At 39.0% G+C, this 144,179-nt stretch overlaps 4 protein-coding genes across 5 annotated transcripts; all 4 read left to right on the top strand.

Moving 5' to 3' along the window:
- Positions 1–12,014: 12,014 nt before the first annotated feature.
- Positions 12,015–13,199, top strand: socs4 (suppressor of cytokine signaling 4). Its single transcript, XM_059358510.1, has one exon. It carries the CDS (start codon positions 12,015–12,017, stop codon positions 13,197–13,199), a length of 1,185 nt encoding a protein of 394 aa, XP_059214493.1.
- Positions 13,200–18,614: 5,415 nt separating this feature from the next.
- wdhd1 (WD repeat and HMG-box DNA binding protein 1) lies at positions 18,615–45,169 on the top strand. The gene is made up of 26 exons (XM_059359752.1): positions 18,615–18,652; positions 18,956–19,049; positions 20,324–20,435; positions 20,544–20,695; positions 22,813–22,924; positions 25,212–25,262; positions 25,382–25,477; positions 25,593–25,685; positions 25,874–25,980; positions 26,722–26,866; positions 26,952–27,159; positions 28,007–28,191; positions 28,314–28,498; positions 28,993–29,234; positions 29,917–30,054; positions 30,654–30,810; positions 32,133–32,247; positions 33,116–33,247; positions 33,957–34,177; positions 34,542–34,690; positions 35,274–35,330; positions 36,452–36,489; positions 36,994–37,161; positions 38,184–38,323; positions 38,420–38,555; positions 44,745–45,169. Exons 2-26 carry the CDS (start codon positions 18,973–18,975, stop codon positions 44,931–44,933), a joined length of 3,405 nt encoding a protein of 1,134 aa, XP_059215735.1. The 5' UTR covers positions 18,615–18,652; positions 18,956–18,972; the 3' UTR covers positions 44,934–45,169.
- A 2,623-nt stretch (positions 45,170–47,792) lies between these two features.
- Positions 47,793–75,098, top strand: gch1 (GTP cyclohydrolase 1). Its single transcript, XM_059358750.1, has 6 exons — positions 47,793–48,518; positions 62,304–62,413; positions 67,332–67,387; positions 70,877–70,908; positions 71,014–71,098; positions 73,636–75,098. The coding sequence occupies exons 1-6, from the start codon at positions 48,143–48,145 to the stop codon at positions 73,760–73,762; spliced, it is 786 nt and encodes a 261-aa protein (XP_059214733.1). The 5' UTR covers positions 47,793–48,142; the 3' UTR covers positions 73,763–75,098.
- Positions 75,099–80,049: 4,951 nt separating this feature from the next.
- On the top strand, positions 80,050–141,756 carry samd4a (sterile alpha motif domain containing 4A). 2 transcript variants are annotated; one of them, XM_059353358.1, is made up of 13 exons: positions 80,050–80,179; positions 81,250–81,961; positions 114,739–115,335; positions 119,698–119,985; positions 122,573–122,682; positions 123,716–123,799; positions 125,236–125,482; positions 126,051–126,136; positions 126,990–127,108; positions 127,875–128,076; positions 130,709–130,835; positions 134,723–134,806; positions 139,421–141,756. In XM_059353358.1, exons 2-13 carry the CDS (start codon positions 81,766–81,768, stop codon positions 139,447–139,449), a joined length of 2,169 nt encoding a protein of 722 aa, XP_059209341.1. In that variant the 5' UTR covers positions 80,050–80,179; positions 81,250–81,765; the 3' UTR covers positions 139,450–141,756. The 2 variants fall into 2 exon arrangements, with proteins under 2 accessions (XP_059209341.1, XP_059209333.1); XM_059353350.1 differs by having other exon boundaries at positions 123,713–123,799.
- Positions 141,757–144,179: the final 2,423 nt, after the last annotated feature.

The following is a 144,179-nucleotide window of genomic DNA, read 5'->3' as shown; positions in this document are numbered from 1 at the left end:
AGCAATAAATAGTTAACAGCAGTACAAACTAAAAATATAAGAGAGGTATTAACACATAAACAAGTAAAAAGTATATTAAAGTATTAATAATTTACAATATAAACAAGTAGAAATATAATAAGTAATTAATTAATTACATTATATTAATTACATTATATACAATGTAGATAGAGTCAGCAATTGGATATGGACCATTACACAGAGAATATTGCACATATAAATGAAATTATAGAAATATTGTACAGTGTTTATAGTGCAGTGATTGTCAATATCTGGTTTCTCAGAAGACTGAGAAAATATGTGATAATGTCAGACAGTGTGGAATAAGATTATGTGTTAATAAATTAATAAAATTATCAGATTTTTTTCAACCTTCAAGCTGAGAGAGCGAAGGGATGAGAGCTGTATGTTGAGGTTAAAAAGCATGGTAAATAAAGTGTAAAATGAAAAGGTTTGCGTCTTAAGATGACGCTATGTATTTAATATGAAAGCAGTCAGATTCTAATGAGGTCTACGTAGATTTGCTCCTTCTTGTGATTCAGTGACATGTGGCAGTAATAAGAAGTAATCTTATTATCTACTTCCTGTCAATATTGATTCGTGCTGCGATGTCATATCAGGGCGTCTTTACATGACGAGCTGATGGGGCGTAAGGCAGTGTTGACTCACGTCCTGTTGACAGCAGCGAAGGGAAAATAAATAGACTGCTGCTTGCAGTCTCAGTTGATCATCTCACGGAGACAAACAACACAACGAGGCCGGGGTGAAGTGTAATTACAGGTCGGAGCAGCCGTCTGCTGCTGCAGAAACAGCTTCTGTAAGAAGGAAATCATCAGAAAATGACCATGTGGTCTTTAAATTAACCCTCTGAAATCTTGGGCTATTATGTTGGTTAAACAAAATCTGTTAAAAATCTTTACCATGCCATGTTGGTATCAGTTTTTTCAGCGTTACCTCACCTGTATGTCCTGATAATTAATGTTTAACTTTGACTTACTTGATCAAAATTTTTAACCCAAAAGAAACAAATGAATACAGGTTGCATATATAACATACAAGAGGTAAAATGAGTATAATATCTAGTTCTATATTTTATACTAAATATATTAGACATTATCTCCAGTTTTACTTGGCTGAATATCATCAAAAAAAAATCTGGCATGGAGTTTCAAGCCAGAACGTTAGGGCAGCTGATGGCAAGACTCAATGTTGCTTCATTTTTACGTCTTCACGTCATGAAGAAGTAATGTGCAGGTGGTTTCATTGACTCTAGAGGGTTAAGATGTGAAATAGAAATTTACATAAAACTGTTTTGTTAATATTGAAAAATTACTGTATTTTGTGATTTGTGTGTTAAAGCTTCCTTGTGGAGTCTTTGATTGGAGCTAACCATGTAACACAAGCACACAGGGATTAAAGACTGTATAGTAGAAGTGGACATAGTCAGCGTGACATCACCCATTGGTTTGTGGGCTACGAAGTCAAGCATCAAGTCTGGCATTTTGGCCGTTGCAAACTGTTTTGGAGCCATAAGTGACCATATTTGTAGAGAGGTCGAGGCTGGGTAGCAAAATGAACAGCTAAGTCTTTAGAGCAGTCTTAACCCGGAAATTAGACATCAATACAATTGCAGTGCTTTTATTTTGAAGGCGATTTACATATGTGCGTGCACTCCACAAAATCAGTTACCTTGTTACCTTGTGAAAAACACTTATTGTTTTTTGCATAAAATTAATAAATTGCTGGTTTACTGCAAAACATACATTCACTATATTGTTTTTTGTGGTTTGATTGTGTGTTGTGTTCAAAATAAATGGAAAAGTGAAATAATGATTGGAGTTTTTAATGCTATATTTGAGTTATTACACATTAAAATATTCTGAACATAACATGTTTCCTTACCAGTAGCCCAAACCAGATAATTTACTGCACGTGATCAAGTGATGGAAATGAATATTGAGCAGAATTTAGTTCAGAGTATTGGTCCGGCCCTCCGCAACCTTCGCAGTATCTCATATGGCCCCTTGGGAAAATTATTTGCCCACCCCTGCCTTAGAGAGTGTTTTAGTCCAACTAAATGCTGAACAAGACAAAGTTAGAGTTAAGACAAAACTTAACTCTGATGAACAAAACTTCACTCTGATGAACTGAAAACCCTGTGAAGGATCAAAGTTATAAGTTGAAAACACACTGTGTGTTGGGGCAGCGACCTGTAAATCATAAGGTAGCCACACCCTAAAGCATCAACTGCATTATCTTCTAAAAATAATTGACAAAATGATGATTATACTGTGTTGAATAACACTTTAAACTATAGATTGAGACTAATATATATATATATATATATATATATATATATATATATATATATATATATATATATATATATATATATATATATATATATATATATATATATATATATAAGAATGCAGGTTTATGGTCCTTCCGCATTGGCTTCACTTTTCAGAAGAGCTGGAGGTTGTTGCTTTGACAGGTTACATGCTGCAGATGGTTTCATGCTACTTCACTGACTATTAGATAGCAAGAATCGTGTAGTTATGTGCTCGTAAAAGATGGGGGAGAATAAGACTGATGTAAACAAGGATGCAAAAAATGCAGGAATACAGAAGAATTTTAAAAACTCTGGTGTATGAGGAATGAAATGAATTCCACATATTTGTTACATTTTGTGCTGCATGAATGGGTCATGCCAGATTTCAATCCCAAAGTTATCCCAAAAGCTTTCAGAAAAAAAGGCTGAATTCGGATATGTTTAAGTAGAAGGTTGATGTAATGATGAAATGACAAAACATGCCATTTTGGATATGAATTATATGCTCACTTAGTGTTTTAAAGGTACTTTGTGAAGTTTTTGATCATCAGTAGTGCCTTAGAACAAGACTTTTATGTTGTCACATAATATGTTGAACCACAATCTGCAAAATGCATATCTATATATATATATATATATATATATATATATATATATATGATGTGCATGTGTGTGTGTGTGTGTGTGTGTCGGGTCCAGAGTCCAGTGTCCAGCCTGTGTTGGGTTACACTCTTTGTAACATGACGGAGAGGAGAAACCTCTCTGGATGCACCTTGCTTGCGGGAAGCGGAGCGGCTGCAGGCATAAATAAATCTCCCCTGAGGAAAGTCGATACAGCGGCTCACATGTCTGCAGCAGATGAATATCCAACCCCGTCTGCATCTTAATGGCTGCAAAACAATGTGCATATGATACACACACATGCTGTCTTAATGTGTGGAGAGCCTTAAGTTCTTAAGAGAAGTAGCAGCAGCACAAAGAAAATTAACTTTATTCCAAATAGATTTGACTTTAATGTAATATGCATCTAAAGTAGAACTAATTGGAAAAATAAGTTAAGAAATAAGAAAATATAGGACAGAAAGATGAAAGAAGAGAAAAGAAGCAAAATAAGAATCAAAAGTAAAATAAAAAAGAAGGAAAGAGAGAGAGCAATATTTGTAGCCATAAATAAAATGACAATGTCTTATACTTCAAAAAAGCACCAGAACCTCAGTTGAGTAAATTGTTGAGTAAAATGTCTAATCTCTGGTGTCATAGCTGTGTGATGCTTATTTTTCTAATGAGTTCTAAATATAGTATACACGCATCTTAATACTTCATCTGTAAATTGCATTATTAGTCATAAACACATCTTAATTTGCAGTTTCTTTAAACCAGGTAGTCATTCATTGTTATGTAATGTTAATAAGATTTTAAAAAAGACTTAAAAGCGATAGAAAATATAATTGACTGTATTATTAAGACAGGTGCAACAAAAGGACTGTAATTTTGTTATCATTTGGGTGAAAAAATAATTATAAAAACATAACAAACCAGAGCATCAGCACAGACAGATTCACAAGTAAAATACTTTAAAGTAGCAATAATAACATATAGAAATGCACAAAGTTCACTTTTCTCTGAGGCAAATGTCCGACAGCTCAGGTTGCTGCACGGACAAAAAAAACAAAAACTGGTGGAATATTTCTATAAGTGAGATGTAACGAGACCCTGCGGTATCTGAAGTGAGAGGTGCAGCACTGCTGCTGGTCAGAAGAGTCTCTGATACAGATCAATGGAAACAACTGAGACCAGTGGAGCCAGAGACTCCCTGCTGATTCAATTTACCATCTCTGTAATTCACATGATCGCTGCACCGCCTCTCAGACAACACACACACACACAAACATACACGCACGCACGCGCACACACACACACACACACACACACACACACACACAGACAATGATGGGATGTGATTGCATGCACATTAATACATTAATAAAAAACGAAGCTGGACTTTGATTGTCTGCAGGTAAGTCTGCAAACAAGGGCTGTGTCCCATTTCTCTAAAAATCTCTCCTCCTTTCTTCCCCTACCTGCTCTTTTCCTTTGACTCCAGTGCCGCATCTTGTCAGGCAAAACTTTCACCATTTAAGAACGTCAAAATCACAGTATTTTCACTACTTTACCTCATTGTCAGACAGCCTTTCCGACGGGGATCTAAAGCCGTTATTTATGCTTTCTGCAAAGCCACCAGACTCCTTCAGTTAGTTTGTTTTGTGTTACTGTGGTACTTTGGTGTTTCAAAGGGTTAGTTTGGATTCACAGAAGTCACACGAAAACAAAAAAACTGAGGGATTGAGGCAGTGGTAGACAAGCAACTTTTCTGTTCTCTCACTGTTCTGAGAAGTAAAATGACTATTTTTGTCAGTGGAGTCTGGTGTGTTTAAAGAGCATAACAGCTTCACTGCTCTGCCAGAAAGAGCTGCCTGACAACAAGCTAAAGCAGTAAAAATATTCTAAATATAGCAAACACTTAAACTGATATTGATATTGTATGTGCCTAAACTACATTGAGCGGCTGCCTCCGTCCACAGCAGTACAGTTCTTCTTCTCATGTCAGTTCTCCTGACTTCTTCTGCAAACTGGAAGCGTGCCGATCGCCATCTTCTGTGGGTAATGCACTGACTACAGATAAAAACCTCATATAACTTCACTTAAAACAATCCAAACTAACACTTTAAAGTTGTCCCTGGTCAACACTTCAACCTCGACACCCTCACTTTGTCTGACTGTATCAGCTGTCCAATAATGGTAGAAAATATAATTAAGTCTACCTGAGGAGTCCAACATTAACTCTACTTCTAACTCTGGCTCCCCATCACCCCCTGAGGTAAAATATTCTCCACTATATTTACCTGCTAGTTGCCAACTGTGCTTTCTGTGGCTAAAAACTGAGCAGATGAGAGCAGTGATAGTAAAGTTGCAGGCTGGAAAACTAAAACAATGAGCTGAAAGATGCTAAAATGCAGTTTAGAAGAAGAATTGCACAGTCAGTTGGTTCAGTAGAAAGTCATTTAATCCATTGTTATCATAGACATGTTGATTAGAGCAACTTTATATTATGATCACTTTTTCCATGCAGATTTTTAATGTCCTGTTCACTGTCAGGACTCTTGGTGAACAGTTTAAAAAACATAAACTCACCAAAATGATCTGATTTCACAGAACATGTTCGTCCGAGTGAAAACAAACTGTCTTTAAAAGGGTAACAGATGCATTTTGTGGCTTGACTCTTCCTGACTGTGTAAACGTCAATAAAAAACTATAATAGCCTTCATATAAAAATACAAGCAGAGTAGAGTCTCTGTTCAATCAGAGCAGCATCAATTATTCATGACCGCTCCTGTCGGCTGTGCTGCTCCGGGGATCGATGCCTCTGTAATGTGGACTGATACGAGCCCCTGGTTGAGTCCTGGCTGCAGCAGGTTAATGGGCCGACTGGATTTCACCCGCTGCAGGACGCACTTCCTGGATAAAAACTCCACTGAACCACACCCCACTGATCACAGGGAGTTTTTACAGCAGATATGAGCAGACTTTACATGTGTTTAAACTGAAAACTGTGCAGAGAATATCTGTCTGAGTCTGGAGCATAAAGCACGGCATGCATTTCTGTAAACTGAGCTAGATGACACAAATTTAAGCAAAAGTGATACTATGGCTTGCTATGGTAGGTTGAAGCTGCTGTCAGTCAAGCAAACACGTCCCAAAAAGTACACCGGGTACATTCCCTTCCTAATTAACCCAAATTATCGGTAAATACGTATACTACACTTTTGACATGACCAGTATTATTTTCAGTGAGGTAGAGGGAGTAGTTTTAATTTGAAGAAATTTAAGTTAATCCAACTTTTTTTGGAGAGCAGAGATGGAAAAAGTACATAGAAGTAAGTTTATTAAGTTGGAGTAAATACACCACAATGTAAAAAAAGTCTTGCATTTAAAATCAGGTTCCTGAGTTATCACATGAAGTTACAGTGACCTTGACTTTTGTCGTCCAAAACCTAATCAAGTCATCCTTGAGTCCAGAGGACATTAATGCTAAATTTGAAAAAAATACTTCAAATCGTTCCTAAAATTTCGCATCCATGAGGTCACAGTGACTTTGACAAAAATGTAATCAGTTCATCTTTTGAGTCCATTTGTGACAAATTTGAAGGAAATCCTTTATGGTGTTACTGAGATAAAGCATTCACAAACATGGACCTCCAAAATCAAATCATTTCATCCTTAAATCATTTGTGCCAAATTTAAAGAAATTAATTTAAGGTGTTCCTGCTATATTACATTGATAAGGTCACAGCAACATTTGTGTCATCAGTTCATGCTTGAGTCCAATTTGACATTTTAAGAAATTCCCTCAAGATGTTCATGAGATATCGCATTCATGAGGTCACAGTAACTTTGACCTTTGACCTCCAAAAAGTAATTGATTCATCCTTGAGTCCAAGTGGACGTTTGGGCCAAATTTAAAGAAATTCAGTCATTAAAAAAATCCAGAAATATCAAGAATGGGATAGATTCCAGGTCCCCATACAGTAACTTGACCTTCAAAATCAGTTCATCCTTGAGTCCAGTGGATATTTGTGCCAAATTTAAAGAAATTAATTTAAGATGTTCCTGCTATATCACATTGATAAGGTCACAGCAACATTGATGTTATCAGTTCATCCTTGAGTCCAATTTGACATTTGTGACAAATTTGAAGAAATTCCCTCAAGATGTTCATGAGATATCGCATTCATGAGGTCACAGTAACTTTGACCTTTGACCTCCAAAAAGTAATTGATTCATCCTTGAGTCCAAGACGACGTTTGGGCCAAATTTAAAGAAATCAAATCGTTAAAAAATGGGTTCACAAGAATGGGATGGATACCAGGTCCCCATACAGTAACTTGACCTTCAAAATCCGTTCATCCTTGGGTCCAGTGGATATTTGTGCCAAATTTGAAGAAATTTCCTCCAGGATCTTGAGATATCATGTTCACAAGAATGAAACACATGTGAGGTAGATAGTGACCTTGACCTCTGACCTCCAAAATCTGATCAGTTCATCCCTAAATCCAAATGGACATTTGTTCCAAATCTGAAGAAATTCCCTCATGATATAACATGTTCATGAGAATGGGACCAACATACATGGTCACAGTACAGTAACTTTGACCTTTTAACCGCCAAATTAGAATTAAGTAATTAAGTAAATTAGACCCCAAAAGAAGACTTTTGACTGAAGAAAACTTGAGGATTGTTACACATTTCCTTTTATTTTGTTTTAATAAAATATGTATTTTTAAACTTTTAACTGCTTATTTTTTCATTAAGTCATGAACAGATCACGTGATTCTCTCTGTGGTTCACCTGACGCTGTGTGTTTCTGTGTGTTTCTGTGTGTGTGGACGTCCATTATTGTAACCAATCAATTTGTGCTGTCGTTCAGTGAAGAGGCTGAATGTTTCATGGAGAGTGCGGTAAATGGAGAGTTTCTGAGAATCTGTGAATGACATGATGGAAGTGTTGCCTAGCAGCAGTAACCCTCCTTTGTTGTAATCAGCACATAATATAATAAACACATAATAAGTACATCTGGTGATGATGTAGCAGATGAAGAAACACTCTGAATGAGCCAAAGTGAAGAGAAATTATGGTTTTATTTAAATAGATTAACTTATCTTACCTTATTATTATTTTCCCGGGGCTGCTGAGTCCTTTTGGCCAGAGTTCAGGCAGTTTAGTTTCACTTTTTTTTATTTTTTTTATTTTGGAGTCAGATAAATTGATCTGGTTGTTTGCCAGAACATGTTGCGTTATCATCCTGCTGGGCTGTGTGATAATGTGAAGAGCATTAAATATTCAGTTGAGAGGAAGTTGAGTGTCACTACATTATCTGAGATGTCAGGCATTTATTGATGACTATCCTTTATCACACACACACACACACACACACACACACACACACACACACACACACACACACACACACACACACACACACACACACCTCTGGGAGTAATATTATTTGTCTCATGGATGTAGTCTATTTGTTTCATGAATTATAGATCTTACAGAATGTCATCCACACTGTGTGCATGACATCACTTTGACAGATGAGTCTCTTCAGCAGCTCTTGCTGGAAGTTTTAACTGGGAAACTCAAAAGGTTATTCAATCAATAACTGGAGCTTTTTAAAATGCTTGGTTGTTTCCTCTACTGGGCTGAATTGATAATTAGACAGAGTCCGAAGCAGGTAGTGTATACAGGCTGAGTATCAATCTGCACAGTGTTGGAGTGTGCAGAAACATTTCTAGTATTCTAGCAGCCTGTGGTACTTCATTATGTTTCCTCAAATTTTAAGGCCACCCTAGAGAGTACTGCATCGTCTTTTCTTCACTGGAAATTCCCCATAAAGGGCACTGCATCTCAGTTTCTTCACTCAAGGACATTTTAAAGGGCACAGCATCTTGTTTACTTCAGTGAACGACATCCCACTGTATCTAGTTTTTTTCACTGGAAAGGCACTCCATCTCTTTTTCTCGTAGCGCATTGAATCTCATTTGTTTCACCTAAAGGGCATCCTATAGCGCAGTGAATCTTGTTTTCTTTTACTGGAAAGGCACTTAATTTCATTTGCTTTTATTTGTTTTCACTACTGGAAGGGCATCCTAAAGGGCACTGCATCTTGTTTGCTTCACTTAAAGGCACCCTGGAGGACACTGCATCTTGTTTCTTTCACTGGAAGGACACCATAAATGACACTGCATCTCAATTTCTTCACTGAGAGAGAGCTGCATTTCAATTTTCAATCTAGTTTTCTTCCCTGGAAGGACACTGCATCTAGTTTTCTTGACTGGAAGGACACTGCATCTAGTTTTCTTGACTGTAAGGACACTAGTTTTCTTCACTGGAAGGGCATCGTTGAGGGCACTGCATTTCATTTTACATCACTAGAAGGACATTGCATCTTGTTTTTTCACTGGAAGGACACTGCATCTTGGTTATGTCACTGGAAGGTCACTGCATCTCGTTTTCTTCATTGGAAGGGCACTGCATCTAGTTTCCTTGACTGGAAGGACACTGCATCTAGTTTTCTTGACTGGAAGGACACTGCATCTAGTTTTCTTGACTGGAAGGACACTGCATCTAGTTTTCTTCACTGGAAGGACACTGCATCTAGTTTTTTTCACTGGAAGGGCACTGCATCTAGTTTTCTTAATTGGAAGGACACTGCATCTAGTTTTCTTCACTGGAAGGACACTGCTTCTAGTTTTCTTCACTGGAAGGGCACTGCATCTAGTTTTCTTCACTGGAAGAACACTGCATTGTTGGAAGACATTACTAGAAGACCTAACATCTCATTTTCTTCAGTGGAAGAGCATCTAAGAGGGCACTGCATGTTGTTTGCTTCACTGAAAAGCCCCCCAGAGGACATTGCATCTTATTTTCTTCACTGGAAGGGCATTGCGTCTTATTTTCATTACTGAGGGGAAGAGGACACTGCATCTTGCTTTCCTTTGTGGAAGACCACCCTAGAGAGCACTACACTTCATTTAATCCACCATTGGGGCATCTAAGAAGAACACTCCACTACTCCCCCCACAACTTCCCAGTTTGGCATCCTCTGCAGACAGACTTAAACAGATTTAAAAAATCCCCATGAAATGTGTTTTGATGCTTTAAGTTTAACTACGAGCCTCTGATGAAATTAAAACAAGTCAATTCAGCGTGCAGGAAACAGAATTACAGGCAGAAGTAATTCACTTTGTGCATGAAAAAGCACTCTCCAGCTGCTCTGGTTATCTTTTTGTCTTTCTTTGGGGAGATTTGTCAATGAATGTGCAAAGAAGATGTAAGAGAAGGGGAGAAGAGGATGTCTCAGTGCCATTAACCCGAAACAAACCTCCCCTCACACCCCTCCCTCCCCTCTCCCAGCTCGGCCGACCCCACTCCACCTCCCTCCCTTCATTCATTCATTCAGACCCAGAGAGGAAGAGAGGAAACTGCTGCCCCCTCTGGGATTTGGCATCATAATTATATAGGAAGCGGAACAGTCTGCTGTCTGTTAGAGCTGGAGCTGGCTGCAGGCGGGTCACACATGTCCGCTAGTGTGCAGTGGCCATAACATGGATGTGGATGTCTGACACTGTTTGCAAGGTAAGATAATCTCCTGCATTAATCTACAAAGAGTTATGAACATCAGAGAGTGATTACTAGCCTGTGATGGGAAAGCTTCTGCTGCTCACAGGCTCATTTTGGCTTTCTCTTTTATCTATAATAGACTGTTAAAGTGTTAAAACTATATCTTTGCAAGAAAAACTTTCCTCCTGAACCGTCTCTGAATGAAGCATGAAAACTCTGCAGCCTGATTAGAAGCTAAACTAATTTCTGTCTTGTTTGTTTTTAACGGGAACAGATCCATTCTCATCTGCAGGATGTTACTGAAATCTGCAGTCTTAATTTGATTTCTCACCACTGGAGATGATCAGAAAAAAAAATCCACATCAGCCTGTTAGTCTTGTACCAAATGATTAGATAGCAGCAGATTAAAGAAAGTTCTTTATTTGGGTGGAACCAAAATGGATCTGATAAAGTGAAAGTAAAGAGAATCCAGAGTTGCCCTCAAAACTTATTTTAGATGTGTATGATTCGAAGAACGCTGTTAATGGCAAGGTTTAGGTCCCAAAGAGAAAGAAAACCTTTCCTGAATAAATCCTTCTGGCACAAAATGACATGCAATGATGCAAATTACATATTTTGGTATTTTAGAGCTGTTTGTGGTGAGAAAAGAAAAGGTTAAAAAGGCCTTATACAAATATTTTTTTACATCATTTTTGAGACGAACACGAACAACTCTATAGAAATACTAACTTTATAATAATAATAGTATAATAATAATAATAATAATATAATAGACTAAATAGATAGATAATAGACTTAAATGTCCCTCTCTTGCAGAAAGCAATCTTCAAACAAACATTTCTCTTCTTCTCATTTTGTTAGTATGCACTGATTTGTAGAATGTACCAATGTTGTCTTAACTGTACTCTTACCTTAAGTACGATCATTTTACAAGTGGAAGAAAATAAATATTTGTTTTCACAGTCCACAAATTGTTTATCTGCAAGGAAATATAATTTTAGGAACCTTAAAAACATATGAACATTGTATACTATATATTATTTTATATAACATATTATTAGATAATAAATTGTTGTAGCATTTTTTTTTCCATTTTATTCCACTCCTGCTGAAGTTATTCTTCTTTTTACCACCTTTTTTGGTGGCATCTCTGAAATTGTCGGGCATATAGTTTGTAGTGTTATATAGTATTTAAGGGGTTATGATCAAGTGGGATTCCTCATTCAGCACAAATGGATTTTGATGGTTAAGAACGTTTAGAGCATCTGGAGTTGACTTATCTTATTTTTTTCTCAGCAGAAAATTAAGAGAAAATATTAGAGAAATGTTGGATTAGGGCCCAATATTGTGTCTGTTTCTTTGCGCAACTCTTTATAACAGACAAAATTTTAAATATTGTTTCTATAAATGTGTTAATGATATGAGATATGCTCCTAGGATGCTGTCATTCAGACGTCTGTTTTTCAAATGTGCCACAGAGTCAGAAGAGGAAGCAGCCATGTCAGAGAAGAAGCCACGCGGCTCGGACACTCGTCCTAAATGTGGCCTCCGCAGTTGGAGTGCAGACAGCTACGTCTGGCGAGGGAAGAAGCGCTCCCGGAGCTCTCGCAATGGCTCGAGTCCCGGAGGGCTGGAGGTGGAGGGCACGGAGGAGCTGGGTGTGAGGTCGACTTCCTGTCCGAGGCGGCGCAGAGAGAGAAAGTGTAGCTGCAGCACTCTCGGGGATTCACTGACTTCTGCAGACATGGATGTGGTCTGTCGGAAGGCCCTGTCCCGGCGCTCTCTGCGGCAGAAGTTTCAGGACGCTGTGGGCCAGTGTTTCCCTCTGCGCTCGCACCATCACCACCATCATCACCACCATCCATCGGGCTCCTCACGACCTTTTTCTGTGCTCTTCTGGTCCAAACGCAAGATCCACGTCTCAGAGCTCATGCAGGACAAGTGTCCCTTCTCGCCTAAATCTGAACTGGCCCGATGTTGGCACCTTATAAAGAATCACGCCTCCCACCAAAGTGCCCTGAAAGACATGGAGGCTCCACTCAAACCCAGCGTCTCCTCCTCCTCTACCTCCCCGCCACAGACTCCCCTCTCCTGGGACGACATCTGCTGCTCTCCTGGGCCCGGGGGCACCAGTCTGGAGGACTGGGACCCTTCTCGTCCTCACGGGGGAGCAGAGGGCCGCTGTGGTCATACTGACTACATCCTGGTCCCGGATCTGCTCCAGATCAACAACAGCTCCTGTTACTGGGGCGTGTTGAACCGCTTCGAGGCGGAGGAGCTGCTGGAGGGAAAACCAGAGGGGACATTCCTGCTCCGGGACTCTGCCCAGGACGAGTTCCTCTTCTCGGTCAGCTTCCGCCGCTACAGCCGCTCCCTGCACGCACGCATCGAGCAGAACGCCAAGCGGTTCAGCTTTGACGTGCGGGACCCGTGCATGTACCAGGACCCCAGTGTGACGGGACTGCTGAGGCACTACAGCGACCCGGCCACCTGCCTCTTCTTTGAGCCGCTGCTGTCCCTGCCGCTGCCCAGGACCTTCACCTTCACCCTGCAGCACCTGTGCAGGGCCGTGATCTGCAACCACACCACCTACCAGGGCATCGACAACCTGCTGCTGCCTCCTCAGCTCAGGGACTACCTCCGGCAGTACCACATCAAGTGTGACGGGGCCTGCGCTGTGTGACGGCCCAAAGCAGGCCTCAGATAAGACGAGCAAAGACTGGTTCTCTTGGCAAAGAGGCAGAAATATTGCCTATGAGTAACAGAAGTTTGGGGTCTGAAATACGCAGAACGTGAAGAGTTCTTTAAGATGTTTGTTGATCCTGATGCTTCAAGAGAACGACAGGAACTCATGGATGTGAAGTCTCTTCCTTCCCTACTATGAGATGGTGTGAAGCTTGGATTTCTGCTTCCAGATATCTTGACATTTACGGGATACAGGGCTAAGCTCATTAGATGAGAAAGTGACCACTATAGCGGACTGTGATACACTGAGACACCTGTAGTTAAGCAAAAACTTGCCTTAAATACTTTAATGGAATAAGGATTCTCACCAAGATGTTAATCACTTTTTGTGGAATATTCACTCTTGAAGTTGAAGCATTTTACCCTCCACTTCAGCTCAATCCGAGTTGTTTTGTGTGGGCATCGAGTATCTCTAGTGGCAACTAGAGGAACTGCACCTTTCCTGGTTTCCTGTCTGAGACCAAACCCCCCTTAACGTACCTTAGTATCATAGAAAAATGAAATCAATGCTGTTTGAGGAACAGAGACTCAAACTGCATCTAGTAATATCCAAACATTGATAACTCCTAATTAAATAAACAGCATTTTACACCTATTCCTTTGTTAGTGAAGGAGCCAAAATGTGTATTTCGGTTCACTTGTTTTATATCATTTTTTAGGCGGCACATGTTCTTTTGAATTAGTATCAGTATCATTAGTATCATTTCCATGGGAGTCATTTATTTGTTGTCCAGTTAATGTGTTGTCACTTGACATATAGATTTAAATATCCCAGCACAATTTGTAAGTATTTTTGGTTTATGAATACCATAAAAAACATCTGGACTAGTGCGAACATGTCACAGTCGCTACAATTTAGTCATGGAAAATATCAGAGCGTTTCTAATCATCTTTGTCTAATATCCAACATACAGGTGATGAACAGGTAAATAATCTGAAGCCACGCCCATTTATCAACTACCGGAAGTGATAGCAACCAAAAGAACATGTGCAGCATAAAGAAATAATAAACAACTCAGACAAAATGCATATATTGACTCCTACAATTAGTGTCCTCTCCAATAATGTCATATAAACACTGTTTATAGTCTAACTAATCCCAAAATTCAACCCACATCTCCTTTTAAAGGCTTTGTGAGAACAATGTTTATCTCCTCGTGGGAAAGTTAAGTGGGACAAATTGAAGACAAGACGACTGTTTTTATCTGCTACATTAAATGGGACACTCTGAGAGAACTTGGTGACAGAAACAGAGAGAGAGACTATTAATAACTGGACGGTTTAGGACTTGATCTCTTTCAGTGGGACTGCATTCTTCTCTGTAGTCACTAGATGGAGGTACAGCTTCACCGATCAGAGCTGTGGGAAGATTTTACCTGCTTCACTTTACACTGACTCATCTGCAACTGCTCTGTAAAGTTGTATTTTAAGGTCAGTTGTGCCTCTACAGCTTTAACAGGTATTATTACTGGGAAAAAAAGTGTTCATGTTGGAGTTACGGTGGCCATGAGAGTTCAAAGCGCAGCAACTTAAAGAAAACAAATGCAAATAAACAAAATACAAGCAAATGGAGACACTTCTTTACCAATTTCACAACAACAACAAAAAAAGAAAGAAAAGATTGCAAAGTGAGAAAACAACCAAATGCTACATTGCTGCACAGACCACAAAGGAATATTACATTTTGGCTATCACATAGGAATTTTTTTGCAGAATTTCACACATTTGCTGTTAATCTTGTCTTTTGTTGATTATTACCAGCATGCCAATTAAAATCCTAATCTTGCAATCATAATGATTAAAAACATTAAACATAAATTAATTTCCAAAAAGTGACTGAAACTTGTGACTGAAACACCTTTTTCTGAGTCTTTTTTAAATTGCCATCAGGGAAACCATCTTAAATAAAATATGAATTATACCAGAACATTTTAAAATACTTTAAAAACATTTCAGGAGAAACTAATTTCCATTGGGTTCTGTGCAACTTGCAGCATTTGTTAAACTTTATTGGACTTGTATTTCTTTTCTATCACTTGGTTCTATTGTTGTATTTGCAAAAACACATAAAATCTATTCTCAAAATGAATAAACAAACAGTATTTAAATTTATATTTATACACTGTGGGGACTGATATCATCATTCATTGAATCCACAAGAGTTTCAGTTTTCCAGTAATACCCAATTTATGCAAATAATAGGCATTTATTTATTTAATTCATTTAGAATTTATATTTCTTGAGTGCATGTTAAAAAAACATTATTATTAAAGAGATTTTTCTTAATCAAAACAACCCAATACCAGTTTGATTGTTGCACAAAAACTAAACAAAAAATATGATTTATGGAAATAAATTAAAATGGAGATTTCAGGTTGTTGTTTTTTGTGCAAATGAACCCTTTATTTAGTCATGTTTTCTGTATTTGAAGAGTTTTTTAATCTAATTGATGCACATGTGTTGTTTAATTAATAAGGATGTTTTCTTAATTTCCTTGTGTTTTCTCTTTCTGCATGTGTTTTCTCCAGCTGCAGTGCTCTGAGCTCTCAGGGCCACCGTACATACTGAAGTACAGTACAATAAAAGGACTCACAGTATTCTCAAAGTATTTGAATAACTGTGATTCCCCTCGAGGCGTAGTATATTGTATTCACCACAATGACACACAAACCAATAAATGTCCTTTCCACTGCCTCTGCTGTGTGACCGTGTCTTATGTTTTTCTGATCTAATGGTGCAGCTCGAGTCATGTTTATCCATCCGTGCCTGTTGATGCTGCAGCTGTGGGCCGTGTCACAGTCAGACAGGCTAATGGTATGGAAAATGCTGCTTTTGAAGTATCGTTCTGAAAACAATTCATCCCGCTCTCTGCAGAAGGACACCTCTAAATGCCAGCGCCTCAGCAGAGCAAGTGGAGGGATAAGGACATGAAAAAGACTCAGAGGGGATTCAGATTTTTCAATTGACTTGTGTGACATTCAGACTCTCTGCAATCAAAAGTTTAAAATAAAAATCCACCCTAAGGTGACGTGTGTGAATATAAAACAGTGCGTGAAATATTCATCATACGGTCATTAGGTTTTCAGACGTGAAAAGTTTGTTTTTCTTCAGTTCCTTTCATACAGATATCAGCATTTTACTTCTTAATGCTCGAGTAAATCCACTGCTCTGTTTTCTTACATTTTGTATTAGTGTGAAATAGAGAATGTTGATGAATAAGGTAAAACTAGAAAAAATAAAGGTATAATCACAAAAAAAATCAACATTTTCTATTTAATTATTACTGTTTCATTTTAGATAAAAGGAATTAATTCAGTTAAATAATTAATAAAGTTTTTTTTGTCACATGCAAAACAGTAATACTTCAATTTAATTCTCAGGCTCATAACAACATGTAATAAAAACAAAATCATGTAAGTAAAATTTAATTAGAATCTACGACATAAAAACACAAGATATTGCAGCAGTAACATATTATAACATGATATCATATTATTTAATGAGTGCTGAAAACCTTTACTCAAGTAAAAGTACAATAACTCCTTGAAAAATGTTCATAAGTTAAAGCTAAAAAATGAAATAAAATTAACGTGTAATGTACTTAAGTTAAAGTATAAGTACTTGGTCAACACAGTACAGTGAAGTTTTTAAAAAAAAGAAAGAAGTTATTTGTAGTATGTTACGGTTGCTACCCACTCACGATTATAATAAAATATAATACAGTATGATTAAAAAAATATATAATAAGATATAATACAATATACAGTATAAAACCAGATGCAATGCTATGGTAGATATCTGGGCTAAGATTTGACGATTTTTATTAATTCTTGATTTTTAAAATTAAGCACCAAAGCTGTGTAACACATGGTATCAACCCAAAAATTCCTTCAACAACTTATGAGACATAATTGTTCATGGAAATGGATTTTAAACATTGTGACATCTACTGTTGACCTTCTATCTACCTGTAAAATTCTCCTGCACTCCCACTAAAAAGACGGTAGAAAGGAGGGATGAAGTGGAAGAAGTTAAGCCTCAGACAGACTCCGTCTCTGTGTTTGATCCTTTTGACTCCGGACAGAGTTCAGGAGCCACATCTATTGATCCTCCTGAACCACATACATGAAATATTAATGTTGTCTTGTATGATCCAGTTAGCCAGCATCATTTTTCATCAGCAACATCTCCTGTTACATTAATGCTACATTTGATATCCAAATCTGAGAAAGAAACTTTATGTTTTGAGACCATGCAGGACGACTTCATACAGGCATGTGTAATCGAAAACACAATTCATACAACATGTTCAGACTCTGATTCTTACACACTGTTTTATTCTTGTGATGTAACATTTAGACACCCAGCTGTCTGCCAACTGAGTACTTCCTGTTGCACTAATCAAATTCTCCCCTGAGACGCCGATCAAACAGGCGAGTAGAGAGTTGAAAGATGGCCGGTTGTCTCCTGCAGCATTATACTATATATCAAAAGCTTCTTTAATTCATTAATAATTAAGAGTATCAGCATTAGTGAGTGCATTTGTATCTGTCCCATTAAGGTGCTTTACAGTGAGAAAAAGTGGTCTCAAATAGAGTCTTTCTTACTTTGGGAGTGTTAGAGGTTAACATATACTTTCCCCACCCAATGAGATAAATTAAAAAAATATATAAAATCTCCAATATATATAAAAAAGAGATCCTCATTATGTGTAGGCCTATGTATATATATATATATATATATATATATATATATATATATATATATATATACACACATATATATACATATATACATACACACATAGGCCTACATATATATTTTACTTTTTCTATTTGATGTGGACCATTCTGTGAGGCTAAAATCAAGATTGACAGTCATTACAATAAGAAAAGTACTTGAAATAATTACTTAAAATCCTAAAATAATGAGAAACTTCTCTACAAGAAAATAACTTTGTATGTCAAAATAATCCCTCAAATAATGTCTAAGTAAGTATTTTGAGATCGTTCAAAATTATTTCAATTAAGTTTCACATTATGATGCTTTACATGATCTTTTCTTTATCATCATATTGGCAGAAATAGGTTTCAAGATTTACAATGTTATTTATAACAATACGAAGAATTCAAATACTTTGCACTACTATTATAGTTTTCAGCAAAAAGGGTGGTTTAAGGGTTTAGTTATTCTTTAAAAACACCCCAATACACCTGAATCTGTTTCACGCTGCGTGCTCTGCTGCGTGCCCAAACGTGGGTGGAGTTACGACTGCGTCATGACGTAGCTGGCGGGAGTCGTGACGCAGCGGTTCCTTGTTTTCAACGCAGCGCGGGAGATTCAGCATCAGAGGAGCGAGTCTGAGGAGTCCGTCTGTCAGTCGGGGAAGTTGTATGTTGTCAATTTAACTCTCTTCTCGAGTCTTAACTAGTTGGGTAACGTGTTAGTTTAGTGCTTGTTAAACTTGTCATCGCTTTAAAACCGTTTATCAACGTAACCGCTGAGTTTAAATAGCGTCAGTTAGCTAAGTTGGCTGTATTGTTAGCTTGACTCTTTAGCTCAGAAGCAGCAGTTGGACACAATGGCAGGACAGAAGATAACTGTTTTAAACACCATATGTCACAAATGTTTATTATTCACGTGTCAGTCCTACCTTCGCCTATCGACTCCTGTTTGTGTTTTTCTGCTCGTCAGTCTGGTAGTTTGTGAAAATGCCTTGTGAGAGGAAGCCGATGCGCTACGGCCACTCGGAGGGACACACCGAGGTCTGCTTCGATGACTCCGGGAAGTAAGTCACAGATTGTGGGGTCTCATTTTATTCTCCCTGCGGTGGTATTAGCAGCTTTTACTTGTGTAAAAAAAGTAGCAGTATCACATTGTGGAAATACTCTGTTACAAGTGGGCCTGTCATTGTATTTGTTAGGCAATAAATTGCCACAGAAATTATTGTTATAAACAACATTATTGTCATTTGAAGACCAGCTTATGCCACAGATATAATGATACTATAATAGAATTATAATGCAAATATAAAGTACTCCAAAATAGAAGTACTTGGTTGAGTACAAGCAGTGGTGGAAGAAGTAGTCAGATCCTTTACTTGAGTAAAAGTACTGATACCACACTGTGAAATACTCCACTACAAGTAAAAGTCCTGCATTCAAAACTTACTGAAGTAAAAGTACAAAAGTATCAGTATCAAAATGTATTTAAGGTATTAAAAGTAAAATTACTCGTTATGCAGAATGAACCCACTCAGATTATTTTATATATTCAAATATATTATTAGATTATTTGTATTGATGCATTTATTTAAGCAGCAGTTTTTCCTTTGTCAAAGTAGGGCTAAATGACCTACTTTATATACTGTTATGAGGTTGAATTTATAAAAATGCGTAATCATTTTAAATTAACTGTAATTTTTAAATCTTGACCTGAAAAGTAACTAAAGCTGGCAGCTAAATGTAGTGGAATAAAAAGTGCAATATTTGCCTCTAAGTGGAGTAGAACTATAAAGTTAGATAAAAAGAAATACTCAAGTAAAGTACAAGCACCTCAAAATTGTACTTATGTAGAGTTTTTGAGTAATAGTAACATATCACCACTGGAAACATCTAAGAAGATTTACTTACAAATTTGAGATACTTTTGCTTTACTTGAGTATTTAAATTTTCTGCTTCTTTATACTTCTGATGTCTGCACTACATTTGTTTGACAACTTGAGTAGCTTTGCAGATGTGTTCAATAATACAAAAAATAAATTATGATGTGTGATTAAAGGTTTAGATAAGAGTACTTTTATTATCCTGGAGGGGGAATGCATAAGCGACCCAACAGAATAGATTAAATGTCTGTTTAAAATCTTGTGTAAAAAAAACAAAAACTCGATTTTCAGTGTCTTAACCCTGCGTTAATTTAGTGTAAAATACATTTTTTAACACCAAATCTTGAAGATCTGAGTACTTAAATCAAACTTGCAAGCAAAAACACATATGTACATACAACACTTTATATTTTACTTTATATAATAGTTTAATGTGACTGTGATAAAATCGTCCTCAGGTTCATTGTCACCTGTGGGAACGATGGAGACGTTCGGATATGGGAGGGTCTGGATGATGACGACCCGAGGTTCATCACTGTCGGGGAAAAGGCGTACTCGCTCGCACTCAAGGTCTGTCATCTGTCTTCTGGTTGTTTTAAGATCTTTAATGACGTATGATTGATTTTCTCATAAATCAGCCGTCGGTGGAGAATTGAGATATCCTCTTCTTCTCCCCAGAACAACAAGCTGGTGACCGCCGGCTCCAACAACACGGTGCAGATCCACACGTTTCCTGACGGCGACCCGGACGGCATCCTGACCCGGTTCACTACCAATGCCACACACGTCACCTTCAACAGCAGCGGTTCCAGAGTCGCTGCGGGATCCAGGTAAAAATCCAAGAAAAACAGAACAAAAAGCAGGAGACAGTTCATTCATTATCATTTCTTGTTTGCTGGTTTTATATGGAACTATGTTTTGTAACTTTTTTTTTTTGTAACTTCAAATCGGATGTACACCTGCCCAATTTATAAAAAAAAGCTGCAGGTTAAAGTAATCACTGGCAAACTGTCAGTCAATAAACTGCTTTACATTTTCACAACCATCCAATTCTGGGAATTTTCGCCTATTGGGAGGGCCACATACAAAAGCTTAACACAGAAGAATGTGAATGCATGAATGAGACTTGAACTATCATTCTTTAGTTTCTGAAAACATTCTTGTTTAGCACGATGCTAACACACAACCTAAACTATGTCAGCTCAAATAATTTTTTTGGAATAACAATAACTAGGACATGCTTTATGCAAAAACTATGAAAATCAACAAATACCAGCTACACCTTGTCAGCCACACCAGATCCAGACCTCAGGGCCTGACCTTAAGGGAGCTCGGGAGTTTTAGGGAACCTTCATAACCCAAGTCCGTTTTGGTTTGTCCGTTTCAGAGAGAAATTTATACTTTCGGTTTGTTTTGTGTTTAGTCTGGTTTGCTTTCACAGTGCATGAATGTAAGACGTAATAAAAATAAAAGATTTGCAGAGGTGTGTGTACGAAGGTGGAGGGCTGGAAATTTACTCACTCATGAGCCACCAAGCCTCTGCAGATGATCCAGAACGCGGCAGTGCGTCTGGTCTTCAACCAGCCAGGAGAGCACAAGTCACTCCACTACTCGTCTCTCTCCACTGGCTCCCGGTCATAGCCCGCTTAAAATTCAAAACCTTGTCTCTCGCCTAGAAAATAGCAAGGGGCACAGCTCCTGCATATCTGAACTCCTTTGTTCAGGTCCACAAACCCTCCCGACCACTACGCTCTGACAGTGAAACACGTCTGTCTCCTCCACCGCTGCAGGGCTCTATGTCTCAAACCAGACTCTTCTGCTCTGTAGTTCCCCCAAACTCCATCCAATCTGCTCAGTCCCTATCAATCTTTAAGAAGAGACTGAAGACCAGCTCTTTACTGAACACCTTCACACTCTATCTCCACAGATAACAACGATAAATACCTAGACCTAAAAGCACTTTATGTCTAGGCCTAATGGACTCAAACTGAAACCACGGCAATTACTCTTGCTATGTTTCTTGATTCATCTTTGCTTGTATTCACTCTCAATTGTAAGTCTGTTTGGATAAAAGCATCTGCTAAATGACATTGTAGAATTGTAGAATGTGCATAAAAAAGGTGTTTGGTAACTATTTATACAGTATACTGCTTAAGCTTGTTGCTGGCAGGCAGGTGGGTCTAAAGTGGTTGGTTTAAACACAGACTCCACCCATGTGCACCATAATCCTCGAAGAAAAAACACATTTTGAATTTATATTCAGTTATGAGGATGTCCAGCTGACTGGGTGGATTCATCGGTTTATCCTGGGATTTTTCTTGTGAGCTGAAATAGGAGCGAATGCCACTTTTATTTTGTCAGAAGAATGCACGCTCGCTCCGATCCGGCGTCTCCCGCGGCGTCCGGTGAAGCTGTCGTGCGTGATGTTGTGTTCAGGTTACTATGACTCAACCGGAGCTCATTAGGTTTGAGCCTTGTTGTTCCAGTACAGAATGAGCTGCAGCAGCCAGTGCACCTGAATGATATTTCCACCTCACAGACAGAGCAGCACTCTGGATTGCCTCATGATTACTCCTGATTGGAGATAAACGTCTGTTTGCTACCAGGATTGATTTGCTCTAAGCGGGTTTATCACTGCAATAAAAGCCCAGAGCATGGCGCCTTATTGATGCTGCTATTTTCACTCTGGTAATTTCTGTTCTGATATTGATTGTTAAAAATTCAGACATCTGAGGCTGTTAGGGCGAATTTGGCATCTGCATTCTAGTGGAGATTGGAGGGATACAGGCTTGTTTCGCCTCCTTGTTCATTGATTTAAGAATTTGCACTCGTGCTGGTTCACAGCTGATGTTTCCTGCTCGCTGGCGGTCACGTGTGAACACACAGATTGTCTGCACGTGCCGCTTTGAACATATTTATTCTTAGTTTTTTCTCTGTTTTCCTGCAGCGACTTCATGGTGAAGGTGGTGGAGGTGTCGGACAGCAGCCAGCAGAAAACACTCCGGGGCCATGAATCGCCCGTCCTCAGTGTCACCTTCGACCCCAAAGATAACTTTCTGGTGGGTGAAACTTTTTCTCTACATAACGCTGAGGTTTCTGGCTGTTTGTGTGCTGATGATTCTGAAAAATTTGGTTTGAAATGGTTGAAATGATGCCTTAGCATTCATAGAAACCCCAAAACGAGTGATACTTTATGTTGAATTACAAAAGCTTTAAATGGCTGCATGTACATGATTCTATCCATTAAACAATACTGGAAAAAAATAATTTAGTTTGGCTATTTTTGAACTTTGGTTGTATCAGGTACTTATCGATAGTTTTAGGAAGCATTTAAGATAAAATTATTAGAGGTGTGAGTCAGTGTATCGGCCCCACGGTATGATTTTATCCCTATACATGAGTGATGATCCGATATATAGCGATTTTGCGATATGGTGAGTATTGTGATACAAATTATTGAGATTCAACTATTTAACTGCATTTTGTGTCCACAAAAATAAATTCAGTCAAGAATTGTTTTGTCAAATCAGAGAAAATTCTCAGTCTATTCATCTCACTTCAGTGTTTTTATTTCTCCACAATGAGAGTCAAACCCACAGACTGACCAACAAAGTATTCAGTCAAACTGAACTGAACTGATATCAAACATGTATGGACTACAACAAATGCAGCATTTTATCAAACTTTCAAAAACTTTAAGCTTCACTGCTCTGAATTTTTTTTTTTAAATTAGACATTAAAAAGTCTAACTTTGCAGCTTTATTTCAACAACTTCCTGAAACGATATCCTGACTCACATGGTGCCTATAGATTCCGTTGATCTTCTAGTTTCATATGACACCAGTATCTATATTCCTAAAAGTGAGCCCCCTACGGCTTCCTGAAAAATCTAAATCGGTGAAAATTCTTCTGGCCGGACAGCTGCTGAAACGTAGCCTGGGTATTGCATGCTCGAATTTCATTTCGAACCTCCAGGCAGTCTGGCAACCAGGGCTGTTTCTTAGCCCTGTTTTAGGGATCAAATCACAGAACGGGGAGGGACGGCAAGACGATGACGCGTGCTACTGGACAGATGGAATCTTGTAGTTTTCTTACGGATCCAAAATGGCTGCAGCAGACGCGAAACTCTCTTTCGATTTAGCTGACGGCGTTTTAAATAGTTTAGAGCTACAGTTGGTTTTAAAAGAAGAACAACAATTGACTTTACACTCTTGTTTCACCGCGAAAAAGGATGTTTTAGTCTTGCTTCCGAAAGGATTTGGCCAAAGCCTAATCTACCAACTAGCGCTACCGCTCGTTGCTGTAATGCCGGTGATCTCGCTATGAGCCGGGGGACAGCAGAGCCGCCCAGAGACCCGGAGCAGCTTGTCTATTGCCCATAAAATCAGTGGATGTGTGTGGCTGAATGACATGAGGGGGAAATAAGGTTGAAAATAAATAATCTTGCAGAAAGCGAGAACTGGAGAAGCAAAGCAGCAAGCAACACTCTCTCACAGATACACACACATACACACACACTGCTGGTAGACTGTGAGCAGCCAGAGCCAGAACATGCTGCAGAAAAACGTTGCAGAAGCACAACTGAGCATTTTAGTCTCAAAGCAGAGATGCTAGGAGGACTAGCCTGGCTATGTAAACATTAATTTCTGTTGCTCTACATACATCATCTGGTATAACTGATACGGTTGGCTAAGAGCTACGTACAGACGATTTTGATAGACATTCTAAGCGCCCAATAAACGGCTCTGAAGGATCGTAAACCACGCCTCCTCTAAGGAAAAACGAATGGCTGGTTTCCAGACTAATCTCATTTGTGATTAGTCTGGAAACCAGCCATTCGTTTTTCCGTTAGCCAGGCTAGCTGAAACGCTGAATATCGATACTTGGCGGCCATGATTTCGATAATTTTTTTGCCACGCAAAATATTGTGATACTACGCTGTATCCATTTTTTCCCCCCACCTCTAATATTTAGAATAATTTCACTGCTTTACCGTAGGATTGCTCCATTTGCTACATTGACAAAAACAGTAATTTTACCTCTCAGAACACAGGAGTTGCTGTTGATTTGTTAGTTTGTTTGTGTTCAGTGTCACACAATAACTCAAACAACTAAATGAAGGGGGCAGCAGTGGACTAGCAACTCCCTTGTTCTGAGAGGTAAAATATCTGTTTTTGTGAATGGAGTCTGGCGGGTTTGAAGAGAGCACAGAACGGCTTCAGCTGTCTGGTGCACGGTTAAGTGGTGAAAATATTCTAAATATAGCGTACACTGATAGTGCTATTGATTTTTGTTTTTGAGGTTGAATATGAATACTAACTGCTTTGTTCTCTCTCTCTGTGTCAGGCGTCTGCCAGCTGTGACGGCACCGTCGTGGTTTGGAATATCGAGGAGCAGGTACGTCAGAGTTTCAGCACCTCGCGTTGTAGGATATTTTATAAATACAACCTTATTATTTCAGTGTGCGCTCCAGCCACTCAGTCTGTCAGCTGCTGATCTACTCTGTGTCCCTTCAGTCTCAGCTGATCAGCTGGCCTCTGCTGCAGAAGACCAATGACGTCACTAACGCAAAGTCTCTGTGTCGGCTGGCCTGGCAGCCCGGGGCAGCAAAGGTCAGTGATGCTCTTTGAGTCTGATGTCTACATTTTTACACCTGCATCTCTTCAGTACTTCCTCAGTGAGGCAGTTTTAACCCTTAAATACCAAATAAATGTGTTTTATGTTTAGTTTTTAGCTGTTCCTGTGGAGACGAAGGTGCACCTGTACGAGCGAGACTCCTGGGAACATGTGAGCACTCTGTCTGATGATCTGCTGACACAGGTGAGGTCCAGGTGAACACACAGCCATGTTCAAGGTTAAATGATCTTCATTAAAGGCTGCTTTTCACTTCACACAGAAAGCTGAAAATCCAGATAGAAGAAAATGACGATTTCTGCATCATCAGCAGTGTTTCTGAGCTCTCTTTTGAAACCTGATTGTGTTTTCTCCTCGCTCTGCTTTCTCTGCAGCTCATTAACGTGGTGTCCTGGTCTCCATGTGGGCGTTTCCTGGCAGCGGGCAGCGTGGGCGGCTCACTGACAGTTTGGGACGTGAACAGCAAGCTGTGTGTGGAAAGGTATGAAACACCACACGTGTTGTATATTATAATGTTTGTAGGAAAGGGAGGTAATTCATCAAAACTTTTATGTCAGACACATCTTGCAGAAACATGAAGGAATGAGTTGCGATGATTTTGCCACTGTTTATTGTTTCAATAAGCCAAAACTATTTAAATTTTTACAACTTCTCCTGTCCTGTCCTCTCCTCTCTGCTCTCCAAGTTTCACTGAATTTCACCACTTGACTGTTGGTCTCAGCCGAGTCATTCATGGCTTCACAGTCGTGCTGAGGAACACAGAATTAATGTTTTTTACAGGATCTAGTTTGTGCAAATTTTGTATTTTTTGGTTACATTTTAAAGGAGACATGTAGAATAAAGTGATTAAAAAAAAGAAGAAGAAATATCACTATTTTAAGCTTAGATTCCTGAGTGAAGTGTTCAGTACTCATGCTTCTTTCAAGGAGCGTTGCAAAAAAAATCTGACAATTAATTCTGTTACAGTTTCTGGTAACAATGGAGCAATTTTGATGTTTGTTTTTAAATAGAAAACAAACCTTTAAACCTTTTACCAGCATGTTGTGTGGTTCAGAGGGTTAAAGCTGGTGACTGATGCATTACTAGTAAAATAAAACAAATTAGTTGTACAAAGCATCCTGTAACTAACTGGGTAAAGAAGTGTCTGCATGGTGCGGCCTTTAAAAAGGACCAGCAGACGTTCAGCATCACCAGAGTTGACTTTGTGTCGTCTCCGCTGCAGGCAGAAGCACGAGAAAGGCTTCACGGTGTGCGGTTTGGCGTGGCATCCATCAGGCAGCCAGATCGCCTACACAGACACAGAGGGCTGCCTGGGGCTGCTGGACGGACTCAGCACCTCCACATCCAGCACCAGCAGCAGCACCAAGGTTACTGCTCAGATGACTCAAGATTTAAATGTGCTGTTGATATTTTATTTCTCACCTGCTGAGTAACTCCGTCCCTGGACTTCAGCAGGCTCCAGCCAAAACGGCAGCAGGAGAGTACGACGACCTGTTTGACGATGATGATGACAGACTGATGGACGAAGGGCTGAGTGACACCAACTCGCCTGTTAAGAAAGCTGCCGTCCCCGATGACGACGATGACGATGACTTCCTCATGCCTGCGACCGGGCGGGTGAGGAACAGAGGGGCGATCCTGGACGATGAGAACTCTCTGGGTGAGTGAAAGGAGGATGCAGATAAATGACAGATTCAAGTAAAAAACATGAAGGTCAGATTCAGTCAAGACGAAGGAAGTCCACTAGACAAGTTAACATAAGTTTGAATGAATGAATGGTCTTTATTTTCGGCTATATAATGTACATTTTGAAAATACAATTTCACACATAATTCCTCCATAATGACATTACAAATAGAATAGGCTGAAGCACATGGCTTATTATTGCCTATCTTAAAAAAATAAATCAAAATAAAATTAACATTACATGAATAACCAATTCACAATCGTTGATTGTCTGATATGCCAATCAATTCACAATAATCATTCATTATTTTACATTTTTAAGTTCTTCTAAACCTCCACAGAGAGCTACACAATTTCAACCCATCATTAAGTCCAATCCACAGTTTGACCCCCAAAACTGAAACACATCTGTATTTTATATTTCTTTTCACTTTACATGTTTCAAATATGAACAACCCTCTTAAATTATAATCTCCTCTTAATTTAAAAAATATCTGGATACAAACAGGAAGGCTATTGTTCACTACAAGAAAGCGTATTTTTCTACTCAAATTTTCTTTTATTCCTTTATTTTGACTGTTTTTTTGTTTTCCAGTTGAAATATATTTAAACGAATAAAATCCTCTGTCAGTATTGAACAAAATAATCAATACAAGTGAAAAACAATAAAAAAAATTAAGATTTTCGCCACATTGGAACAGACTTGCAGCTGAATATAAACAAAATATTTATTTATTATTAAAGAATAAATGAATATAACATTTTCTCTTTTTCCTGTCTACTATAAATTATTCCATCTCTGTGTTGTCTCTTTCTTTTAGACACCGGATCTCTGAAGCTTGGTCAGGATAAATTCGGGGATGATGACGACGCAGGCAGCGCCGTCGTTCCGGCCGCCGCCCCGCTGGTGCCGCTGCGTCCCGTCTATGACGGACCGATGCCGACACCGCCACAGAAAGCCTTTCAGCCGGGCTCCACCCCGGCACACCTCACACACCGCTTCATGGTACAGAAATACTGCTGGATGTGTTTTACCCTCTTTTTTTGTTTCATGACTTCTTAAACTCACTAACAATAATGGAATTAACTTTAATTAATATGCTAATAAAAGTGAAAATTGTGCCTCAGATGTGGAACTCTGTGGGGATAGTTCGCGGCTACAACGACGAGCAGGACAACGCCATTGATGTGGAATTCCACGACTCGGCAGTGCATCACGCCATGCACCTCACCAACTCGCTGAGTCACACCATGGCTGATCTTTCCCAGGAGGCTGTGATGCTGGCGTGCCCCAGCACCGACGAGCTCGCCAGGTAGAGCTCGCTCTCCTCCGGTTTTTGTGCTTTTTAAATTGATATTCCTGTGAAGTAAATCTCCAATCCTTGTTTCCTTGCCTCCTCTCCTGGTTTCCTCTCCTCTCCTTGTTTCCTCTCCTCCCTTCCTTGTTTCCTCTCCTCTCCTTGTTTCCGCTCCTTGTTTCCTCTCCTCTCCTGGTTTCCTCTTCTTCTTTCCTTTCCTTTCCTCTCCTTGTTTCCTTTCCTTTCCTCTCCTCTCTTGGTTTCCTCTCCTTGTTTCATTTCCTCTCCTCTCCTCTCCTCTCCTGGTTTCCTCTCCTTGTTTCCTCTCCTTTCCTCTCCTCTCCTTATTTCCGCTCCTTGTTTTCTCTCCTCTCCTTGTTTCCTCTCCTTTCCTTTCCTCTCTTCTCCTTGTTTCCTCTCCTCCCTTCCTTGTTTCCTCTCCTTTCCTTTCCTCTCCTCTCCTCTCCTTGTTTCCTCTCCTCTCCTCATTTCCTCTCCTCTCCTCTCAGTAAGCTGCAGTGCCTCCACTTCTCGTCGTGGGACACCAACAAGGAGTGGATGGTGGACCTGCCGGCGGGCGAGGACGTGCGGGCGCTGTGTCTGGGTCACGGCTGGGCCGCCGTCGCCACCAGCGCCATGATGCTCCGCCTCTTCTCCATCGGCGGGGTGCAGAGAGAAATCTTCAGCCTGCCGGGGAACGTGGTTTGCATGGTCGCACACGGAGAGCAGCTGCTCATCGTCTACCACCGAGGTCAGACACACACACCCACCTCTGTGATGTATTCCCTGTATGACTGCTGCTTTTAGTTTCATTTTATTAAAAAAACAGACACATCAGCTTCCTTTCATCCATCTGCCATCAACATACAACTTAAAAGACATAAACAGAAGCTCAAATTGGTTTTATATTTAAAAAGTTGTATTCAAATTTTTTTTAAACATTCTCTTTTGAGGAAAAAATCCCTGAATGAACACCAAAAGAGAAGCATGTAAAAATGTATTCTCCAGCTTCTGTTTGGTCAAATGTAAACGGACTGGACGGAAATGCTTTTGTTTTAAATCTGGTTCAATTAGGCTACTAATTTAGTCATTTAGTCGATCGCTAGAGAAATAAACGGCATGGATTTAATGATGTTATGAGAATAACAATATGAGAATTTTCTACTTTTATTGGTCTTGTATGATAGTGAAGTATTTAAAAAAAACTTGAGTTGTAATTTTTTGGTAATTTTGAAGTTTTGTGCATGATTTAACGCTTTAATAATAATTCAGTAAATTAATATATATGTATTCATTTGTTACATATAAATAATAAGTAAGTCATATTTACTGTATTTTTGAGGCATCTTTCACACTCTGTAGTTTCTTTTGTTATCCTGAAGCTTTGATGAGGCCTTATTTTGATGCTATTGTGTGTTATTTTTCGTCGTCAGCTCCGGGTTTTGACGGAGATCAAGCTCTCGGTGTTCAGCTGCTGCAGGTCGGTCAAAGGAAGAAGCAGCTCATCAACGGAGAAGCCCTCCCTCTGTCTCACAAATCCTACTTGTCCTGGCTCGGATTCACAGCTGAAGGTCAGTTTGGAGAAAACTCCTGGAAACGTTCTCTCACCTTGTTTATACACCCTGTAGAACCTGATAATGTAATAAATTCCAGATAATGTAATAAAGTGCATTTCCCAATAATGTAATACACTTTTTACCAATAATGTAATAAAGTATAACACCAAGCACCTTTAGATTTCAAGAAGCTGCTGAATCATTCGTGTGTCATGGATACCTCGTTTGTGAAAAACGGATGAACGGGTCAAAAGTTAATAAACATTAAACTTTGACCTGTTGGTGGCGCTAGAGCTCTTGAGCTAGAGTTGCCTACACAGTATCACCACTTGAACCCAAGTAATGGGTGGTCTGCTGTTAAATTATTACAATATTGGGGAATTATTCCATTATCAGGACTTGCGAAATGAAGGCTAACCTGATAATGTAATAACCTCCCATTAATGTTATACTTTATTACATTATTGGTAAAAAAGTGTATTACATTATTGGGAAATGCACTTTATTACATTATCGGGAAGTTATTACTTTATTGAGAATTTATTACATTATCAGGTTCTACACACCCTCATCTAGCTTTGTAACATGCATCATAATCATACGTTGTTTTTCAGGTACCCCGTGTTATGTGGATTCGGAGGGTGTTGTCCGCATGCTGAACCGCTCTCTGGGCAACACGTGGACCCCGGTGTGTAACACCAAGGAGACCTGCAAAAGCAAATCAGACAACTACTGGGTGGTCGGCGTGCACGAGAACCCTCAGCAGCTCAGGTGAAATCTCTCTTCCACTGATTCTGTCTTCCTGTCAGCTGAGGTGCACACGTTATTTATCGTCCTCTCTCTGAAATATTTTAAGTTGAGTTAGAGGCAAAAAGAAAAACACAAATGTTTAGAGTCTGAATGAATTAAAGACGGCATGGAAATTAAAAAAGAAAATGAAGAAGTGAGAAATTTGAAAACTTTTGGATTATTTAAAAATGTTTCCTAGAATTATTACAATTAGAATGTGACAATAGATAAAGTGGATCAATGTAATGTGAAAATAAGGGTTAAAAACTATTTAAGAAAAAACTTTTTTTCAAGCCAGTAATTGTTTTTAAATTTTCTAAATCAAGAACTTTTTAAAATATATTTCCTACCTTCTAGGTTGCCATTGGTTTTCTTAACTTTAATCCTAACCTATGATTAAAGGTTAAACTTTGGAAAGAACTGCCGCTACACATTAGACAGGCCTCCTCCCTGTCTCATTTAAAAAAAAAAAAAAAAAAAATATTTTTATTTTGTGAGAGCATTATAATACAGTGCTTACTTTCAGACAATATACAATAGTATTTCTGCCACTCACAATCAAGGTTTTTTTGAAGAAACAAGATACAGAAAGTTAAGTGTATTACATTTGAGACAACTGGGAAAGGTAGGCATATGTAAAAGAGCCAGATTAACATATTCAACCCACTTGGACCACAGTTTAATACATTTATCTTTCTGAAGGCGAAGGGAGAAGGTAATCCTCTCCATAAGATAATTGTCATTTACTATACCGATCCACTCCTGCACCGTAGGTGGCTCAGGGAGCAACCAACGCCTTGTGAGTGCTGTTTTACCAGCGGTTAACAAAATACCAAATAAATATTCATCCGCTTGCCTGACCTGTAAATCTAAATTTCCTAAAGATAATATGGAAAACTGCATGGGCAGGTTAGTGTTAAATATACCACTTAATACTTTATGAAGCTCTATCCAGAAGGATTTAACCATTGGGCACTTTGTGCAGGGCTTTGGAAACCTTGTGTTTGCTTAAATCGTGCTATCTAAATAAAGTGGATTGGAACTTTGCAGAGCAGATTGATAATTCAAAACAGTCTCTGTTCAGAGTTAAACATCATCACATGATGGTAGCATAACTATGATTAACAAAAAATAGCATCTTAAATCCCAATATGCTGTAAATGCTTAGATTATGCTTTAAAAACCAGCCAGTGGGACAACAAATCTGATTTGTGAATGTTTGCAGAATGTACTCTGCTAAACAACCAGTGTAATGTCAGAGGTTGTTCCCTCTGAATGAGTCCAGTATGTTCTTGTCCCTTCAGGTGTATCCCCTGTAAAGGCTCCAGGTATCCTCCCACCCTGCCCAGACCTGCTGTGGCCATCCTGCCCTTCAAACTGCCTCTATGTCAGACGTCCACAGAGAAAGGACAGATGGAGGTAAACACACCTGAGACAGCTTGCTTTGATCAGATACTAACACACTGCAGCAGGGTTTCCCTCACACATTTTAGAAGATATAGTGGCAGTGAAAAATAGTTATTGAATAACGCATGTGGCACTTCCTGCGTGAATTAAATCTTTTTTTAGTTTACTAATTAAGAAATAGTACACCTTGTACTAGGTGTAAAGATTAGTTTTTAGTTAACATTTGTACTCAGTAACTGCCAAATGGAACTGATGTGTAACTAACTGAACCATATAACAAAATGTTAGTTTGCTAATATGTGACCCATTTAAAGTTAAAGAGGTAACATGTAGTACTGTTGGAATATGTGACCTCAAACTTGATAAATTCTGTTTTAATGGTTTTTAAAAAAAACAAAAAACTTTTAATTTGTGTTTTTTGCCAATGACATTTCACAATGATTTTTAAACTGTATGCATAATAATAAAATACATTGTATTTATTTCTGCACACATGGAGCAAAGAGAAAATGTCCAAAAATCAATGTTCATGCTGTCTTACAGTCAGAAAAACATTATTAGACCACCCTAACCCTGACCCAAAATCATTATCAATAAAATCATGGAAAATGTCTAGATATCAGCTCTTAAATTAAAATCTTATGAGCTATTTTTGTTGTTATCATTATATTTGTCCAAACAAATGAACCTTTAGTTCTACCAGGCATTAAAATGAACAAGAAATGGAAGAAAACAAAGCAGGTCTAATCATTTTTTCCATGACTGGTTATAGTTATTTTTAATATCAAACTATCTTTTAGTGACATGAAAAACTGCAATTCTCATGATGAACTTGTAAATGTGAAGTACTCAGTCCATGTCATTGTCTGTCGTCCTGCAGGAGCAGTTCTGGCGTTCAGTGCTTTTCAACAATCACTTCAGCTTCCTGTCGTCCAGCGGCTACGAGGTGGACGAGGTGGCCCAGACTCAGTCCCAGAAGGAGCAGCAGGAGCTCCTCATGAAGATGTTCGCAGTGAGTCTCAGAACTTTACGTTGTGATCACTTTCCTTGTGTTCTGAATAGGGATGGGCGTTGGGAAGAAACCTGCAAACTCGATTATCTATAACGTTAACATGCGCAAAATAAAATGTGTATGTACACTACTATGCAAAAAGCCTATTTTGATAATGGATGCTTTTCTGAAAAGGAAGCAAGGAGACTTCCTTTTGATCGTAAAACTAAATTTCACTGAGATTAAACTGTAAAGATAACATCGAGGAGTTTTATGGTTTAGCCCCCGAAGAGGCATGAGGTTAGTTTTCACAGTAATCTTCATATTTAAATGTGTTTAAATACATTTTGGATAAAATTAAACCTAGTAATTCATGCTAGCAAGGTTTGATACAGTAAGCTAGTTTGCTCCAATTAATACTCTTGTATTTATGTGTGTTTTTATAATATTATTGCAAGTTTCAGTTTGCAAACTGTAGCTCTATCCAACTTAATTCTCAGCTCATTGGTTTATTGACGTACGGCCACAGAACTGAATGCTCGGTGTGTTTCAGTTCAGTGATACTGATACGCAGTCAGAGATAAAATTAAAATTAAAAAATACACAGATCGATTAAAAATTCCAGGTGATCGACCAAACTCTTAATGACCATTAATCCATCATCGATTAATAATTCCCATCCCTAATTTTGAAGCTGCAGTTGAGTTCACAGTCGATGTTTTCCTTGCAGCTGTCCTGTAAACTGGAGAGAGAGTTTCGCTGCGTGGAGCTGGCGGAGCTGATGACGCAGAACGTCGTGACTCTGGCCATTCGCTACGCGTCCCGGTCCAGACGCATGGCGCTCGCCCAGCGGCTCAGCGAGATCGCCCTGGAGAAAGCCAACCAGATCCAAGAAGAAGAGCAGGAGGAGCAAGAGGAGCCACAGTACTCCAGCGTCAGACGGCCCTCTGGGTAAGAAAACAAGAATTTATCCCTTTTTGTAGTGAATAAGTCTGTTTGTCCTCTTATAGATTGTTTGTTCAAGAAGAATCTCGACTGTAACAGAGCTGTAAAACTGCAGGTTGTGTCTATAGTTGCATTCCCCCAATGAATTCATCTTTCATCTATGTCATATCAGTAATTCCAGGAGAGTACTGTCGCTACTAATTCAAAAACACAAAGGCAACAGAGCACCTCACTGCTGGTCGACCATCAGAGACGACGTATAAAAACATATTTGTTTAACATACTAACTTTTTTGTTTACATACTAACAAAATACTCTTGTTCTCCAGTGGAGGGGAAGAAAGTGATTCAGTGGTTTATTATGTGGACAGATTCGGTCAGAGTGAGGTCACAGCAGGACGCCATAGCAGCAGACGTCACCAGGAGGAGGAGGAGGAAGAGGAGCAGAGGGTGGAGGAGGAGGAGGAGGAGGAGGGAGAGATGGAGATGGAGACGGAGGAGGCAGCAGAAACAAGAAAACGTCAGTTCCACTTCTTTAACTCTGTTTATACAGATAGATGGATTACTTTATTCATCCCAGAAGGGAAAATAGGTCGTCATAGCAGTCCGCTATTTGAATACAATTTAAAAATACAAACAAAAAAAACAATAAAAAAACAAGGTACAATGGAATAAAATACTGAGGTAGAAAAAACAAAAAAAATTATAGAACAAGGACACTTAAAAAGCACAAGATGAATACAAAGGTAAATAAGGTGCAGTCGCAAGATGGTGGTAATGATACTGATATCATGGCAGTGTTATTGTGACTGAACAGTATAAACAGTATATTATAATAATAGTACAGTATATATGGTATATGATATAATGATAATAATAAACACATAGAAATGTGTCGTATATTTCGCATGTGCAAGGTCTGCAATATATAATATGTACACGTGTGTGTATGTATGTATGTGTGTATGTGTGTATATATATATATATGAAAATAAATACTTGTAATGTACAAGTATGTACTGTACTGTACAAGAATATTGTATAAATTTGATATATAATATCAATACGGTTCATATTAACGTGTCTCGTCTCTTGTGCTGCAGGTGTGAATCCCTTTGCTAAAGAAGCCGTTTCACCCGTGAAACCGTCTCTGACACCAAGTGAGTAAACAAAAACAGTACACACTTTTAAATGTAAACAGTGGAATTAAAACTTTGTAATTTAATGTTGAAATAATTCATGTTGACGCCTTGATCCCATCAGTCGTGTTCATTTACGGTAGTTTATTTGTCTTTTTCCACTTATAGAACAAAAATGCACAGATAAAAGATAAACAACAAGCCATTACTGAAAATGTATTTACACCAACACTTGTAAAGGGTTCAAATCTTAAAAAATAAGTTGACACTGTTTAATATTATATATATTAAATATAATTAAATAAATTAATATTTTCAGGGGGTTTTTTCGTCTAAAATCATGGTGGGATTGGGAGAAAAAATTGGCATTTTATGACTTAAAATCACAAAAATCTATTCGTGTTTGATATCACTAATTAGGTGAGATGTAGGTGAAATTTTTTTTTAATGAAAGTAGAATACAAAATGTATAATTTGTTTTTATTGCTTGCTTTTTAGGAGCATGTTTTATGTGTAAGCAGGACTAGTGTGAGTTTTTGATACTGCACAAAAAATATCAATGCAACAAAATCAGTGTTGCTGCAAATCATTGACAAGTTCCAGGCTGCAATAATTCAACACAAAAATGTTAACTTTACATGTAGTATTTTGAAAATAATTCTTCTTTTTTTTTTTTTTTTTCATCTAAAATCATGGTGGCACAAATGGGGACAAAAACATGGCATTTAAAGGGTTAAAATCTTTAAAATCAATAAGTGTTATCAGTAATTAGGTCAGATGTAGGTGAAAGTTCAGTGAAAGTAGAATATAATGTATAATATTTTTTTATAGCTTGCTTTTAAAGAGCGTCTTTTATGCACTAAGTGTGCACAATATTTTAACTGGCCCTGGGGGTGAAATTCATTATTTTGTACATTTCCCTTTATGTAAAATGAAAGAACAGAAACAATATAAGTATATTATATGTACACACAAATGTCCCAAACAAAAATATATACACACACTCATGTTAATGTTTTTATTTATGTTTTATAAATCTTTAAATTTTTTAGTCTTTTATTCAGTGCATTACAAAATTTAGAAATGTTCCATATGAGCATGATTAAAATATTTCACATTTGCCTCTTGTGTCTTTTTTTCAGTTGGTAGAGTTGGACTTGGACGTGCAAATCCCTTCAAGGTAAAAACTAAAGATTTTTGATTTCTCTAATAATTTAAGTGTGAACATGCAGAAAGAGTTTAACCCTTTATCGGGCAAAGAACTAGATTTGGTAACTTCAGGTAATATTTTGAGAAAAAAGTTGCAAATTTACTAGATTAAAGTGGCAAATCTACAAGAAAAAAAGTCGCAGATTTAAGAGATTTACGGGAAAAAAGTGGAAAAAAAGCCACTTTTTTCTCCCAGATTCACCACTTTAAATCTCATAAATCTGCGCATTTTTTTTCTTGTAGATTTGCCACTTTAATCTCGTAAACTTTTTTCTCAAAATATTATTTTTCATATGTTTTTTTTCGTATGGTTTTTTTTACACATTCTGGCTGTATGTAATATCCTCCAATATTCTCTAGGGTTGAAATTTGGTAATTTGCAAGTATTTCAATGAGTGTCCTATTAAGGGTTAAGGGTGTGATGTGAGGTGTTCAGAGGCAGACCGATGATGGAGGTTATTTTTGATGCATGCAGGTGCTCGGCTCGGGGAAGCCGGTGTCCTCGTCCGGCCAGCCTCGCGTGGCCAACATCCTGGACAACATGACCTCCGGCAGGAAGTCGTCTCCACTCTGCGGCGCGGCAGCAGGGAAACAGAGCAAAGCTCCCGTCCTCAGACCACTCGCACCCCGACCCAAAACAAAGGTACCAGAGTCACTTTACAACATGTTTTATCATTTTGATGTTACTGCTTTCTATTTATTAAAATTTTATTTTTCTGGGTATTTTATTAAGATTGAGATTCAGTCCCACAACAGAGAAAGTTCAAGAGTTACAGCAGCAAAGTGGATAGTGATGCATTAGTTTTATATAGCGCTTTTCTCAACAACACTCAAAGACGCTTTACATAACAGAAAAAGTAAATAAAATAAAAAAATAGATAAATAAGAAAATAATTTCTTTCGGAAGAATTTTTTAAACAGTAGTATTTACTAGAAATATAAGCAATAAACAAGTTAAAAATATAATACACAATTTACAATATTAACAAGTAGAAATATAAAACTTATTCACAATTAAAACTAACATAAAGTGAAATTCAGAAAATTAAAATGTATTGTAGTGTTTCAGTAGCACATTCAGGAACAACATAGCAGTTATGTCACACTTGATACCATTCAGCTTCCCTTTAAAACATAATTGAAAAATGTGATTGATAGTTATTTGCATAACAGCAATTATCTGTTTTTCACAAATCCGGACTGAAAAGGCTCCATTGCAGAAAAAGAAATATCTAAATTGAAAATTTAATCAAATTGAATTAAATTGAAATGAAATCAAATTATTTCATTGCAATTCTAAAAATGTTATTAACAATGTAAAGCACTTTGTTTTGAAAAGTGCTGCTTGAAAAAGTGATTATTTTATTATTATTATAACTGTTCCTAACATTAAAAAATACCTAAAATGTAGCAACAAACGCTTAAGTGTTTGCACAATCATTATAGCTCCTTTTTAGATACTAGAAATAGTTTAGTAATAATGATTCGTCATAGGTATCAACATTAACAAAATCATAGGTAACAGATATTAAATATATCTGTATTTAAATAAGATTGGAAAGTACCGAAACACAGTACATAACTCCCTGCACGTAATGCATCCATGTTCCCAGACTAATTTATTTTTATTAATCTTTATATATATTTTCTGTGTTTTCTCTTCAGACACAGTCGACTCTGCAGCTGAGCGGCACCAAGAAGTCCAATAACAAACCTCAGGAGAACAAACAGCAGGCTGCAGATCAGCAGAAACAAGAGGAGGCCCCGCCTCCAGCCTCACCTGCAGACAACACGGAAAACAAAAGGTAAATTATCAATTATCAAACATTTTTATAAGTTACTGTATAAGAAGCTACGTGGAGGATTGACTCTGTTGTGCTGTTGACAAACTGTCTGTTCAGGCCGAAGACGGGCTTCCAGTTGTGGCTGGAGGAGAACAGGAAGAACATCACGGCGGACCACCCGGACCTGGAGGAGACGGACATCATCAAAGAGGCGATGGGACGATTCAGGACGCTGACAGCCGACGAAAGACTGGTAGGAGACACTGAGGGGGTCGGGCGTATTCAGAGTGTGATTATGTCCTGAAAAACCTGTAAATATAATATTATAATAGTATGATGATAATAATTCCAATAACTTTATTTACATAGCACCTTTTAAAAACGGCAGTTTACAAAGTGCTTCAACAGAGAGCACTTAATCACAACGACAATGATGCCATAAGACTAAAAACAATTCTTACATTAAAAGAAAAACACTAATAAAAGGTAAAATGAGTAAAAAAGTAAAAAGTGAAGAAGTAAAAAGGAGTGGTGAGATAGGGTACATGCCAAAGCTCTTAATGTTCGCCTCCTCTATCCTCTATCCTCTATCCTCGCTTGAACTGGAAGTTCTTTCGCGGGCGCCATCTTTAAGACCGTCCCAAAGCTCTTATTTGTGATCGGAGGATAGAGGATAGAGGAGGCATATCGGAGGAGGCACAAGCGAGGATACACGAGAGAATCCTATGCGGAAGTCTTTTAGCGGTGGCCCCGCCCCCTGACTCGTTGAATAGACGCAGCAGCTGATCGGACTGATGTTATACATCAACATCTCTGTAGTTTGATTACGGAGTGAAGACAGATCACAGATTAAACTAAAGTGTGTCACCACAAGTTTTATATTTTATTTATATGATTCACCATGTAATTAAAATCTGTTTTATTGTGACTCTGAACAACAAAAACACCACAAACATATTTCTACATTTATAATAAATTAAGAGAAAGATCGCTCTAGAAGTTTTTTTTTCCTTTTTCCTTCTTTTCCTTTTCGTGATCTGTTTTTTCCACCGTACAGATTTATTATGGATATAATATATATATATATATATATATATATATATATATATATATATATATATATATATATTAAAGTTAAAAAAAAAAACAGTAGAGAGTATGAGAGTCTGTCCGTCAGCAAGAAACACTTTTACATTGTTTGTCATTTTCATCAGTCCCACGCGAGGCTGATCATTACTGAGTGACATAATTTACATTTTACCTTCATCATCTAACCTAATAAAATATTGGCCGGTGTTCAGCGGACACAATCATGTTCTGGGATATTAAATAATTAATTTATCACCAGGATCGTCTACTACGACGGTGTATTAGGGCCATATATGAAAAAAATAAATAGGAACCCAGGGGAGAGGGACCCAGCCACCATGGCATGATTAAAAGCAGATAACATGAGGTGATGTTACGACATCACCACATTTCATTGATTTCTACCTGCGGGATGTCTCTTCTTCTCCATCACTCGCTCTGTTTAAGGTGTTTTATCAGAGTGATCCGACTGACGCTCCCCTCCTCCTCGCGTTCACACGGAGCGCTCTCTTTCAGACCTCCTCTGCTTCTTGTTGACAGTTACAGTGTAACGTTCTTCTAAACTTATTTCACAGCAGCAGGTTTATTGTTCCCAGCCTTCATTCCTCACGGACATTCTCATGTGATGCGTCTTTACGCGTGCCATGAAGTGTGTGCCTTTTGAAGTGTGTCTGTGTGTGTGTGTGTGTGTCTGTGTGTGTGTGTGTGTGTCTGTGTGTGTGTGTGTCTGTGTCTGTGTCTGTGTCTGTGTCTGTGTGTCTGTGTCTGTGTCTGTGTGTGTGTGTGTGTGTGTGTGTGTGTGTGTGTGTGTGTGTGTGTGTCTGTGTGTGTGGCACCGGACGGACCCAGTGAGGCATGGACCAGTATTATCCCCCTCCCCTGGGTCGGTTTTTTTTTTCATACTTGGCCCTAATAGTCGTCCTAATATATACAGAAGCAAATAATAATAAATAAATAATATGAAGGCATTCCCGTGCCCCTGAGCTGGACACAGTTCACAGTATAAATACACAATGGAGGTTGTTATTCATGTGCAGGTGTTTGTTAAACAGAGAAAACACTTATTATTATTATTATTATTATTATTATTATTATTAGTGCATGTCTCCAGCTGTTAAAGCGACTGACAGCTGATCCAGCTGTGATCTGCTGCCGCCGTCATTAGAAACGGACGTCGCTTCACGTGACGCTTCGGAGGGAAGGACGTCTCATGTCTCTTAAATCGTTTCTCCTCTCCTCGCTTCCCTCACTTGCGTCTCTCCATGCATCCCCGGTGGGCGGGACTAAGACGCAAGTGAACGGCGCAAGTCAGGGATGCAGGGATGCGAAATAGACGACATGGGACGCACCCATAGAAAGCATTACATACAAGCAAGTCCATAAAAGTGGATTTTAAGAAGTGATTTAAAAGGACTCTGCGTACTTTATTTTTTCGGGGCAGCCCGTTCCAGAGTAAAGGCTCTCAGGTGGAGAAAACCCGCTCATCTTTGGTTTTCAGTTTTGACCGTGGAATGGTCAGAAGGGCGCCACCCAAGCATCTAAGGACGCGGGTCAGCTCGTATGGAGTTAATAATTCTGTTAAATAGCTCCGAGCTAAAAGAGCTTTAAAAGTGATCAGTAAAATCTTAAAATCAATCCTAAAACGAACAGGGCTGCTGCGTTCTGAACCAGTTGGAGGTGAGAAAGGGATTTCTGGGAAATGCCGGAGAGGAGAGGAGAGGAGAGGAGGGAGTTGCAGTAATCTAAAAGGGAGAATGAGAGTGAATGACTTTTTCCAGGTCAGAGCGTAACAGCATGGGTTTGATTTTGGTGATGGAGCATAGATGGAAAAAACGTTTCTGATGTGTGGGTCAAAAGTAAGGTTCGAGTCAAATGCGACTCCCAGATTTCTAGCGGTGGATGTTGGCGGATAGTGGGCTGAGATGATGAGCTCAAAAGGTGCAGAACGGTTACAAATTTGAGCAAAATGATCTGGAAACTCCAGAATTAGATCACTTTTAAGAGTTTAATTTATTTAATTCCAGCATTCAACCAATAATGGCTTTTACAGTCCTGCATGAAGCTGCAGAACTCACAGAATTTAATTTATGAACTTGTAATCAGCTAAGGTCAGCTTTTTACCTCTTATAATCATTTGTTTGAATCCTATAACACTCCGGGGGCCTGATGGGTAAACAACATGAAAATGCAAAACATTCAACTGTGAATATTTTTGCATTTAAACTATTAAACTCTGTAGCGATGTGACTTTGTGATGGCTGCAACGCTTCAGTTCAGTAAATTTTGAAACGCCTCAGGACAGAAAGAGGAGAGTGTCTGGTATGCACTGCTATTGTCTAGGTTTATTTAGGTGCAACTCCTCACCCTCGGCTACAGATTAGTGTCTTTTTGAACACGTTTAGAAAAACACACCAGAAACCATAGACAGTAATTGGATAAGATAAGATATGTCTTTATTTATCCCGCAGTGGGGAAATTTAGTTGTCACAGCAACAAAAACAAATGATTAGGCCAACCTTGTTTTCTTCAATGTATTGTTCATTTTAATGCCTGGTAAAACTAAAGGTACATTTGTTTGAACAAATATAATGATAAGCACAAAAATAGCTCATAAGGGTTTCATTTAAGAACTGATATCAAGACATTTTCCATGGTTTTCTTGATTATAACCAAAATCGTTATAAGGAAGAAATGCTAAAAAAAAATTAAAAACAAGTAAGAAAATTCTAATATTTAATCAAGCAAATAATCGATAGTTGCAGCCCTAGTTTGGTTATTTAAAAAAAAAATTCAAAAACCAATTCTAAAAAGAAATACCTAAAAGAAAAAGGGAAAAAATACTATTTCCCAACATCAAATACTAAAAATAAAAACAAGTACAAAAAAAAATCTAAAATATCTAAAAATACAATTTCCCAGCAAAAAATACTTAAAATAAAAAATGGAACAAGTGATAAGCAGAAGAAAATGAATGAATAAAGTAAAATAAAATCTATAATTTAATATAGAAAATAACCGTTAGTTGTGGCTCTAGTTTGGTAGAACGACCCTGCAGGGGTTGCCACAAACACTGATGCGCTCTACACTTTGTGCCAGTCAGAAGTAAAAAATGCTATAAAACTTGTGACATTTGTACACATTTTTATTTCCCTGGTGGTCTGAGCTGAGAGTCAGAGTGCAGTCACATTATTTTGCTTTTCACTGAAAGAAATTCAGATTTTTAAGACCAGTTTTCACATTTCACAGAGAGTCAGTCGATCGGTGAATACATTTTTGTTTCAGTAACGATGCGCCTCAGCCTTTCATCCACACAAGTGCCTATAGATCAATGTGTGCGTGTGTGTAGTATCGCGGTCCTGACCCTGCATACATCAAGACTCTCAGCAGAGGAAGTGGACGTGGGGAGGGGGGAGGAGACGGGGGAGGGGAGGGAGGGAGGGACACCTGTTGCCTGGGAACCCTGTTGAGTGCGTTTTGGCAGCGAGGGCACAAAGCATTGATCTTATGATAATACTGAGAGACGGATAGCCGGTCAGTCTGCTGGATGAGACAGCCTTCAGTCATTTTATAGGATGGGTTAGATCATTTTCTGCACTTTTATTTGAATTTAGACATGTTTTTTAGTTTAAACCAGAAATTATTAATTTTTAAAGCAAAATAAACCCAACTTAAGTGTAATTTGGGAGAAATTAACCTCAGAGACAAAGACAATTTTTCTTTATTCTAGAAGATTTAATATTGGTGAGTTCAGGACTGACAGAACAAAACATTTAAAGGCCCTGGATTTTGTGAAACGAGACATTTTTCACTATCTTCTGACATTTTATCAACTAATTGATTGATTAAGAAAATAATGTTTAATTGCAGCCCTAGTTTGGTTATAAAAAATGCTGCATAATGACCCAGCAATTGTTAAAAAAAAAAAAAGGATCTAAAAGAAAGGAAATAATATAATTTCCCAACAAGAAATACTTAAAAATAAAAATATATGTATATAATATCTACAATTTTATCAAGAAAATAATTGCAGCCCTAGTTTGGTTATTTAAAAAAAAGCTGGAAAATCACCCTCCAATTCTATAATAAAAAAAAAAAAATATATATATATATATATATATATATATAATTATAATATAATAATAATAATTATAATATTATATATAATATATATTATATATATATATATTATATATTATATTATATATATTAATATATATTATTATATATATATATATATAATATATATATATATATATTATATATATTATATAATAATATAATAATAATAATAATAATATTTAAATAATATGTATATATAAAATTAAGGAAAAAGAATACTTTTTTCCAGACATCAAATACGAGAAATAAAAAAAAAAGTAAGTAAGAAAATTCCAATATTTAATCAAGAAAACAATCGTTAGTTGAAAACCCAGTTTGGTTATTTAAAAAACCTGTAAAATTGTCCTGGAATTCTAAAAAATAAATAATGAAAAAAATACAATATCCCAACATCAAATATTAGAAATAAAAAATAAAAACAAGTAAGAAAATTCTAATATTTAATTTGTAAAAAAAAAATTGATAGTTAGAGCCCTAGTTTTTTTTTTTTTTTAATTTAAATTATTTAAAACATCTAAAAGAGAGAATACAATTTCCCCATCAAGAAATACAAAAAAAAATTAGTGAAACATATTAGAAAGTGAAATGACAGATTAAAAAAGTTTAGTTTTCAGCTCTAGTTTGGTTATTTAAAAAAGAATCTGCAAAACGACCCTCCAGGGGACTGAAACCTCGTTATTGTGTGTGTGTGTGTGTGTGTGTGTGTGTGTGTGTGCGCCGTCCGTCCTAATTACATTATTCTGTCCAAATACAATAAAATGACATTTGAACGGTGAGACGTCACAGTTTGTAGCATCCACCAGCTCTGTGATGGGGCTGTTTCTGTGTGTCTGAATATGTTCGGGGTTAATGAGGCGGAGCGTCATCGTGTGCTGAAGTGTTTGTGTGTGTGGCCTGTGCTGCTGCCAGTCCACTCACCAGGCCTGATGATTCATCCCGGCTCCATTACGTCCAGGAAAGCGCCTTCTTTTGTCTCGGCTAGGAGAGAAAGAGAGAGGGGGAAAAAATAAAAGCATGAGGAGGGAAAAGAGGCAGCAGCCTGTCAGCGGTGATTATACATGACAGGATGCAATTTCAAACTGCACGCCCGAGTGTGTGTGTGTGTGTGTTTTAGTCATCGACATGTAGGTGTTTGGAGCCTCGATTGAAACACAAGAACAAAACCTTTTCGTGTTAGGTAATTAACGTCTCATGTCCTCTTTTTCTTTTGTTTTATTTGTCTGATTCCGTTCAGTCGTGGACGGAAAGAGCAAAAGGCCAAACTGGAGACGCAGCTGATCTGAAGAAGAGGAAGAGAGCCGAAGGAGGAGGAGAAGCGGAAAATGAAAATGGACAGGCGGAAGCAGATGAAAATATCGCCAAGAAGAAGAAATCTCTAGACCCCTCCTCCAAACTTTCAGCGTTTGCGTTTAACAAAAACTAAAGATGTTATTTTTTGTTCAGATTTATGTGTGAAAAGTTTCCTGTGTCGATGAAAACGCTGTTTCTTTGAAGCACTTGATCAAAACATTTAAAGCCATTAAAAGGCTTCAGATCTGATGGATCAGAGACTTTCATCTGTCACGGAGTGTCCTTCTGTTTTATTTTAACATTTATTACTTCTTAAAACCCTCACTGTATTTTAACCATTGAATAAATGTAAATGTTTGTTCGTTCACATTTTAAGTCTCTGATTTTTTTCTTTTCTGAGGCATCGACTATTCACATAATTCTTTATACTGTATGTGCATATAGAAACGATGAAAGAGAAAAATGATGCAATCACAAGAAAATGCAGAGGTGGGAGGAAAAAGCTCCTGATGGTTAAAGGAACCTATTGAATTTTGAATTTTAAGACAGCTGTATATGCTTTTAACCGTTATACAAAGTGACATAAATATCCCCCCAACAATCTAAAAGATAAGAAAACGGTTTTCAAACAATAAAAACTAGAATTAAAAAAATCAAGCAGGAAAATTCCAAAAAATATATCTAAAAGAAAGAAATAAAATATTAGAAATGACTAAAAAAACAAGCAAGACAATTATAAAATTATTATTTTTAATCTAAAAGAAAAATTCTCAAGAAATGCTAAAAATAAAAAAGCAAGAAAAAAATATATATGAAAGAAAGAAGGAAAAATGATTTAATATCCAAAAAGAAATAAAAAATCTAGCAAGGAAAAAATAAATAAATATATATATATATAGGAATAGAAACAAATCAAGCAAGAAAAATAAATAAATGAAGCAGTGAAAGCTGTCTTCTGCAATCTTTCTTGGTCTCTGAATACTTCCTGACTTTCCTTCTCTGTTACTCACAGTTCCAAGTCTCTGATAGTTCCTGTGGAAGATTAAAAAAAAAGAGGAAAAGGTCACAAATACAAAGTTATTGTCGCAAAACAGCTGCTCACTGTCATTTTTTTAATCAAACAAACAGGAGGGAGAAGTGCTTTTGTTAGGGACTATTTTCAGTGGCGGGTTAATCCACATTTGGTGCTGCAGGACCAGTAAACAGTTAAACATTGTCGACCACTGAAGACTACATTTACTCTATTACTTTAAGTAAATATGATTATGAGATACTTGTACTTGAGTATATTTACCTGATGCTACTTTATACTTATAATATATTTTGATGCTTGTACTTTGTATATTTATAGTTCTGCAGGAGCGCTCTGTGGATTAGCCTACATTTTGTAGTTTAAGCATATTTTGATGCTTTAACTTATACTTGTACTTTTGCTACTTAAGTAAGTATTAAGTAAAATATCTGATTACTTTTTACTTTTTGTACTTTAAGTATATTTGGTTTTAATACTTTTACTTTGTTAAATACAGGATTTTGCAGGAACTTAAACATTAACAAAGTATTTCTCCCCAGATGTAGTTTGCTGATACTTTTACTTGAGTAAAACATCTGAGTACTTCTACTTTAAGTCTTTGATTCTCATTCTGATGCTTTCACTTTCACTTTTTTTTTAATGTTAAATGTGGGATCTTCCAGTAACAGTAAGTATTTCTTCACTGTAGGCTTTTTGGTGCTTATACTTAATTGTATTTTATTTAAGTACTATTTGAATGCATGACTTTAACTTATAACAAAGTATTTGTACGCAGTGGTATGATATTGATACTTTTACTTGGAGTGAAGTAAACTGACGTAAAATCTCTGCATACCCCCCCCCCCCCGATGCTACTTTATACTTATAATATATTTTGATGCTTGTACTTTGTATATTTATAGTTCTGCAGGAGCGCTCTGTGGATTAGCCTACATTTTGTAGTTTAAGCATATTTTGATGCTTTAACTTATACTTGTACTTTTGCTACTTAAGTAAGTATTAAGTAAAATATCTGATTACTTTTTACTTTTTGTACTTTAAGTATATTTGGTTTTAATACTTTTACTTTGTTAAATACAGGATTTTGCAGGAACTTAAACATTAACAAAGTATTTCTCCCCAGATGTAGTTTGCTGATACTTTTACTTGAGTAAAACATCTGAGTACTTCTACTTTAAGTCTTTGATTCTCATTCTGATGCTTTCACTTTCACTTTTTTTTTATGTTAAATGTGGGATCTTCCAGTAACAGTAAGTATTTCTTCACTGTAGGCTTTTTGGTGCTTATACTTATACTGAACTTATGCTTATACTTAATTGTATTTTATTTAAGTACTATACCCCCCCCCCCCCCCCCCCCCCCCACACACACACACACAACTGGTAAAAGAGCTGCAGGCCCTCTTTCAGCTACTTTATACTTCAATTTCTAGTGAGCTTGTCCATTAGAATTAAGATTTTACACATCAGTTTATTACATTTTTTTTTTAAAATGCAATTTTCTGACTTACCTGAGGGAATTACTTTAATTTTAGTTTTACTTTTGATATTCACTTAAGCTGTAGTCACACAAACTGGTAAGTATTTCTGCACTGTGGTAGGCTTTTTGGTGCTTATACTTAATTTACTTTTATTTGAGTAATCTTTTGAATGCAGGACTTTAACTTGTTACAAAGGATTTCTACACAGTGGTATGATATTGATACTTTTACTTGAAGTAAACTCTGCATACTTTTTGCCCACCACTGGTAAAGAAGCTGCAGTTCCTCTTTAATCTACTTTATACATCAATTTCTAGTGAAATATCCTCCATCAATTGATCAGTTTATTAAAAATAAAATAAAAAAGTCACTGACTTATCTCAAGGAAGATCTTTAATGTGTGATCTATTTTAATTTTAGTTTTACTTTTGATTTTAACTAAAGCTGTATTCAATTGTCCATTAAGATTTTACACGTCACTCAAACTGGTAAGTATTTCTGCATTGTGGTAGACTTTTTGGTGCTTAATTTACTTTTACTTAAGTGATATTTTGAATGCAGGACTTTAAAGTGTTTCTGCACAGTGTTATGATATTGATACTTTTACTTGAAGTGACCCATAGACTATAAAATTAGTACCTTTTTTCCCCACCACTGGTTAAGGAGTTTTAGGCTCCGCCCCCTGAACGCGGCCAGCCAATAGGAGCGCTCTCTGGATTAGCCTGCTAAATAAAAGCGGGGCGCACTGTAACTGTCAAAGAGGAGCAGAACCTGATCCAAAGAGTGCTCAGCGGACCGGAACCAGCGAGAAACCACCGTAGAAGAAGTGATGGAGCACTCCAAACACACCCAGTACGCCTCCAGCGAGAAGAAGGACCCGCTGGACCCCGGTTCCGTCTTCAACGGACACTTTGACGGGCTGGCGGAGCGGCCGGCAGGCGGCACCGGGCGCGCCGCCGCCGCTCCCCAGCCTCCGGGCGGCGCGGAGTCCGGCTCGCAGCGGCCCGTGATGGAGAGCTGGCGGGAGGAGCGGACCCGCAGCGTGGAGGACAACGAGATGAGCCTGCCGTCCCTGGCCAAGTCCTACACCACCATCCTGCGGGGGCTCGGGGAGGACCCGCAGCGGCAGGGGCTCCTGAAAACCCCCTGGAGGGCCGCCACCGCCATGCAGTTCTTCACCAAGGGCTACCAGGAGAAAATCATCGGTGAGTTTAAATCCACAAAGCCGCTCAGAGAGAGAGGCTGTTGGGTTTATCCAGCGGGCAACAGGTGGAGGCAACAACACAGGCACACAACTCTTTATTTCTCACCCTTTCATCTGCGCAAAAATAGTTTTTTAGTCTCATATGAGTGCAGATGATGAGAAATTGAGACTTTTTAACTGAATTGAGGGAATAATAACTATATTATAGTATATTTCCCTCTTAAATACACTTTAGACTTCTATAATCGTTATTTTACTCCACTCCACCGCTTTTAGGTCTGATGTGAGTGCAGATGATGAGAAATTAAGATCTGATTGAATAATTTATAATAAAGTGGGCTGTATATAAATATAATATATAATAAGTATATTTACTCCAATATTTCCTTATTTAATCTACTTTATACTTCTGTAATTTAATTACTCCACTACTTACATCAATTTAGTTTTTTTTTTGTCTCATGAGTGCAGATGATGATAAATTAAGACTTTCTTTAGTGGGAAATATTGTCATTTCTAGTCCACTACTTTCATCAATTAAATTTTTCAGTCTCATATGACTAGACAGAGGATGATAAATGAATACTTTTTTTTTTTTTTTACTGATCTGAGGGAATAACTATAATAAAGTATATTCACTCCAATATTTCCCTCTTTAATCTACTTTATACTTCTGTAATTTAATTACTCCACTACTTACATCAATTTAGTTTTTTTTTTGTCTCATGAGTGCAGATGATGATAAATTAAGACTTTCTATCTGATCTGAGGGAATAATATATAATAAGGTATATGTAAAAATAATATATAGTGGACTATAATAAAGTACATGAACTCCAATATTCCATCTTTAACGTACTTTATACTTTGATTTTAGAGGGAAATATTGTAATTTTTACTCATCAATTTAGTTTTTTATGTCTGATGTGAGTACAGATGATGAGAAATAAAGACTTGTTAACTGGACTGGGGGAATAATAGATTAATAAAGTATATTTACTCCTATATTTCCCCCTTTAATCTATTTTATACTTATATAATTGTAATTTTTACTCCTCGACATTTATTTATTTGGAGGGGTGGAGTCTAAGGACGTCTAAGTCAAACTGGTGTGTTGATAAAATATCTCATTTTTATATTTTTCAAGACTTTTTTTAACTGATCTACGGGAAATGGTGAGTCAGTGGTTGAGTAAATGGTGAATTTGCTCAATATTTTCCTCTAATATACATAGTACTTCAATTTTCAGTGAACTATTCTCCTTTTTACTTTCAATAAAACTGTTCAGAAACCTTCAAAGTTAAGTGAGTATACACCAGAGTAGAAGTTTTAACTTTTAACTCTTTAACTTTGTTTAAGTTTCATTAAATCATGAAGAGAAAACTTTTTCTCCACTTTGACGCCACATGTTGCATCTCTGCTGAAGCTGCAGGATTTTCAGAATAAAATCCTGAAATATTCTGTTTTAGTCCTCTGTTGTGTCGATCAAACAGCAGAAAATAATCCACAACTATTTAAATAATCGATTGATCCTTTAAGTCTTCTCTTTTGTGAAATTTAGCTGCTTTTCTGAATATTTTGTTAGTTGGTTTGACACTGTTCAGCTCTGGGGAAATTGTGACTTTATTGTTCTGTTTTCTGACATTTTATTGACTGACATAATAGAATAAGATGTGTAATTAGAAAAATAATAAATAGATTAATAAATAGCTCATTTAAAGAATCTTTAGCTACTGGCCTTATCAATATCTTACAACTATGCAACTCTTATTTGCTCTGTTTCTGCCTCAAATGTTTTTAGAAACGCATTTTAGTGATAATTAACCTGTAATCTGAGAAAATGGAGCCACGACTCGAATGTGTAACTTGGTGAGGTTTCGTTGCTCTGATTGGTTGTTAGTCTATTAAAAGGCATTTTTGTCTGCTTTTAGAAACTGTATTTTCTGACATTTTTTACTGACTAAATGATTAATTGAAGAAAAAAAATCTCCAGATGAATCCATAAAGAAACAACCGTTAGTTGCAGCACTGACTTTATGCTTCATTTCCTCTCCAAATTCTACCAGACAGAGCATATTTCTTGGAAACTGTGTGTTTCAGACCTGAATTTAATGTGTTTGATGCAGCAGAAACAAATGAAGAGTTTAACATGTCTAAAAGAGCACGCCATCTTCAGACTTTGCTTGTGTTTTGATTTGGTGAAAAGATTTTATTGGGCAGATGCAACCAAGCTGCTTGGAAAAAGGTGGATGTCAAAACTGAGATTGCTCAAAAGAATAAATAACCTTCAACTCCTCCAAGCCGTCAATCAGATTACCTGCTTCGTTTCTCACGTCTGAGCCAGTAAAACCAAACTACTTGTTGCTGTTAAATGAATGAAGAATGTTTAAAAAGGTGAAAGTCACTGAAATTAAAAAGAGATCAACTCAAATCAGTGATGCACCTTAAAAAAACCTGTTCAAAACCACTTCAACTCCTCAAAGCTCTCTGTTAGATTTATCTGCATCGTTTCTTGTGTTTGATCGAGCAAAACAAATCATCCTGTTGTTGTCAAAGATTTAGAGGCGATTACAAAAGTGAAAGTCACTAAAATGAAACTAAGATCATAGCTGGTAACAGTTTGCCCACAACATGTGTGAAGCAACTCTGCAAAAAGCCTGAGTCGCTTCTCATGTTTGACCTGACAAATCTTTCTGTTGCTGTCAAACAAACGGAGAAGGATTTAATAGATGAAAGTCGTTTCTGGTATCTGATCGAGCGACACAAAGCTTCTTGTTGCTGTGAAATGATTCTTTTTAAAGGCGAGAGTCACTGAAATGTAAATGACATTGCCCAATCAAAGATGTGTTTCGCCTGAAAAAAACCTGCACTACAACTCTGCAGGAAAAATCAGCACTGTCATGTTCGGCCAAGCCAAGTTTCTGTTGCTGTCAGACAAATGGAGAAGGTTTTAAAAGGTCAAAGTCGTCGAAATTAACCCATATGCCCTCTTCTGGCATTTTTGGACATTTTTCTTTTTTTTTTTCTTCATTTGTTGATCATTTAGTTGTGTAACAGCTTGAGGCATGAAATTTTACAGGTAGTAAGATTTTAAAAAAGTGGTTTGAATGGAAGTCTGAGGCATTTTCGGCCACGAAGATCACAAGACAACTGGCATATAAAGTACATTTGAGGAGGGCATAAGGGTTAAGAAGAGATTGTCCAATAATGGAATAAACCTAAAGAACCTGACCCAGACGGAACAAACTTCTTGTTGCTGACAAAGATTTAAGAATTTTTTTTAACACAGGAGTCACTGAAATTTAAAAGATTTCCCAACTAGAGATGTTCCACCTAAAAAAAACCCTTAAATCCTCAAAACTGTCAGGTTCATCTACATCATTTCTTGAGTTTGACAGACAAACAATTTGAGGTTATAAAAGCGAAAGTCACTGTGAGTCAGCTGTGAGATTTATATACGTAATTTCTCGTGTTTGGTTGTGCAAAGCCAAGCTTCCTGTTGTTGTTAAAATAATTTGGTTATAAAAGTGAAAGTCACTTAAATGAAATTGAAATCAGAGCTGGAATTCACCTGTTTTATCTGCGTCATTTCTTGTGCTTCATGGAGCCAAAAGTGATAGTTACTGTCAAACAATCTGAGAAAGTCACTGAACTTTAAATGATATTACCCAATCAAAGATCACAATCAAGATTCACCCAACAAAACCCGCACTTCAACTCCTCAAAGCTATTTTCACGGAGCTGAGCCAAGCTGATTGTTGCTGTCAAACACGATCTTCCAACAAGGTGGAAGTCGTTTGTTGTGTCTGATCGGGTGATACGAAGCTTCTTGTTGCTGTGAAACAATTCAATTTCAAGGTTTTTTTAATGGCGAAAGCCACTACAGCGATATTTGTTTGATTTTTCTATGAAATGTAACATAAGATATTCCTTTATAGTCCCATAACGGGACATAATTTTCAGTGCAACACCAGCAAAGTACACCTGAATGCACCACGAAGTCCCTGCAGGCTCACATACGCTTTACAGCAAAGCAATATAGACGAGTCATCGTTTTTCAGTGGTATTTGGTTGGTTTACCACTGAAGATTGGTTTCATACAACTTGGGTTTTATTTTCATAAATAGAAAACAGCGATATTGACAAGAAATATAAAATTATTGCCACTTTAAACAATAAGAAATATAAAATTAGGAACAATATACAGTCATGTAAAAAATGATTAAACCACCCTTGCTTTCTTCCATTTTTTGTTCATTTTAATGCCTGGTACAACTAAAGGTACATTTGTTTGGACAAATATAATGATAACAACAAAAATAGCTCATAAGAGTTTAATTTAAGAGCTGATATCTAGACATTTTCTATGGTTTTCTTGATAATAACCAAAATCAAATGTCGAGATATCAGCTCTTAAATTAAACTCTTATGAGCTATTTTTGCTGTTATCATTATATTTATCCAAACAAATGTACCTGAACAAGAAGTTGAAGAGAACAATGGTCTAATAATTTTTCCATGACTGTAGAGGGCTGAAAATTGCACTATTACAACAAAGAAAATAATTTATATTGCATATAAGGCTTAAGTCACTGAATTTAAACTACACTACAACTCTTATCTGTTGTTTCTTGAGTTGGATCGAGCCAAACCAAGCTTCTTGTTGCTGTCAAATAGTATTAAGAAGGTTTTTAAGTCACTTAAATTAGAGATTGCCCAATCAGAGCTGGAAACTGCACTCCAACTCCTCAAAGCTCTCTGTTAGATTTATAAATTGTTTCTCGTAGTTGATCAAGTCAAACAAAGCTTCTTGTTGCTGTCAAATGAATCAGACATCAACATCACTTTGGCCTGAATGAAAACCCGCACTTCAACTCCTCTGAGCTGTGATGTAACATTTTTCTGTTGTTCCTCATGTTGGATGAAACCAAACCGGCCGGCCTGCTGCTCCACACACAGACAGAGAGGAGAGTTTTTTGCTGAGTCACTTGCACGTGTGGAGATTAAAAAAAAAATTTTTTTTTATTGCAAAGCGTCAGAGTCCACATGGGCCTGCTTCTCCATGCTCTGGAGTGGCTGGAGTAGGGGATCTGCCCCTCTCGTCTCCATCTGGAGGTAGTTTGAGCTGTTGTGGGGGTCGTTGTGAGTGTTGTGAAGCTGTGAGATGTTAAAAAGACGGAAAGAATGCAGCGGACGGGAGGGAAATGTGAGCAGGTTTTTCCTGTTTGACACAGATATGATGCAACTCCTCACGCCTGTTTTCTCACCTCTGCACATTAAATTATGAACGGTGGTGAAGATGATTGGTGATGATTATTTACGTGTTTGTGCTGCAGACGGTGGTGGTGGTGGTGGTGATCTGTCTGCCTGCTGATTGGCTGCTGCAGGAGACTCCCCATTGAACACAAAAACACATGTTTGTGGAGAGTTCTAGCATTTCTTAGAGAGGCGTCACACTGTTTGATCAGTGTGCTCACGTGTGTGTGTGTGTGTGTGTGTGCAGGTCATGGGTGCAGATTTCAACACAACATTGAGCCTAATCCTCTTGTTCTGTTGTTGTCGAGCACATGACAAACGCCGCTGTAATGAGGAAAAGTTATGCAGAGATTAAACAGAATTTTGAGCTTGTGATGCTACAGCAGCAGATTTACAGATTCAACTGTTTGGTTTAATGTAGAATTTTTCTGCCTCTACTTGCTAAAAAAATAGATTTCTGGCATAATTTAAAGCAACAACATCTCTCTAACAACACATATGAGCGTTTTAGCGGCTCATGGTGCAGAGCAGATCGTTCTAAAAATAGCAAACACGTCATTAAACATACACGTCCGAGGTGTGAATCCCCAGAGGCCCCACGATACCATTTTATCCCGATACTTGAGTCACGATACGATATTATTGCAATTTTAAGCATTTTGTGATATGGTGAGTATTGCGATACAATATATTGGGATTTATATGTTTAACTGCATTTTTTGTCCACAAAATTAAATTCAATCAAGAATTGTTTTGTCAAATAAGAGAAAATTCTCAGTCTTTTTATCTCACTTCAGTCATTTTATTTCTCCACAATGAGAGTCAAACCCACAGACTGACCAACAAAGTATTCAGTCAAACTGAACTGAACTGATATCAAACATGTATGGACGACAACAACTGCAGCATTTTATCAAACTTTCAAAAACGACAGAAAAATACAAAAATGCTGTTTTGCTGCTGGAACACTAAATACCAATACTTGGTGGCCATGAATCGATATTATATTGCCACGCAAAATATCGCGATACTATGCTGTATGGATTTCCCCCTACCTCTAATACATGTTCGTAAAAAAGCTGCAGTTTCTGTGAATTTATGCTAGAAAAACCACTGACCGAGGCTAATTTAGACTTAGTAGGCTGTTACATCTTCATTGTGAGGCTCAAAAGAAGGTTTGCGGCTCCGTTCCGACATTATTTCTCTTTTTTTGTCCAACAATGGCTCTTTTGTTAGTGAAGGTTGCCGACCCCTTGTCTAGAACGTAAATATGAGTTGTATTGTCTTTTATATTGTTGTTTTTGAGAGGAGACCAGTCTGGAAAAAGAACTAGGGATGCACAGATATTTGTCTTGTTGACCCGTATCCATTCACCCATGGCAGTGACTGATGTGTGTCACGTTCTTTCGCGCTAGTTAAGTGTTGGTTATTAGCACTGTATTTATCCCTGTATTTATTCAACTGCACTTTATTTATACTATTTAAAACATTTGCATTACCTACTGCTATCTGCTGCTAAAAAACAAAACAAACAAACAAAAAAAACCCAAACCCTATTATATTTTTTTATATGACATTTACATATATTACTGTACAAATGCACTTCACTGCCTTTTTGCACTTCTGGTTAGATGCTAAATTGCATTTTGTTGTATAAGTACCTGTACTCTGTACAATGACAATAAAGTTGAATCTAATCTAATCTAGCATTAGGACACAACTCTGACATGATGTTAAAGAACACGTGTGGTTTCGTTAAAAATAAACACATTCATGCAGTTAAAATAGCAATAACAGAATAACAGTTTTATTATAATAAAGATCTTTAGCTGCGTTCCAAATCTCATACTTTTTCTTCTTACTTTTAGTACGTACTTCAGCTTCCTTTACAAAGTATTTACTGTTGTTTCCAGTATGCATACAATTGGAAAAACTTTATTATAACATGGTGCCATGATCTTTAACCCTCATGGTTCATAAACATGCTCAGCAGAGGATTATGGGTCAGAATAGTCAGAAAAGTGTGCAGGCTTGCATAGTGCAAATTTGACTGGATGCAGAGGGACATCCTGGTACTTTCTGCACATTATATTTAGTAAAAAAAGAGGGAAAAAAAATAAACAACAGCAACAGAAAAATCATCCGTATCAACCCAGAATCAGTTAATCTCTGTTTAAACTCTATTTGTTCACTCATCAACCTGACAGCTGAGTTATGTGACTTTAACATTATGTTGATTCGTCCCTGAACAAAATTTCATGTTACCTATGAATTTCAGTGTGTACTTTTCTAAGGAAATCATGCAAAAACGCTCTTAATTTTACTTTTCACTTCTATTTTCTTCCTCCAGATGAGTTTGAGGTTGATGTTCATTTAAAATCTGTCTGACTGCTCGTGTTTCGATTCGTCATTCTTCTTTTTCACAGACATCACTCTGCGTGTTTGCATTATTTTACAGTTAAAAAAGACACAACATATAACTATAAATCAGTCCCACGGCTCAAACTAATGACGCCCCACTAACGGCATTAGCTGCTTCACCCAGCCACCTGTTTTTAAAGACCTACAGCTGATCATCAGCTGATTGTGGGGTTGCTTAGCAACACACACACACACACAGACACACACACAAAGGCAGCGCAGAGCATCCGGGAGTCGTCGACTCAGTCAATAAATGTCTTTTTAAATAAACATGAAAAAAAAGACAATTTCCTGAAACTCTGCCGATCTAAAGAAAAAAATAAGAAAACTGCATGAATATTACGGGATGTGAAACCAGAAAATACACAACTTTATTCATAAATGTTGCAGAAACACAGAATGTTTATGTTTCGATGTTTATTTAAAGGCAGAATGTGCAGGAGTGACTCATGAATACAGCCTAGGGTCATAAGACTACATATAGGAAATGTGTGTGTGTGTGTGTGTATGTATGTAGACAATACACACACACAAACACACACACTTCTGGCTGCCTGAACAATAAATGAATAACCTTGTTTATTCAGTCATTCACGGCAGTGTTTCCTGTTTCATTCAGAACGTGTCAACATGTGGCCTCTTCACTGTGTGTGTTTGTGTTTGTGTGTTTGATTGGATACCACACACACACAGAGGAGGCGGCACTGTAGAATGTGGGGCTGATGATGAGTAACACTGTCATTACCTGATAACGCCTCGTCTTTCTGTCACCCAGGGCGTCCTCACCAGCTGCCCTTTATTTAGTTAAGCTTCACTTAATGTCATTTTCCTTTAGGCTGCATATGTGTGTTTGTGTGCGTGTGTGTGTGTGAGATGTAACTTGTACACACTGTACCTGATTATGTAAACGGCTGTAGTAAGACGCAGTATAATTCCGGTTTATTAAAACCACGTGGGTCTTATTTCTGTAGTTCTCGCTCTCACTTCTATCGGGATCAGGACTTTATACTCAACAATTAGAGCTGCAACTAAAGATTATTTTCATCAAAGCATCATTTTGAATCACTGAATTTACTTTCGTCACATGGATCAGGTTTTAAACAAACCTTCACGTTAGTCGGACTTAAAAATGACTATAAAACGTTTTTTTCCCCTGTTTTTTTGCCCCCTCAGAGTTTGTCGCAGCAAAGTCTTTCCATCTTTTTAAACTTTGTTATTGATTACAGAACTTTGAAAACAGGATTAGCACTTTATTACAGTCTGAACCTGAAGGCAAACTGAGTCAGTTCTTCTTGTTTCTTGGGTTTTAAGTGTCCAGGAGTTAAACTCTGTTGTCGAAACGGCAACTAGACTCCACAAAGATGCAGTTCTTAAAGCCACTGTGTGCTAAAATTTAAAATGTTTGACTTTAACAGTATGCTGACCTGATGCAAATGTCTTTTAAAGAGATTAGTGTGGCACAAGATTCGTTAATGTTCTCTTAACTGTCCAGGCAGCACTGTTATCCAGAAACAGTACTTTTGATTAAAAGTATGATCAAATTCCTTCAAAAACTAATATTTGGTGAGTATATTTCATGCAAAGATGCAGCCGAAGGTGCTTCACAAAACAGGAGGAGATCAAAGTAATCGATAGCAAGAATGTCAGCATGCCAACATACCAAACTAAGATGGGAACAAGGGCCACAGAGGTGGTTTTATGCTGCAGACGCTTTGTGTTGTTGTGGTTTTCTATCAGTTATGAAAATATCTGAGATCTGAAAACATGGTTCGGTCTGTCGGCTCCTAAACAAAGATCCAGATTAAATAGATCACTTTATTTGGAGGTAAAAATGAAAGTTAGAGCCAAGAAAACTGTGCTGTTGTTGTTTTTGTGGAAAAGGCACAGTGTTAAAGTAAAGGGTCTTTAAACTGTGGTGGATTTTTATAAAACATATTTTCATGGAGGGGTTCATATGATTTCCTAAAATAACTTTTGCATTGCTATTCGTTTTCCTATGAAATATAAGATAAGATATTCCTTTATTAGTCCCACAGCAGCAGACAGAACAAACTTCTTGTTGCTGTCAAAGATTTAAGAGGTTTTTTTTAACACAGGAGTCACAGATTTCCCAACTAGAGATGTCCCACCTAAAAAAAACCCTAAAATCCTCAAAACTGTCAGGTTCATCTACATCATTTCTTGAGTTTGACAGACAAACAATTTGAGGTTATAAAAGTGAAAGTCACTAAAAAGAAACTGATATCAGAGCTGGAATTCACTTAAAAAGTCACTGCAACTCCTCAAAGCTGTGAGATTTATATACGTAATTTCTCGTGTTTGGTTGAGCAAAGCCGAGCTTCCTGTTGTTGTTAAAATAATTTGGTTTTGAAAGTGAAAGTCACTTAATTGAAATTGAAATCAGAGCTGGAATTCACCCGTTTTATCTGCGTCATTTCTTGTGCTTCATGGAGCCAAAAGTGATAGTTACTGTCAAACAATCTGAGAAAGTCACTGAACTTTAAATGATATTACCCAATCAAAGATCACAATCAAGATTCACCCAACAAAACCCGCACTTCAACTCCTCAAAGCTTTTTTCACTTTTCACGGAGCTGAGCCAAGCTGATTGTTGCTGTCAAACACGATCTTCCAACAAGGTGGAAGTCGTTTGTCGTGTCTGATCGGGCGATATTAAGCTTCTTGTTGCTGTGAAACAATTCAAGAAGGTTTTTTAAAAGGCGAAAGTCACTACAGCGATATTTGTTTGACTTTCTATGAAATGTAACATAAGATATTCCTTTATTAGTCCCATAACGGGGTAATTTTCAGTGTAACAGCAGCAAAGTGCACCTGAATGCACCACGCAGTCCCTGCAGGCTCACATACGCTTTACAGCACAAAGCCATTTAGATAAGATTGTTTTTCAGTGGTAATTGGTTGGTTTACCACTGATAACTTGGGTTTTATTATCATAAATAGAAACCAGAGATGTTAACAAGAAATTTAGAAGTATTGACACTTTAAACGATAAGAAATATCCACTCTCCTGATTTGACTGATCCACTTCCCCTCCTGTCCACTCCAGAGACAATATTTGTGAATTTTAACATTATAATAATAATAATAATAATAATAAAAATGATAATGTATTTCATGTATATAGCACCTTTTAAAACAACAACTTACAAAGTGCTATGACAGAGAGCAGTTAATCACGTAGTAAGATGGAAAACATTATATAAAAGCAAGTCTATAAAAGTGGGTTTATAGAAGTGATTTAAAAAAAGTTTCTGACTTTGAAGCTTGTTCAGAAGTCGATGCGCTCTGACGTAAAGAAAACCCGCTCACCTTTGGATTTTAGGTTAGACTTTGGAGCAGTCAGAAAGATCTGAGGGCGCGGGTCAGCATGTAAGGAATTAATAATTCTGATAAGTACTTTGAATAAAATTTAATTGGATACCCTTCAAATTCCAGCACATAACTTTATGTAGCAAATCATACAAAACATTCATGTGGACAGTCTGCTTTATAACGAGTGATAATTTTTACTTTACTTTTCAACTAGATGTCACTGTGTTTCCATGTCTCATCAATTAATTCGGTGTGTAAATTGTTCTATAGTTACATTTAAAGAGCACTCAGAGAGGAAAGACCTTCGACGAGGCCGTGCCCTGTTTCGCAATGTTAACTGTGAATCCACTTCAAAATTATATAGTTTCTTCTTTGGCTCATGCTAAAACCTTCCAACAGGTTTCATTAAAATTGCACCAGTAGTCACAAGCTGTAATTTAAAAATCAGTTTGTACATTTCAAGCACAAAACCTTACTGCACTTAAATGTCACACTAACATTATCTGCTGCACCCAACGCCTGTTTTAAAAGACTGACAGCTGATTGTGTTCTGTGATTATTAACACTTTAATTGGCACAAAGCACCATTATATCTGCAGCATCTCAGGACCGTTAAGAACACATAATTACATTCAAAGAATGAGGCGAAATGTTCATCAATTACAAGTTTCTGTCATAATTTAGGGCATGGCAAATGTTGAAATGTGCTGCAGCTCAGCAGAAATACGCTCACATAACATCATAACACAGCAATGTTGAGCTGCACGGTGGACAGGAACATCAGAACAATCAGTAGAAATATTTACAACAGTAAGTTAGGGTTGATCACTGAGCTGATCATTGTGTTTACAAAGCCCCACCCTCCTCTACACACCTACAGCTGGGTGTGTTAAAAAATCTGGTTTATTTAATGTTGCACAGATTGATTTTGCAAACTCCAAACTTCCAAGTTTTGCAAACTAGAGTCGTCATACCAAGAATCTAAAGTAAAGAAGGAGGTCGGAAGTCCAGATAAGTCCAGATAAGTCCAGTCTGCGTTCGAGTCTGGACTACAAAATTATTTGCTCCTTGTATTTAAAAAAACCCACAAAAATTTCACTGGAGATGGTCAGAGTTGAACGCTACAGAGTTTACTCTCAAACAGTAATTAACCCAAGTTGATCTCCAGTCGAGTTGAGTTTCAGCTAAAAACTAAACATTTTGCACAAGTTAAAATAACCCAAATCTTCCCTCCTACTTTCTGGTGGATCTCCAACTTATTTTCTAAAATGATCGATTTCTCTGCAGTTGCAAAGGCGTCATATTATTTTAAATTTGGTACACTCTGCCCCCATGATCTAATCAGGCTGGTCTTATACCAGAGTTTGAAAATTCTGGTATAAGAAGCTATTAAGAAGTTTTCTGGAAAAAGAAGCTGGTCGTCTCAAAGCAGAATGCCTCACCTGCAGAATGCCTCACCTGCAGAGAAAATCTGTCAAAAGTCCCAAATAAGATCAAAGAAACATCACGAGACAAAACAGAAATATGTGTCTGATTGTGGAAAAGATCTTTATGATGAAGCATGCATCAAACTCGACACATTTAGACAAATTAAAATGGTAAAAAATGTAGGAGTGTCTAAATGTGTGAAAACGACCTGCTGGCCTGTTTACAGAGCGCTACAATAAGCTGCAGACTCTGAAGCCACAAGTCTGCTGTCTGTTGTCTCCGTGACCTCACCCCCCTCCTCTTCTCGCTCCCTGCAACAGATAGCCAGTCAGGAAATTAAAAACTGAGAGCGAGAGGCGTCTGCGTCGTCACAAACAGATAAAGCGGTTTATTGAACCCCCGGCGACTGAAAAATGCAATAAAGCGACAACAGGAAGCGGCGTATGGGAGCAGAGCTATAATTAGACGGCCAGTGTTTGCCAGAGAGAAACACCAAAGTCTGCGATAAAAGGCGGCGGAGCGGCGACGAGGTGGACCCGGCGTCCCTGGTGGTTTCCATCTGTCCGTCCTCCAGGGGATGAACAGTGATGCTTGGTGGTTTTTGAAAAAATCCAGAGATAAACAGCTGCGGAAGACATGAAATACGGCACAAACACAGACTATAAACGAATAAAAAAATAGCTTAAAAATAATTAACCAACCTCCTTTAAATCTGTAAAACAATTCCACAGGCCGTACTGGATTAATAATGCATAATGATTAAATTAAATGCAATAGTTGGTTAATAAATTAATTAAAAATGGATAGAAAATGTATCAAAAATCAAATTCTTGAAGAGAACTGTTGATCCAATTACTGAATAAACACAGCAGATTGGCTTGTGGTGAAATGATGAATATACAGAAAGTACAATAATTTGTAATTCTACACTGTAAAAAAAAAATCTGTTGAATTTACTGTAAAACACTGGCAGCTGTGGTTGCCAGAACTTCAACGTAAAAATTACAGTGAGTGGGTTTTCTACTGTAAATTTACTGTAAATTTAACGTAATTTAGACTGAATAATCTTGTTATTTTTAGGTTTATTCTGTCTGTGACATTATGGTATTTCTCCATTCATTTTACATAGATGTTTTTTTTAAATATTTTTACAGTTTATGTTTTGTGCTCTTCCTTGATTTAATGTAACTAAATGTCTACTACGGTGATATACAATTTTTAATTTTTTGCCCTATTTCTGATGGAATTTGAGTGTTTTACTGTAATTCCTACAAACATTATTTTTACAGTGTATATGTTTAAAAAGCAAACTTTTTAAACTTTTGTTTCATGTTTTTTTTCTCCACAGACGTGCTGAACGACGCCATCTTCGACGAAGACCATGACGAGATGGTGATCGTCAAAGACATCGACATGTTCTCCATGTGTGAGCACCACCTGGTGCCCATCTTCGGCAGAGTGAGTGCAGAGATGAGTTTTCTCCTCTAAACCCAACTTCAATTTAATTTTATTCACACTGAGGATCCTTGTTCTGTATCAGTCCGTCTATGGACAGTCACACATCTGGTTGCTCCAACATTTGATGTGAATAATTATGATCTCTAGAGGGTGAATCCTTTTTTGTTATTGAAGTTTTTATTAAATTCTTATATGTCAAACATCAAACTTCCACACAAACAAATCAACCATATTAAACAAAAATACACAGAATAAAAACAAAAAAATGCATATACATGTAAATATACATAAATACACAAATCCCTACACATACACAAATCCCAGCCCGTAAACATCCCTCGCCATTAAACACTGTGTCCAAAAAAAGAGTGTATGATAATATACAGGTGCATCTCAATAAATTAAAATATCATAGAAACGTTTATTTATGTCAGTAATTCAATTCAAAAAGTGGTAATAACACATTATATAGAACCATTACACCCAGAATGAAACATTTCATGTCATAATTTATTTAATTTCTTCTAATTATAATGATCATGGCTTACATTTAATGAAGACCTAAAATTCAGTGTCTCAAAAGAAATTTAATATATAATAATAAAAACTATAGAAATATTGGCCTCTGAAAAGTATGTCCATCTATATGAGTTATATATATACACACACACACACACACACACACACACACACACACACACACACACAAACATAAGTCGTCCTCCCCTCACATGTTATAGGCACCTATTCCTATGATTCATAAAATGACCCCAGACCTGGTAAAATTTCCCTTTGTTATCATTCAACCTTGCAGGTTGCAGCTTCAGCCAGTCAGTAAATTCTGGTTGAGTCTGACTCTTCCAGTGGCGAAGAATCATTCTAGCTGCAGTGATGAAGCCTGTTAGTGCTCAACCGAATTCTGCATGCAACATGTGATCGTCAATAAATGTATCGCAAATTCTCCGTTGGACTCTCACCCTCCACCAATGGAACAGTTCCACTGTTCCACACTTTTTTATGTTCGCTGCCAGTACTGCAAAGAAGGTCTGCAATATCTATCTAAAAAATGAAAATGGTGGTGGAAGGTTTAAGGAAGATTTACAGAGGTTTGACGCTTCACAAATAAGAGGAAAGGAAATATTTACTTTTTTTAATGAAAGCAACAACAATACAATGAGCTGCAGCATTTCTTGCCGTTAGTTCACAAATTAAACCTGAATATAATTTTTTTTTTCAACACAACTCAACAACAGTTTAAGTGGTATTCCCTGGTTTGCACATATACAAAAAACATGATTCATAAAAAAAATGTATTTATTAGAATGATCGACTTCTTGAAATGCACCGTCTCATATCAAACATTTATTTAAAACCAAAATTCAGAGATATGAATTTTTGCAAATGGGCCCCCACTCGTTTGCATTCACCAACAACTAATAAATAAAAAATATTATAAACAAAAAAGGTTGCCAAAGAAAGGAATTGTATGTTGTGTCTCCAGCTGCTGTGACAGAAATATGATAAAATAAATAAATAAAGATACAACTACAGCTTTGCTTTGGCTTCTGGTAAAATCAATAAAAGATACTTTTTTTCTCTTAGAGGAAGCTGGAAATATTGATAATTTAATAGAAAAGGATTGTGACAAACATGGTAGGAGATGTGTATCTTATTTATCTGGAGGCTGCTGGTCTGAACAACATGAGAAACAATCAGATTATCTGAGATCTGTTTATCCTGCTGCTGCTGTTTGTTTCAGCCTCTTCCTCCTCCTCCTCCTCCTCCTGATAGGCTTCTTCTCCTCTCAGTCTGATTCTTCTTCTCTGCTCCCTTCCACCTTCACCCGCAGGTGCACGTCGTTTAAGACAATAGAAGCTGGCAGCTGATCCTTTTCCAGCGCAGCAAATTGGCTCTGATGACAGCAGTGAATCACACAAACACTTACACCTCCTCCTCTGTGTGTGTGTGTGTGTGTGTGTGTGTGTGTGTGGCCATCAGGTGGCTGTTTGTGTCCCTAAACCTCCTCCCTCCCCTCGCTGTCATCAGCAGCGTTGCCTCTTATCCAGACTCTCTCATCTGTCCATCAGTCAGTGACTCACCACACAGAGAGAGACCTCCTCCTGCTCTTCTTCCCTTCTCTCTTCTCTCTCTCCTCTTCCTCCTCTTCTCTCTCTCCTCCTGCCCCTCCTCCTCTTTTCTCTCTCTCTCCTCCCCTTCTCCTCCTCACGTCTCTCCTGCTCCTCCTCTCTTCTCTCTTCTCTTCTCTCTCTCCTCCTCATCCTCTCTACTTTTCCTCCTCCTCCTCTCTTCTCTTTCTCCTCCTCCCCCTGCTCCTCTTGCTCCTCCTCCTCTCCACTCTTCCACCTCCTCCTACTCCTCCTCCTGCTCCTCCTGCTCCTGCCCCCCTCCTCCTGCTCCTCCACCTCCTCCTCCTCCTCATTCCCCTCCTCCTCTTCCTTTTCCTTGTCCTCATGCTCCTCCTTCTGCTCCTTCCCCTCCTCCTCCTCTTTTCTCCTACTCCTCCTCTCTCCTCTTTCTCCTCCTCCTGCTCCTCTCCTTGTCCTCTCCTCTCCTCTCCTCTCCTCTCCTCTCCTCTCCTCTCCTCTCCTCTCCTCTCTTCCTCCTCCTCTCTTCTCTTTCTCCTTCTCCCCCTCCTCTTCCTCCTCCTGCTCCTCTTGCTCCTCCTCCTCTCCACTCTTCCACCTCCTCCTGCTCCTGCCCCCCTCCTCCTGCTCCTCCACCTCCTCCTTCTCCTCATTCCCCTCCTCCTCTTCTCCTCCTCTTCCTCCTCCTTGTCCTCATGCTCCTCCTTCTGCTCCTTCCCCTCCTTCTCCTCCTCTCTTCTCCTCCTCTCTCCTCTTCCTCCTCCTCCTGCTCCTCCCTTCTCCTCGTCCTCGTCCTCTCCTCTCCTCTCCTCTCCTCTCCTCTCCGCTCCTCTCCTCTCCTCTCCTCTCCTCTCCTCTCCTCCTCCTGCAGGTAGCTGCTGCTGGCTGTTTGATAAACTGTTTGACCGTCTGCAGCTCAGGAACACTTTATTACAGGGTGTCATTTACTTTCTGTTGTCTGTATCATCCTCTGCAGAGAAAATACACTGCAAAAAAATCATTGAGTCATTTGGTCTCATGTTCAGCCTTTAAAAGTCCGATAAAATGTTCTTATTCCGACAATATAATGTGACGTTTTTTAGAGCTTTTTCTGTGGAAACAAAATTCTGACTTAGTTTGGTAGTTGTTTTAACTGTTACAATTTATTTCACTTAAATATCCACCTGCCTTTTACTTTCAGGGCTTTTCCACCAAAATACAACAAGTGGTTTTCCTGATAAAAAAGAAATGCAGAGTTAAAACACACATTGGTTTAAATGTGACAAATATGACAGAAAAAGATGGAAACAAAAGAGGAGAGCAGGAAAAGATGGAGTCATCAGCTGGAGAATCACTGCTGTGGATGTCTGCAGGCACACACACACACACACACACACACACACACACACACACACATGCTCCACTCAAATGTCAGACGCAATTTGTTGACGAGACGAGAGAAAGGGCAGCGCCAACAAGCGTGCAAAGATCTTTTTCTTCCAGTTTCCTCCTTCTCTGACATATCGACATCAAACAGACGCCCGGCGGCTTCTTCACTTATCTGCTCGCAGTGTTCATGTTTACCACCACATGCTGCGAGTGTCCATGGGGTGAAGTCTAAAAAATTATACCTTTATTTAATTTCAGCCACTTTAAGTGGAGAGCTTTGGTTTTTAGGACACTTACTGGTTTTCCCAACAATCTAGCCCTGAAAAACCCAAACAGCAGGCAGACCAGAGGTGGTGGGGGCCAAAAACATCTAAAAGGAGATTATTCAAATGTATATACAGTCATGGAAAACATTTTAGACCAACCTTCTTTTCTTGTTCATTTTAACTCCTGGTACAACTAAAGGTACATTTGTTTGGACAAATAATATGATAACAGCAAAAATAGCTCTTGAGAGTTTAATTTAAGAGCTGATATCTGGACATTTTCCATGGTTTTCTTGACAATTATTTTGGTTATTATCAAGAAAACCATGGAAAATGTCCATGTGTAATGATGTTAGTCTCCATAGTAACATTTTATTGCAGTTAAACTTGACCTCACTGCATAGAATGAGCTGCTGTGACCTCTAGGATAATCAAAGCCTTGTGAAACTTTACAACCACAAACTAGAGAACCAGGCATTAAAATAAGTGGGATTCTCAGCAGTTTAAAGAACAGAAGTGCTCCCCATCCAATTGCTGAAAACACAGAAATCTCCAAAATGTCAAAAGTTTTTGAAACAAAATCACAGCATTGCTTTTTCTGTGGTGTTCCTCAAGGTCTTGGTGTCTTAATGTGGGATTTCTTTTTAGGAATTTCTAACAAAAAAAAAAAGGCAAAAATAAGCACCAAATGTGGGTAACAAATGATGAATGAATGGGCTTCATATACTCATATCATAATGTTATAAACCCTTATACACATGCACATGCAGATGTGTGACTGTAGCCTTACTCACACAGAGCTTCAGCTGAAATGTTGCGCAATGATGCTACTAGAAGGTCATGAGGTCACCAAATCAACAGGAGACATCCAGTGAGACCATGAATGTCCACAGCTGATTTTATGAAAATCCAGCCAGCAGTTTGTGAGACACAAAATTGTTGATAAAGTGGAAAACGTCACCTTAATAGAAAAAACTCATCAGGATTCATCCTCTGGAGACCACAAACATCACAATATTTTACTGTAATTTTAGCTAGAAAAATCACTTTCATTCATAAAAACCAACACAAAAGAAAAAGCCGGCAGTAGTAAAAGTGACAGTGGGTGAGTGAGTTTACACAATGAGTCCTCAGTGAAAACAGGATTAACGAGTATCAAAATATCTTCTCGCCCTGCAGGTTCACATCGGTTACCTCCCAAACAAGAGAGTCCTGGGCCTCAGCAAGCTGGCCAGGTGAGTAAATTTAATTTTGTGTGTGTGTGTGTGTGTGTTTGTGTTTGTTTGTTTGAGAGAGAGAGTGAGAGCTGGTGTGTATTTAAGCTGATTATTAAAAGGTGTGTGTGTGTGTGTGTGTGTGTGTGTGTGTGTGTGTGTGTGTGTGTGTGTGTGTGTGCGTGTGTTTGTGTGTGTGTTTGTGAATGTACTAGTGTAGAATCTGATCCCACTGACCCCAATACCTTCAGGCTTATCGCTCTAACACCCCTCACTGACAGAGAGCTGGACATGCACACTCACAATCTGATGAGAACAGCTTCACCTCGCACACTTTTTAGATCAAAACGAAGCTCCGAGGCGGCTGGAAAATGTAGCTTCTGTTGCACACTCTGTAGAGCTAATTAAACCTTAGAAAACTGGGTTTGTGTTCTGCTATGTCTCAGAGAAAAGTTACTTTATTGTTTCCCATAGGACTAAATGGTCTTGTAGAAAGGGAAGTTGCTGACATTGCAATAAAAAACATTAAATAAGAGTATGGTTTTGGTTGTGAAGAGCAAAATCACAACGAGCTATTTTTTAACATGCCATTAGTTCCGTTGGAAGCTACAAAAATATTCAATGCATACATCGTAAAATCAAGAAAAAAAAGCAACACCACAAAAACTAGAAAAAGACGAAAGCAAAGAAACACTAAAATGCTGTTCAGTGCAGTACCTGTGTTAATGTTTTCATCCACCAATTTGTGACATTTTTGCTTCAATGTATGAAGAAATATCTCTATTTCAAACACAAAATTCAGACATCAGGTCTAAAAAATATAAACTTGATTGCAAAAAAGTTGGGATGCCAATGATTTGCAAATCCTTTATGACCGACATTCAAGGCAAGGCAAGGCAAGGCAAGTTTATTTGTATAGCACAATTCAACACAAGGTAATTCAAAGTGCTTTACATACACATTAAAAACAGCAAGACACAATTGAAAACAGTAAAAACAGTCAGTTAAAACAGGGAAATAGAAATAAAAATACTAATAAGATAAAATAAGATACAGCAGGATAAGAAAATAGATAAAATAAGAAAAAGCACAAGTCAAACATTGCGTAGTTAAAAAGTAGAGTAGAGCAGATAAGTGTTAAAGTTAAGAGTACGCTGCAGTAAACAATAGTGTTTTTAGTCCTGATTTAAAGGAGCTGAGCGTTTGGGCAGACTTCAGATCTACAGGTAGTTTGTTCCACAGGTGAGGAGGAGAATAACTGAAAGCTGCCTCACCCCGCTTAGTTCTTGTTCTTGGGACACGCAACAAGCCAGTTCCAGATGACCTAAGGGGTCTGGATGCTTCGTAGAGAGGTAGCAGATCAAGCATGTAATGTGGTCCGAGACCATTCAGTGCTTTGTAGACCAGCAGTAAGATTTTAAAATCTATCCTCTGACTCACAGGAAGCCAGTGTAGTGATTCAAGGACCGGTGTAATATGGTCCAGTTTCCTGGTGTTTGTGAGGACTCTGGCGGCAGCGTTCTGGATCAGCTGCAGCTGCCTGATTGATTTTTTGTTAAGACCTGTGAAGATGCCATTGCAATAAATCCAACCTACTACAAATAAATGCATGGATAAGTTTTTCCATGTCTTGTTTGGACAGAAGCTCCTTAATTCTAGCTATGTTTTTCAGGTGGTAGTAGGCTGATTTAGTGATCAGCTTTAGATGGCTGTTGAAGTTCAGGTCCGAGTCAATAATTACACCAAGATTTCTGGCTTGATTTGTAGCTGTCAATGACATAGAGCCAAGGTGAGCGCTGATCTTAGATCTTTCATTTTAGGGCCGAAAATGATCACCTCTGTCTTCTCTGCATTTAGCTGGAGAAAGTTCTGGCACATCCACTCATTGATTTGATGAATACAGTTACTCAATGAGAGTAATGTAGAGTTGTGTGTCATCGGCATAAGTATGATAGGAGATGTTGTGATGTATTCAATTGAATACTTTATAAAGACATGATATATAATGCTCAAAGTGACACATTTATTCTGAATTTGATGTAGTTAGTTGGTATTTATGTTTTACACCTTGTCCAATTTTTTTGTAACTGAGGATATATAATGCCATATGGTCAAATGCTTACAAATATAATTTATACTGTATTTACAAGGTGCACTTGAATGCACCACGAAGTCCCTGCAAGCTCACATACACTTTACAGCAAAAAACAATGTAGACAAGCAATCATTTTTCAGTGGAAATTGGCTGGTTGGTTTCATACGACTTTGGTTTTATTTTCATGCTTTTTTGGCTGAGATCTGGCGACATAGGAGAGGACAAACATTGTAATTATCACCCAAATTGTCGGCTTTGACTTCCTTCAAACTGAGGGTTAAATGGAGACATTTCCAGTACATTAACATTCAGTTTTTGCCTCCAAATAAATAGGTTCAGATAATCTTGAAAAGATCTGTTTGATCATCTTACTGATCCTGTTTGTTACCATCGACTTGAATTTTTCCATGGGCTGCAAAGGGTCGGAAATGTATCAATTCTGGGAAAATTCTGGGACAATTCCAAAGGATATTAAGCTAGGGAATTTTGGAGCATTTGCAGAAATGTGTTGTTTTTTAAGGGTTAGTTTGGGTTCACTGGTCAAATAAATGAACTACGTGATTGACCAGCAACTGCTGTGTTCTGCAAGCTTAAAATGAAGATTTTTGTCAATGGAGTCTGGTGGCTCTGAAGAGATAAGTACCTCATACAACCAAAAAATCTGAACTATTCCATACACACATATTGTTATGGACATAAGGAGTGAAACCAGACATGAACAGATGGAAATACAGCATCAAATTCCCGAAAACAAAATTCACCTGCAACTCCCTTTTTCCTTTTCCTCAAACCTTCAAACTTCAAAGTCAACATGAGGGACTGCAAAAAATACATTTTTTTGCCTTCCGATTTTTTCTTCTTGCAGCAGCATCTTGAATCTCCTTCATGTACGTACAGTACGCCGTGCCTCTCCTCTCCTCGTGCTACACGTTTCTGTCTTGTGACATTTTCTCGGAGGTGATGAGGTCGAGTTTGTCCAAAGTGGTTTTGCTCACAGAGAAGAGCAACAGGTGAAAGGTGAAGACCGGGTCGCCTCAGCAGATCTGCTAAGTTTCCTTCTGCTCTGTCGTCAGAGCAGGAAAAAAAAGCTGTAAAACCACTGATTTATATTTAGAGCCTTTAAAGAGGGTTGGGTTTACTTCATTCATGAGAAATGTCCAGAAGAAAAAAGCTCAGTTTACGACATGTGACGTAAGCTGACATTTAAAAAGATGGCAGAGTTTAAGGAAGATAATTTACCATCTTCATCACTTTCTTTACTGTTTCTGAGCTGCTGAAATGCAGAAATTACAACATTATTTACTTAGTATTTGGTTTAATTTTCATGAAACTTTGTAAAAAGTTGCATTATGACACAGAGGAGGAAGTTTCCACTGTGTAGCTGAGGTGTTTTGTCTCTTTTCTCTCCTCCTCAGGATTGTTGAAATCTACAGCCGTCGACTACAAGGTACCGGGTCAAACTCTGCTGTCAGTTCACTGTTCTGATGTCACTCTGTCAGGCCGAGTGTTGTTTGTTCTGTCTAACCTGCTTCATGTTTGTCCGTCTTCACAGTTCAGGAGAGGTTGACCAAACAAATTGCCGTGGCGATCACCGAGGCACTGCAGCCCACCGGGGTCGGTGTGGTCATCGAGGCGACGTACGTGTGTCAAACTGAAAACTTTCATCTTTTGCTTCTCTCCTTTTTCCTCCTGTCCTCGCCTCATTCTCTTTACTATCACTTAAAGCAGTGATAGTAACAGTTTTCTGTAAAAGGCCAAAAAAAGCCAGGATTGTAAGATACAGCCCTCCTCCTGCAGCTCCCCTCTCTGTCCCCTCTTCATACAGTAACCTGTATGAGCATTGCTCATTTATTTCAATCATCTTGACCTTGATTGGGATCCTGATTACATCAAATAGCTGCAACAATTTGAAAATTACTGTCTAGCTTTCTTTCTAAACTTGTGGCCTTTAAAGTCCTTTGAGATGACAGTCTGTGATTCGAGGCTGTAACTACATAAATATGAACTTGAATTATTTGAAGCCGTGAGCCGTTGGCTATTTACAAGGTGCACCTGAATGCACCATGAAGTTCCTGCAGGCTCACAAACACTTTACTGCACAAATCGATGTAGACAATCAAACAATCTGTAAGTGAAAATTGGTTGGTTGGTTTCATACAACTAGGGTCTTATTTTTGTGTTTTTTTGGCTGAGATCTAGTGAAATGGCAGAGGGCAAACAGTGACGTTATCACCCAAACTGTCGGACTTTAAAGCCCTTTGAGATGAGACTGTGATTCGAGGTTCTGGCTACATAAATATGAACTTGAAATATCTGAAGCTGTGAGTGTTTGGCTCCAGTTCGACAACATTTTCTCTTTATATCTGAGACACTGATAGGATACATTTTAGTTGTGGTTTGATGAATGAGGGGGAACAAGTGGAGAGGTGGTTGTTCAATGCACATTTAAGTCACACAACGAGTTCTGGCAGCTCCAGAATGAATGAAAAGATTACAGAGACTGAAACTTCTTATATACTCGTTGTAGCACAGTGCCAGTTATTCTGGTACATTGAAGCTTGCTTAACATTGTGCTTATACGGTCCAGTTGTCAATAGATAATAATAATGATAATAGTCTTTGATTATAGAGCACTTTTCAAAACACATGTTACAAAGTGCTTTAGAAAGACAAGTTAAAAACAGACAAAAAGAACAGATAAAAGTAATGTTAGAAAACGACATAATTCTGTGCATTTAAAAGACACTTTCAAGGGAAGTTAAAGTTCAGGTAAAATCAGGAAAGGCTCTGCGATAAAAGTATGTTTTAAGAAGAGTGTTAAAAGAGATCACTGACCCAGCCGACCTGATTTCCTCGGGCAGGTTGTTCCAGAGCCTCGGGGCCCTGACTGCGAATGATCTGTCCCCCTTAGTTTTCAGCAGAGCGGACTGGTGTGTAAGGTGTTAAGAGGTCAGAGATGTAGCAGGGAGTGAAAGTAAAATCTTAAAGGCAATTCTAAAACATACTGGGAGCCAGTTTAAGGATGCTAAAACAGGAGTGATGTGATCATGTTTCTTGATGTCATGTATTACTCTAGTGTGGTCAGCTTATATTATATGGTCACCTACTCGAGGCAGGTAATTTCTGAGCTGCTACCTGAGCCGCTAACCGGTGAAGTTGGGTGGATCCTCTCTCCCAAGCCACGCCCATATAGGCTCACTCGAGGGAAAAGTACCTATTGAGAAGTCCATCTTCCATTTCTTTGGGGTGCTTTGCAGTGTAGGTAGTTGTTTTCAGTGCTGGAATAAGAACATTTATTGCAGATTTTAGTAGGTTGAATAAGAATCAGACTGTGCACACACATCTGCATTTGACTTAGGCAGCAGTAGACCAAAAACTCCTGGGTTCTGCAAGCTAAAATTAAGATTTTTTTGCCAATGGACACTGGTGTACCTCATACAACCAAAAAATCGGAACTATTCCACATTTGCTGAACAGCCAAGAGTAAATGCTCTCAAATCTGAAAAGGTCTATGATTGGCCAAATTCTCCATCACAGACTGGACTTTCTGAAGCCTGAAAACAAAAAACCAAGAGGAGGTGCAGGAGTTTTCTCTCAGACCACTTGAATCACAATATGCTCAAAGGTTATTATGAAATTGTTGCCCAGTGTGTTTATCTCTTCTATCTTTTTAATGCTTCGGGGGTTAACAAATGTATTAGACCACCTGCCATAAAAGCGAGAAAACACAATTTTTTTTGAAATCTTTCAAAAGCTTGTTTAAAACTAAAATGTTATTGTTATTCATTTGGCAATTCACAAACTGAATTCACCTTTCTATAGCCAGATTTGAGCCAGAAAGTAATCAAGCAGAACATTCAACCACTAAAACTATTTTTTCTGCTCAGAAATGCAAGAAAATAATATAAATAAATAAATAAATTTGAAAATTCATGGATAACAATAATAATTATATTTTAGCATTAAAAATATAATTTGGCTTAAAGAGCTTCTATGTACTGCTGTATAAACGATTACAGAAGCATAAAAAATAATTTTGGTAATTACTAATGCTGTTCATTTAGGACGCTGGGGCATAAAACGCTGGTCTAATAAATTTGTTAAGCACTGTAGATTAATTTAATCTTATTTCAGTTACTTTCACTTCCATCACATAATGTTTTTCTCTCTGCAGTCACATGTGTATGGTGATGCGAGGCGTTCAGAAGATGAACAGTAAAACTGTCACCAGCACCATGTTGGGAGTTTTCAGGGAAGACCCAAAAACCCGCGACGAGTTCCTGACGCTAATCAGGAGCTGAGGAGGACTGAGCTCCTCCTGCTCCTCCTCCTCCTCCTCCTCCTCCTCCCCCCCAGCCACCGTGCTACCTGTGTGTGTGTGTGTGTGTGTGTGTGTGTGTGTGTGTGTGTGTGTGAGTGTGTGAGTGTGTGAGTGTGTGTATGTTTCCATCTCACAGAAGGCAGTGACAGAGTGTTTTCAGTCTGACTCTTTGTGTCCGTCAGATGAGGTGAAGCGTGGCCGCTGACTGACACGTTGTTTACTTTCTACATGTAAACAACAGGAAAGACTTTAACCTCTTTCTGTGTGTGCTCATTTATCAAATATCAGTCGCTGGCCTCAAAACACAGGAGAAGAGTTCAACAGAAAGAATCCACCCTGAAAAAATAATTAATAAAAAAAAAGATTATCATAAAAAGCTTTTTAGCATTTTAGAAATTAAAAACGCAATGATTCATTTAAAAATTAATAAATAAATATAGTTGCAACCCCAAATGTGATTTTATGTTTTCCTTTTTAAAAAATCTTTTCACTCGTGTTTGACAACACTTTAACACTCTGTCACACCTCAGAAACCCCCGTTTATAAACTTCCTTCACTTTTATTCTGGACTTTTCGTTTGTGAACATGAATTTAAACATAAAAAATGTTATTAAAAACATTAAAGACTCTTAAAAACTCTAAAAAAAATCTTAAAATGTTTGATGCAAAATACGCTGAAAATGAACAGTATTCAGATTTTTACAATATGTTTTTCAACCTATTATGATTATTATTATTAATAATATTATTATTATTGTTATTATTATCAATGATATTATAATAATTATTATATTTATGGTCCTGTGTGTGGATCTGCCTGTATGTGCCAACTCGCCTCTCGATTTAAAACCAAAAAACGACGTCACGGTGACGAGGTGGCCAACAAGATGATGAGCTGCAGACTCAAACTTTTCATTTCCATGAGAGGCAAGTGTGTGTGTGTGTGCTTGCGTGTGTGTGTGTGTGTGTGTGTTTGTTTGTGTGAGCAGATGAAGAGTTTAGTGACTTTGTGTTTTCTTGTGTAGCATAATTTTTGCATGTCGGTGCATCATGATGTCCCCAGACCGATTTTGGGAGGTTTTAAGTGGTGTAATGTGAGCGTGTGTGTGTCTGCGTGCACGCGCGTATGTGTGTGCGTGCGCGTGTGTGTGTGTGTCTTTGTGTGTGTGTTGGAGGGTCGGCTCTGATGTTGATGTATTTCGTGGCCTTGTTGAGAAGAACGTCCTGTTCTATGGCCTCTTCACCATCATTGTCACTATGTTTTGTGTTCATTTCAACTTTTTAATCAAACAAAATAAATCTGTATGTGACGACAAGCACTGTGTTTCTTTACGTTTCTTTGGGGGTTTTTCCTCTCTATTTTGTGCCTCTTCATCTCCTCTCTCCTCCTGCCTGTGACCCGGAAATGCATCTGGAGGAGGAGAGGAGAAAGGAGGTTTGCTGGAGAATCTGTCATTTAAGAAGTCCTGTAGAAAACAATATGCTAAGAGTGGAAAAAGACACAACTGGTTCCCAGAAGATCTAAAAAAAAATGGGGGGCCCACAGCTGGTTCTTTGAGCCCTGGGGTTTGTGAGAGGGCGGATCTGGCCCTGAGCCCAGAGGGAGCAGCAGAGAGGAGGGTCAGAGATCTGGATCTGTGACAGGAGCATGACTCAGCAGATCCAGCTTCACGGTTTTGTAACATCACGTTCATGCATTTACTTTACCATCATTTCACAGCAGAGAAGCTCTGGAGTTCAGTCTGCTGCTTTATGTAAAGAGTTCAACTCCACAAAGAAACTGTTCAAACTAAAGCTTTAAACTTTAAAAGGGCAGAATAGGTTAAAATAGACTATAGATCACCAGGAAATTTCCTCCGTTGATTACTTACATTTAAACAATAATTTTTTGTATTATAACTTTATAAAAATGTTATGTTTAAATACGAAAATGAGGCAATATCTCACAAAAGATGTGCTTATTTCCATAACAGAAATTCAGTTTTGAAAATTGGAGAAAGGGGGGAGTTTTGGTTTGTTTATTTTTTGGTTTTATATATTTTATACTGTTAACAGCCATAACAAACTCTATTTTTTTGCATATTTTCAGGAATAAAAAGTTCTATAAATCAGGCTATGAACAAAGCATGCTGTAAAAACTTAAGAATATAAATAGGAATAAAACTGGAAAGTTTGACGTATGCTTGATGTCAGATTTCTTGCTTAAATTGTGAGGAAAACACAAACAGCCTTTAAATTTCATACATTTTGTAAGACACTTCAGGTGAAGATGGTAAAAAAGAGAAACTTATAGTTATGATCATAAAACCATGATATTTTATGCTGAAATCTGCAAGTCAGGCATTATGTTATGGTAACTTCTTGTGAATTTTAGATGCAAATAGACAAAATGTAGAAGAATAAAACTCCTAAATATATATTTTGTATGTTTTCTTTCCACTAGTCCGAAAGAAGACACATTATGGTAGCAAAATAGCCCCAAAACTGCATGAAAACCCTATGTTTTGCATGTTGTCTCACCTTAAATGAAATGTTTATACTCATGTGACCTGGTGAGTTCATGAAATCCAGTGAATGGAAATCACCACACAGCAGAATGTGACTTTACTGCAGTTTACACCTGTGAAAAAATTATGGTTGTTTTTGTTGCACTTTGAATCGGTTAACAAAAAGAAATGGTTATTTTTTCATCAGTGAAGTAACTCTGTAAAATCAGAAAGTTTGCAACTCTGACGCCCTCCAGTGGTGAATATGAACAAACACACTCCACTTCCCTCTTTAATCCTGATTTAAAGTCTAGACTATTCTGAGTCTTGATCCTTTTCCTGTTTATGCTCAGATAAGGGTTAAAAAAAATTCTGCGGGTAAAATGATGTTAAGAAATAAATTCAAAGCTGCTGGTTGTATATCCCTGTTTTATTATACTCAAATATTATTATTATACAAGTGTTTCTGCTTCCAGGTTTAAAGCAGAAAAAAGTATAAAACTCCCCATGTTACACACATTTAGATTCAGTCCGAGACACATGATTAAATAATAATCCCCATTCAAGTTAGCAAGTAAGTTATTTCTTCATATTTGGGTTTACTGGCGAATTACAAACCAATTAAATGTAAAGGTCATGCCTCCACCGGCTCTACCGCAGTGTGTAACATCATAACTTAATGAAGAAGTTTATTGTGGGTATTAAATTATTCTTCCTTAACCACTTATCCAAACTCAGATCGTCAGGCTGGAGCTGATCGCAGCTGAGATTGGGTGAGAGGCGGGGTACAGACACAAAGAGACAGACAACCATTCAAGCTCTCATTCACTCCTACGGGCTATTTAGAGTCACCAATCCTAAAATGCACATCTTTGGACTTTTGCATATCAAATCCGTTTTTACTGAAATACTTTAACAAAGCCAGTTGAACCTGTTACCTGATGTTTGTCCTCTGTCTCAAACTGACCTTTGATTAAAGCAGTATGACATAGATGTTAAATAGTTTACTAACACACACACACACACACACACACACACACATACACACACACACACATATATAATGTATAGTTAAACTTCGGGCACCCCCTCAAGGTCACACCCCCAGTTTGGGAACCACTCTTTTAAGGTAAATAACAGAAATATGTATTGCCACTTCCTTTAATAATTTTTTTATAGATAATAAAAAGCACACATCTTACATTACTACTAATTTTCACTTTCTGAAAAACAATGATGTCCTAGAATAAAAACACAACATATTGGGTCCAACATTAGCTTTTGAAACTGCCCTACATGCTTCGGGCCGCCTCTGTAATCAGTAAACTGTAAGTAAAGTACATTACCTCTAAAGTTTACTTTCCTCAGTGTGAGCTCTGACTTCATGTCTATTTGGACTTTATTATTTCTTTTTCTTACATTTTCTAGTTTCATGGCTTCCTCCCCCTCCTCTCTCTCTCTCTCTCTCTCTCTCTCTCTCTCTCTCTCTCTCTCTCTCTCTCTCTCTCTCTATTTTGGTGCTTCCTCGCGCTGCCAAGCCCCTGACGTAATGCTCCGCTGTTAATGATTAGCATGTGGAAACGAGCAGCGCGAGCCTCCCTGCGTCAAAACGGCCGAAACGCGACCGGAAACTGACATGGTCCTGCTTACAAAATAAGAGAGAACTGGCATTCGTGGTTGTTAATACTGTTATATATATATATATATATATATATATATATACCAAAATACCTAATATTAAGTGCAGTGCACTAGAAAAATACATTAAAAATTACAATGAACATTATGTACAATTTTATTATATTTCTGGATTGTTTGCTGTATCAGACTCTACAACACTTGCATCACCTAATCATGTTGTAGTTTCTGTTCAGATCACCACCACACCTTTATTAGCACTTATCATTACACTACTAACCATTTATATTTTTCATTTTCATTCAAACTACTACTCTTTTTTCTCCCTGTAATTTATATTCACACCTTTTGCTTCAGTTTTTGTTGCTATGACAAGTGAATTTCCCTGTTGTGGGATCAACTAAATCTAATCTAATCTAATCTAATCTAGTTGATAAAGGTTGAGCTAATTCTAATTATTTAGTGTACTGCTAGTGGTTTAATCTGTAATACTATTTCATTACATATTATATATTTCATTTGATTATACTGTTCTGTATTAATTATATTAGTTAAATATTTCCCTCTGATGTAGTGCATGGAGTTCACAGATTGTTTTAACTTTTATTTAGAAATATTAGATGGTAAATGGTAATGACAACAGCACAATTAAAAGATATTTTCTGTTCCGAACGGTTTATTTTAACTGGTATGATACTGTGTAGTTTACCACTTGAACGACTGTAAAACTATTTTCAATACTATATGTAATCCTTACTTAGTATCCTTACTGTTAACATATTTGTTGCCTTTATTTTGTATTTTCACTTTATTTTATATTTTCACTCTTTTTGTTGCATTCTTGCTTACTGTACAGCAACTGCTGCTCAACCAATTCCCTTGGAATAGAGTTATATATTATCTTTTAAAAAATATATGGCATCACAGTCATTATCATATGGGAGGAGTTCGGTCCTGGCTACATGATAATAAAGCTTTTTTTTCTTCGTTTTTTGATTGTAAGATAAGATAAAATATCCCTTTAATGATCCCCCATGGGGGAAATTCAGGTGTTGCAGCAGCACAAGTACAGAGCAAAAACAGATGAAGGTAATGAAATAGAAAAGAATAGAATAATAAAGATGAAATAGATTAAAGATGAAAAAATAAAAATTTTTTACAAAAATAAAAATGCAAACAAACAACCAAACAAACAAACAACCAAGACCAAACTAAAAAAATAGTAGTGCAAACATGTTAAAGTGGCAGTGAATTGTGTATTTAATTATTTTTAGATACAATTGTTGTAGGAGCTGTTAAAAGAAATCAGAAAAAAAGAAGAAAAGGAGTAACTAGTAGGCTAGTGAATTCTTTCTGGACTTTTATTTCGTCACACTGTTAAAATAATCGCCTAAGTCATTTTTTTGCCTAAATCATCTCGTCATGACGCCGGCCACCTATGGTAAAATCGCCTACACCCTCATTGATCAGATCATGTGGTTTTACCCCTTTAAGATAATGGCCTATGTCAAGTGTGTGACTTAAGTGGATTTGTTATGCCTAAGTCAAAATAAAATGTGACTTAGGCAATTTTTTGAACATGCCTTTGTGACTTAAGCAATATATGGTAACACTTTATTTTGAAGGTGTCTACATAAGAGTGACATGAGCGTGTCATAAACATGACATGGGATGTGTCATGAACATTAATGACACTGTGAAGTAACATTAATGCTCATGATACTTGTCATGTCATGTTTCTGACAGGCTTGTGTGACTCTTATGCAGACACCTTCAAAATAAAGTGTTACCATATCTTACCATGTTAAAAAAAATACCTAAGTCATTTATTTATCTTAAGTTACATAGTTTACACAGAGTGTTATTATTATGCCAATAGCCATCCTTTGTTACATCCTTTTTGAGTTAAATTATCAATAAATGTTATATGTTACACTTTTGGTGAAGTTTTTTTGTGTTTCCTGCAAAACTTTAAAAAATGAGTTAGGCCAATATTTTTTTAACAGGGTGACGATTTGGCTTCGCCGCACTGCAGTACTTTATTTTGAAAGCTTTAACCGGAAGTCATACATATGTCCCGTCCGTCTTGACGCGGTGCTTTAGAGCAGAGCAGCCGAGCAGAGCAGCCCGTCTGCTGGGGAGAGACACACGTAAAGTTAGTCAAGATGGCAAATCCCACAGACCCGGAGTGAAGGGGCACCGCTCCCCGAAAAAAAGCTGAGCCCGTGCCGCCCGTCCTGAGTCAAACCCAACGATGCAAACTGCGCCGGGAGGTAAGAACCACCGAGCTCGGGTTACCGTTTCTCCGACAATTGAAACATTCAAACAGAAGTTTCTAAATCTTTTTTTCCCCCCGTTGTTTTGTCCACTCTCATTTTCGGCTTTTTCAAGAAAGAAACTTGCTATCAATCAGAACCAGACTCCGTATTAAAAAAAACCAACACACAATTTCAGCAGTTAACTACCTAACGTTTTCACATTTGAATTTGTGACAACGGTTACTTTGAATTCTTAGCCGTTAATGTTCGGCGTTTTTTTCTCACGGAGTTCTGAATTGAAACTTTGCAACCGTTAACTTACGTTAAAGTTACACAAAGGAAAGTTCTAGATGTAAAAATGGGGCACATATATGGTTGTGTTTATTATTTTTACACACTGCTCACACACACACACACACACACACACACACACACACACACACACATACATATCCGCCAACGGTCATTCCTTGTGTGCTGATGAAGCAAAGTGACAGTTTTAGACGCTCAGGTCCTGCTCCTAGCTTCGGTGTTTCTTCTCTTCTGGCTGAAACTCGCCGCTACAGCCAGTGTTCAGTTTTAAAAATATAGCTTTTATAAGACTAACCTGTCATTAAAAATAACGCAGGGAAGTCGCTGTGAACGTCCCTACAGCAGAGCCCTGCCAACGGGCGCCGTCGTCGGTAACCCGGCGTCCTTCCTTTGGAAAATTCCGGGATGCAGCGCCAGTAGTACCGACAGCTGTATTTTTAGGAATGGGTGGATACTAAAAACGAAAATTATTTATTTTTGTCTCGGCGGTGAATGCCACAAGCCTATGCGCATAGGCGATGGCGAGGAGGCGACCTATAAATGCATGTATGACTTTTTAAAGGCTGTTTCCCCCCTATTGCAGCAGCAGCACAAAGTCTGCGGAAGCAACAGGGACACTGTCGCATTTCTAGTGAGGCTGTCTTCTCTAGTACACTGTAAAAGTCATTGCATATGCATGAAAGAGAGGGAGTGTTCAAAGAGCCACAGAGATCATTGTCTGTTATAAATATATATTTTTCATTCCTCAGCTAACTTCTAACATCCTCCTGCAGGCTTAAGAGGGATTCCCTGAAGAAAAATGCCAGTGAGGCTGAAGCTGATGTGACACAGCGTGTGCTGGAAGAAAGCTGACTCATCAAATATCAATCCCTCTGGGAGCGACTAAGCAGCAGAGAGCAGCTCATATCACCTAATGCCTAGCTAGAAGAGAGAGCCTCATACAAAACCCTCCAGACACACCAAGGGAGATTATCATACAGGAGAAGACGGTGCAGAGACCCCCTCCAGCAGGAATATATCCAGCACTAGCTGCAGGCGAAACAGATTTTGGCACTGCAACGACTGCTGCCACAGCTGCCAACAAAGCTAAGAATGGCATCACAGTGCTTCAGCTGAACTTTACCAACTGACTGACCCCCTCCCCAGCGTATAGACACATCAACAATCAGCTGATAAGACCGCCGTCAACAGTTTTTACCCCAAAACATCAGTGTAAAATTTTGGGGGGAGATCGCTCCTCTCAGCCCAGCCCAACACAGTCAGGCCGCCTTCACCCAGCCCCACAGACCATGATGTTTCGCGATCAGGTGGGCGTGCTTGCCAGCTGGTTCAAGGGGTGGAATGAGTGCGAGCAGACGGTGGCTCTGTTGTCCCTGCTGAAGAGGGTGAGCCGGACCCAGGCCCGCTTCCTGCAGCTCTGTCTGGAGCACTCCCTCGCCGAATGCACCGAACTGCAGGTCCTGGAGGGAGAGGCCAACAACCCAGGTAAGACAGCCAGCTGCTCAGTCAGCTGCTACATCATCCACTAAGACATGACGAAGATGCATTGAAAGGCATCCCCAGACCAGAGCCATTAAATTGTTTGTCAGACTGAATGTTTCTCCTCATGTTGGTCTCATTATACGGACTAGGAGCTATGGACTAATACATTTACACTTTATATTGCCAAATAAACACTTAATTTGAACCTCCTGAGATTAATTTTAATGTATAGACTGCTGGAAATTTGAAAAGAAGAGAATATAGCTGTATTTTTTTCCCTCTGGTCTTCAAGCAATACACTTAAGTAGTTATGATATTCATTGTTAATGCCATGGTTAGTGCCACATTACTTCTGCTTCAGGCTGAATACTCATTCTTTTTCTGATGAGAAGGAGAGGCACAGTAGTCCTATTAAATCATACTACTTTTTTTTGTTTTTGTTTTGCCCACCCGTTTAAAAATTTAGAGGGCTTTCAAGGGCATGTTTCCCCAAAGGTCCCTGACCCTGGAACAAACGCATACACAGGCTCCACACAAGCATTAGAAGACATTTCCTGTCCAAAACATTCCTGCAGATCCATCAAGAGCAATAAATAGCTGAATCACTGATGGTATGAAACTGTGCAAAGTGTTGCACTGAACTATAGCCAGTCAGTAAATGATTGTAGAAGGAGGTTAGGGTCGTGTATAGTGTTGGCTCAGCTGATACTGTGGCTGGCTCGAGACGTCAGTCAGTCAGTCAGTCAGTCAGTCGGCGTGCCAGCCTATAGCGCTGTAGCTCTCTCTCTAGGTTGGTATCGCGCCAAGGAACCCAAGAGGGGTTCTGGCTGGGATTTGTTGCATCAGACTGCAGCGTGGCCATGGAAACAAAAACCCTGGCAACCAGCTGGGCTCATGAAAAATAGAAAGAAGTGCGGCGGCAGCTGCGATAGAGAGCAGGCGTCTGTGTGCACCTATGGCAACATCTGCATGCAGTAACACATCTGCTGGCGGACACTGGGGTGACATAATGGCCCTGCCCTGCAGTGACACTCACACATATTACATAGACTTTCCATCAGGGTTTACAATGGGCAGTGGCTGCAGTTAATGCAGGCTGGTCTTTGTTATTGTTTAATATGAAGCTGGAGACATCAAAGCACACTACATGAAGGTTCCTCAGTCAACCCCTCCCAAAGTCAGGCTGGTTCATACTGTCACAGATCAAAGCAGACTGAAGACATGGGGAGGTGGTGGAGGGGGGGTGACGTCTTCTTACAACAGTCTTTAGAAAAAATCTTTTAGAGTACAGTGCATCATGTGTGAGTCAAAGAGACATTGTAGTGTGATATTTGTGTTGATACTTGAATCACAGCCATAATCCACTCTAATATTCTATGTGAAACTTGATTTCCCAGCTAGCAGACTTATGAGTTAGATGGAAATGAATTAAATGTGCTTGAGGGTGGAAGAGGCTAGTTATGGTTGCATTGTGTAAGTTAATATGATTAAAATGCCTGCGTTAGGATATAAATCCACTTGTAGTGTGTGATTGATATTTAATAGGTTGGATGTCTGTGGAAAATCAGTCATTTATCATCAACAGGAAGACCTGAAGTATTTGGCCCTGATTTACAAATGCTTAATTTAACATTTTGATTGGGACTTTATGAGAGTTAAATGTATTAAAGGCAGTACAAAGGGAAAAAAAGAACACATTAGCAAACATTGATGCAGCAAATTCACTAGGCCTTAATAATGCTGAAGCGTGTTTCTTTTTGCTGTACACAGCACATTCTGTGACCTAATTGTATTTAAAATGAACTAAATTCCCTCTCATGATGGACATTTTTTAAACTGTTCATACAAATCATGTTTGCTGATGCCATATTAATCCAAAACAAACATTCTCAAACTGAATCATTTTTCAGTGTTTAGTGCATTAGGGCTCCTGCAGTTTTTTTTCCTTTACACAGTCAAGAATGAAGTGAAGCAGTCAGAGGGATTTCACCAAACATAATTAGATCACTGCAAAATTCACTGTCCAGGCTTTGTGCCCCTGAACAGACTCATGATGTTGGCATGCTCTCTCTGTGTCACCAGGTCAGGGATTTACAATGTGACCTCACCTTAAGTTTTCCAATCACTGACTACATTTTCATGAATACTAGTATTTCAACTTCAAACTCAAGAAAAGTATGATTCCAATGCTTCAATCTGATCAATTCAAGTAAGGTCATCGTCAAATTTGACACAAACATGCCCTCATACCTGGATCTCCATTCAATCTTTTCATTTGTTGGAACTTCTTGTCCAATCTAGACCCATCAAAGGTCAAGATGCAGTTTGAAAAGCAAACAACATTGTGCAGTTGAGTGGCAAAAGTTCTAATTAAAGTTATATTCTGTGTTGTGTGAAGCTGAATACTTCCAGCAAGTGAGATACTGGTGTTAAAGTAAATGTAGTCATTCTATACAGCACAGCTGATTAACCTCAACCATGTAGTGATTTGTGTTTTTTCTTCATGGTTATCTGTTATGGTCACATTAGTCTGGTGATGAGTTGTGTTGCTTCAGGGCACGGTCACACATATGTGAATGTGGGCAGTGCAAGATGTGACACACAAGGACATCAGTTTTCTACTAATTAATCTATTTGACAGCCAAGTGTGGCCACACATACACACACACTTCTTTGTTATTGGAGGCAAATATTTTATTTGCCCTTTTGATAGCGTAGAATGAAAGTGAATGGGAGGCAAATATTCGCCAATGTTAACTTCACATATGTGTGACAGTGCCCTAAAGGTGCAGTCTACAAGATCTCCATTTCAGTTCATAAGCAGCAGTTTTAGGTGTGTTTTTACATCTCACTTTCAGTTGTTTTTGAGGTTTCGTTTGCCGTCTATTGTTTGTAGTGATTGCTCATTTTTTTGTTCGGCCATAGAAACTGTTTAATCACAATGCACAGAGTTGAAGTGCAAGTTTGTTGTGTTAGGTCCACCCTGGCAGAACAACTGCTGCTAAGTGATGGAAAACAGTCACCAACTGTGCTCCGTTTGTGATTTTTCCAGGTAGAGTCACCACAGACACCCAGTTTGTATTACTGTTAATGCAGGTACAATCATCAGTGGGCTCTAGATTCAATCACCATTGTCTTGGCTCATTCAGCAATAGTGATTTAACATATTGAAGTTAAAATCTTTGGGAGGATTACTGTAAGTCTGGTTAAACTTAAAAACGTTGTTAATATGTAGGTCAACCAAGCAGTCATAATGTAATGATTGAATAACATGGTGATGGTACAATCTTTTCTGTCCATTAAAGATACTTTATTATGCTTTCAGAACTAGAAATCATGCAGAGCACTACTGAATATCTTATTTTCATCAAGCGTAGCTGTGTAATTCCAGAACAAATATTATTTGCAACAGTCTGCTTCCCAGTGGAGATTTTATTAGACTTATACCCTCTGTACCTCCAGATTAAGTTTTGGGCCACACCCACATGTTTTCTCCTACCTGTGTCAGCTTGTGGTCGCTTCCCGTCCGCTGATTCAGCTAAGTGAGATGGAATCAGCGGGCCTGTTCCAGCGCTGTAGACTTAACGTCAGGACACATGCTGCTGAAAAGAGGCAGATTGAGAAGGTTGTCTGGTTACGTGATCCCTCTGGTATGTTGTGGTAGCTTGTTTGAGTTCTTATGTGCAACAGTAAAGCAGATACATTGGTCAGGAGTTTCACTGGGCCCATTCTGATCTTGTATTGATTATGGAGTATTTTCCAATTTGAAGTTACTTCTTACCACAGTTGTACAAGGAGCAAGTAAAGCCTCAAAAATAATGTTGTTTTGTGTGTGTGTGTCACTGCATTCAGCTGTAAGTAAGCAAGTATGTAAGCTCTGGGGCAAACGTTGTTCACTTGTCTTGGGAATCTTCCTTAAAAGGCTCACCTTTCTTTAAGAACTGCTGCCTTTTTAATAATCTGTTTCATAGGCTTTCTTTTTATTACAAGAACAGGAATAAAAAACTTAATACCTACAGTTTGACCAATTGAAAGACTAAAAATTGCAATTTAAAAATCTATGCCAGCAACTTTATAGTATCTGCTTTAAATTTTTAATCACAATATGCTCTATCCGGCTACATGGTGGTGGGACGCCGGTTCGACTCCAGACTACATGGAGTTTGCATTATCTCTCTCTGTCAGTGTGGCTTCCTCCCACAGTCCAAAAACGTAGATGTAATTGGTGACTCTAAATTGTCCGTAGGTGTGTATGAGAGCATGAATGGTTGTCTGTCTCTTGTATAGTCTGGCGACCTGTCCAGGGTGTACCCCGCCTCTCGCCCAATGTCAGCTGGGATTGGCTCCAGCCCCCCGCGACCTGAGTTCAGATAAGCGGTTAAGGATAATGAATGAATGAATGAATGAATGAATGAATATGCTCAGTCAGTTTAAATCCAAAAATAGCTCAAAGTTTGAAAGCATTTTTCCCGTTCTATGAGCCCCTCATGCACACGACTTGTAAGTCTATTAACTGATTAGTAATAAGATCAGTATAATTTTAAATGAGACCTGCAGGCTGTTAAAGGGTTAACATGCAGCTGGAAGTCTTGGGCTGAGTGGAAAAGCGCAACTATTTGGAAAGCGGTGTACAAATGAATGGAATCCTCAGTGACCTACTTCTCTGAGCGGCTGAGAGGCGGCCTTGTTTTGGGACTTAGTAAGTGATGCGACTTTATTTGCGACTTGAGATGCAATCATAATCAATGGGGTGACTATCTCACTGAAGACACTTGGAGTTGCATCATACAGGATTTATTTTTATTGTAGTTTTTCATGTTATTTTTAGTTGCCATGATTTCTTTGACTCCTATGAGTAATACGGTTACTTTTAGCGTTTGTGCCTTTTTCAAGCCTCAGCATTTCTGTCTGAACAGCCAAGTACAGATGTGTAATGAGTTCAGACCTCACCGTAACGTAACAAGGGAAGTGCAGTTCATAATTGTTCCTACCAAATCACCTCACAAAGGAAGTTTTTGATGGAAAAACAATAGAGTGAAAGTATAAATCCTGCTTTTCTTCTGTGATTTTTCATGAGAGTAGCCTGCAGCATGTAACTTCCTGTTTTTCCTCCCCCCTGAAGGAGAACAAAACTTCTTTTGAGACAATCCCAAGAGGGACAATATCGGATCAAATTGAGAGATGAATAGCGTGTAGAGAGCTGTCTGAAGGAAGACACACACACACACACACACACACACACACACACACACACGCACACAAACAAACAGACACACAGATGGGTGTAGGGTTAGTGTAAGGGGTGGGGTTGGGAGAGGACAGTGGGGCTGGTGTTCTGAATGACTAACTTTATTTTCGTGTGGTGTGGTGTACTGCTGACCTGGCCTGCACGGCTGTTTGAGCTGGAGGGAGGCAGACGGCGATTCGATATGTGCAAGCAGCTGTGTCGAAGAACTTGAAGGTGACAGAGTTAGAGCTCTGTGTTTGGGATGAGTGGCAGCAGACACTGTCACTGTGTTTCTTTGCAAATTCATCTGTTTCAGTTTGGTGGTCTGCACATTCCTTCCATTTGGTCTCTATCTTTGTTGCTTAAATGCTCTTTACTGTTTTGTTTTTGTACTGATCACAAATAACACACTCAAGGATAAACTGTTGCTAGTTAGGCTATAATTGCTGTCTTAAACATGCAGAAACGGATTAACAAAAGACAGAGCAATACAGTCTTTTTTACCAGGAGCCGAATTATCCACAGAGTTCTCCTCCACTCCAAAAACAAAATCCCACTGATTAAAACCTGGTAAAAACACTGAATAATTCAGTTTGACCTTAAATATCAGTGTTTCTCCAATGTTTTTCAGCTCGTCAATAGAGTGGTTTTCTAGCCAAGCTGCTAATAACATTTGCTCAGCTTGACCACATGACATGGAGCATGTCCTTGATTAAAATTTCAGACATTTTAATATGGAAATGTTCCATATTATACTTTTAATATCCCCCTCCACTTTACTTGGATGTTTGAGCCTTACCATGCAGAATGATGTATGTCTTTTCATATGTCTTTAAACATATCTGAAGGAGACCTTTTCTGGGTTTCCAGGAGAACGAGAGCAACAATATACACATCCAGCCATCTACAGTTTTTAGAAAGTGATACTTTATTCATAAATGAATTCATATTTACAATAATGCCTTTCTTTGTTCTTTATCACTCAGAATTAACGGCCTTATTTCCCTGTAAACTTTTGTGAATGTTGGTATAATTGTTTGTAAAAGCCTTTCATATGTACTGTCAGTGCATACAGTCTGTGGATGAAAACAGAGAGATGAGTTTCTGATAGCAGCACCTGGAGGTTCTGTAATTTTTTAATATCATAAAGGGATTTGTCAAAACAGGTAATTAAAAACCATATTTTATTTACACCTGAAAGCAGCAGATCCTTAATATAGATCCTAATTATACAAGCGATGGAGGAAGGCTGGGGGGGTTAACCTCAGTTGAGATTTTGAATTTAAAAGGCTTTTTGAAACTAGGTCAAATATGACTGAGCTAAAAAAAAAATCACTTTTCATAGGAGCTTTCAGCACTAGCTTTTCACGTAATATTGTAAAAGAAAGAAAGCATACTTCTGCATTTGTCTGTGTAAGATGATTGACATGGAGGGAAAGTCTGCATTGTATAATGGCTAGTATTACTCAGTGAATTCCTGTTGCACTCTCTGCCTAAACTAGGTCTGATGAAAACCTGGGCTGAAAATCAGCATTCCTGGCTTAGGCGGTAAATGGTTCCGGTGTTGGGGATACTGTCTAGGAATGTGGGCACGTCGGAGCACACTTGAGTCAGCCGCTCAGCGAGAGTTGGATGGGGGCTTTTCCAGCGTGGGGGGAAAAAGACACAGTGGAAAAGGAAAACTGATTCCACCTTCAGTGGAGCTAAGGTCTCCTGAGTACACCGCGGTATGACGGGGGGAATGAGAGGAGGAGGAGGGACGGGTTGGGCGGGGAAGGGAAAAGATGAAGACTCAGAGAATACTAGTGCCATTTACAGCTGAAGCTCATTCACTCCTTACTCTGCCTGGTCTCACTTTCCCCTAGTTTTTTTTTCAAGATTTACTTGCTAAGTCCAGAGTTTATGGTGTCCTGGCTAACACCCATTAAATTAAGTTTTTCAGAAGTTTTTGATTTTGTTTTTTTCCTGGAGGACTTTAATTTCTTCCAGTGAGTGAAGAGTAACATGGTCAGTACTGATAAATCACTTAACAGCACCATGAAATGGAAAAAAGAGAATCTTTAACAAACTAAATGAAGGCTTCATAATTGAAAAGAAAAAAGAAAAACACCAGTATCACCCTTTAACTTGAGTTTGACGTAGTTGTCCTGCTCTGCCAAGGGAGTATCTATAAATACCAGGCCCCATAGAGATAAAAGTTTAAAGTGGAAGTTATCTGATCTGATTTTTCACACATTTTTTCCATTTGTCAACATCCTCTCTGCCTTTCTAAACATTTCATTGGCCATTCTGTTAAAGAGAGAGAGGGAGAGAGAGAAAACTCTTGTCTCTGGTTTGGGCGCCAAACTATTTCATCGCACCCACGCATGAGCAAACAGTTTATTTCTGGAAGTTGACGGCGTGTTCTGTGAACTCGTTCTGAACCTCAGGAATGGGGACAGACAACCTGCCAAAACGACCAGAGGGGAAAATGAAATAAAGCTCATCTTTTCCCCTCTGCCTCTACAGCAAAGGCTTTCTCTTTTCAGTTGTTGCTTCCAGGTGTGTGTTTTTTCTTTTTTTCTCTGTGTGTGAAAACAAGAGGAGGGGCAGAAACTCAGGCTCAGGACTCACTGCCAAAAGGACTCCAGGCTGATGGAAGCTACTTGAAGCCTCAGACATGTCAAGCGCTTGATATTATCTCTGAGAGAGGTGGACGAGGTGTCACTGATAGCAGGGATTATGCAATCAAGCGCTTCATAAATCCTTGAGGTTTAGTTTCTCACCGAAACCCTTCTGTGCTTCTTTATAACTGATCCCAGCTTTGCTTTCCCCAGCAAGTTGGATTACTGCGCCATGTGTGTATCTGTGTATGTTTACACCCCGCCTCAAACTTAAAGACACACTATTACCAGTTATGATTGAGTAGCCAACGTTGAGAATCACTTTCAAACAGACAGAATACACATTGAATACATTTTTCTCTGGCGGGTTATGTGGTTTTAATGGTACACAAAATGAGTACTTTAAGGGATACTGGGGCAGGAAAAAAGACAATTTCCTATTTATGTTGAAAACTTACAAACACTAAACAGTCACTTGTGTGCAACAATTCTTGCCAAGATACTCAAACATTTGCAATTGGTCACTAAGTATTTGAATAGAAAACACAAGTAACATGTTTATGTTGCTCTCACCTAATTTCAAAACTATGCATACATGAGGGAACATTACCATTATTATATTTGGTCTCAACCACGCTAATCTGAGTATGGAGGCAGCAGCACACACACTCATACAGTGTTGGCTGTTGGTTTGGCCCAGTCTGGATCTTCGATGATATGGAGGGAAGGACTAGCTGGCCTAGCCTTCCGCTTGCATTGCAAATGAATTGCATGTTTGATGTTGCTATTTCTGTGCACATAATGTTGTCCGACTTGGTCAGGGATAACCTGACTCACATGGTTTAGCTAGCAAACAACACTTCTTTAAAGCTTTCCAGGTGGAATTCAAATGCTTTTTAACGGATTAGGGACACTGAAATTAGACTGTTAGATTGATAAGAGTAGAATTATTTAGGTTGAAAATCAGCCAAAAGGCGTATATATTTACAGTTACACCCTTTGTGAACTATGAGGGTTAGAAGATTAGTTTTGTATGTCTGAAAAAATAAATGTAATTCAATGCAAACCTAACTACAAGTTGAAAAAGCCATATTACTTTACATCCTCTATTAGCAACAAGAGAAAACATAACAGATGAATCGTGTGTGTGTGTGTGTGTGTGTGTGTGTGTGTGTGTGTGTGTGTGTGTGTGTGTGTGTGTGTGTGTGTGTGTGTGTGTGTGTGTGTGTGTGTGTGTGTGTGTGTGTGTGTGTGTGTGTGTGTGTGTGTGTGTGTGTGTGTGTGTGTGTGTGTGTGTGTGTGTGTGTGTGTGTGTGTGTGTGTGTGTGTGTGTGTGTGTGTGTGTGTGAAAGCGGGAGAGCGTGTAAGAGAGAGGGTGAGAACAGGTGAGGGATACCAGTCTGTCTCATACATGAACAGTCAGTCTCGTCCTGACCAGACCAGACATACAGGCATATAATGTTTCCCCATATAGCCCCCCTCCAGCCCTCAGACCCAGAGCCCAGCCCTTCACCATCCCCACCCCGCTCTCAGGCAGCTGGCTGTGCTATACAGTACACTTCTTGTGTAAAGAAGCTGTTTAAGCTCTGGAACCATTCAGTCTCAAAACACAGATCTGAAAAGACAAGGCAGCATACAAAATAACATAAGTTTGACTTGAAACAAAGAAGATACTGAGACTGCACACTGTCAGCCAATAGCTTATCTGATTATCACAAGCTGCGGTCACCGATCAATGGATCTAAAATGTGCACCTGCAGCTGACATGTTAGGAAAAAAAAGCTAATCTCTAACCTCAGTTATAGTGAAAATAATACCTTTCCAACAGAGGAGATATGGCCAAAATATTCTATGATGGTATATATCATTTTAATTATGTCGTAAATCATGATACATGAACATTTCTGTTTAAAATAACCATACTGTACTTAACATTTTATCGTTTTCTTATTTGGACCTTCCCATAAGCTACAAACAAACCTCACAAGACAACACTGAAACCAAAAACACTTATTTGAAAATGTAAGTTTTAAGATTCCAGAGAACAATCATTGCAAGTGTCACTGTTTTTAAGGTCAACAGGTTGCTTCCTCCTATTTTACAACTTCACTAGAGTGGATGAAATAATCTTACTTGCGAAAGCAGGATTTGCAAGATCACAAAACGTAGCAAGAATAACAAGATTGTGAGGGCTCATGAGATCTCACAGCCATAGCTACTGTGTTAATAAGAGTATTGCCAGATCCCTACCGGTGGACACATTTCTAACATTGCATCGTATATACTATCATATCACCCAACCCTAGCGTCAATCAAAACATGAACATTTTCATCTTATGTAAAAATTTAATTTACGGTGAGCTGTTGTATTTGACTTCACTAGACTTTACATGTGTAACTAATAAAACGGCTGAGAGTATTTTGTTTTTGTGTATATTACAGAAAGATGGATCTTTAATAACCCCATATTGGCAGTTGATGTTGAACTCTAGTCTTACAAAGTATGAACCTTTATTATTTAACTACTATTTAACTCCTCTTATTCATAAAATAGTGTTTCCAAAGTCTAAGCCCATCGTAATATTGCCTGTTTCCAAAATTACTGAGGGCTGTTTTTAGTTTGCTGGCCTGCGGCAGCTGAGCCAAAACCTTAATGTGGGACTCTGCTTCGGTCCCAGCTGTGTCCCTGACTGTCCTCTCTGTCCGCACATGAATGGACGCTGACAGTGGAGACACAGCAAGGCGCCGACGACTATACTTGTTTACTTCTGATTGGTTGACACGCTGTTGGCCACAACAGAAAGGATGACATCAGCTGAACTGGCCAGTTAAGAGAGACCCATGGCAACGGTTGCCTGACGGCCATACAACAGGCGTCTTTGAATCCCCGGTGGGTGGAAATGACCTCATCCAAACCAGACTCCTCCAGGAAGCTGTGCTCACAGTCTGCTTCCAGACTCTCTAAGGTGCTCACGTCCAGGCCAGATGTCAGTGTCACACTTATCGATCACTGTTCAAATTAAAGGTCTAAGTCTTCGTGATGAAAGGTACTTTTTGGATCTTTGGGGTTAGGTTTAATTTACACCAGATCTGTTTATTACAAAGCATGACTTTGTGTACATCTGGTTTTGACTGAAATTTGTTTTTGAAGGCCAGTGCTGACATTTCTAGACTGAAGGCGTCAATATGTAGTCCTTATATTTAATCTTGGTTATTTATTTTAAATATTCATGAATAAGGTATTCACAATTCTTTATCCATAAAGCCTATGACACAGAAGTTCAAACCATGGTCAACTAATGTCTCCTTAACACTATAAGTCTTTCAAAGTCATCAGATGGCCGCACTGTTCACACTTCACTTACTGCTGTCTTTAATCATAAATCTTTGTTGTTACATGACTGACCAACGATGGGGTCACATGTTACAAGTTTGTTCACCAGGAGGAAACCCTAATGACTATATCTAGTCTGTGTTTTGTCAGGAAATCACATACAAAAAGCAACAGTGATTTAATGTTCAAGCAATCCGCAGAACTTTCCATGTAATCCTAATTGTTGATGTTGTTGGCATACGTGTTCCAGAAATAACCTGTTTCCTCTAAGTATACCAACAAGTTTCTATTGTTGTAGGCCACTCCTCTGCAAGGATTTCCCTCAACCTATGTCTTGTCCTCTCATTGGCTGTAGCTCTGTTGAAGACTCCGTGACATGTCTCAATACTTCTGAAATGTGTCGGCTATGAATCAGTGAGCTTCTTTGAACCGTTCACACATAGTGCTGCATAGTCCTTAGGTGCAGCAACAGTTCCTCTGCAAAATAGGACATAGGGATCTGATAAAAGCTGTTGGATGTTTTGTCAGTCTGTGGTGGTAGTGTGTTGTTTTATGCTGCAGTGTGCTGGGGAGGCAGCATCAGACACAGGGATGAAGGCGGTTGGACAGACTGGTGTAAAGAGCTGGTTCTGTGGTTGGAGCCAGGTTGGACACACTGGAGGAGGTGGTGGAGAGATGACCTGATGACCTGGGATAAATAAAGTAATTTTGATTTGATTTTGATTGATTTGAAATACATAGTTGAGATAACAGAAGTGAAGGTAGAATGCTCATGTGATGGATGTGACCAATGACAGGATCATACCCATAGTCTACATCCACCAAATACCTTCCAAAATATAAAGAACAGTTTGAAAAAGGTTGACCCCAATGTGTGGCTTTGGGATCTTGAGATTGCCATGCTTGTCCTCACTGTAACAACACGTAAAAAAAAAGATGATGTTAGTATACTCCTGGAACTAAACATTACCAATGTGAAAGCTGATCAGAGTGGAGAAAGGTGAGTCATACCCAGCTCATTGGTATTAAACAGAATCAGTCTTTGTTTGTTCTCAGACTTCCTCTTTGCTGCTTGTGAGCCAGTCAGCACTATTCTTTATCAAACCAGACACAAAGCATCTAAACTCACATTTCTGTTCTGTTCAGATGGTGAAATAACATGTAGAAATTTCATCTGATCGGTCATGAACTTGATCTTGTAATTCATTTCACCCGTTTGAGTTTTTTTCCCCACAGTACATAAATCTATAGGCGAAATAGCGTTGAAACCCAGGAGCTTTATATTATCAAAGACAAATATTGGATCACTGAGTCTGCTGCTAAATTTTATCGAGTTTCGTGATGGTTGGCCTCAGCTCTCTTTGCTTTTCATGCATTGTAAAACTTGAAATTCAAGTTCTAGTTGGATGTTGACATTTCAGAAAATAACATAATTTGATGTAAAACCATTTGGCTGCCATCTTTAACCACGGATCGACTCTGGTGAACGTAGAGTAGGCCTGGTCCCCTCAGGCTGTTGTCATGCTGTTGTGTTTTTCTGAATGGGTCTCGATGTGTGTTTGTGCTGTGTCAACTCACGTGGGGCTACAGCCGGATGCTGGAGATATATCCCTCAGGCTGTGAACAGCCGAGGATGCTGGGTAAACATGTCTGTCTCGCACTCACAGAGCCACTCTCCACATTCCACATGACACTCAAATGTACATGTCGAGCTGCAGCGAAACGCACACGCTTTTAATGCAAACACAAACATGCACAGCACTACAGGACGGACTGGGCTGTAGACAGTAGATGTACTAGTGTAGTCAAACCAGTTTAATTGCTATATGTGTTGTTGTCACCTGTCTATGACAGTCTATTTAAATCCAGCCCAGATGCCAAGAAAGATGGGATGTTGTCTAAAACGTTTTCATTTTCGTTTTGTGAATATACATAATTCTGAATTTGAATTCAGAGTTTTGAATTGAGTTGTATATCTGTAGGATTTACAGCTCTGTAAGTGCAGGGTGAACCACAACAACTATTCAGTTTTATGAAATGAATTAAGTAATTGTTATGAAAAGGGAGGAACATTCATACATTGTTGATATTAGAGAGGAGATTGTTTGTGTAAGATGTAAGCGCTCCTTATTGATAGTTTAGCGTGTGTGTTTAACCATTTAACTCAAGCAGTTAGTAGTAAAAGAGGCCTCTATACCGACTGTGTCCCGTCTTTAATTAGACTAAAACTTTCACCTTTTTTTAGACTTTAAAAGGCTTGTTGTTGTTTTTGTTATTGTTGTTTGGCAGACCGCAGCCATTAAGTAGTTTACAGAGACGTATCCTTATTAAGCTCACAAATGTACCGGAAACAATTACCCAAACCACACCACCAATACACTGCTGTGCAAACACACACACTTCTCTCTTTGAGTGTGTGTGTGTGTGTGTGTGTTCTGCTCCCCAGCAGGTACAGAAATAAACCTTTCTTCCACAAAGGAAAATAATTATCATTCTTGTGAAAGGAAGGAAGGGGGGCTTTGAGCAGAGCAGGAGACAGACAGAGAAATGGTGAGAGAGTGGCTGATTGGCCCCTGACTGCCATTTCCTTAAATAGAGTTGTGGGCTTCTTCGGTCCAGCCCTGGCAGAGCGGAGGCTCACATTCCCAGCATAGCTGCGACTGCCACATTCAGAGCCTCCCCAACACTGGAGCGCTATGTACACTTCCACAGGTAGACTGCAAATCATTTGCCCTGCTTTCAGCCCCCACCCTGCTTCCTCCAGACCCCCAACCACCAGTTACTACTGCAGCAGGGGAGAAGAGGGGATGTTGATGAAAGACTTGAGAGGAAGTGGGAAGGGAGGGGGGTTGGGGTAAAGGATAGCCAAGAATTGTTCTCCATTCACACAGCAGCCGTGTCCTACGAGGAAACCTCCCCCACTGCTGGGAAAAAGATGAGACAATAAGAAGCCATCATCTGGCCTCTTCTCCAACCCAAAATGCACACATGAATGATATGTCTAGTAGCCTGCAACAAGTGGCTCTGCAGGACAGAAAGATGGAAACAATCACGGTTCCACAGGAGTTCCCATAGTTTTATCTATTCTAAAAAAAAAGAAATCCATCCTCATTATAATATTTGACTGTTAACACTGGAAAAAAAAAGATTGTATTCATCTTTTTAGGACAGCAAGGAAATCGACCTGTGAAGTATGACCTTCTCCCTCTTCCCTCTATTTTACTCTAAATAATGTTTGATATGGTTTAAATAAGAGAATATGCGTTTTTACTTGTTGTTTAATCATTATTTACTGCATCCTGCCACATGACAGCAGTGTGTTGGTGTCCAGGTGAAGTGCTGAGGTGTGCTGGGTTTGCATTGCCTTGACAGTTCCTGAAAAGTTTTGGATTTAACAAAATGGCATGAAAGCTGTCTCAATCACTGGATTATTGTCTAACTTTCTGAAAGACAATACAGATGTGGAGACCAAAATATCAATATGCTCCATATTTTTCCACTGAAGGACGAACCCTTTAAATGCAGAGGCAAATCCCTGTAATAGAGGTTTATTTTGATACAGCAGCACATTTTTAACTAATGATACCACCTGGATTTCTTGACTTGGCAGACGTGGTTTTGAATGAGGTCCAGACTGGATGTGGAATGATGTCAGACATTGTGAGGCGCAGTTTACTCTGATGAAGCCAATAAGGCTGAATGCTGCTGTGTACAGTAGCTGCGATGATGCTTTTCCTTTTTCCTGTGGAAAGGAGACACACGCACACAGTCGTCAGGCAGGTGTTTCCCACTTCACAAATATAATAACACTTGGCCACTGTTTAAAACATTACACAGTATAAATAAATAAGCACCCGAGAGGAAAAGACCTACTTTACACCTACTGTACACCACGTCTGCTGCACACGCGCACACACACACACACACACACACACACACACACAAAATGTGAAAACCAGATGAGAGCCGTGCTTTATTTAATATTCTATAAATGAACCAGGTGTCCTGGCTGTGATGATGCAAGTCTGCTATGAAAAGGTGTTCCTCTGTTCTATTGTGGGTCAAAAGAATCTCTCTGTCTCTCTCTGTTTCCCCAAACACCCTGTAGACACTGATTGATCTTTCACTGATTTCATTCAGAAAAAGTCGCTCCTGTGATCTGAACACCGGATGCACCTCTTTACTACAGTATTTCCTATGGAAATGAGATAGTGGTCTAGTTTCCATATTTAACCCGTTTACAGTTTTTGTCGTTTCTTTTAATCTTAGCATCAAAGTCATTAAAAGACATTGCAAATTATTTTTGAGGAGTGATTCGGAAGGAAAGCTTGGACTGATCAGTTGGGGTTAGATGATCACCAGTAAAACCTAAATGTTATTGATTTGAATCATCAGTTAATTCAAAGCTTATATTGTAAATCAAGTCATTAGAGAAGATGCTATTAATTATTTAGATTTATAGCTGTACGATTATACACAGAGCAATATAGGAAAATATGGCAGGCTATAAACCTTTTATGTAGTCTTGTCTCAGTTGCCAAACTTTAAACTTAACTGTCATGGAGATAGAGAAGGTTGATGGAAACATGGAGTAGAGTGTCTGTGGCATATGAGTGTCCTGTTTGTCCCTCTTTTCTGCTCACTGCTCCAGTCCTGAAACTTTCCAAAGTCTGCAAAATTACCAGATGCTGGCACAGTGGCTGTGGCAGTCTGTTCAGCTTGTGTTGCTGAACTTTGATCAGGATGACCTCTTTAATTTATATGTGTGCATTTATGTTTTCACATCCCACATGATGATAACATACACTAAAACTAGGGATGAACAATTTGGAAAAAATATCTTTTGCAGTTGTTGACTGATAATGCAAAAATTCTTAGTCCCTACAATATCATGAATCATATTGTATTTGCAATATTATTCTCATTAAAATGATCATGTGATCATGTGATTGTATTTGTTTTTCAAGGATGTGTAGTAAACAAATATTTTTTCTTAAGTCTGTCAAATATGATTTGTAAGACATTTGACACGAATACTGCGCCTCCTGCAATTTGAATATTGCAGTGTCCGTATTTTGATATTGAATAAAAATTCTGATTAATTGTTTTAGCTCTTACTAAAATATTTTATATTTGACCTTATCCCAGAAGAGATAGACATACTACTACTTAGCATTTACCAGCGTAGTGGTTGGTTCTCAGAACAGATCACACATGTTGTTGTCATATACTTTTGTCCCCTTTGATTGATGGACACCAGGTCTCTCATTTACCTGAGCTTGCTGCAGAAAACTGACAGAGTAACCAGGTTACTCTGAAGTGCATGCACTGCATCACAACACAAATAGGGTGCATGTCGGTCATGTTGTTTAAAATGGCTTATTGTCCAAATATCCAGATCCAGAGCAGCATGTGTGCAGCAAAGAGTCAGCCAGTGAGGGAACAGTGTAAATCACCTGCTGGTTTCCTGACAGCTTGACTGCCTGTTTCCTTTCACTCTGCTTCGCCTGTCTGACATGATGACTGACACGCAGATTATTTAGATGGACAGGGAGATATTTTCTCTCTCTGCTCTCCCTTTCCTCATTTCACCACTCTCTTAGTACGAGTACTTGAACATAGTATTTCAGGGTTTATTTAAGTGGAAATTTGTAACACAACTGCTTTTGAGATTGATAGCAAATATTTCTCTGTTCAAGCTGCTCAAAATTAGTAGTTCTACAGGTTATTGTTAATTGAATCTTTATTCTCAAATGCAGATATTTTTCATTTGACCACCCTGTGTCTAATGTCACAGCAGAAAAAAGGCCTAGAGACTATTTCAGCATGAGTCAAAGACATGGCAGAAATATATTGTCTTATCAGCTGAAGCTATATCCATATACACCAGTCTTTCAGTGGTGTGGTTAACATTCAAAATATCCTATATCACTTTGGAGTTTTCTGGGAAATGGCTGAACTTTACTTAGGCATTATTTTAAAACGAGACTAGACAGGAGTAAACAGCACTCCTCCTCCTCTCTTCCTCAGTCAGTTATGTGTCAGTAGGTCAGGCTGAGGCCAAGGTCAGGCTGATCCCACAATACTCCCTCCCGTTCTCTCCTTCTCTATTGAATCTCTTCTCTCTCTTTTGTCTCCTTCCTGTCGTTTATTTTTCCCTTTCTTGTTTATTGCATGTGCTATTGTCCCATCTTTGCAATCTTCCCTTGCTCTCTCTTTTCTCCCCCCTCCAGTTGAAACCTGTTGACACCAGTGAACTCTCTAGTCTGTGTCTCATATCCACCCCCTTCCTTCTTACCTCTCTTATCCCGTGTGTGTGTGTGTGTGTGTGTGTGTGTGTGTGTGTATATATATATATATATGGGGCCCCAAAGTTTGTGTTGGGGCCTGTGGAAGCCTGCCTGCACTTCTTGTCAGGACATGGACTCTGTCTCTCCCCTTTTTTGGGTGGGGTGATGCAGCATGTAGCATTAGATCATTTCCATCATATATTTTGTGTACCACACCTCTTTCACTGTAGCTATAGTCATACCAGAGCCTCATTCGCTCATCTTACTTGAATCCTTTTGTTCTTCCTTGCTTGTCTTTTGCATCTTGTTTTGTGTGCTCTCTCTTCTTTTGCATGTCTCGTTATCTAATATTTGTTGGGGTATTTTTAAGCTGTTTCAGCTTTTGCTTTTTTTACTGTTTTATTTTCTCCACATTTCTCTTGTTTTGTTTGTTTACTTTCATTCTGACTTGACACTAACTCTGTTTTGCGTTCTTTAGGTTTGTCTTGTAGCCTATTTCTCTTTTCATTTCGGTATCTTGATTTGTTTCACTTGTCCAGTCATTTGTTTTTTTTCTGTTTTTGTCATTTTGGTCTACATTTTGCCTAATGCTTTCATAATCTTTCTTTCACATTGAGTTTTTCTTTTCATTCCTTATTAAAGACTTCCTCTATTTTATATTTTTATATTCATGTCCTGTAATGTTTTTGGTTCGGTTTGTCTGTCTTTTGAACAAATTGTCATGAAACTTGGTGGAAGGGTGTAGCATTGGCCAAGGGAAAACTCCTAAAATTTTGGAGCGGATCCAAATCAAAGGATGGGTACACAAATTACTTTTCACTTTAGTTAACGTTGCGAGATAGGGCATGGCCTTCGCAGAGGTCTGAGTGCCCCTAGCTTCCCTTGTTTCCCTGTCTTAACACAAACTTCAATCTCCCCAGTCTGTATGAAGTGAAGATGCTCTGTTAAATGCTCTCAGCTGTGCACTCAAAACTACTTCAAGAGGTGGGTGAGTTATTGCTATCTTCCTGCGTTTGTACACATGTTTTATATATGATACGTAGCCTGCTGAAAATGGCATTCAGTATAGCCAATAGCAAATAGGTTGTTATTAACTTTAAGCTCCTTGGTGATCCAGTCAGCTGCCAACGTATTTAGGTTTCTGTCATGAAATGAGCAGCTATCATATAGATTAATCCTTATTGAATCACCTGTTTCTCATCCATTGTGGCGCTTTCAATGTGAGCAAAAGGAATAAATAAATACAGGGTGTCAACAAAAGTTGAGCTCAAAATGATGCACACATTTGAATAAAAAACAATGCAATCAAACTGATTTTGTCACTGACGCTTGCTCATGTCACATTCAGCTATACAGTGTGTGAGTCAGGACACTGATACCTGTGGATGAAGTGTTTAGGTGGGACTAAGTGTTGACTCAACTAAGGAAATTGAAACGGAGAGCTGCAGGGCAGGGATTATCCCAGAACCTGCTACCAAGTGTTCACCTCACTTTTTTCTACAGATTGCAGTCTGAAAACAAAGCAATGCTTCTGTCTGCTGAATGAAGGATTCACCAAGAAAAAGTTACAGTAAAGGTTTTTTGGAGGACAAGTTTGCAAAACTCCTCAGGTGTCTCAGGATGTTTAGTTGGAAAATGTTACATTTTTACATTATTCAAATGTGTTCACAGTCACTTTGTGTTCTGTGAAGATCAGCAAGACAGAACAACGCATTGTTTGTGATATTTTTAGCAGGTAAAAATTATTCTTGGCAGGTACTTGGTGTTCAGGCACCAGATGCTGCCATTTTTGTCACCTCAGAATTATCTCACCTCAGAGGTACCAAATCACAAGTGTCACTGACATATTTCTGTCTCTGTTTTAACTCAACTGGGAATTATGCTGTATAATTGTGCAGTAGAAAAAACGAACCATAAACATCACCTGGTAATATACAATGAGTTTTTTCCTTTAAGGCATACTTGTGCTCTTAGTAAATACCCATCTGTTATTTCACAACATCCAGCATCCAAATATGAAGACAGACTAGCATTTTTTTTAAGGTTGGAAAATCAGCTGTGAATGGCACATTATATTTGTTATGATATTGATATTGTTATGATATAGCATCTTCACATGAAACTTACTTGTTGTTAGCCAGCGCAACCACACTTACTTCCCATTTTTGGATTGCAACATCAGGCAATGAAAAGAATACATATTTTTCAGTTTGTCTTTTTGTTGTGCTGTTTTAGTTTGTGGTTTGATTGAAATGTAATGCATCTAAACTGATGTCTCTCTAAGGATTTAAAGTGAGAGATTGAGGATATGCCTGTGGCAAAGAAAACCTTGTGTGTGTCACAAGTAGATGTACACATCAACCATCAATTCATTCATGTGACATATTGTCTGACCATCATCCCATACCACTGTGTTGTATACCACTGAAGATTGTGAAATTGTGGCTCATTGAATGTGGTGGGAAAAATTGTTTTACTTAAATAGAGTTTTAGTACAGAGTCGGGGTAGGACTGGGGCTTGGTCTGTGTGTGTGTTAGTGTGTGAGTGTGAGCTCGTCCGTTAGGAATCACTGCATTCTTCAGCAGCAGCTCTCTGTGGTATGCCAGCACATTCCCCACTGCTGAGCTGGAGAATCCACTCGGAAAGCAGGAGCGGGAACTTTTCCTTTCTACCCCCTCCCACCCCTCACTCCACCCATCTACTACTCTGTCTGTCTTAACTTTGTTCTCCTCAAATAACCTCCTCCCCGGACCCCTTTTTCCTCCTTCCAAAACGTCCTCAAAGTTGTATAAACTATGTTTTACAAATTCCTTCCCCATTCAGTCTGAGCCTCTGCCTAAACCATGACGTCTTATTTTATGGACTGCATGTGTGTTTATGATGTGTAGTGTTGTTCCAGTATCTTTTATACAGACATTTAATTCACCTTCGATGTCCTCGCTGGCATGTCTCTCTATCTCTCTTGGTGTTTTCCAGCTAGCTCATATTAGCCTCCTTAGCAGGTAGTTTTCCTTAATTAATTAGGCCCCCTGCTCTGTTTATTGTTGGTCAGCTCTCTCTCTCGCTTTCGCTTAGATTGCCGTCCTCCGGTTGGTAAAGGGAACACGCTGTGTTGTATGTTGTGTTGAATCAACAATAGCTATAGTGAGTTGCCAGCAGTGGGACAAAGTGAGCCAGTCTCATGTTTGTTTTGCTAACAGCAGAAGCACAGGACATGGAGGACACACATACACATACATACACAGAGAATTGTAAGGATTTTCCATGGACTCGATTCATTCCTTCAGCTGTATCTCAATCTTAACTCTTTTTTTTCCAAGTACTTTATTTATTAATTTTCAAAACATCCAGGTACATAACAACCCAAACAATTACTTGCAGGTACCTTAAAAAATGAGATGATTGTAAATCAAATTTTCTTTTAAGTTGGTCAAATGAGGCAAAAATATTGTCAATATACAAGTCTTTCAGAGTAACCAGGCCTTTCCCTTTCCAGAGAGAAAAAATAGAATCTGACTGAGAAGGGCGAAATGCATGATTATGACAAATGGGGGCAAAAATAGAAGTGTTAGTTAAATTAAATGTTTTTTTTAATCTGGTACCACACCTTTAGTGAATGTTACTACTACTATAAGTCCAACCCCTTTAAATGGTCCAGGACTTCTCTTTGTTGTATTGAGTAGTGCTGGGAGGGAGGTACCAGTGATGTCCTGTTCTATGGCAAGCCATGATGGGGTAGTAGCATTAGGTTCTGTCGGATAAGCTTGCTGCCAATACACAAGTGCTTGTGTATTAGCTGCCCAATAATAATGTTGGAATAGAGGGAGCATTAGTCCACCCAGTTCTTTTGGCTTGCAAAGGTGCTTCTTACTTATCCGATGTGGTTTATATCCCCAAATGAAAGGCATAATGATTGAGTCAAATGTTTAAAAAAAAAATTTTGACAGAAAAATTGTTTAATTCTGAAATATGTATACAAATCTAGGTAAGGTCACCATTTTTATAGCATTAATTCTGCCAATCATTGACATGGGGAGTGTTCGCCAAAGTTCAATGTAAATTTTAAGTTTAGCAATCAGAGCCTTGTAGTTCAGTGTATAAAACTGATCAAATTGTTTGGGGATTGTAGTGCCAAGATATTTAACATGGGTGGTCAATTTTACGGGTAGATTTCTGAGAAAGTTGGGGTCTAAGTCCTCGCTAAGTGAACATAAACCCTGATTCTGAGTTCTGTAATTATTGCAAAAACACGTTGGCTTTTGGTCCATCCATAGTGAGAATATCCACACCTGTGCAGGTAAGTCTGTGTCACTCATACCAGATTCCGTCGCGCTGGCGATACCCGGTCACTCAGCGGCGTCAGCTGGTGCAGGCTGCATGAGTCTGTCAGCGTAGGTGGCTGCCTCTTTTGCTGATTCAAATATCTTGGTTTGACCAGCATGGGTAAAAATCAGATGTGCAGGAAACAGGAACTCATGTCGGATATCGGCCTCCTTAAGTTTCAGTCGAACTGCATCAAACTCCTTGCGGCCCTTCATCACTTCTGCTGTGAGGTCTGGAAAGATGCTGATGCGCTGCCCCTCGTAATTTAGTGGACCATCGTTGCGCGCCACTCGGATTATCTTCTCTTTCACGGTGTCGTGGTGTATCCTGATCTTAATGCGTGGCCGGTTGCTTGGGGCGCCGACGCGGTGGGCACGGTCCACTTTAATCCCCTTGGGGAAATGTTCAGCTCCGAGGAGTTTTGGGAGCAAGTCAGACACAAACGTAGTTGGAGAGCCTCTTTCAATTTTCTCTGGCTGACCCACAATTTTAATATTTTGTCTCCTCGAGCGACCCTCTAGATCGTTCACTTTCAGGAGTTTGTTTTGTGCACACAGGTCATCGTGGCTTTTTTCCAGCTCGGCCTGACGTCCGTCAAACTCACCGTGCCAGTCTTCCAGGTTCATAATGCGAGAGGTGTTGGAGGAGACGGCAGTTTTAAGCCCAGCGAGAGTTGTCTCCAAGTTGTCAAACCTCGCATTCATAGAGTTTTCCATCCGTCTAATGGCTAGGGCTGCAACGATTCGTCGACATTGTCGACAAAAATCGATAATAGAAATAGTCGACAATGAATTCCATTGTCGACTATTGTCACCAGACGTGTTTTTCCAACAGAGTGAGGCATCTCACTTCATTACAATCTCTGCCGAGCGGTAACGTACACAGAAATGGCGGCGTCCAACACAGCTACACGTACAGAAACTTAGAAAGTTTGGGAGCATTTCAGCCTGGATACGGCCAATAAAAAAATGACTTGCAAGGTTTGCAAAGCAGACCTTGCGTGTCACGGCAGCACCTCGGTGATGCACGAGCATTTAAAACGAAAGCACATCGGACAGTTGAACAAAACGGAGTCTGACTCGCCTCGGTAAGATTCAAGTAACATTCAAACCAATACGTTTTGTTTATAAGCACATTTTTTCGCTTTAAAAGAGAGCTTTAACGTTATGTCTGACAAAAGTATTTTAGATTAAATGCATGCAGTCTGAAGAAGAGAGCCACCATGGAGCCTTTCTGCAGAAGAAGCAGATGTGCAGCAGCAACAGGCTCCTCACTGAGTCAGTACTGGTGCTGGTCTGTGATATGAGGTTCCAACAGGTGAGCCCAGTTCAACCCAGACTACAGCCAGAACCCAGAACCAGTTCCACCCACTTGATGGAGCAGAAATACAGTTTTATAAAACACATTTTCCTGTCCACACATTTTTTGTATGAATCAGCAGCTGAATTGTTGAATAAAAGATGCATTTTTCATTTAAGTACCCATCTTTCTTGTGTTTATTATAATTTGCCACATATTTAAAGCAACTTCATGCTAAATTTAAGAAAAAATGTATAATTATCCGATTAGTCGACTAATTGTTTCAATTGTCGGTGACTAGTCGACTATTAAAATAGTCGTTAGTTGCGGCCTTACTAATGGCCCCAGGATGGGCGACGGAGGAGGCTCCTCCTCTGGCGCATCTCTCATAGCATGCTCGGGGCTGGTCGAGCCAGGTGAGCTAGCGTTAGCATTAGCAGGCTCGGTCGACGGATTATATTCAGTCTCTGAAGGACACTCTGGTGTTTTTGACTCTGGTGAGTCATTTTCTTAGTCTTGACCATTCTTTGAGGTGTTATAAACGGATTTCACCGTCAAAAAGTGCAGTAAAGGAGAGTTAAATATTTATATCAAGTTGGAGTGGAGGAGCTGATGGAAAACGCAACCTACTACATCACTGGCTCTCTAGCGCCCCCCCCCCCCCCCCTCAATCTTAACTCTGAACCAAAATTTAATCTAATATTTACTTTAAACTCAGAACAACCCCATACTTTATTTCAGTACTCCTCCAATCTACACACACAGTTATGGAACTTTACAGTGCTTGATATTTGTCATTTTTTAAGGTGTGTGTTGGGGTCAAGTATACATACACCTTTCCTCACACACTGCTCCCTCGTATACATTCATGTCTCTTTGTCTCTCTTTCACTCACAAACACACACACAAAGCTGGTGTGTCATTGTCAGTATGATTGGGAGTTAATGTGTCCCTTTGCTAACCACTAATATGGTCTTATCTGTTGTGCTAGCTGCCTTGTTGTGGCTTTGTCTGCTGTTGACCTATCTAAATTTAGAACGAGAGGAATCATGTGTCTAACAAACCGTCTCCACAAGTGTGTAGGTGTATGTGTGTCTCCATTGGGTTGTGTTTGCACATAACCAATGTGTAACAAATGAGCTAAAACAATCACATTGTTTCCACCACTGCCACTTGTGTCTTGTGATCACAGAGACGGATGTGAAGAGGACATGCTGTATCCAGCTCAGGGTCAAAGTTAAACAGAATGAGCATCCATATCCATGTTGCTCCATATTTTCAGGCGATTAATATTACTTGGATATTTAATGTGATTTATATTAATGACATTTTTTTGAGTAGTTTTTGTTGTTGTTCCTGGCTATTTGTTGAGTGTTTTTAAGTCATTGTTACACTCATGTTGGTCAGTGAATTGAATTATAATTTAACACGGATACAATTAGTGGAGTAAAATTTGTATTTTAAAGAGGCTGATGCGTTACAGTGAACACAGAAATGATATAAGAGATTGTAGTCTGGGGTGAAAATAATTTTTTGATTATTTCAGTCATGTGGCAAAATTCTTACAGAGAATGATCAAATCAGAAAAAAACTTTTAATGTGGAGTTTGAAATGATTATGTTCCCAATTTATTTTATTGTCTTTTATTTAATTTCTTCTCATAATTCTTTTTTTTATTCTTTGATCCTCCATAATAGTCCAGTTGAGATCGTTTGAAAACTTTAAAGTCTTTCCAGCAGTTAAATCTGTCTCTAAGATGTCAGCTGTGGATGGCTCTGCTTTTCCACAAAGATGGCTGATTTTCTTGACCTACTAACATCTGGGGTTTTCCGTGGATGTGACCATGTTCAGTAACATGTTCATGTTACAGTATAATATCTTATTTGGTTAAGAAGGGCTCTAATTTTCTTCTCTTAAGTACCCACATTCCCTCGAACTGACTTGTGTCCTTATACTTCAGTTTAATGTCAGAGCTTCCCAGGATATGGCTGAACCACCCTCGGGGAACAAGAGTAAACTTGTTGCATTCAGCTCTGTGTTGTACACGTAGGTGGACAGTGTTTTATTGATAGATACTGCTCGATGTTTCACATTTTAGGGAAAAATGAGTCACACCCCTTACTCAAAACTTAAACAGTGCCTTGTCTTGTATGCTGGTTGAATGAATAACTGACTTTCCTTCATCGGTTCAAATAGGTCAGCTGGTGTGCTTTTTTGCATTTGTTTCCCAAGCTGGAGGAACATGGGGGTCTGTCAGGGCTTTGTAGGCAGGATCAAGCACAGGGACAGCATCTTTGTGTCAGAAAGGAGATGGAACAATTGTCACAAAAAGTATGAAAATGATGGATGTAAGTGATGCGTCCACAAACTATTGTATGTTGACTTCAGGCAAGTTTGTTTGTTTGTTTGGCATAAAACGAATGAATTGCTCCTAGCAGTCACTAGTGTGTTGTTCAGTGTTAAGTACTTTGTAGACTGAAAATGCTATCACTTGCTGCTGATTATCAGGGAAAATAAAGCACACCAACCAACAGGATCGACAGCTTGAGAAAAACTCTTTACTTTTTGATTAATAGGGACCGCTGGGGTGAACAAATTAGCATCTTCACTCAAGATAAAAGAGGCAGAGACCTAATGACCTTGGTAGAGAGTGTTGACGGTAAAACAATTATTTTCAGTATACTAGATGATTGTTGGACAAATTGTTGTGCAGTTATGTCTTACGTCCTAAAATTAGTTAGATGTGAGAAAAGTCTGGGTTTTTTTTCAATATAAAATGGCTTTTAAAAAGCAACTAACAATAGGAAATAACCTTGAAATGCAAAAATTGACTGGAAACTGAATTTAGTGAATCCCTTGGTGATTAAGCTGCACTATGACAGGAGGTTTAGCGGATCTATCTATAGCAGACTGAATGTGGACACTTTGTGGAATTGCCTTCACAAGTTACCGAATTTCCATTACTTGTTACAAAGTGTAGTGACAAACCTTCTTCTTCTCTGTGTAGACGTCAACAAGCTTAACAGCTGAGAAAGGTCTCTTAGTCATCTGCGGTTAGCAGCTGAAAATGTCAGAGCACACTTTAGAGATACCATTTCTTGTCCAAAAAGTACATCAACTTTATGAATAACCATTCAAAGCTTCCCAGTGCTTAAAAAAACTTTTTTTATGAATAACATGGACAATTTTCTCATCCTGTAAACATGGTAGCCCACTGACTTCCCCATCTGTCTGTCTGCTTTCTGTTTCTGTTGTGCTTCCTTCAGTGCTGACACAGTGTCCACGCTGTGAAGGAAAGGTGGGTGGTTTGAGGGGGAAATTCAGTTAGTCTGGTAACTCTGGAAGAATGAGACAGCCTGATGGCTGAAGGAGCGAAGGATATTTTGTACGTCTCCGTCCTGCAACAGAGAGATGCAAAAGATCCATCGCTCCTTCAGGAGCCGCCCACTGCTGTTTTTTTGGTCCATAAAGGTGTTGTGTAGAGGATGAACCGGGTATTTCAAGATGGCCTCGAACATCTTGACAGTGCATCTCTCCACCACCTCCTCCAGTGTGTCCAACCTGGCTCCAACCACAGAACCAGCTCTTTAGACCAGTCTTTCCAACTGCCTTGCATCTCAGTGTCTGATGCTGCCTCCCCAGCAGACTGCAGCATAAAACAACACACTACCACCACAGACTGATGAAACATCTGCAGCATCTTACTACAGAGGTCAAGAGATCTGAGCTTCCTTAAGAAAAAGAGGCGGCTCTGCCCCTTTTTGTAGAGAGTGTCTGCATTTAGAGACCAGTCCAACTTATAATACTTATAACTTGGCAACACCTCAATGTCCACCCCACCGGTTTTCACTGGCTGAAGAGGGGGGCTTAAACCTGTGTAAATCTATGATAATTTCCTTAGTCTTTGAAGTGTTCAGTAGGAGATAGTTCTTGTGACTCCAGTCACTGAAGGCTTTTATCAGATCCCTATATTCAGATTCCTGTCCATTCCTGATACACACCACAATAGCTTTGTACTATTGGATGTGGTTAATGGTAAATGGACCTGCACTTATATTGCGCTTTTCTAGTCGATTTGCGATCACTCAAAGCACTTTACACTACAGACTGTGCTCATTCACCCATTAACACACATTCATACTGGTGGCAGAGGCTACCCTAAACGGTGCCACCTGCCACCATTGGGAATTCATTCACACACCAATGAAAGCAGCATCGGGAGCAATTTGGGGTTCAGTATCTTGCTCAAGGATATTTCGACATATCGGCTGCCATGGTCAGGGATCAAACCACCAACCCTCCGACCAGGCCACAGCCGCCCCTAACTGAGCCACAGCTGCCCCTATGTGGTAGGACTCAGAGTTGTATTTGAAGTCCGCTGTGTACAGTGTGAACAGGAATGGAGCCAGAACAGTCCCTTGTGGAGCCCCTGAGCTGCTCATTAATGTCCCAGAAACACTGTTCCCCAACCTGACATACTGTGGTCTTCCTGTCAGGTCATCTGTGATCCAGGAGATGAAGGAAAGATCCCCTCCCATCTCTGTGAGCTTGTTTTTCAGTATGTTGGGTTGGATGATGTTGAATGCGCTTGAAAAATCAAAGAACATGATTCTCACATAAGCACCAGTTTCCTCCAGATGAACAAGGGCACAGTGAAGCATGTAGAGGGCAGCATCGTTCACTCCGCAGCACCCTTGTCTTGGTGCCAGAGAGGGTGTCAGAGGGCAGTGCCTGAGCAGGGTGGCACAGAGTTCACCAGCAGAGAAATGCTGTGTCAGCCCCCGAACAAATGACTCTCTCTGTCTGAGGTTTTAGTGTTTGTCTATGTCAGACTTTCTTTTTCGGTGTTTCTTCTCAATGATGCTAATGTGATTCATCAGTTCCTGGCATGCCCCTGTCTCTCTCCATCTGGCATGAAAAAACAAACTTAACATCCTTTGTCTCATTCAATACCTCACATTATCTTTTTCTCACTTTGGTTTACATTGTTTCGTCTGTGTATTGTGTGTGTTTGTATGGGGCTCTCACATGCCTAATTTTGACTTCAACAAAACCATGTCTGTCAGGTGGGATGCAGAAGTGGGTGAGCTCAACCGACCCTCCTCGTTCCAGTGAAGTTCACAGTAACTCTCTGAGTCACAAACCACAAAGGGGGTAAATGAGCTATTGGTATCACTGTGTAAGGAGGAGTAGCAGCTTTTTCTTTCTGTCCTCTGTCAGTTTAACCTCAGTTCAACCGCTCCTCTCATCATTCCTCCGTCTCCTCCTATGTTACTCCACTTGGATGAGGTTAGCACTTTCCGCTTTGAGGCACAGGGTGGGAGCGACCATGCTAGGAAAGTCTGACATGCATGGGAAAACTTTCTCATCCTGTCCATTTTGGATTAACTTTGGCTTGATGTGTTGTGTAAATAAGAATAATAATGAACAGCTAATGGATAAATACTTTGGCTTGATATCAAACAGAATTTTCAACTTGTTTCCATTTTCAATCGGACATTGTCCCCACTTGATTTTCCCTTAACCAATCACCTTCACATGGCCCAGCCTTCCAACTTTGCTCTTTCTTTGCCTTATGCTAACTTGAATAGGGAGAACATAATATAATTGTGCCCTTAGATTAGCCTGGCTAACACCAGACTAATCACAAATGAGATTAGTCTGGAAACCAGCCATTCATTTCTCCGTAGAGGAGGCGTGGCTTACGATCCTTCAGAGCTGTTTATTGGGCGCTTAGAATGTCTATCAAAAGCGTCTTTACGGAGCTCTTAGCCAATCATATCAGTTATACCAGATGACGTATGTAGAGCAACAGAAATTAATGTTTACATAACCAGTCTAGCCCATCTCAACTTTGAGGCTAAAATGCTCAATTCTGCTTCTGCAACTTTTTCTGCAGCATGTTCTGACTCTGGCTGCTCACAGTCTACCGGCAGTGTTGGTGTGTGTGTGTCTGTCTGTGTGTGTGTGTCTGTGAGAGAGTGTTGATTGCTGCTTTGCTTCTCCAGTTCTCGCTTTCTGCAAGATTATTTATTTTCACGCCTTATTCCCCCTCATGTAATTCAGCCACACACATCCACTGATTTTATGGGCAATAGACGAGCTGCTGCGGGTCTCTCGGCGGCTCCGCTGTCCCCCGGCTCGTAGCTAGATCACCGGCGTTACAGCAGTGAGTGGTAGCGGGGCTAGTTGGTAGATTAGGCTTTGGCCAAATCCTGTCAGAAGCAAGGCTAAAACATCCTTTTTGGTGGTGAAACAGGAGTTAAAAGTCAAACGTTCTTCTTTTAAAATCAACTTTCGCTCTAAACTATTTAAAATGCCGCCTACAGCTAAAGAGAGCTTCACGTCTGCTGCAGCCATGTTGAATCTGTAAGAAAACTACAAGCTTCAGTCTGCCGAGTAGTACCCGTCATCGTCCTACCGTCCCTCCCCGCTCTGTGATTGTATCCCTAAAACAGGGCTAAGAAACAGCCCTGGTTGCCAGACTGTGTGGAGGTTCGAAATGAAATTCGAGCGCGCAAGGCAGTATGGGTATACCCAGGCTACAGTTAGACAAAAAGTATATCAAATTTGTGAAAGTGAAACGAGCAATTCGACAGGGGGTTGTGATGCTCAAAACAATCTTTCAACCATTTTACAGCAACAGAGTCTTCTAATGATTGGCTCATCATTAGTTCCTCTGCTTCAATCGTTTGTTGAATTCTGTGATAACTGAGGAACTGATATTTCATGTCATGATGCCAGATGAATCCGAGTTGGCAGATTCGAAGGTCTGGGTCCAGGCAAACATCTCATACCATTTTGTCACCCAGGGTTGGTTGTTTTCACACGCACAGTTATTCACCCTCACTGGTCTGGTGCATTTGTGTAATAGGTAGCTCAGTGTATCTCCTGGTAGTTGACCTCTGACCTGCTGTAGGTTCAACTACTGTGACCCCTCTTTGAGCAGTGAGACATGCTGCATGTTTGTTCACTGTGAAGGCTGACTCCTTGACCCTCTCACCTTGGAGTGAGAGGTCAATAAGCCTGAAGTGGCTTCTTGACTTCTAGGTGTTGAGATTTCACACCAGCCATTCTCTTCTGATTTAGTTTAAGTAATTATTAAGGGAATATAGAGATAGCTTCTAACTGAAACACTTTAGAAATGATCACCAGTACACTAGTCATCAAAAGCATGTTTTGTCTTACTTTAAAGCATTACTTAAGCTGTACCTCCTTTTATCCAAGTAGAACTATGTCCTCCTTTGCTGAATCCATAGACCTCAGTATGTCTTGTTCCCAGTGTGCAGTGCACACTTCTCTTTATAACAGCTCTGGTGAAGTGAGGTCCAGGAATATACTGAAAGTCAGATCAAATAATTTGGTAAAGGGTTGTAACTTAACATAAGGACAGAGAACATGATTATAATCATCATACTGAATGCTGTGAAATATCTTCCCGTGGTAAAAACGGCAACCACACAACATTATTAGACAATTCATAAATACAGCAACATAAAACATCCTCGTTGGCAAACATTGCAATTGTTGTGTTAACTGAGAAAATTATGTGATTAAAATAACCACAGCATTTATGCAAATGTTTAAACATATTTTATTATTTCACTTATTTAATCAGTCATATTTATTGTGTAGATTTTTTTTATTATGATTATTTGACAGACCTAAACAGTTTATCTGTCAAAGCTGCATGTTATTTTCAGTAGACATCACCAGTTGATATTTTAGTTAAAAAATGAACTCCAGTAGGAGTCTGTCCTGTTGTCAGATTTGTTAAAAGAAATGTTTGGTCATGCAACATTTTTTTAACAAATGGTGGCTGTGATAACATTGCAGATTTAACAACTGATCTTGTGATTGCTTCAGCTTGGAACAGTAGCTACAATAACTGAGGGGGAAAGTGTTGTTTAGTCGAGAATTAAAGCAATTTTTAATGGAACACATGCTGTCTTTAAAACAGTCATTATAGTTGACTCATTTAATACAGATTCAAAACTGTCATGAACAATTTTTAAAAAGTGCTACACTGATCTACTTCACACAAATGGACTATAAACAGGCAGTGATGCCAAGTTTTGCTGTGTTTTGCTTGAGACATTTTAGTTGCTGTTGGTTGTTGTGTCAGTGACAAAAACGAAGTGTCAGGCCTTTTTATTGTCTCTGAGTAACTTGTGATTGCAGACAAACCTTTTCTTAGACTGTCAAACAAATGTGAACAAAGGTTTTTACTGTCAACAGTAAATGGTGATGTCTAAAAGTTGGCAGTGCTCCACTGCTTCTGTAAGCATTCTTAGAGTATTAATCAGCGATTTTCTGTTACATCTTAATGTTTTCCAGACATTTGGAAACAAATGCGTTTTAATCATGGAACAATTCCTGTTCTCGGATGGACCAAGGCTTGCCTCATTCAGAGGAATGAAGGATTACATCATCCTTGGAGCAGAGGGGAGTAACTCCCTGGCTCCCCTCACACACCTCGCTCCCTCCCTCCATTTATTATTTTCTCCTCCTCCCTCTAAAACTAGTTTCTACCTCAGACTTTCCCCACCTCCTTTCTCCTTGTACTTTACATCACTCTTACTGTGGGCGGTCTGCTGAGTTTTGGGACAGTCTGACAGAGTTCACTCCGTCTTCATGTCACCCACTCACGTAAACTGACATGGATCTGAAGAAAAAAGTACCTGTAGGGGGATCCCAAAAAGCTTTTCATGCTTTTTGAGCCGTCCATTACAATTATGTCTTAGTTCAATAAAATATAAAATAAACCCTAAAACTGGAAAAAGATTTTTCTTTTTTATGAAGACACACATGCTGCTGATCTAGAGAGTCATATGAATGTGTGCATATAAGTGTGTAAAACTGTCAATTCCATGCTGTGAGTAGGCTCAACCTGGAATTATTTAATCCCTCAATCCTAGTCATCTTTCATAGGGTGACATGAATTTGAACCTTGTTTGGAAGGCTTCAGGGTCTGGTCGTCCATCTGCCCAGCCAGAGCTGCAGCTGTCCACTCAACGGGGCAGAGAGAGCTGTACATCATCACAAAGTAGACTGTGACATTGAGATATCTTTGGACAGAAGGGCTAGCAGATGTATTTTTTAGTTTCACCTCATATGTTACATATTTAGAGACAAGATCCTTGTGGGTTAAGAGTCACCACTGTGGTCAGATTCAAACAGACACATCTCCGAAGCAAGAAGCGACCGGCGTCCTGCCTCTATTTGTGTGGCTGTCCAAAGCTGTCACCCTGACCAGTTGGTATCTATAGCTCTGGTCCAAGATGATAGGAATGGGCTCCTAGCGGCCCACTGACTCGGACAACAATAGAGCTCCATGACCTCCAGGTTATGTATAGAGTTGTATACCCACCATCAGGAGCCTACAGAGATGGCTGTTTAGAGAAAAATAGAAGGATGACGTTGCAGTGGGCCTGACATCATCTTTGTGTCTTCTATTTTTATCTGTACATGTGTTCACTAATCCATCTCTCCATCTATCAATTACATTCTTCTCTGCTTCCACATTGGATACAATAAAGCTGATATCTTAGGTTATGCATCCAGCAGTTTCATCACTGTGGTCCAGCCACCCATGACTGCATGAATTTAAATGTCAGCGCCTCATTAAGTTGGCAGCCTTTTGTTGAAATAAATGGTGTATTATTGGTTTGTAATGCTTATTACTTTTTGTTTCCTCCTCCAGGGGTGATCAGCCAGTGGCAAAGTGAATCTAAGGAGCGGGTCATCTCGCTCGTCCTCACTCATCTCCCGCTGCTCAAACCGGGTAACGTTGAAGCCAAGGGCGAGTACATGCGCCTGCTGCCACGCATCCTGGCCCACACAATCGAGCATGGCCGTCACCTGGAGGAGTCTCGACAGCTCCTGTCCTACGCCCTCATCCACCCAGCCACCTCCCTGGAAGACCGCTCCGCCCTGGCACTCTGGCTCAACCACCTGGAGGAGAGGGCTGCTGCCCGGGGAGACTCACTGGAAAGGCCTCCTCCTTCTGGGCCGCACCACCACCACCACCAGTCCACACCTCCATCCACCCTCTCCTCATCTGGATCCTCCTCCTCCACAAGCACTTCTTCATCAGGCAATCTCTACTCCTTGCATCACCACCAGCGCTACGGCTCTGACGACCGCCTCAACGGGTGGCAGAGCTCCAGGGATTCAGGGTTGGGTGGAGGCTGGCATCAGCAGCAGCAGGGCTGTGAGAACGGGCACCTCCTTCTCTACCCTTCATCCTCTGTGCCAGCAACCATCAACACGGTTGGAACTGGTGGAGGCGGAAACACTAGTAAGTGAAGCCTTTTCTGTCCTGTGTGCCTTGTAGTGCGTTCAGCCCATTCTAATCTTTTCGTTCCTCATCAGTAATATTTTCATTTAACTTACTGCAACAAACACGTATTACTTAATAACCTGCCCTTTAAAATACAACCCTGATTTTAAAAAAAAAAAAAAGTTGTCAAAAAACATTATCCTTTATAACATATATTTAATTGAAAACTGTATCAAGAGTGTATTTTATGTTCAAACTGATAAACTTTTGTTTTCTGTAAGTATACACTGAATTTGATGCAATCTGTTTTACGTTTAACACAACATCCAAACTTTTTCTGTTTCTCAGTCAGAGCATGAGCATCTTTAACACTTGTCCACAGTCTTTTGTTATTTTAGCAATAATTTGTGTTCCTTATTCATACACAAGTCATCTTTTCATTGTGTGTTATGGAAATAAGTTGACAGATGGTAGGGATGAAAGCAGACCTTGATTTACACAATGTATCATCATCAGATCACTGATAGAGGCCATAAACTTTATTGGATTATCAAAGTTTTCCATTAGGGTTTTTCACTTTTTCACTCTAAACATTTGGACTGAAAATCAACAATAACCATCTTTTAGTTACATACTCAGTTTAAATCCCTCAGTCACAGTCTCTGTCTAAACTAGTCAATCAATCCTCCTTTCATTGATCAGCATGAATGCCAAGTTTATTTCCTTTGTTTGCTACACTTCACAGAAAAAAATGTCATATTCATTTTATAGTCTCTTACATTTTGCACACAGAATGAATTGATTCCTTTTCGGTCTTTTTTCATCAGTGTGCAGACATTTCTTTCTGTGAAATACGGACATCTTTTGATAATCCTGGATTCAAGACCATAGACCCTTTCACAAATCTTTTACTCTCCTTGCTCTATTTCCTTTGATAAGTTTATCTTTTCAGACATGAAATCAGCTGCTATTCAATCCCAGACTAGCTTGTGTACTTGTGAAGTCAAGGTGGTCAAAACCACTAAACCAGCTGAGAACACCTCACTGATTAGAGCCGCCTACTCCCGCCTGATACGCCTGATTGGCCTGATTGGCCTGATTGGCCTGATTGTAGCTTCTTTGTCTGGTGTGACCACCTGATTGCCCGAGCCCTGACACAATTTCACACAAGGGTCTCTAAGCCCTTCCTTTATAATCATGGTCATTTATTTTAGTATCATCTGTACACTATTCTGCTGCTGTATTTTGCACTGTAAGGCATATTTTAACCACCTTTAAAGGCCCACCTAAAAATTTTAATTCAGTTTAAATGTGTATTTTATTAAGAATATTTTCACAGATTTACCTTTCCCTCAAACAGCACTTTTTGGCGGAGAACTGACGCTTGAATGCCGTCTTCAAAGTCACCAGATTCCTTTGACAAAAACAATAATTTTTACCTCGCAGAACACAGGAGTTGCTGGTCCACCGTTGCCTCAATCTGCTAGTATGTTTGTGTTATTGTGTGACTTTGGTGTTTCAAAGGGTCAGTTCAGATTCACTCAAAACTTACCAAACACAGTAAATACATCCTGAACACACCAAATAGCTGCAGATCGTAAATACACTCTGAACAACATACACAGCAACTACAGAGGCTGTGTGAGGTGGAAGACAACACACAGAGAGGGCAGGGCTGTTGAAATTGAACATAACTATGGTCAGTGCAGGATATTTCCAGACAAGAATGCAAGGGCTCTGTGTTTTTTTTCTGGGAGATGAAAGAAACAGCTGAGGGTTTATAAATAAAGACACATTTAAAGCCACTGCTCACTGCTCCAAGAAAGATCCTCTTGTATTTTTGCCTGCTAGCAGCTTCGGTCCCCACTAAGAAGACCTCCGGATTTCACAACTGATAAACTAGAGTTACCCCAGACACCAGCACAGGATTGGTGGAGACTGTGAGCAGATGGTTTTCTCTAACTAATTGAAGTGAGCACTGAAAAACACACAAGAATATATGTGCGGATATTTAGTGGTATGCAAAGTCAGAGGAATATGTTAAAATATGTTTCGTGAAGGCATCAATTTTCTCATTAGCACAGCCATAGGTTAGTCAATGAGTCTTAAGTCCCACCCCACCCCCCACCCCTCCCTCTACACTGTGTTCATCTGGTCGTGATGGTGATTACAGGAATATAATTGTCCAGTCACATCAACCTGTGCACCACTGACGCCACATCCTGTTGGGCCCCCCCCACACACACACACACCCAACCATACTCTGTAGTCCAAGCCACAGCAGCACATACCTCCCATCCTTTCCCTTGTAAGGCAGCCTTTGTGGGAGACTGTATTTAGGGAAAATGGCTAATATTTAGGGACTGGAACTTGTAATGTTAGCTGGGCACCTATTTTAAACGGGGCCCATGAAGTCCTATACATAGCGCCAACAGTAAGAGGACCGCATATAGGAGGAGGAGGAGAGAGCCTGGAGTATTGGTGGCAGCTTACCCCGTCAGAGCGGCGACACAAAAAGCTCTCTGGCTCTCCACCTTTTTATTCTGTTTACCTCCTTCAGCAGAGAAAATCTGAGTTGTTAGAGCTGCTTAAATATTAGAATTTTAGTAGTAGCGGCTACCTTGCTCCATCATGAATTCATCCTGCGTTGCTAAGATTTCAATTATTGATAGAGAAATGGGGTGAGAGACGAGGACAAAAGAAAGGTTCATCAAACAGACAGATTTCTATGCAATGGATTTATTCATCATTATTCCTTCAAGTACAGAAAAAAAAGAGTTTGTAAAGCATCAGTGATACTTCTACCTCATTCGTGAGGTATTGTATGTCATGTAGCTTCAAGGTTATGGCTCAAAACCAACAAGCAAATAAAGGAGATAACTTACATCAAGACCAATTGAATATTGTAAGTGATTGTGGCCCTTTTTGCCCAATTATAAAGTTAGTCAATAAATTGTCTGACTCTTGAGGAGATATTTTGCAGTAGTCATAAATCTAAGAATATCAAGAGGCTGTCCGTTTGAGAGATGTAAGTCTAGATGTCTACAGTTGCAGGCAAACAAGATATCAGGAGAGTTTTGTGTCTTCGCTGCCTGGCAGATGCAGCCTCCTCCCTTACAGCTGTCTCAAGTTAACTCACAAACAAATACTGCTTTTAATTTCACATCTGAGCTAGTTTTACAAGTATAGCAGCGGAGATCTAATGTCAGTCAAGGATAAGAAATTGTGAACAGTTTCCATATGCAAAGCAAAAAAAAAAAAATTTTTTTCACTGCTCTACAAAAGACAGGCATATTCCAGAGGAGGAAAAATCCTATTTAGTAAAATGTTATTTGATAAGGATGAGTGTAGATGTGATGCTAAAACAAATGCACTCTTTTATATCATAATAATCTAAAATTAGAAATCTAGCAGACACATCCAGGGCCATCTCTGCATATCAGGTTAGTGTGTAAAAGCACAGAGATATACAGGAGATGATTGGCACTTAAAACCACATGCTTCACTGTAGCTGATCATTCTGTACAGGGTGACTCTGAACAACATTTTCTTTAAATATGTGATTTGATATTCTTAATTTATGTTATACACCAAACATGACACGTGGCATCGTATGTGGTGCTAAAGTGTTTTACTCAGTGTTTATAGAGATTATGTGACAACAAACAGATAGCTGCATTTGAATGCAGAATTTGTAGTCAGTGGGACAAGATTTCAAGTTTATGTGGAATGAATCTTGAATCTTGGAGACATTGAGCTTGTTTGATTTTTAGATTTGTAATAGCATTTTTTCAAATGCATCTGCATTAATATGCAAATATAGATTTAAAGAGATAAACCAAAATGTTGTTTTGGCTTAAAACAAAACAAAAAGTATTAAATTGATAATGAGACTGCATTAATAACAGTATAGCAGGTCTTGGCCCATATATCTTTTATGTTAATAATAATATTAACAATATATATGCTTATATAGCACGTTTCAAGAGCAGATATCACAGAGTGCTTCACAACATTAAACACAATAGTAATTTGAAAAGGCACAACGACGGATATAAAATACAAAGTCATTTCGTCCAACCTAGATTGGTTGTCACCAAAATGTACTTTATTTGATGTGAGGATCAGGCAAAGGACAGTAATTAATATTTTAATATCAGCACAGATGCACGCTGTGGTGTGTAAGAAAGATGAGTCCTATTTTGGGATAATGTTTCAGGCTAGCCTAACTTATATACATTTGTGTTCCTGTTAGGCAATTTATTATTTAAAACAAATTAAAAGACAACTTCATGTTAACTGAACAGTGGGCATGATTTCTCTTGCTTATCCAAGCTGTCAGCCTGCACCCACCTCACGACTCCTGTATTTATCTTGCAGTCCTGACGAGTGGAGGTGGCAGCCAACAGCACAGTCCCCTGAAGCGCTCCGTGTCCCTCACGCCTCCTATGAGTGGCCCCAGCAACCAGCCTCTAGGCCATGTCTGGCTCTCACAGGAGGACCTACGGACCACGAGGGGCCCAGCCCCAGATCACGCACCTCTCTCACCCCAGAGCAGCATCGCTTCCTCTGGCAGTGGAGGCAGTGAGCACCTAGAAGAGGCTGGTTTAGGAGGAGGTTCAGGTCTGCATCGCAGCTCCTTCCATGATGAGGGCAGCGGCATGAGGGGTGAGAACTAAACACCTGCGTACCTTTAGTGAACGCCACTGACTGATTCACACATATACATGTGCAACAGGTTCAACCAAACCAGTGCTGTTAACTTAGTAACTATGGGGCTAGATTTTTTTTTCTTTTTAACACCTTTTTGTTCAGACATACTGCAGCTACTTTCTACTGAAAAGAGTCACCAATGCATTGAAAACACACCACAACTACCTTTTTCTACAAAACTACTATAGAAAGTGGAGGGTATAAGTCATATACTTTAATTTATTTTATGGTAATTATACCAAGTTTGGCTACATTCTAACAGACTGAAAGAACTATAGATACCGCCTTTTGTTATGGTAAGAAAGAGGCAGACATTGCTGTCTGAAGAGCAGTAGATCAGGATGCAGGTAAGGCTTTATCCATTTCAGAATTTTATATTTGTATCAATACAAATAATTATTTTTTTCATATAGACTAAAAGGCATAATCCAAAGATCTATTAGCATATTTTTAAGTTATTATTCGACCGCATTAACACAGTGAAATGCCACAGTTGCATAATTAATTGAAAATATTTGTACACTTCTCACTGGGATGGGTCTGTGCACTCTGCCTTGCGATTCAACATGGCCGGTCAGAGAGAACTGCTTGTTATGGAGCATTTCCTCCATAGAAGTTCACAGTAGGCGGCACTTCAGTTAGCTTGGAAAGGCCTGGGCCATAGTGAAGGTGGCCACTGAGCTTTACAGAACCCCTCACCCTGGACTTCGCTGCTTCCCAAAGTTTCGAGTCAGCCCTCACTGTACTCTGATTGATGGGTGACTGACAAATGACTCGACTTGGTGCAGGCTGTAGTTCCAGGAAACACATTTCCACATAATTTGGTTTGACTTTTTAAGAATTTACTATCAAACTGAATGGACTTGGAAGTGGATCTGAAGGGTTTAAATGCTTGATGGCATTCTGAGATGATTCAGGGGGTTAAAAGACGTAATATATGGTCTTTTTGATCTAAGTGTCTAACTGGGAGACAGACATGACCAGTTCAGTGTTGAACCTTATATGACTTTCTACTGTGTGTGCTGTTGAGGTGTTCAGCTAGAGGCTGTGGTGAGTTGTTGATCCTGTCAGAGCAGTTTGTCAGGGGGAAGCAGAGGACTGAACTGCCAACCCCGGTGACCTTACTGTGAGGCTGTCACTGTCTGCACTGGAGTGAAACCTTTCAAGTCGCCTCTGTGTTTCATGTTGTCATGCAGCTAAACAGGAAGGCAACGCTAATATTCAACAGCCCCAAGAGAACAAGCTACTATTTGTCAATTTCACCTAAGTAGAAAAATGTTGACACAGTTCTTGAGTTGATTGTAACTGCCAGAGAAGACTGCACTGGGTGTCAGGTATCAAGAGGTGGAATAAAGTTCACAGAGCATTGACTTTTAAGTAATTTAATGAATGCGTTTGTGCACTTACCTGGCAAAATAATTTTGTTTCATTCAAGACAGACTTGGTTTTAAACTCTTATCACAATATCCATTAATCAGCTAAATCAAACAGCTGTCTAATTGTGATCAAACACTCTGCTGAAGTCAAGATGACGCCCCACATCATGTGGGATGTAAAGGCCAGTGTTCATACAGTCATACAAAGTCTGTGTTTGCTCTCAGCGCTTCTGCAAATGTATCAATGTGCTCGGATGAACATAGAGCAACGATTAACAAAGACAAAATACCATAAACATGTTTTAAAGACAGCAAACAAAATAGAAAGATACATTCACAAACATATGTGTTTGTTTGTACTGCAGTTATAAACGTGTAAGCAAAGAAACAAGCAAATCAGCAACAGGCTTTACTGTAAACTGCAAATTAGAGCAATGATGTGTCAGCAACTACTAGCCTTGAACACTCTCAGCTGTTTGAAGACAAGCTGAGCAGCATCCAAATATGTGGTCAGTAAGAACTTGATTAGTTCATCTTTCTGCCAACACTTTGTCTTTCTAACTGCTTATAATTAAGGTTGATTTGATTTTGCATTATAATTACATACACAGATTAAGATATATTACTGTGATAAAGATATTAATGAAATGAATGTACATTCCAGCATGTAGAATGTTTTGCATAAATTGAGGGAAATACGTGCACACTGATTTAATCTTGAGAGGTGTTGAGGTTGATATCGATCAACACCATTCTCTTTTTCAGATGATTTTTATAGTTTATTTTTATGCATTATGTATTTATTTTTGGTATATTTCTTTTGAAACAAAGAAAACCCAATAAGGCCACTGGGAGAACACAGACCTCTGCCACGGCCGTGGCTCTGGCTCTGCACTCTGCAATATATTGAAAAATAATTTGTGTATCCACCCCGTGATTCAGATCCAGTCCAAAATGTAATCTGTTTTTCTTTGGCCCTTGCTTCACCCTTCTACCAAGTTTCATAAAATTCAGGCCAGCAGTCTTTCTGTAATCCTACTGACAAAAAAACAAACAAACCAAATAATGTAACAGTTTAGGTTGTATGTTATCTGCTGCAGTAATAATGTAAGAATTGTGAGCTGCCCAATAAAATTCTTGTAATATGATTTTCTTCTGCCCCACAGATGTTCCTGCATGGCTGAAGAGTCTCCGTCTCCACAAGTACGCCGCTCTCTTCTCCACAATGACCTACGATGAGATGATGTCACTGACTGAGGAGCAGCTAGAAGCACAGGTCTTTATATACAGCAGCACGCCCACACATACACAGTTAGTTTCAATATAATTTGTAAAAAGATTGTGAACTGTACATGAAAATAGTTGTAACAGTAGAGTGTCTATTTTCATATTCAGTTCAGTTTTATTTAAAGTGCCAAATCATAACAGAAGTTATCTCAAAGTACTTTTCAGGACCATAAGTGATCAAGTACAGAGACACATGACTGAGCATGAAAAACATATAAACCTGATTTTATTCCACCAACTTGACATTTGTTTACAAAGCAATACTTCAAATAATATTTCAGCATGTAGTTCTGTTTCATTATGGGTAGAAGATGAATAGAAGCATAAACATGTCAGTTCTTTTGACTAGTATTAAATAAAAAGACATTTCTTAACATGATATTGACCAGTTTAAAGATATCAAATAAATTAAAATCAATGTAATTATGTAACTAGCTTCAGACAGTTGATAATGTTGGAATAAACGGTAGCACTTTCTGTGCATGTACTTAAAGACATTGAGGAGTTTATTTTGAAACAGAGGATGCAGCTAAAATTAACACAGCTCACCGGGAAGCTGTATACTTCCTCCAGGTGCTGCTAACTCTTTCTGTCTGACCGTTGCATAATGCACACACTGAGACAAGCTGACCTCCAATAAAGGTGTGTGACAATGGATTTCATACACTGCTACTGATTTGATCAGGAAATATCTGGATGATCAAGTTCATGATCAGTTCTACATGGAACACAAGTTTTGATAACAAAAATTATTTTTCTGGAATCTGTTTTAGCTCTTTTTTTGCCTTGTAAAATGTGAGCAGATTAGTTGTTTCTCTCCAAACTTCACTTGCTGCATCTCCTGCTGTTATATTTTCCTGCAAAACATCTGCCTCACTGTTGTGTAAAGAGCAGTTGTTCAGAAAAAAGAAGCCCTTTTGAAAGAACACCCTGTGTTTGTACACTGCACGGCTTTATCTCAAGGAACAGGTTTCAGTCTTCAGCAAAGGGATGTTTCATGCAAACTTTTTTTCCAACAGAAGGTCACTAAAGGAGCAAGGCACAAGATTGTTATCAGCATCATGAAACTCAAAGACAGGCAGAACTTACTGCGCAGCTTGGAAAAGGTCAGTGATTACATGGCACATCTTTTTCTTCTTCTCTTCATCCACACACACACACACAAATAAAGTACTCATGCAGCTTCTAGTACTACCTGGAAATATTTCACTTGTTGATTTATTTATCTGTTTTGTTGATTGAGTTCTGTAACCTTAGCGGACACCACAGGGCACCGCTTCTCTTTTCTCATGTCTTTGAGAGTAAGAGTGAGAAGGGTGGCCATTCTGAGTCGGTGTTATGTATCTGAGATGGCAGCTAAGGGAACACCTAATCCAGGAAGGAGAGTTTTGGGCTCCGAATTTAAACCCATCTGCCTCCCCCCACCCCTCACCCCTCCATTCAGCCTTCAAAGCAAGACAATGGCGCTCAAGGGCACACCGCAGGAGGGACTTCTTGGGCCAGCTAAATTCAGGCTTAACCTTTTCACCAACGCTTCATTTAAAAATTTGTTACTGCTGCGTTGGTAGGGCTGCGGAAACAAGACACCTGTTGCTTGGTATTTTGGGTTTACACAGACTCGTGTAGAGCGCTGCCGTGTGAAGAGAGGGAGGCTGATATGAAGGAAAAACCGCATGTATGTATTTTTGGTATTACTTTATTCTATCACATGGCAGTGTGGTCAGGGACCCCACCCCTTCTGTTAGCCTGTTAATATGTCAGCATGTTGGTCAAAAGTAGGGCTATACTGTTACTGAATGTCTTTTTATTTAACATTCAAAGCTTTTTTTTGGAGATTTTCAAATAAAGCTTTAAATGTTTTGTGATGCCATTATTCTTGAAACATTTCAAATTAACTTTTTTTAATGAATATTACTCAACAAATGCAATGTAAAGTTCAGTTAGATTGCTGCAAGACGGCACTGTTAATAGATGGGTGTGCCTCCCTTTGTGAGCAGGAGAGCAAACAGTTTTCAACTGCAGTCAAAATGTTGTTTTCAACAGCTGACCACCAACAAATATGGATTGAAGCAGGATGTTCTGTCAGTTAAAAACATGTTGTGGGTGTTCCCGGTGGCGCACCTGGTAGAGCGCATACCACAGAGGCCCAGTCCTCGTGAGCGGGCGGCCCGGGTTCGAGTCCGGCTCGGAGCCCTTTCCCGCGTGTCTTCCCCTCTGTCACCCCCTTTCACTCTAACATCTCTACTGTCAATAAAGCTATAAAATGCCCCAAAAAAATCTTTAAAAAAAAAAAACATGTTGTGAATTTTGGAATTGATTACATCTATGTACATTTTGACTTTTGGACATTGGAGATTTAAATTTGGGATGTCATTAGCAGATTTCTCTTGTATGATCATATTGAACTTTTTGCGACACAGAGGTAGTTCACCCAAACAAGGTAGAGCTGCAGTTCTTATTCTTGTCATCTTCACTGTCATTGCTACACCAGATCTGTCACTTCCAAATCTTTTCTGATCTGCTCCTCATTCACCTCCACCAGGACGTGTTGGAGGATGTGAACCTGCGCGCCCCGCTTTCAGAGCTCCACCAGATGATCATGACGCCTATTAAGGCTTTCATCGGCGGAGAGGAGGCCTCCCCGCATCGCCCCTTGCTGAGCCCCGAGGGTAAGAGCGCAGCGCCCGGCTCCCACCTGAGTGGGGTGGGCGGAGGGGAGGCTGAGTCGGGCACAAGCTCCATCGCAGACGGGGATCTACCAGGCCAGTTCACTCGTGTCATGGGCAAAGGTGAGCTGCATGCACCAGGACTTAGTTTAAATGGTTTGAGATGGTTTTTTTTTGTTATAATGTCTTATCTTTTCTCTCTACAAAAATAGGCGGCTCTGCCCCTTTTTGTAAAGGAAGCTCAGATCTCTTGACATCTGTAGTAAGATGCTGTAGATGTTTTATCAGTCTGTGGTGGTAGTATGTTGTTTTATGCTGCAGTCTGCTGGGGAGGCAGCATCAGACACAGAGATGAAGGCGGTTGGACAGACTGGTGTAAAGAGCTGGTTCTGTGGTTGGAGCCAGGTTGGACACACTGGAGGAGGTGGTGGAGAGATGACCTGTCAACATGTTCGAGGCTATCTTGAAATACCCAGATCATCCTCTACACAAAACCTTTATGGACCAAAAAAACAGCAGTGGACGACTCCTCTCTCTTCGTTGCAGAACGGAGAGATAGAAAAGATCCTTTCGCTCCTACAGCCATCAGGCTATCTCATTCTTCCAGAGTTACCAGACTAACTGAATTTCCCCTCAGGGATAAATAAAGTGATTTTGATTTGATTGATGTTTATTTTCTATTCTCCTCCAGTTTGCACCCAGCTACTGGTGTCGAGGTCAGACGAGGACAACATCAGCTCTTACCTACAACTCATCGACAAGTGCCTTATCCATGAGGTACCCACTCTTAAATATACCCCAGACACTTTTTATGCCGAAGTAAAAAACAAAACACCACATTTATAGCAGCGAGGAGCAGACGATACAGGATGTTTAGGATTGATATCAATCCTGTATCGTCCTCCTCGCTGCTATGTTTTGTGTTTTTTATTTTGGCATAAAAAGTGTTGTATTCAGCACTTATTTCAACCAAAATATTATCACAATTACCTTCTTCAATATATTACCTCTTCCTCAAGTGATGATGAACAACAAAAAAAGGGGGTCAAATAATATATGTTGAAGTCTCATGAAACGAAAGGAAAAATTCATAAAAGGGCTTTAAGGACAAACTCAGTAAATCATTGATACCTCACACATGTATGTCTGATTTCATCATTATTTTTTACTGATTATCACTAATGCTTCTGCAGGTCAGTATGTGTCTGCACATAATGTGTCTAACCTAAAAACATTCAGTAAATATTTATATACATGAATGGAACTGCCTCTTTGTTTACTGCTGGTATATGCAAATATCATTGTTTTTTTTCAGCCTGATTATTAACATTTCAGCCCAACTTGATAATTTGAGTTGCCAATAAAATTTCAGACCCTGAGATATGTATGAGAGATGAGTAATGATCCCATCCAGACCGCTCCCTGTCTCTCTGAAACTCTTTGATCAGTATCAAATATCAGTTTATTTTCTAATATAAATGTGCAGTATCATGCTTTAAGGAGAGTTTTGGTCATTTGTTGCGACACAATGTACCTGTAAAATCCTCGGCCATGCTCTTCACCAGTCACGCCTCATTTCATCCACGACTCTGCTCTGTCCTCCCCCTCCCCCCTCTCCCTTCTCCATCAGTCCTTCACTGAGACACAGAAGAAGAGGCTGTTGTCATGGAAACAACAGGTCCAGAGGCTGTTCCGGTCCATTCCAAGGAAAACCCTCCTCGACATCGCAGGGTACCGACCGCAGAGGAGGTAAACACGCAGACGCACTGTAGCTTTCATTTTCTGGGTTTAACCAGCGGAGATAAAAAAAACCCTCTTTGAATCAGACTCACTTTAACTTTAATCAAGCAAACAGAAAAATCCAGAGTGCACAAAAAGATGACAGATTTCTGTCTGTAATTGATCAAATGACTCAAATGACTGAAATGTCAGAAAGGGAACAGCTATATTTCACATACCCGAGGAAGAAGGTATTGTGTTAAATGTAGCAATACTTCTCTTTAAGATCACTGATCTTTGTTGACATGTAAATAATTACAAAAGCATAAATGTAGACAAACGGAAGTGAGACAGATTTATTCTTTAATTTTTAGACAATTAGAATCTCCACTGCTAGAGTAAAGTTAAATTCTTACATGAATCTTAAACTGAAAAGTGTTTTATAACTACCACACGATTAACTTAATTCAGAACAACTCTTTCCCATTTATCTATTTACCTCATGTTCCTCCTGGGTCTGACTATTCATTCTATTGAATGTGAATCTTTGAGAATTCTCAACCCGGGGCGTCCCGGTGGCTCACACTGGTAGAGCGCTTACCATGAAGGCCGTGTGCTTGCTGCAGCGGACTGTCTTCCCCTCTGTCTCCCCCTTTCTATCTGTCTCTATCTAATAAAACATTAAAATGCCAAAAAAATAATCTTAAAAAAAAAAAAGAAGAATTCTCAACCCATGTACCTCTGAGCAGGAACTAAACTGGTGCTTACTCTCACTTTCTGCCCCGTCCTGCTGCAGCCGTTTTGGCCAGTCCAACTCTCTCCCAACCGCTAGCTGTGTTGGGGGCAGCGTGTCGGCCAGGAGGAGCCTCCGCCAGTTCCAGATGCCCTCCAGGAGCTTGCCGGGTGCCAGGCTGGGCCTGCTGGGCAGCGGAGGGCTGCTGGGACCCACGCCTCGCAGCTCCAGCAGCACGCCCACCGGCCCCAAGCAAGGGAGACAGGTGAGTCAAACCAGCAGGACTTTTAACGAAGATTAGAGGGTGTGCAACACGGAGAAACATTAGAGGTGAACCAGCGAAGGTGACCGCTGAAGTTTACCCATCATTACTGGGTATGATGGGCCTCTCAGGGTCCAGAAAGCGTTACTATATATTACTATTTATGTATCATACATATTTCAATACATTAAATGATAGAATTGCATTAGAATATGCAATATTGTTGTTTATTTCTGAAGCTGTTTTTAAAGCTACAGCTAATTGTCTTTATTATCAGTTCATCTGTTGTTTTTTTATGGATTTATATGTTAACATTATACAATGTCGGATACAATTCCATCATAATTTCCCAAAGCTCAGGGTGATATCTTTAAATTGAAGTCTTCTAGTGTCATGTATCATGAAACTAGTGTTTTATTTCTCAACCGTTTTAAGGCTAAAGCTAATGATTATCTACATTTTCAGTTAATGTTTATTACATCTTTTAATTGTTATTCCTGTCAGTTAATAGTCCAAAACTCAAAGAAAAAAATGTAATCTTAACATTTGTGAAATTATAACCAAAAAGTGTTTGGCTTTTCTGTTTAAATAGATATACAACTAATCAATAATCATTTCAGCCATAAAATGTTCAAAGACACAGGGTTTGCTTCACATCTGCACAGAATGGCCATCTTGATTTATATGCTTTTATTTAACTGTCTTTGTGTTTAGTGTGTTATTACTTAATCTGGCATCAATTGAGGTGATGAGAGAAAGATGGATAGTTCAGGCCTCTCTAGAAAAACTGGAGTTTAACTGATGGTAATCTCCTGTGTACGTAGTGACTGGATTGCTGAATGGCAGCGGTTGTTCGTGACTGCTCAGAGGAACATTTTGAAATGCGTAATAATACATTCCAGGATGTTTACAATAACCTGGGCAGCAGGAATTCCTTCTTCAGCACGTATTCTGCCCGAAATAGACTTTTTATTCCACGACACAAAAATGCGGGGTGAGGAAGAGGAGCAGCAGCGACGGCGGTGGTGGTGTTTGGGCGAATGAGGTAGATGGGAACTCGTAGGGCAGGTCACCCCCACATACCAGAGGCCCTGCGTCAGTGCCGAACACTGAAACAGGAGGAGCTGTGGAGCTGTTTCAGGCCCATCCTGGCACACTTTGGTCTGGGTTGACCCAATTCATTGGGAATCCTCTCTCTCTCTCTCTCTCTCTCTCTCTCTCTCTCTCTCTCTCTCTCTCTCTCTCTCCTCCTCGTCTCTCTCTCTCTCTCTCTCTCTCTCTCTCTCTCTCTCTCTCTCTCTCTCTCTCTCTCTCCTCTCTCTCTCTCTCTCCTCTCTCTCTCTCTCTCTCTCTCTCTCTCCTCTCTCTCTCTCTCTCTCTCATATATGCCTTACAATGGGAGGAAATACCTCAGTTCCTCCTCCTCACGCTGGACCTTCTTGTGTGGGATTGTAGTGTGGATGTGTAGAGAGAGAGAGCGAGAGAAGGAGAAGAAGGGTGGGAGGGAAATATGTGAGTCATAGTTTTGGGAGAGGTAGCTGTGGTGTTGGAGGAGGAGGGGCAATGAGAGAGAGAGAGAGTTTATATGAGTGTGTATGAGAAGAGAGAAAGGCAGTCAGAGGCAGTGAGAACAGTGGCACAGGCATTTCCTGTTTTTCCCTGGCCTGTGGCACTGCAGGGGCCGTGAGGGGGGGAGAGGTGAGGGGGAGGGGAGGGGCGTGTGGTGGTGGTGTTGGGGGTATAATAGGCAGGTTACAGTGAGGAATTCATGTGGTGAGTGTCTGAGACTGTCATTAGGTGTGGGCCAGACATCCAGACAGGAGCATTGGGGGTAAAAATGTTGAGGAAGCTTTGGCCTTGATCTTCCACCAGACTTCTTCTTTCAAGCATGCATATTTAATTTACTGCTTTAATCAGTGAAAGTTTCAGCAATGTGTGAAAAGCAGTGATGTAGGGAAAGTAAGAGGAGGATCTTTGAACCTCAAATTCTGACACATCATTATATTGCCTTTTGAATGTCAGTATTTAGTTATCCGGGGTATCCACAGAACCTTAAATATTCAGGTGTAACATTGTAAGCTTCTACATTTAAAATGGGAAACTTTATCAATGGAAGCACTTGTCTTTTTATGCAGAATGAAAGAGAACTTTTGGATCTTAGTAAGCTTAATTTTATCTGAGCTTTATTTGATAAATGTCTTAATTGGGGACATTGGCAAGGCAAGTTAATTTATATATCACATTTCAGCAACAAGACTGCTCAAAGCATTTAGAGAAAATGCAAAAGCAACATATTTTTAAAATGACATTCAAATAAAATTTAAAAAAGTAATTAAAAAGCCAGAATAATCAACTGGGCATGAATAGGATCCATGTTTACAGTAATTGTCATTTACTTTCACCATATTGTGTCTGTTATTATGTTAATGCAGTGCCTCATACCAGGAGAGTTTTTCTAAATTTAACTCACAAAGCATCCCAAAAACAGATTTCCATAAGAGTTGTTGAACAGTAGACAAGATGTGGGTGGTGGTTTCAATGAGTGTTCAGCTGTAATAACGACACTTGTCCTACAGATGAGTTTGCACCTTCAAATAATTTAATTTTAATATTGTCATTAAATTCTTTTTCTCAGGGTCTCTGGTTTGCGAACCCCGGAGGAAGCAACAGCATGCCCAGCCGGACTCACAGCTCCGTGCAGAGGACCCGCTCCCTGCCGGTTCACACCACGCCACAGAACATGGTCATGTTCCAACAAGCAGGTAAGAATCGCAGGGAAACATGCTTAAATCTGGTTATTGTTAACCGTTTATATATGGTGTTTTATTCAGCATTGTCAAGTTATAACTTACACATCTGAAATGAAAAATTCTAAATCTACAGCGTCAATTTCTTTTCCTTCAGCACTTGAGGTTATTGACATGTGTGCGCTGGGTGATATATATTGATATTAGAATTAGAGATCAAATTTTACTTTTGTTGCTAAAAAATATAGCTCTTAAAAATAGTCATTGTCTGGCTTTATTTTAGCCACATAAACCACTCTGCAGCTGAACTTTTCTGTTTAGATGCAAGCCTTCAACCAAAGTGTTTCTAAAAGAACAGTTTTTTTTATTTTGACAGCGTCAAACTTCACATGAAGCTCAGAGCATTGGGCCTCATGGAAGAACCATTTTGTATTCTTATCTTAACTTTCTCTTACTTTAAAAGTGATAATTTCTGCAGGATTTTCAAACTTGAAATCGCTTCAGAGTAATGAAATACACAATCTATTAGTAGAAACCTGCACATTGCTTCTACAACAGGTCTGGACTGCTCAAATATTGTGTTTCTGTCAAAGAGAAAATTCAAAATACAAGAAAGTTGTTTAATTCGTTTAATTAAAAGTCATCTGTACAAGCCACTTAAAATCGAATATGTTTGAGTGGTTCTTGCACAAGTCCCATTGATTTTTTTTAATTTTTTTTTTTAGCTCTGTTCACTTAATTTATTTATATATTTATGCATGTCACCAGTTGAGCCCACTTGACTATTTTCTAACCGCAGTCCCTGGCCAGGTGAAATGACAGATACAGAAAATAAACATGAAATACAGTAGAACAGCAATACTGTACCTAAAAAACATTTAATAAAAACACATTAACAATTTCAAAATATGATCACACATTTTCTTCTTGTTATTGAGATAAATTGCCTGTTTTAGCACAAAGATGTTGTGTTGTTTCTTCCTGAACACACTGGAAATAATTGCCTAATTTCCAGCTCTGATGAATAGAAAATAAAGTTAGAAGTGCACTCAGAGAGCACAGTCATCTGCCAAAGTCATATCCTGTCTTGCAAGTTTACAAAAGTGGGAAATAATTATTGTGTGATTCATCCTTGGCCCATGCTTCACCCTTCCACTGAATTTAATAAAAATTGGTGGTAATGGTTCTTCCGAAATTCTGCTGACAAATTTAACCTTGTTGCCAAGGTAGATATAAGAAGTACTCATATTTCAAGGCTATCATTTTAAATTTCACAGGCCTTTTTAAAAAAAAATGATCTTGAAAGATCTTTTCTAATTTGAGGTGCCATGTCGTCACCTGTGTTGTGACCTGTAGTAGCCTCTGCTGACTGGACTCTATCTCACAGGAGCAATGGACAGTAATGGTTGTGGGACAAACTAGGACTTCCTCCACGTTTGTCGCACACACACGCCAGAAATGTCCTCTTTTTAGAACGAAGAGGAAAAACATATTTTCAAAAAAGCTGGAGGGAAGTTGGAGAGTGTAGGCTGTATGTGAGAGAGGAAGAGATAGAGGCAGGCAGGCAGGGAGGAAAGAGTCAGAGGAGTCTCACAATGAGGCTCTTTGTGCGGCGAGGACATGGCTCCCTGGCCCACTTTTCCTCCCCTTCCTTCTCTCCCTGACTCACTCTCTTTCTTAACTTTCCCTTCCTCTTTCCCTCCCATCCCTCCTTCTTTGACAACTCTGCAGAGTCATGCACTCATAGCAGTCACCCTCAAGGGTGGCTGTAGCTGGGTCTCGTCCAGAGTAACTGATTTGAAAGGCTAGACCCCCCCCCCCCGACACACACACACACACACACACACACACACACACACACACACACACACACACACTCTGACTCTGTGCATATATGTGCCCTCTCTGCCAACAGATGGATAAAGAGACTTATTAAGTGAGACACAGCAGAGAAAATGAGGGGATGAAGGAACAAGTGTGTGTGCGTAGAGTTTACTTCAGTGTGTGTTTGTGTCGCTGTGAGTCTGTGTGTACAGGGGGTGGAGGGCTGTGTGTGTGGGAGGGGGGGTGTGTTGGAGGGATTTGGAGCCTATAAATAGTCCAGTGTGGACTACTGGGCCTAACTCAGCTTTTCTCTCTGGCCACAAGGGATTTTCACTGGCCGGCTTGTGTTGAAAACTCAGCTAAGGACTAAATGGCTGTGAGGGGTTGCTAGGCTCTACTGTGGCCCAAATACAACCCCCAACACACACTCACACACACACACACTCCCCCCGCCAACCTCCACCCGGCCCTCTACAAAACACTCCACCCTGCTCGCAGCTGAGGCGAAGACGGCCGATAGTAACCTGCACCTGAGAGTTAAAAAAATATGAGAAAGTGTGGGCTTAAAGTCATGTGTAATGTCTGATTTATGAGACAAGCATCCATTAATATGATTATAATTTTTTAACGTTATTATAATCTTAATCACCTTACCTAACTGTGGAGCCAGGATGTGCAGTTTGTCTAATAATTAAGTCACTCTGCTGGCTCAATGATGTCAGGGCTGCAACTGAGGGTTATTTTATGTACAGATTAATCTGACACTTGTTTTATTAATTGTTGAGTTTACAAAATGCATGTCTCTTCAAACTGCTTCTTTCATCTCACCAACGAGGGTTGCCATCCACAGAGCCCAACACTCTGATATCAGGCCTTGTCCACACATACAAATAGGGTTTCTCCCACATTTCTTTTTAACAAAAAAAAACCTCCTACACCTACATGATAATGCATAAACATAACTGAAGCACTGAGAGCACACCAAACCTTTATTCAGCGCCGCCATTCGGCCTGGTTGTCCTGGGCAGTAGCACCGGATGTTTGATGAACCGTCCCCGGAGTTTTTAGATCCCGATTAGCAATGAGAGGAGAGCTGCAACGGAGATTAAAAGTTGCTCTCTTCCTGTAAAGTCTATACATAAAACTTTCAGGGCTAAAGGGTTGAACATTGAGCTGTTTGAGCGATGAATAGTGATGAAGTAATGTGTCCTATTAATAACTGTAATATGAGGAATGTGAAAAAAAGTAAATTATGTTTCATAGATAAGTGTAAAACTACGGTGATCTTGCCTTGGTATCGGCCATAACAACACAAATAACGACAAAAAATAAAATTATTGAAAGAAAAAATCTCCACCTGCTTCCTTTGGTCTGATATTGTGGTTAATCAGATATACAAAAAACATAGTCAATCTTCTCTCTGATGGTTTTGTTTGCTTCTGTTGGTCATGCATCAGTTGTTAAATTGAGACTGTTTCATAAGCAGCTTAAAAAGTCTTTGTCGCTGCTTTAATCATAAAATATCCAAACATTAAAGAGCTGATAATTAGAGTAAGAGATAATTATTGTAAATATTTCATATTGCTGTGCAGTTGAAAGACACACACACACACACACACACACAGAAACACACATTTTTGTCACTGTGAGTCTCTCACAGTGACAAAAGCCAGCGTGCCCTGCAGTGATTGTTTTGCTGTAGCATGTGTCTCAGTGCTAGAGTTAACAGTGTGGTATAATCTGATTATTGAGGCTGCACTCTGGTCGAGTGGACCACATTGTCCCAGTAGACTGATCTGAATTCATTTATTTTGCTCTGTGCCAACCCGTCGCCTGGTGCAGATTTCTTTTTCTTTTTTAAAGGGAATAAGGTTTAGGCATTATTATGATTTTTTTTTAAGTGTGTGAATTCATTAAACTGTTTTTAAGCAGATTTTCAGCACATATGGAACTAGTTGACACCGATGCATACAATTTAAATTCTGAGCATTGCTTGTAGAAAATTATTTTTAATTTGATTCGAATTTGATATGAATTTGATTGAAAAAACTATGATGTTTGTGTTTGTTTCTGTACAGATCTTCAGTTACCAGTGACGGAGCCAGACATCAACAATCGCCTTGAGTCTCTCTGTCTGAGTATGACCGAGCACGCCCTGGGAGGTAACGCACAGTTTTTAATTCATTCTAATTATTAAACTATAATACTCATGGTCATTTACAGAGATTTGATATGTTTCAAGAACATGTAAAGCTTCCGTTGCTCTTAAAAAATTAGAAATTACATGCGGTTTAAGTGGATCATAGAGTAATGTGGTTATTTATTTTGACTATCATATTGTCCAGGTTACAGTGGCAGTCTGGCAGTCATGTCTGCAGAGTGGAGTTATCTGTCCTTTCTGTCCTAACTGAATTATCTCAGCTATTGAGAAAGAATCCACTTTGGTTCCTGGCTGCAGTGGCACTGTTGGGTTTGATTACTGTTTTGTGTATTTATTTGATTTCTTCACTTTGTTACCAGGAAATTGAGGACAAGAATTACAAACAAAAACGAAAGTGTTTCCCTGCAGTTTCACCAGCTTCAGTCAGTAGATCAGTGGCTCCCATCTACATGAGAGAACTACATCAGTATTTGTTCTTATACTCGGCCACAGACAAACAAATCATATATCATAATAAAACCAATATATATCAAATCATCATTACAGGACAAAAAACCACAAATGACATCAATGTATTGTCCGTTTTTCTTTTACTTCTCTTCATGACTGGAAGTATTTTTTAATAGCTTGCCCGACTGAAGAGACATGTTTTTGTCCGTAAAGTGTTTCGCACAACAATTGATAAATTTTTTCATTTTTCAGGAAGAACCATAAAACACTTTAGTTCTGTTGTTCTTAGCTACATTTGTGTGAGAGACAGCGACAGAAAAGGGAAGACTAGGTGAGAGGTTTGGAAAATAGAGATTTTGGTACATTTTAGTGTCGTCTTTTTTGCCAACGATATCAGAGGTTGACATCATCACAGTTATAATGTTATCAATGATATGATAACAGCTACTTGAGCGACATCAACCTTGCTTTGTTGCACAAGCTCTTGTGATGGAAGGAACCATTCTTAAGCCTGTTTTATCTTATACAACCGTAAAACTTCACCAAACTGCACTGTTAACTCTAAATCTAAATCACACTTCATTCAATCTGGACAGAAACCAAACTCACCAAATGCCTCTTAGTTAAGTCTTTCCACTTTTTCAAACAACCACCAACTTTGCTTTGGGCGAAAGAAATCCTTCATGGAGTATGATGTAAAACAAATCCTGCTGACTTCATGCTTTCTTGCCCCCACTGTCTCTCTGATTTGCCCGGCTGCAAGCACATCAGCCGTCTGCTGAACAGCACCTCAGCAGCTTTGTGTTCTCCAGAGGCAGTTCACTTAACTTGCAAGATAAAATGACCCCTAAACAGCTCGGTCTATGTTGGCTGGCTCACCTTTATCACCGGGATAAAACCCAAACAGGGACAGAGTCATTTTAGCTCTAAATGTTCTGTAAGTCGCCATGTTTCTCAGCTAAGCTGCCTGCAGACAGACCTCTGGTGGTGGCTGCTGTGCATTACACAAAAGCAACATGACCACCAGTTAAAATAGAGTAAATGAACAGCGTCTTTATTTTTGACTGTATTGAAAATCAAACCGTCAGGATTTCTAAATACCATCGTATACCGTAAGACTATAATACCGCCCAAGCCTAGTGTTTATATGCCACAGTATCGTGTTGTGTTTTTAAAATAACCCAGCTTGGATACTCTGGTCTTACAGGTTTGTCAGGGTATAAAGTTGACACACCCAACCATAAACATTTATGTCAGACGGTCATGCTTCCATTTCTTCAGCTCATAAAAGCTTCTGTAAAGGCCAGCAGTCTGATCCAACCCAAACAGAACATGTGTGTTATGTTTTTTAAAGACAAATATAACCCCTAGAAACTAAACGTTTTAGAATTCTTTTAACACCAGTGTTTAGTAAAAGACATGTGATCGTTATAAGATATGAGAAATTGATTAAATCAAGATACGTTTTTGGCATTTCATATGGATGAAAATGATTTGAAATGCATAAAAAATGTTGAACACGGCCTCTGTGAAGTCAGTCAGTAGGTGACCTGACCATGTACAGTGAATTTCAGTCTGGGTTAAAGTCAGTGCCAACTCCCCCCATCCCAAAACTCGACTGAGGTGAGGACAGTGGGCCTCAGTGCTCGGCGCAGAACGCTGGACAAGCACTGCTTTGTGTGTGTGTGTGTGTGTGTGTGTGTGTGTGTGTGTGTGTGTGTGTGTGTGTGTGTGTGTGTGTGTGTGTGTGTGTGTGTGTGTGTGTGTGTGTGTGTGTGTGTGTGTGTGTGTGTGTGTGTGTGTGTGTGTGTGTGTGTGTGTGTGTGTGTGTGTGTGTGTGTGTGTGTGTGTGTGTTGGAGTAGGTTGTGTGTTAGCAGTGCGTTTAACAGAAGAAACTCTTAATCAGCCTTTCTCTCGTCTCTCACACCCAAACGCCCCTCACAGACCGAACCAGCGACAGGAAATCACCCAACGAACAAAGTTTCATGGCTAGAAGGACAAAGGATGTTGACATTTTTATACAGTATATTCTGTATTCTTTGCCGACATTAACCTGGCCTTTCAGTATCATGATAAATCATGGAATAAAATCGTTCACCCGTGCGTAGCTTGATAACATTTTCCTCTCGGGCCACACCAGAGGCAACAGCTGTCAGACGCTTGTTTTCCTCTGAGCTGCTCTATCAGTATTTTTACAGATGTGTTGTTCTCGCATCATGACAGTGTGGGCTCCGGCCCCTCACTGTTCACCCAGTCAGAAAACGCTTCAGGCCTTCTTTACAAACTGCTGATCACTACTACTCTTCCAATTAGATGAGATTTTATTAATACAGTGCTTTTAAAAAATAAGTCCGTAGTCCACAGAGCGTTACAGACAAAATGCATGAGAAATTTGGTTGAAATTTATTTTTTTCAAACCTTATATACCTGTTCTAGAGGCAGAGAGAGTCATGAAAGCTAAATGTGAAGCATTATAGTAATAAAGCTTGCACAGGATAATCTGAAGCATCTATTTAGCTCACATGTAGTATAAATTGCTGAGATTTAATTTTTTTTGTAAGATTTTTTGTATTAAGGTGTTATTGGTATTTTAAGTCCTATAACATGCAATAAATCACACATACAGATGGATAGACACAATATTTATCACACAATCCTGTGGCTGCTCCAACAGGGCCCAAATTTCTATGTTGGTATTAATGTAACATTTAGTAATCAAACAGAATTTAGTCCAAAAAATATATGTACATATAAATAAATTAAATCAAACAAAAATAATAAGTGAGGCACAAATAATAGAATAAAAAACATACAATAAATCAAAAAAGAAAAATTATACAAATATATTATATATATTATATATTATATTATAACAAATGAGTTGTAAAAGTATATAGAGAAAAAAGAAAATAGCTACAATTTAAAAAATAAAATAAATAAAAATAATAAAATAAATTAGTTGTAAAACAATATATATATATATATATATATATATATATATATATATATATATATATATATATATATATATATATATTCTAATATAAAATAAAAAGTTACAAATAATTAAATACATGAATAAACTATGTAAGATATGGAATCAGTAGTACAAAACTACATAAAATATCAGTGGCATTTATTTTTTCTATATAGGATAAAAATGCCATACAGCAGAACATTTAACAGTCTCTCGTAGAATATTACATTTTCTCCAATACCAAATGATGTATAATGTATTTAATCCATAATTAAAGGTGAAATATATTTTTTCCATTTAAGCAATATAAATCATCTGGCTTAACCCTTAATAGGGCACTCATTGAAATACTTGCAAATTCCAAATTTCAACCCTAGAGAATATTGGAGGATATTATACATACTGCCAGAATGTGTAAAAAAAAAAAAACCATACAGACCCGGGGGAGGGGGTAATATTTTGAACAAAAAGTTTACAAGATTAAAGTGGCAAATCTACAAGAAAAAATGCGCAGATTTCTGAGATTTAAAGTGGTGAATCTGCAAGAAAAAAGTTGCTTTTTCCCCCACTTTTTCCTTGCAAATCTGCAATTTATTTTGTGCAAATTTGCCACTTTATATCTCTTAAATCTGCAACTTTTTTTCTTGTGGATTTGCCACTTAAATCCCCCCCCCCCCCCCCACACACACACACACACACACACACACACACACACACACACACACTTTCAAAAAAAATTTTGTCTTACATTGGAGGTCAAGGTCAATAAAGTTATTATTATTATATTATCATACTGATTGGTCAGATGTCATGGTGTCACTGTGACACCATGACGTAGCCTGATCTTTGCTCATTAGCTGGGAGAAATCATGCGGTTCTACGACCTCACAGACGGACATGGGGACCCCATTTTGATATCCACTGAAGTTACCAAATATAGTTCTTTGCCCGATAAAGGGTTAAAGAGATTGTATTATATCTTTTTTTTTTGTCTGGTGACTTCTGCTACTCCAAATACTGCAGTAGCAGAAGTTTCTGTGTATACTTTCAAGAAGTATGCACTGGTGAAAAACGGGGAGGGTTAGTGTTGTGAGCCTGAGGACTCTTTCTTACAGGACCCTTGAGTTTGCACTACACTGTGAAGTTACACCCTAACTCCTTTCCTCCTCTCTGCTGTTCCTCTGCAGACGGTGCAGACCGCACATCAACAATATGAGACGAGGACCTGAGTGAGAGCAGTCAGGACAGCGCAGGTTCACGAGGCCCTCTCACGATACGTCACCTCGAGGTCACCAGCCCTCCTGTCCCCTGTCCCTGTAGCCAATGGTAGAGCTCAACCAAAGGATCGGGCGGGATCCAAGAAACACACGAGAGCCGATCATCACAACGGCCAACACAAGCTATCACATTGGCGCCGTCCATCGGGTCGGAAAAAAAACACCACACTTCCTGCTCCGCCAGCATGCTCACGGTCACCTGCGTCTGGGCGAGGAGAGAGAACAGCATTGAACTCGCCTGGACAGTGTGTGAACAGCACCCCCTCTCCACAGGGAGGCCAGGAGCAGCACTGCAGCCCAGCAGAAGGGAGGCGCTGGCCTGTGGATCAGGGCCCAGTGAGACTGAGGCCCTTTCCCTCTCCGATACCCTCCGGTCCCCGCACATCGACCACAGCTCGTGGAATTGTTCAAAACCCATCACAGTACCTCAGACCCAGAACACAAGACGAGACAAGCGGAGCGTGAAAGACGCAGGAGGAAGCTCCTCGACTCTTTCTCGTAGAGCTCGGAAGGCCCTCTTGCTCAGTATTGGGTGGCAAAAAAAAAAAAAATCATTTATTTGTATTGTATGTATTTATTGTTTACATAATGATGCTACTTTCAAAGGGTACAGAAACATATACGTATGAATTTCAGGTATGAATTGTGTAATATTCTGTAAAGCCTTGGCTGTCTACCAGCTTTACGTCCCACGAGTAGCCATCACGCTAGTTTACAACCAACGTGCTTATTCTTTACTTAGCAGCCGACAGCAGAGACATGTCGGCTCAACAAGACAGAGAGAGTAAGGAAGAGAGAGTGAAGGAGGTAGAGAAGATGTGAGAAGAGGGATAAGAGGAAGAAGCGTAGAAAGACACAGGAAGTCGAAGAAGAAAGAGTGAAGCCGAGGTGATATTGGAAAGGGAAGCGGATGTTTAAAAGGAGGAAGACATCAGAGGCAGGACCTTTGATCGGCCGAAGATGACAAAAGGAAGATCATGTTGTGAGTCTGTGCAGGAGGAAGTGAGTCTGGCACCGGTCAGTTACATATTGTTTATCACACACAGCATGTACTGTATGAATTCAGAGCTTTTTATAGGCACGATACATTGAAAATGTAGGGTTTTTCTTTTTATAAAATGGGAGATTAATGTCGTCAGTGGGATCTGTCTGCATGTTCAGATACTGTTTTTTGTTGTTGTTGTGTCTAGTCAAAGCAGGGTGATATGCTTAAGCTGCATGTTTCAACTAAACATCTTTCTCAGAGGAACATTGTGAAAGATGACAGGAGGTTGATTTGGTTGCGACTTTGGAGAAATCACACACTGTCAATCCATGAAGGGTCGTTTTTTTTCCCAGAGATTCTCATTAGTGCTTACCTCCACCTGCTGGCCAAACAGAGTCGTGGCAGGGCAGACGATAGAGTCCATGCACAGAGCGGGGAAGAGTATTATTAGGGGCAGAGCTGCAGGGACCCCTCAAAGATTTACCCGTGTGTCACATGTTCTCCTGTCTGCTCCGTCAGCGCAGGCCTTCAATGAATTTATTTTCTCTTTTTTAAAATCCTAAATGTCATGGTTATTCTGTGTCTTAATATTTATCCTCCGTTTATTGTGTCTGGACTTTATAAGAATAGGTTTATATTAAGATAAGCTTCCCCTGAGTGCTGCTTTCACCCGAGCGCTGAGAGTCCGGACCCCCTGAATTTGTCGCCATCGAGGGTTGTTGATATATTATTGTTTAGTTTCTTTCATTAGTCTGTTGCAATTCTTATAGTACTTCCTTTATATCCTGCACTTGATATGATAATGTGACACTAAAAATCCAAATGTTGGGAGTCTGATCAAGCAGAGCAGATTGAAGAGATGAGGTAGAAACATAACAGGTGGCGATGTTGAATCCTGCAGCAGAAACGGAAAATGAAATGATTTCTGTTTGTCTGACTGGAAGTCAGAGTGGAAAATACTTCTCATGTCAGTTTCACAAAGTTTAAGGACCACACCAGTGTTTGTGCATGTTTCAGTCCTTCTACTACCATTTTTATTTTATCTTTTAATGTTTTTTTCCAACCTTGCAGCAAGTTTCAATTTATTTTATTGTGGTATTAAATTAAGCTTAACCAAGTAGTTTGCAGCTTCATTCATCATGTAGACAACATTTAAATGCTGTATAGTTGGTTTTTTTGCATGTCCATTAATTCTGTTCAAACATGGTATTCCCAAAAATTAGGCTACACTAATATTATTAATATTAAACTATTTGTAGAATTGGATCCTGGTGGTGGCTGTGTACGTACTCATCTTATCCAAACATTTCTAATAACTCCAGAAGTCAAGATTTAGATGTAATCATTACGAAACTCTCAACATGTTTTAACTAACAAAATATTCTACTTAAGTCAATATTTAACATTTTAAAACGATATTTTTCTACCTTCTTGAGGCATAAACGGCGTAGTCTAGCAGCAAATTTATGAGTTATATTCATTAAAGAAAGCTGATGAATCATGTTTTTCAAAGTGAGGATTTTTTTATATGACAATTACGCCATAAAGCATTCAAAGCTTCATTCATAAACCTCAATAGAAGCTTCAATTGAAGAAAAAAATAAAATCTGTTACAACCTTGGTATTAAAATAACTGTTAGTTTATTCTTAACACTTCTCTGTGAAAGTTCATCCATTGCTGCAAACATTATTAAGTGCTTATGATTCACCTTCTCATGCAAGCTTCAGATCTATTCAACCTCAGTTTCAAACCTTAACAGAAACCATTAGCTACCTAGAAGTTTGGGACACATAATACAGAACACTAAAACACTACAGCACGTTTTAAAAACACTAGCAGCAGTGATTCATGCATTCACAGTGTAAACTGTATTAAAGGGACTAAAACATGCAGAAAACCTGTGACAGTTCCTTATCGTGACGCCTGGCTTCAGATCTGGTGACGGCGGCTTGAAACTACAGTCTGGATCTGCACACACACACACACACACACACACACACACAGCAGACAGTGTGTGTGTGTGTGTGTGTGTGTGTGTGTGTGTGTGATGAAGACTCCACCAAAGCACCAATGTGACGTCAACTGATGTCACATCTTTGTTTTTTCTGAGAAGCAGCATCGTGTCACTGCCATAAGAATCAGTACTTAGAGTAGATACAATTATTTATTCTTTTTTTTTTTCATATTTTTTGCAGAGGTGATACTTTTACTCATTTAGGTGTATTATTATTTAAAGTACCATATGTATTAACATGTTATGGCTGGTGACCATACGTACATCTCAAATATTAACATAGTTATTGTTGACTATTTTTCTCTTTTTGTTGTTGCTGTTGTTGAACTATAACCTTGTTTGTATCTATCAGTGTCAGATCGTTTTTTCTGTCGGAGCAGCAGCCGGTCGGTCACAGATACATTGATTCGTGTTAGGTTACAAAATTCACGTTGAGAACAAAACAGCGACGTGTTGTTGTTGTTGACTAGTTCTGATCTGGAGTCTGAACTTGGTGCTGTGGGTGTTTTTCCACCTAACTGTTTGGTCCTGAGTGGGAGAAGAGAGGTGAAAACTGAAGGTTTCAGTGTTTGTTACTTTAAAGGATAAAGCTGGTGTTATTTTATATTTTGCTTTTTGTCAACAAATCCCACAAAAAGATCACTGGTTCCTACGAAGATGTAAATGTTTAATAACAGGTCACAAAATCTGTGTTTCATTTGCTCAGTAGTTTCCAAAATCAGCTGCTCACTGTAGTTTTTATCAAACAAATGTAGAGGAAATAATGCTTTAGTTGGGGACTATTTTCAGCAGCGGATTAATCCACATTTAGTGAGTGATTTGTGGCAGCAGGACGGTGTGTGTATTAATTAATTAATATAAACTACAGAGTGTGTGAGGGCTGACCCAAATGCTCTGAAGCCTCATGTTAATCAGTGTCCTAATCAGTATTCAAATTCTTCAAAAGATTTTGTTTTTTTAAATTAAAGATTGAGGAATTGATCTCCTCCTGTCCATAGAAGACTATCAAGAAATCAGACTTCTATACACGGGTCTGCCACAATAAATACTTTTGTTATAGACAATGTAAAGTCATGGAAAAAATTATTAGACCACCCTTGTTTTCTCTCATTTTTGTTCATTTTAATGCCTGGTACAACTAAAGGTACATTTGTTTGGACAAATATAATGGTAACAACAGCAATATTTTATAAGAGTTTAATTAAAGAGTTGATATCTAGACATTTCAATGGTTTCCTTGATAATGATTTTGGGTATTATCAAGAAAACCATGGAAACATATTGTTGTTGTTATCATTATATTTGTCCAAACAAATGTACCTTTAGTTGTTCCAGGCATTAAAATGAAAGAAATTAAAGAAAAAGGGTGGTCTAATATTTTTTTCCATGATTGGATTTTCCCAGAAATAATTGTGCTATACAGTATTATTTTCATTTTAATAAAACATTTTTGCATAAGTGCATGCAACTGATGTGCAGCCTTTCAAAGAGCAACAAACTTAATTATTAAGAATATTCAGACATTGGAATTACATTGTGAAAAAAGTATTAATAAAATAGAACTCGCTCGGGACATTCATTAACAAAAAGTGCAAATTAACAATATATAAGCAAGAAGCTGGATACAAGTAAGAACAAGTTGACACTATTATTGTTGCCTTTTTCTAAG

Source organism: Centropristis striata, chromosome 2 (genome assembly GCF_030273125.1).
Source record: "Centropristis striata isolate RG_2023a ecotype Rhode Island chromosome 2, C.striata_1.0, whole genome shotgun sequence".
Lineage (NCBI taxonomy): Eukaryota > Metazoa > Chordata > Actinopteri > Perciformes > Serranidae > Centropristis > Centropristis striata.
The sequence above is the reverse complement of the archived record's forward strand: the minus strand, read 5'-3'. Positions and strand labels throughout refer to the sequence as shown.

What these genes read in the sequence shown, in the direction of transcription:
- gch1 (XM_059358750.1), top strand. Translation starts at nt 48,143, where the DNA reads ATGGAGCACTCCAAACACACCCAGTACGCCTCCAGCGAGAAGAAGGAC. An exon ending in GGCCTCAGCAAGCTGGCCAG is followed by an intron (nt 67,388 to 70,876) that starts GTGAGTAAATTT and finishes TCTCCTCCTCAG; the next exon opens with GATTGTTGAAATCTACAGCC. An exon ending in GGTGTGGTCATCGAGGCGAC is followed by an intron (nt 71,099 to 73,635) that starts GTACGTGTGTCA and finishes TTCTCTCTGCAG; the next exon opens with TCACATGTGTATGGTGATGC.
- wdhd1 (XM_059359752.1), top strand. Translation starts at nt 18,973, where the DNA reads ATGCCTTGTGAGAGGAAGCCGATGCGCTACGGCCACTCGGAGGGACAC. An exon ending in GCTCGGATTCACAGCTGAAG is followed by an intron (nt 30,055 to 30,653) that starts GTCAGTTTGGAG and finishes GTTGTTTTTCAG; the next exon opens with GTACCCCGTGTTATGTGGAT. An exon ending in GAGAACCCTCAGCAGCTCAG is followed by an intron (nt 30,811 to 32,132) that starts GTGAAATCTCTC and finishes TTGTCCCTTCAG; the next exon opens with GTGTATCCCCTGTAAAGGCT.
- socs4 (XM_059358510.1), top strand. Translation starts at nt 12,015, where the DNA reads ATGTCAGAGAAGAAGCCACGCGGCTCGGACACTCGTCCTAAATGTGGC.
- samd4a (XM_059353350.1), top strand. Translation starts at nt 81,766, where the DNA reads ATGATGTTTCGCGATCAGGTGGGCGTGCTTGCCAGCTGGTTCAAGGGG. An exon ending in AGGAGCAGCTAGAAGCACAG is followed by an intron (nt 122,683 to 123,712) that starts GTCTTTATATAC and finishes TTTTTCCAACAG; the next exon opens with AAGGTCACTAAAGGAGCAAG. An exon ending in TACTGCGCAGCTTGGAAAAG is followed by an intron (nt 123,800 to 125,235) that starts GTCAGTGATTAC and finishes CACCTCCACCAG; the next exon opens with GACGTGTTGGAGGATGTGAA.